Source organism: Vigna unguiculata, chromosome 6, assembly GCF_037176805.1.
Source record: "Vigna unguiculata cultivar grain cowpea cultivar isolate G323 ecotype 2 chromosome 6, ASM3717680v1, whole genome shotgun sequence".
NCBI classification, from domain to species: domain Eukaryota; kingdom Viridiplantae; phylum Streptophyta; class Magnoliopsida; order Fabales; family Fabaceae; genus Vigna; species Vigna unguiculata.
The window spans coordinates 38,090,024-38,205,534 of NC_140797.1; the positions used below are offsets into that span (position 1 = coordinate 38,090,024).

Consider the following 115,511-nt stretch of genomic DNA (forward strand, 5'->3'; position numbering starts at 1 on the left):
TTTCTTTGACACTCCCATTGAAAATATCCCAATTTATGACAATTGAAACATTCTATTATAGATTTGTCAATGTACGACATGCTTCGTCCCCTGCTGTGTCCTCTAAAGTTTCCTCTACCACGTCTGTGTCCACCAGATTGATATCCAGAGGATACTTTCTAGGCTTGTGCTTCTTCAACCATAGAATCCTTGTTGATATGCAATTCATGCACACACAGGCTGCTCGTGTCTTCAGACTCTTCTATTGTGCAGACCACATAGTTAAACTTACGAGTCATGGATCACAATATCTTAGAGACTACTTCGGCATCTACCTTGACCCCACCATTTGCTTTAATTTTGTTTGCAATGGCAAGAGTTCGCCCAAAATACTCAGATTCACCTTCTTTCATCTCAAGTTGCTCAAATTTCCTTCGAAGAGCCTGCAATCGTGGATTCTTAACCCTTGTTGTACCTTGGAATTTTTGCTTCATCGAATCCCAAATACTTTTAGCTGTGTCTTTGTTGAGAATTGTTTCAAGAATTGGAGGATCTAAAGCCTGGAACAAATAGTTCTTTGCCTTCAAATCCTTCAGCTTCTGTTCTTCCAAGAGTTTTCTTTGTCATTTTGTTAGCACAGTGCCTTCTGCTGCTACAGAAATCTCATTCTCCACTAATCCCCGATACTCTTTTGATCGGAGGAAATTTTCCATCAACATTTCCTAATGATCATAGTGTCCATCAAATTTAGGAATTGATGGTTGGACAAATGAATTTTCTAATGACATTTTTGACTCACTCCTTGCATAGAAAGTTGCTGCTTTCTTCCCCTTTTTTGAAAATCAGGCCTCGTGATGAGGCTCTGGTGTCAAATGTAAAGTAGCATAGCAGAGAGAAAATACTAGAAAAAAGTACTTTATGTTTTATTGAACTATTCATGACTATTAAATAGTTATACATGACAAAAACTGAAAAGCGAAAAATAAGCCTGCTGCTTCTAACCACTAACAAAAGACTTAGTCAAGAAACAGAAAAAGAATCTCGTAAAACTAGGGATATTATTTTACTGCTGAACTATTAAATTATTCACTAATAAAAAATTTAACAATTTATAATTTACACAATTTTTTGTAATGATATTAAGAAAATAAATATTTTATAAATAATTAAACTTAATTGATCCATATTTTTTCTTAAACATTTCATAGTATCAATTTCTCTAGTCGATCTCTTTCGACCTCACCTTTTATTTACTTTGTAAATTTATTGGATATCATGTTAACAAATGTAAAGTCTTAAGTTTCATACTCGATAAAAATAGGATATTCATATAAAAGACTCGTAAATCTATTATTTAATTTTTTTTTAAAGATAGTGTCACATTCTTAACTTTTGGTTAAACACTGGATATATGCCAAAATCACCCTATACGTGAATAACGTGTTACACTTAAAACAAAATTCGAGAATGAAATAATTGCAGTTTCAAACCACTGATATTAAAATCCAACAAGATGGAATCGGTCTCAATGATTTTGAATTACGCCAAATTCAACAAAAAAACGCAAAGTCAAGGCATAGAAAGAAAAGATAAAACGAATAATGTGGCAGGTGAAAGCTCAATCAAACAAAGAAAATGCAACAGTATTCACAGCAGCCAGCATTATTACTCTAATTAAAGAGGTTGAAGAGGCTCGCGTCAACTAATTCAATGGTTTGTTCGTGATCAAATATATTATTATAAACTAATCAAATATATAGAAACCAAACCATTGTAATTCAAACTTAAATTGATAACTTCTTTCTAATAAAATAAAGAAGCAAACAATAACCAGTATTAGCATATATACATATTTAGCATTGCAGTAACAATCAAGATACTTAGATACATAGCCATTTCCTTCGTTTGGATCATAAATCAAGTACCCAGAACTTTGGTAGAAGACGAAAAACATTTTGAGATTAGAATAAGGGAAGAACGAACCCAAGGAGTGATAGTGAGATGGAAGAGATAGTACACAGAAGAGTGGAAGTGAATGGCATAAAAATGCATGTAGCAGAGAAAGGAGAGGGCCCTGTGGTGTTGTTCGTTCATGGCTTCCCTGAGCTCTGGTACTCATGGCGCCACCAGATTCTGGCTCTCAGCGCCCAAGGATACCACGCTGTCGCACCAGACCTACGTGGCTACGGTGACACAGAGGCACCAGCTTCGATCAGCAGCTACACATGCTTTCACATAGTTGGTGATTTGGTTGCGCTTATAGACCTTCTGGGCGTGGACCAGGTGTTCCTTGTGGCTCATGACTGGGGAGCCATCATAGGTTGGTACCTCTGCATGTTTCGCCCCGACAGAGTCAAAGCCTATGTCTGTCTCAGTGTCCCTTTACTCCACAGAGACCCCAACGTGAGAACCGTCGATGCCATGCGTGCTATGTACGGAGACGACTACTACATCTGCAGATTTCAGGTTATTTTCCTTACAATTTGTCAGATTTTCATGAAATATATTTGTTTATGTAAAATTAAGGAATGATTTTGAGTTGTGTGATGGTAATATTTGTGCTTAAAACTTGTGACAGAAACCAGGAGAAATGGAGGCTCAGATGGCTGAAGTTGGCACTGAGTATGTTCTGAAAAACAACCTTACAAATCGAACACCTGGTCCTCCAATCTTTCCCAAGGGAGAATTTGGAACTGGATTCAATCCAGATATGCCTGATACCTTACCCTCCTGGCTCACACAAGATGATCTTGATTACTTTGTCTCCAAATTCAACAAAACGGGTTTCACCGGAAGCTTGAACTACTACAGAAATTTTGACACGTAAATTCTTGATTTTCCGCTGCTATATATAAATCATGTTTCTTTATCGGGAAAGTTGGTTAAAAAGTTGTGTGTATATTTTGCAGAAACTGGGAGCTGACGTCACCGTGGAGTGGAGCGCAAATCAAGGTTCCGGTAAAGTTCATCACCGGAGACTTGGACTCGGTATACACGTCGCTGAACTTGAAGGAGTATATCCACGGTGGAGGTTTCAAACAAGATGTGCCAAATCTAGAAGAAGTGATTGTGTTGAAAGGAGTATCTCATTTCAATAATCAAGAAGCTGCCGAGGAAGTCAATGATCACATATACGATTTTATCAAGAAGCATGCCGATGCAAAAACAACCTGAAACACTGTCGCAGATTCATGCTGTTATAGAGCCAAAAGGTTTTCGTAGTTAAGGTTCATGCACTTTATTTCGATATAAACCCACATCCAGTAACCGTTTCTGCCCCTTTGTAATAACTAAATAAAATTTTCAAGCTTGTCTTGAAAATGTTGGAGGATATAGGGTTAAAAGTCAATTAGTTATTTGTATATTGAAAAAATATTTACGTAATTTTGAAATGTTTGAATACATTATTACATAGTACTTATTAGATATTATTTAGTTCCAAAACAAAAACCAAATAATGATTAAAATGTCTCCATGCGAATGAAATATTTTGTAGTAAATTTATTATATCTTTTATTTTTTGTATACAAGTTAAAAGGTCGATAAAAAGAAATGGCAGAAACAGTAGTAAATTGTCAATAATTTAAAATATTTATTTATTATTATGAGAAAACATATTTTTAAAGATTAAAATAATGAGTATTTATATTTATAGACTAAATTAGAATCTAATTTTAAAATAGCTAAACTGTCGGTCAATAAATTTGTGGTTCAAATGAATAACTAGTTTAAAAATTTATTTAATGACGATGAAACATAGATAGTTTGAAGACTAACCTAAAAACCCTACTTAATTATTATTGGTATGTTAGCTAAGTTGTATTATTGTCTTGTCTTTCATATCATCTGCAAATTAATTCCATATTTTATAAATTCAATTACGTACTGGATTGCGTATTTGATTGATACTTTGAGATTTATAATATCAGAAAAATCTAACGGATTTTAAATGTAACTTTAATTTAAGTCATTTTGGCTTCCAATCTCAGTTTTTATTTATAGTATTGTTATTACAATGGAAAATTCATGTTTGCTGCATGTATATTATGAAATAAAATTTAACGAAAGTTTTCACGCCAGCCCCAACTGTTCCACATATACAAATAGAAAATTATGAGCAATTTAAAGTTTATGGATTAGAAGAAGAATTTAGTATCTAATTAGAAAAATAAAAACGATGTAATACGCAAATAATGTTGTAATTGATTATGTCTATAATCAGCCAACCCAAAAGGCTCAGATTCAAATTGGACTTATGATGGCTAAGCCCAAACCACGCTAACAAGGTCCAGATGTTTAATTCGTTTTCAGAATTTAAAACTCAAGTACAATATTTTATCGAAAGCGAGTAAGTTCATTTAATAACAAAAAAAAAAAAAACACTTTGAGGCCTATTTTTTCTCTTACTTTCACTTTATCATTCTTTTTAATAGTAAATATTACATTTAACAAATAAAATTTTAAAATAAAATAATATCATTGTCAAATAGCGATTTAAGTAAATGATAATGATATTTTAATAAATAAATTTTTAACAAAATTTGATAAATTACCCCTATAGATAAAAAAGATATTATTTTATTACTTTATTTTGATTAAAAGATTAAAAAAATCATTTATTTAATTTTATTTATAAAAATTTTATCAAATTATTAAAAAAAAATGTTTGTCAACAAATAATTTTTTATAAGAAAATAATACTATCAAACTTTCCTAGTACTTTTATAAATGGAGGGTAGTTGAGCAAAAGCTCAAATTTAACAAAGCTCAAGGCTAGTTTGCAATTTTTTTAACCAAGCTTAGATTGAGTTAACATCATTTGAGCTAAAAATGTTCATATATCTAATTTAGGTTCAAAACTTAGGTCTACATTTATTGAACAAGTCAAGCTGGTTAATTAATATTAATGTCTATAAAAAAGTTTAACGAAGGTCCCGTAAAAAATTAAACAATTTCTAATATAACAAGTTTGAATTAAAATATTTATAGAACAATTAAAATTCTGTATTCCATAAATTAGCCTCTTCTATATTTTCTCTTTCTATTAAGAGCTATGAGCTATTATAGGTTGACATGTTATTAAATAAGTGCTTTCAACTTTTTTTTTTTCCACCTTTTCATGGACTTTGGATGAGATACATCCAAATATCGTGTGGATGAGATAGAAGATTGAAATGTTTCAGATCTTACATTTTTACATTGACACGTGAAACATTCTTGCATGGGAAGAACTTACGTGTCATTTGAAAAGAAGATCCAAGAATCCAACTTTATATTAACTTAATCATATCGATGGTCGTACCTTGAAATATCTGCTGAAAGCAACTTTAAAGTATGTTCATTATTTAATCAAAACTTTATTAATTATTTTAGTTTATAAATTATATATGAATATCATACATCGTAATTCGGTTAAAAATTGAAAACTCTACTACGATTATTTTCTTTTCCTTTTCATTTATTAATCATCTAGGTATAAAATAAGTTTAAGAATAATTGTCAATAAAATTAAATATTAAATTTAATAGTATTATGATCGTAAAAAGAAAATAGTGAGAACAGCATGTAGATTATCATCGAAGGTCTCTGTAAACCAGAAAAAATGTAAGTTTATAAATGAACAGCGTGGCAATCGTGGAAGTTACTTATCTGCAAAAGAGAGAGATGGAGGGAATAGAGCACAGAGAAGTGGAAGTAAATGGCATGAAAATGCACATAGCAGAGAAAGGAGAAGGCCCTGTGGTGTTGTTTCTCCACGGCTTCCCTCAACTCTGGCACTCTTGGCACCACCACATTCTGGCTCTTTCTTCGGTCGGATATCGCGCTATTGCACCAGATCTTCGTGGCTTCGGTGACTCAGATGCCCCCTCTTCAGTCAGCAGCTACACCTGCTTTCACATAGTGAGTGATTTGGTTGCGCTTATAGAGCTTCTGGGTGTGGACCAGGTCTTCCTTGTGGCTCATGACTGGGGAGCCATCATAGGTTGGTATCTCTGCATGTTTCGCCCCGACACAGTCAAGGCCTATGTCTGCCTCAGTGAACCTTTACTCCACAGAGACCCCAACGTCAGAACCGTCGATGCCATGCATGCTATGTATGGAGACGACTACTACATCTGCAGATTTCAGGTTTCTTAAACTCTCATTTTCCTTGTTTATGAAAAAAATCATTTTTTGTTTTGTTTTTTTTTTTTTGTTTCTGTGTGAAACTTTAGAACTTGTGACAGAAACCAGGCGAAATGGAGGCTCAGATGGCTGAAGTTGGGACTGAGTATGTGCTGAAAAACTTGCTCACAACTCGCAAACCTGGTCCTCCAATCTTTCCCAAGGGAGAGTATGGAAGTGGGTTCAATCCAGATATGACTAACTCCTTACCCTCTTGGCTCCCAGAACATGATCTTGCCTATTATGTTTCCAAATATCAGAAAACGGGCTTCACGGGAGCCTTGAACTATTACAGAAATATGAACTTGTAATTAATCTATGTTTTTCTTTTCGGTGAAAAATTATGAGAAAGAGAAGTAATTAATTAAGTGTATGTTGCTTACAGAAACTGGGAGCTGACAGCACCATGGAGTGGGGTGAAAGTGCAAGTGCCAGTAAAGTTCATCACAGGTGAGTTGGACATGGTATACACCTCACGAAACGTCAAGGAATATATCCATGGTGGAGGTTTCAAAGAAGATGTGCCAAATTTAGAAGAAGTGATTGTGCAGAAAGATGTTGCTCACTTCAACAATCTAGAAGCAGCTGAGGAAATCAACCGACACATTGTTGATTTTATCAGCAAGTTCTGATCTTATTCAGAGATGAACATATTGAACCTGGAACAATGTTGCAGGGGTGGTGAAGTTAGTTGGTATGTTGGGTTTCTAGGCCTACTATGATGTAATATATGTCAAGTGAAGACATGTTTTGAGAAAGTGAATGTAAAAGTTTGTCCACAACAAGTAATTTTTTTCCTCACAAATTTAGAAAGGTAATATCAAACTTTACTTCAGTAAAGCCATTAAGAAGAAAATGGACAAAGAAGAGAATGCTTTGGGAATAAGGAGTTGGAAAAGTAAATCAAAATGCAAAGGAAATTGGGTGAAAAGTAAGAATATGAATTTAAGTTGGTTGAAAACTCACAATTCACTTTTGCATAATTAGTAAGTAGTCATTTGATGTGTGTGTGAGATATGCTGAAAAGGTATTTTCCTTCAGTGATGTTAATGAATAGGTTAACAAACCAGTAAATATATAATGTTTAAAAATCATAATAAAATTTTACACAGTTATAATAAAATCATTATTTTTATTATATTTTCTAGAATAATCAATCCCATTAAATTAAAAAGACCTAACTCAAACAACAATGTAAATATAGAATTTTTAAAACTCTTTCAGGTACAACAATGTAAATAGAGTTTTTAAAATTGTTTTGGATACTAAGTACTTATCTTTTAATACTCAAATTATTCTTAAACACTTATCTTTTAACATTCAAATTGTCTTCGAGTCCTTTTGTTTAACACTTTAACGTTTTTTTCGTTCCCTTCCTTTCGCTTCCTTCCTTTGCTTCCATTTGAGAAAGTACAATTAATACTGTAATTAGGGTTGGGCAAAAGTAACTTAACCATAGTTAGTTGAACTATATTAAGCTAAAACTAACTGAACTATTAATAGGAAAACTGAATTATACTATTTATTAGTTTAAGTTTTGAAAAACTGAACTTATAATAGTTAACTACTCACATAACTGCACTGAACTCTTTCTTTAATTTTCTAGTGCTGTAAGTGGAACCTATTCTTATTGTTGTCACTTGATTCTCATGAAAACTCAATTACCCACATGAGCCCAGCAGCCTGTAAACTATAGCATAAACTGAATATTTTTCTTTTTTCAATATTATCCAAATTTATTTTTTATATACCTAACTAAACCACAATCTCAATTACAATGGATTATCTACCACCCGAATTTAGCTATTTCTTTTCCATCAATTTGGTTTGATATACGTGAATTTTAAATAGATTTTTCTTTCTTCTAGTTTAATATTATTAAATTTTAATTGTTATATTTTGTATGAATAATATTTTTGTTTTTAAAGAAATTGATATTTGGAAATAGTAATATTCTTTCACAATTAATTTTGTTAATACATTGTTTAACTTATATTTAATTTACTATGTTAATGTTGTGAACAATTAATTAAGTTGTCAAGAAATGACATATAGAATTATTATAGAAGAATATAAATATAAGTATACTCTAACTATAAATAAATGAATTCAGCAACAATAAAAATAAACAAGTAATAATAATATATTTTTAAAAGGTTGTTTATAAAAGAATTATCACTATTAGCGAGAATTCAAATTTATTTACAAAATAAATATAATAAAATTAATTTTTATTTGTATAAAATTAATAATACACTTATAAATATATAAGTATGTTATATTTAGAAACAGAATCGTAAATATATTATGTTTTTAAGAAAAATGTAAAAATATAAATTTAAGTCATATTTTTATATTTAATTTCCGATTTAGTTTTAGTTACATAAAATAAAAATATATAAAATTATAAAAGTAAATATATTTTATTAATTTTTAGTTCGATAAATATATTTTAATTACATAAATTTATGTATTAAGATATATTAATATTTTGATTTTGATGTATTGAAATATTATGCTTATTTTCAATAAGAATTATGAAATACGAAATTTATCATGTTGTGTAGGATTTTGTAGTTTTCTAAACACTTTCAAGTATTACTAGTAGACTCACTCGTACGTACACACGAATTCAGTTCAAAATAGTGTAATTCAGTTCAAAAATAGTGTAATTCAGTTCAAAAATAATACAATTCAGTTCAAAATTAATGCAATTCGGTTCAAAAATAGTACAATTCGGTTCAAAAATAGTACAATTCGGTTCAAAAATAGTGAAGTTTATTCAAAATCAGTGCAATTCGATTCAAAAACGGTTCAAAAATAGTGAGTTAAGTTAAAAATTAGTGCAGTTCAGTTCAAGAACAGTATAGTTTAGTTAAAAAATAGTGCAGTTCAGTTAAAAAAATAGTGCAGTTCAGTTCAAAAATAGTGCAGTTCAGTTCTGACGTAGTGCAGTTTATAAAACAATTCAGTTTATAACAGTTCAGTTCATATTATAGTGAAATGTAGTTTAGTGCAGTGTAGTTCAGTCTAGTTTATTTTTAAGAAAAACAGTTCAGTTCAGTTCGTCTGAACTGTTTTTTAGTTCAGTGCAGTTCATGTGAATTGTTTTTTAGTTCAATGCAGTTTTTAGTAGTACAGTGCAGTTTGGTTTATTTTGCCCAGCCCTAACTGTAATAAATGCGAAGTAAAAGTCTTCACTAACTTATTTTGGCCTTCTATTTATAGTTTTTAACATGGGTCCATGAGTTTTCTTAATCATGGTCTAATTATTTTTTAAACTTGATTACTCACTTGTATTACTTTAATTTATTTTTAATTTACTTTTAACTTATCGATTCAGTTTTGGTGCGGCTGCCTGACCTACATCCTGATGGAGATCTCCTTAATTGTGGAGACAAAATTTAATTGGAACTAACACGGAAGCCATTCGATTGCAAGCTACCTTAAAACAATTCAGAGAAATTACCACATCAACAACCCAAAAAATCTTCCGTCTATGGTGAACAACCTGCCCTTGAGTCATGGTCTAACTAGAGTTGGCCTATACCTATGGTTTAGCTAGAGATAGCGATGGCCATACAGGAAAAACAATTTTGAACAAGCCTATTATAAGCTAAATTATTGACATTTTATGAACTTCACCTGTTTTCCCCATCTAAAATGCCTTTAAAAATTCAATGGCTGCACCAACTTGTCTCATTGATGAAGCCACGAGAAGCACCCATGGTTTATTTTTACAAATTTTGTTTGCTTTTGACTTGGGTCAAAAACAGCCTAAGAAAAGCACAAACTAAAAATAATCGATTCAGTTTGATCAATAAATTGGAATTTAAATGGATTTGATGGAACAAAGTAAATCTCCACAAGGATAGAGTAAATTTCATTATGACGCATGCAAATCCTCATAATATTGGATGACCCTGTAAGTTTCTTGTCATTACAATCTAAATATAATTAATTAAGAATAGTTACGTGAGAGAACGCACTTCTTATTACAAAAACAGAGTTTTGGTCTGCATCCAACTGCGCTCCCTACAAATAACACAATTTTAGACCGACAACTTCAAAAACCGACACCCGAACAGGGAAGACACGCCTTCATTAAATTCTCGATGACAAGTGAACAACTCCAAATATTTCAATTCGGGGCCCATCCAAAATCATTTAAATACATTTTTAATAAATGGATTTCCGTTTCAAATTTACATTTTTCAATTTTAGTATAATCCGGTTAAAATGAATTTAAATTGTTTCAGATTTTAAAAAAGTTAAAATTAATGTTCATTTGAATAAGTTGTTTGGTTTAATAAAAATTGTTCGTTTACTGAACATTTTTTTTTCTCACTTCATTTACAGATTTGATTGAATTTAGGTAAATATCGCTTGAGGGCAACCACCACGTACTTCGTACAGTATAGTTAAAGAAACCCGCGGAACTCTCCGACCAAAAATAAATGAATTGATAACAAGTGGTTTCTGGAACGTGTAAAATAAGGAAGGGAATAGTAGCTAACTAGCAGAAGCAGCAGCCGTTCCTTATTTAACACTTCAGTAAAATACCAAGAACTTTTGGATATTCATTCCGAGTTATTCATCCATTTTGGGTTCTTTACTACCAGAACGAACCGCTTATAATCGTCACCAAAGTAGTATAAACATTTCATGTTAACAAATATATCCTCGTATAATAAAAAAAAAAGTAATTTTTTTGTGAGTTGTTCATATTTTTATATCATTTACTTGCTCCTTGTATAGATATTACTATAAAAAGATTATGGGTTACGTGTACGTGAAAAAAAAAAAAAGTTATACAAGATATAATTTCCATGATGTGTGAACGTGGGGATTTCACACGTTAGGAAGAAAAAGCAGGAGATAAAGTGAATTCGCTATCCCTATATAATGTGGTGTATCGGTTCCAATTCCAAATAACTCATAAAACCATCACAGCAAAGCAAGAAGAAAAGAGATGGAAGAGATAGCACACAGAAGAGTGGAAGTGAATGGAATAAAAATGCATATCGCAGAGAAAGGAGAAGGTCCAGTGGTGTTGTTCCTCCATGGCTTCCCTGAGCTCTGGTACTCATGGCGCCACCAGATTCTGGCTCTCAGTTCCCAAGGATACCACGCTGTTGCACCAGATCTACGTGGCTACGGTGACACAGAGGCACCGGCTTCGATCAGCAGCTACACATGCTTTCACATAGTGGGTGATTTGGTTGCGCTTATAGACCTTCTGGGTGTGGACCAAGTCTTCCTTGTGGCTCATGACTGGGGAGCCATCATAGGTTGGTATCTATGCATGTTTCGCCCCGAAAGAGTGAAGGCCTATGTCTGCCTCAGTGTTCCTTTGCTTCACAGAGACCCCAACGTCAGAACCGTCGATGGCATGCGTGCTATGTACGGAGACGACTACTACGTCTGCAGATTTCAGGTATATATACTTCTTCTTTTTCCCCAACACTGTTTTTCATTTTACTTTTTTTTTATTAGATCTGACGGTAATAATTGTATTGACAGAAACCAGGCGAAATGGAGGCTCAGATGGCTGAAGTTGGGACTGAGTATGTGTTGAAAAACATCCTCACAACTCGAAAACCTGGTCCTCCCATCTTTCCGAAGGGAGAGTACGGAACTGGGTTCAATCCAGATATGCCGAATTCCTTACCCTCTTGGCTCACGGAAGATGATCTTGCCTATTATGTATCCAAATTTGAGAAAACAGGCTTCACAGGACCCTTGAACTATTACAGAAATATGAACTTGTAATTAATCTATGGTTTCCTTTTCGGTGAAAATTTATCAAAGACACAAGTAAAGTAATTAATTAAGTGTATTGTTGTTTGCAGAAACTGGGAGCTGACGGCACCATGGAGTGGAGCGAAAATCCAAGTGCCGGTAAAGTTCATCACAGGTGAGTTGGACATGGTGTACACCTCTCTGAACATGAAGGAGTATATCCACGGTGGAGCTTTCAAACAAGATGTGCCAAATTTAGAAGAAGTGATTGTGCAGAAAGATGTTGCTCACTTCAACAATCAAGAAACAGCAAAAGAAATCAATAATTACATATACGAGTTTATCAAGAAGTTTTGATCACAAAACGAATAGAATGCTGCTAAAAAAACACAGTTGCAAGGTGGTAGTTGGCGAAGAGTCTGCACTGTTACCGCTGGGTTTATCTTATCCTTCTTATCTGCAGCATCGTGATCCTATCAACCATGTGCTTGTGTGATAAAGTTATTATTGTTCTCCTAGAAAATAAGTTTTCAACCTTTTCGTCTAATGATATATTTTCAAACTCGTCACCTAATTACATAAATTTTCAATGGTCCCTTAAGTTAATATAATATTTCTCATAATTATATATTGCCATTTCTATTTAGTATATTTGTATATTTATTTATTTATTTTATAAATATCGGTTGTGTGAAAAAACATAGATGTCCATAAACTCTTTTCTATCACACAATTCATTCTTTTTGAAATTAAGATTATTTATTCTTACATATTACTCAATCACAACAATTCGTTTATAATAAAAATAAATTCAATAATTTGAGTTTATCAACGAATTATCAATAGTAAAATATTTGTTGGTAAAATAAATGTCAATTTTTTTTTCAATGAATCATAAAATCAATCAATAATTAACTACAACCTCATCTCAAATTTGCAACAACTATCATGGGTTTTGACCGTGGATAAAATTTGTTAATAAATATCGTGATTGAACTTTCTATTTTCTCTTCCTTTTCTGTTTCTTTTCTTCTTCTTCCCTCAACCTCATTCTCTCTTCTCCTCTTTCTCATCTTCTTTATCTTCTCCTTCCTCCACCTCTAACTTTGGCTGCCACCATTCGACAAGCTGCCACGAGACCACCATGACACCATCGTGACACTCCTCCTCTTTTTCTTTCTTTTTATCTTCTTCTTTCTCCTCCTCCTCTTCATCTTCCCACCAATCTCCTTTTAATATACAGAAAGAAAAATCTCATTAAATTTGGTAGGAAAAATTTATTGTTCATTCTACCAATGAATTTATCGAAAGAAATATCTTCAATAATAAAATCACAAATTACCAATGGAACGGACCGTTAGATAAATTATCGACGAAAATATTGATTGGTAATACAAATATAATTTATAGAGGGATCTTACTAAAAGATTGTACTGATGGAAATATTCATATAAAGTTTAAATTCTAAAATTCATAAGTAAAATCCATCAATAAATTTTGGTTTATTGACAAATTATTTCAATCAGTAAGAGAGAATTTTACTTTTTGGTGTCCATAATTATTTTTTAATTTTGTCCTTAAAATAAAAGTTTATTTTTAAATTAAAATAATTATTTTATTGATTTCAATTTTAAATTTAACCCATTCTTTCAATTTGATTGTTTTTTAAACTTCACCATTTTTTTAATTATAAAACTACCTATAAATATAAAGAGAATTTTACTTTTTTTATCCGCCATCCGTACGGTCACCAGAAGTTTCCATATCTACTCACACCAAGATTGGTGATCATTGCAAAAAGAAAACACAAATAAAAATTGAGGAGAAGGGTAAGCTAGTTGCAAAAAAAAATAATAAATACACATACACATTGATGTATGATTCTAGGTGATTTTTACACTTATGATGACCTCTATTACCTACAGAGTCATTGTCAATGACTTTCACCCTACCACACATAAGGTTAGTCCCTTTAACCTTCATAAGAACCGTGTGGTTGTTCTTAAAGACAGAACCTCATGCCCCTCTCACCACATGACTCATCCCACCCTACATGAGTCTTTGAAGAGTTTGGATTCTCTACTGGTTTTTCTCTGTTGTTCCTCTGCTGTGTCTTCAAAATACATCGATGACCATTAATTTCAAAATTTTTAAATATATTAAAATTATATTTAAAGTACCAAAACAGTGTGTTTTTAATGCTCAGTAGAGGACAACACAAAAAAATCAACAGAAAGACCATACTCGTCTTTGAATGAGCATTAGAGTACCAGGATAAACCTCAAGTACTAACTCCTTACATCAATGAACACACTACTAATTAAATCAAATAGGATTTCTCCCATGAAATCTTCTATATTCTCACACAAGCATTTGAAAACACATATTTTAAAAATTGATCTTGCAAATTTATCATTGTCTATAGATAAAAAGAAAATGATTTTTTAATCACTAAATTTTGATAACTTTTTTCTATAATATGAGATAACATCTTTAAAGCAACTTTCTCTTTTTTCATTTTCTTTTTATATTTCAAAGTCACTTAAAAAATATCACCTCAAATTCTAAACAAATTATAAAAATTTAATTGTTAAAATATTTTTTCAAATAATACCATTTTGTTTTTCAATTTCAGTTAAAATTATTTCTTATACTCTATACACAATCAGTTAAAATATATTATTAATAACATAAAAATAAGAATAATATATAAAATAAATAATAAAAACACTTTACTAACAACTTTATAAATATAATCCAATTTTTTTCATTTAATAAACTAAAATAGAAACACACACACGGCCCGTCTTAAACTACTATTCATGAAAGAATCCAAAAGAAACGAGACATAGTACACTGAATTCTTGTGTTTGGGTGATAAAATCGAAAACACAATCGGAACTTATCCTTGAAACAAAAACACCTTTTCAGAACGAGTTAGCATCAAACTCACACTCGAAGCAAGAAGATCGGAGATATGGAGGGCATAGCGCACAGAACAGTGGAAGTGAATGGCATAAAAATGCATATTGCAGAGAAAGGAGAGGGCCCTGTGGTGTTGTTTCTGCATGGCTTCCCTGAACTCTGGTACTCATGGCGCCACCAGATTCTGGCTCTCAGCTCCAGAGGATACCACGCTGTTGCACCAGATCTACGTGGCTACGGTGACACAGAGGCACCAGCTTCAATGAGCAGCTACACCTGCTTTCACATTGTGGGTGATTTGGTTGCGCTTATAGAGCTTCTGGGTGTGGACCAAGTCTTCCTTGTGGCTCATGACTGGGGAGCCCTCATAGGCTGGTACCTCTGCATGTTTCGCCCACACAGAGTCAAGGCTTATGTCTGCCTCAGTGTTCCTTTCTGGCCCAGAAACCCAAAAGTGAAGCCCCTTGATGCCATGCGAGCCTTGTATGGAGATGACTACTATATCTGCAGATTCCAGGTTACTAAAGTCTTTCATTTTCCATGTTTAAACAAGAAAATAATCAAATCATTTTTTTTTCTGTGTGAAACTAAGGAAGGAGGTTGTACAGATGCATCGCAGTAACTAATTCAATTCAAAACTTGTGACAGAAACCAGGCGAAATGGAGGCTCAGATGGCTGAAGTTGGGACTGAGTATGTGCTCAAAAACATCCTCACAACTCGCAAACCTGGTCCTCCGATCTTGGCGAAGGGAGAGTACGGAAGTGGGTTCAATCCAGATATCACTAACTCCTTACCCTCTTGGCTGTCAGAAGATGATCTTGCCTATTATGTTTCCAAATATCAGAAAACGGGCTTCACAGGACCCTTGAACTACTACAGAAATGGGAACTCGTAGGATAATTGTTTGGCACTGTTTCCTTCTAAATCAATGTTTACTTTTTCGGGGATAAGTTTTCGAAAACATGATGAGGATCCAATGATTAGAAAAGAATTAATTAAGTGTATGTTGTTTACAGAAATTGGGAGCTGACAGCACCATGGAGTGGAGTGAAAGTCCAAGTGCCGGTGAAGTTCATCACAGGTGAGTTGGACATGGTGTACACCTCTCTGAACATGAAGGAGTATATCCACGGTGGAGCTTTCAAACAAGATGTGCCAAATTTGGAAGAAGTGATTGTGCAGAAAGATGTTGCTCACTTCAACAATCAAGAAGCAGCAGAGGAAATCAGTGATTACATTTACGAGTTTATCAAGAAGTTTTGATCTCATGCTCATCCAAAAATGACTTCAAAGTAGAATAAGTTGTTGAAGCTGCTGTGTTTTTACCGAGGAACACGGGTTACTTTTAATTATGCAGGAGATAATGCATAAATAAGAAAAGTTATTTTTAATTGATAAATATGATTTTAGTTTCCCATCACCAAGACGAAATGTATTGCATAGTTTACAAGGAATTGTGGTTGAAATTTTGAGTATTGCCAAATATATACATAGGTCCACATTATATCACTCGTTATTCAATAATTTATATAAGGGACTTCCTAAATTATAAAGGCAGGTGGTAAAGGAGTCAAAATATATATTTTTCAAAATTATTTAAATCAAAACATATATAATATGAAATTTGAAATGATCTTTCATTGTATAAATTAACACAATACTTTATAATATGAAATTCTTCAAAAAGAAAAAAAAAGAATTGAAACAGACATGAAAAACTTCACAATGTTTTATATTGTGATGATTTTTCTACTCCCTATGTTGGATAAATATTTTATTGTAAATTTGAAAATGATTAATATGTCATTACATAATTATATGTTGATGATATTTTAACTTTTGGTACTTCCATGTAAGAAAATACTTTATTAATAATTAATTTTATTGATCAAAAATTTAGTTACTATAATAACTAATTTATATATTAATTTATAAAATAAAAAGTTTTTTATTATTAAAATAATCACTGTTACATATAAAAATTATAATTATTACCTAAGCATTTTAACTTTTACGTGCTTTTTTTTTCTTTAAAAATTTTTCCAAAATCACTCCCTTTTCTTATTTATGTATTAAATGGGGATAAGTGTCTTGTCGTTATCCCAACTCACCTTTTTATAGTAGTCAAACTCTCATCCTAATACCTAATTTTATCTTTTACAAAATTTATTGAAAAAAATATATAATAATTAATTTAAAGACTAAATATAATTACTTATTATATTAGAAAAGTTAGACATTGTTTTACAAACTAAAAATTATTAGATCTAAAATAGTCTTTAATATTAATAGAAATTTATAATTAATTTTGTACATTAAAGTATAAATTGGTTTATAATATTATTTACTAAGATTTTAACTACTTATAATTATTAATTTTTATTATTAATTAAATACTAATTTAAAATTAATAATAATAAGTAACCAAAATTGATAATGAATGTTAAAGATCAATTTAGAATTTCATTCACAAATTAATTATATTTGTTTTATGCTAAGATGACTCCACTTTTTTAATGTATTGAAATTAAGTAGATATTTATTATATAAACCAACTATTTACATTATTTTTTTACGATCTATGAAATTGTTTTAAATGATAAGTAATTCTAAAAAAAGTAATGTTGTTAATTTACATGCCGGGAGCCTGTTATAGTAATTTGTAATTTATTCTCTCTTTTCTTATGATTACGCTAAATGAATAAAATAATAAAAAATAGTTCAAAATAACTTAAACAATTAAAAAAAAATACATTCTTTTCTTCTTCTATCCAATATAATTTTCTAATTCTTTCTTTTCTTTTCTCCTTCTATTTTTTCTTACTAAACACACACAATTAGAATCATTAATCCTCTTAATTAGTTTATAAACTTCTCTCTTCTCTAACAATTGATAAGTTTTAACCTTTCCAATTTTTATCACTCAATAATGTATATACTACATTCCATAAATAATCGATTCATATTTTTCTTGAAAAAAATAAAAAGAAATTGCAAATGTTGGCCTGTTTAAATATGTAAAGTAATATAAGGTATATAGAGGAAATAAATCTGGAAGGTAGAAGACAGAGTACCGTTTGGTGTGTATTTAATGTACTGCAGAGGGTAGTAGCTGAGGCTGAAGTTATTATCGTAAATAACCGTTACACTTTATGCATCTCATATTAATTATACGTAATTTACTGATTTTTTATATTCAAATTTATTAATTAAAGATGTAAGATTATGATAATTTAATTATAAAAGTGCAACAATTTTCTTCATGAAAAATGAATTTGAAAAAAACATCTAATTTTAAATTTAAATAAATCAAATTATATATCTTCCAAATTTATTTTAAAAGATATGAATTTAAAAATAAATATTAAAATTCAATTATTCAGATTTAGATGTGTAAAAGTCTAAATTAATTCTTTTTCAGAAATATAGATTTGAATTTAATTTTAAATTAATGAAAACGAATTTATTTATCATCTTAATTTATTTGTAATTTATCATAAAAGTGTAGAATATGGTACAACTTAATTTATTAAATCTTTTTTCTTTAAAATTATTTTGACCATTTTAAATATTCAAAATAGAATTTTAGGTTAAATTTGTCAACCATAATATATATTTTAATTCAAATTAACTTATTATAATTAATTAGAAAAGCAAATGAAAAATATAGAATAGTAAATAATATTGTAATAAATCACATAAAAACTTAACCATTTTAAAAAGATGTTAATGTAATTTAAAACAATTACAAACAATCGATAACATCATTATTGACTCAAAAAGTTAGCTTAAAGTCAATATACAACCACCACACGGACACAAAACAAAACACATAATACTTTATTTTTACTTACCTCAAATTTGATAGGAGGAGGTTTCACCAATATCCACACAAAATCTCTTCCACTCATAAATCATACATAACTATTTCTTTTAAATAAAAGAAACCAACAATACACCTATGTGAAAATAATATTCAAAATTAATTTTTGTAATCAACTTATTAATTGTGTTTTAAAAAAAACACAAATAACTAAACTTTATTTTAAATTTTTTACTACAATTACTTTTTAATACGGTGAACACCACCATGTAAAATACATTATTATTAGGGTTAAGTATGTTTTTAGTCCTTGAACTTTAACCCATAATTGGAATTCGTCCCTGGTTGAAACTTTGATAAATTTTGGTCCCTAAACTTTAAAAATGAATGAATATAGTCCTTTTAACCCAATTTTGTTAACTTGTTTTTAGGTTTTGAACCCATTTCTCAGTAAATATTGAGCCGAGAATGTGTCAAACGACGTAAACAACTCCAATATTAACATGAAACACATTCGATATGTTAAAAAAAGTCAATGTAATTGGGTTAAAAGGACTATATTCATTCATTTTTAAAGTTTAGGGACCAAAATTTATCAAAGTTTTGACCAGGGACGAATTCCAATTTTTGACCAAAGTTCAGGGACTAAAAACATACTTAACCCTTATTATTAATACTAATATCAATACAAAAAATAAATTATAACAACACTTTATTAATTACTTAATAAATATAAACTCAAATCCTTTTCTTTCCAATATAGCAAACCGGCGCACACAAAAACGACCATAACCTGTTACTTTCCAAACGGTCCAAATTAAATGACATACACAGTGGTAACTATGTTTGGGTGATAAGATGGAGACCACAGACATAACCACATAAAACAACTTCCTAAAACAAAAACACCTGTTCAGATTGAGTAAGCATCAACCTCACTCTCGCAGCAAGAAGATAGGAGATATGGAGGGCATAGCACACAGAAGAGTGGAAGTGAATGGCATAAAAATGCATATCGCAGAGAAAGGAGAGGGTCCAGTGGTGTTGTTCCTCCATGGCTTCCCTGAGCTCTGGTACTCATGGCGCCACCAGATTCTGGCTCTCAGCTCCAGAGGATACCACGCTGTTGCACCAGATCTACGTGGCTACGGTGACACAGAGGCACCGGCTTCAATGAGCAGCTACACATGCTTTCATATAGTGGGTGATTTGGTTGCGCTTATAGAGCTTCTGGGTGTGGACCAAGTATTCCTTGTGGCTCATGACTGGGGAGCCGTCATAGGTTGGTACCTCTGCATGTTTCGCCCTGAAAAAGTGAAGGCCTATATCTGCCTCAGTGTTCCTTTGCTTCACAGAGACCCCAACGTCAGACTCGTCGATGCAATGCGTGCTATGTACGGAGACGACTACTACGTCTGCAGATTTCAGGTATATATACTTCTTCATTTTCCCCAACACTGTTTTTCATTTTACTGTTCTTTTTTCATGTGAAGTGAAAGGAGAATTTAGTGGAGTGATATCAGATCTGAAGGTAATAATTGTGTTCGATACTTGTGACAGAAACCGGGCGAAATAGAGGCTCAGATGGCTGAAGTTGGGACTGAGTATGTGCTCAAAAACATTCTCACAACTCGAAAACCTGGTCCTCCAATCTTTCCGAAGGGAGAGTATGGAAGTGGGTTCAATCCAGATATGCCGAATTCCTTACCCTCTTGGCTCACGGAAGATGATCTTGCCTATTATGTATCCAAATTTGAGAAAACAGGCTTCACAGGACCCTTGAACTACTACAGAAATTTGAACTTGTAAGTAATTTATAGTTTCTCGGAGGATATATAATTGTTTACACTATATATTCAAAATCAATGTTTCCTTTTCGGGGGAAGGATTGGAATAAGGAAGATATATTAGAAAGATTACTGATTCATTAAGTGTATTGTTGTTTACAGAAACTGGGAGCTGACAGCACCATGGAGTGGAGTGAAAATCCAAGTGCCGGTAAAGCACATCACAACTGAGTTGGACATGGTATACACCTCACTGAACATGAAGGAGTATATCCACGGTGGAGCTTTCAAACAAAATGTGCCAAATTTAGAAGAAGTGATTGTGCAGAAAGATGTAGCTCACTTCAACAATCAAGAAACAGCAGAAGAAATCAGTAATTACATATACGAGTTTATCAAGAAGTTTTGATCTCATCCAAAAATGACTTCAAAGTAGAATAAATTGTTGTTGAAGCTGCTGTGTTTTTTATTTTACGATGACTATATATGTACCGAGGAACACGAGTTGTTTTTATTAATAAATATGATTTTAGTGTTTGAATATTATATTAGCAAAACTGTATAACTTCTTTTCAATTATCCGAGACTCATCAACTTAAGGTTACACTAGGTTCCCATCACCAAGATGCAATGTATTGCACAGTAAATCGACTTTTCAATTCTGTTTCCATCACTATTTCCTTCTCATCCGCCCAAATAGCTTCGATCCATGCTCTCTTTGGTGCTACTTGTATCAGCAATATGTTATGCCGTGCCCGCATGATTTTTAGGATACTCCTACTAAAATTTTGACATAGTTCACAAGGAACTATGGTGTGAATTTTTGAGTAATGAAAAATATGGATAATTGTGGATTGGATTTTTCAATGTCCAAAATCTATAATTCAAATCTAGTTGAACCGGATAAAATGAATCTAAATTTTAATCTAAATTCTGTGTTGACTAGATCAACTAAATTTAGATTGTTTTACGATCCAATTTAAATTGGATTAAAATTAGATCTAGTCCACTTTGTCAATTAAATTGAATGAGATCAACCTAATATATTAAGTCCATTAGATATATATTGGGAAGACTAGGCTCGACCCTTCGTCTTAGGCCGACTCAACTTGATCTTTTGACTTAATCTTATGTTTTGGTTGCTCCGACTCAACAGACCTTCACTTAAGATCGACTTGACTGAGTTTTGACCGAGACGACTCGAACGACCTTTTGTTGGGCCAACTCGGCCAAACTTCATTGATTTGACTGACTTTCGATTGGGGTTGACTTATCCGAATTTCGACTCAAGCCGACTTGTCCAAACTTCAACCACTGCAGACTCGGTCAAATTTCGACAAGTGCCAAATTGGTTGAATTTCAGCAAGCCTTGATTCAATCGAAATCAGCTAAATTTGAATTATTATGTATCAGATCTAAAAATTTAAATATTTTGTCCACCTTTACTACAAAATATACATATACATAGTTAGAGATTACCCAAATTAGATACGCACTATATCAAGATTTATATATTAAGAAATTTCTTACACTACCAATGTAAGCGGTAAAGGAACCAAAAAATATTTTATAAAATTATTTAAATCCAAACACATCCAAACTGAAATTCTAATAAACTGATCTTCTACTATATAAATTAACATAAAATAATTATAATATAAAATTTTCAAAATATTTTATTGGACTGAAATAGACATGAAAATTTTGATGTTTTATAAGTGATAATTTTTCTACTAATGCAAATAAATGTGTGTAGAATAAATTTAAAAATGATGAATGTATAAATATGTTTACACTACTTGGGATTAGAGTACCAATTAATTCAAATGGAGAATACCAACGCAAATGCGTCCCTTCTGCCTCCGTTTATGACCAATCCTCTAAACAAGGAAGCTCCCAAATCTGATTCTTATATTTTTCACTTATTTTATCTCCTGTAAGACAGTGTGGGTTTAACCCTCGCTTTGAATTTCATTTTTAAACTTGAAACCATGTATGAACCTCGGTCATCCCCTCCCTGTATATTTAATTTTTGGATAAAATATGTTTTTTTTCTTTAATTTTAAATAAATTTTAGAATTATTTTATTTTAAAATGTTGAACTAATTTAGTTTTTTATCTTTCAAAATATATGGATTTAGTCATTCAAATCAAATTTTATTAAATTTATTTAACATTTCAAGCACGTTTCATGATAATGTTTGATTTAACATTAAAGCAAAAATGTATTAAACAGTATAAACAACTCAAGTACAATCCTGAAATGCGTACAAAACATCAAATAAACCTAATAAAATTTGATTAAAAAGACTAAATCTATGTATTTTGAAAGATGAATGACTAAATTGGTTCAAAATTTTAAAATAAACTAATTCCAAAATTTACTACAAGAACAAAAAACATATTTAACCCTTAATTTTTAAAAATGAATTCAGTAATTACGTTCGTCTGGTCTACGCTCTCTCGATTCTTGATTAAAAATAAAAAACGAAGTTCGAAGCTATTTTGTTCATAAACAATACCTGGTCAAAATTTTTATGCTGTGCCGACATGATTTTTAGGATATTTCTACTAAAATGTTGATATATTTGAAAATGAAATGTGGTGTGAACTTTTGAGAACTACAAAATAAACATAGTTACACACCACCTAGTTCACACTCTATTAGAGGATTTATATTAAGGGATTTATATACTAAGTCACTCCTTCCATTATCAAAGTAAGTGATAATGCAACCAAAATATTGTTTTAAATTATTTAAATTCAAATATATTTATAATGAAATTAGAATAAATTGATTATTTTATTGAATAAATTAACACAATTCTTTATAATATAAAATTCTCCAAAAAAAATTATTGGAATTGAAACAAACATGAAAAAATTTATAATGTTTTATGTTACAATTATTTTTCTACTAACGATCTTGATAGATGTGTTTATACTAAATCTGAAAATATCAATGTGTTATAATATTATTTTATTAAAAAATTATATATATATATATATATATATATATATATATATATATATATATATATATACTAACATTGTGTTTATTTTTACATGTACCACTGTTTAAGTGTGAGGGGGAGAACAAATAATCAGATGGAAACCATGTTTATTTCAAATGATTTCATCATAGAGTAAAGATATTCTTTGAACCCATTCAGAGTTCAAATCTTTTATTGATTCTTTTTATTGTTTTATACTAAGTCTTAAAAATATATTATATTAATATTTTAAATATATTTTTAATATATTTTAAAACGTTAAAATTAGTAATAATTAATATATTGTGAAGACACAATAAAAAGTAACAAAAAAAAAATTAACAGAAAATCCAAATTCACTCGTGCATCTTGCGCCGTATCAGAGAGACATGAGTATTTACTGTTCATAACAGTAAAAAAAAGTTAAAAAATAGCCCTCCTTTATTTTGAACAAAGCTGTCAATAATATTCCTGAACCAAATAGAGATATTTTGCGTTAATTTATATTTTGTAATAACACTACTAATAACATACCAAATCATTTTATAATAACTCTACTTATACAAGTTTAGTACTTTGGTCATGGGTATAATGTTAACAATAGTTCTATTGTTAATATATAAATTATTATTTAAGAAAATGTATTTAAATTTTTTTCCTACAATTCCCAACAAATTTTAAAATTTTATCTTCCCAATTTTAATTTTAATTAGAAATATCAATTTTCATTTAAATTTCACATCATTTCAACTGTTCAAAGGTAAAATAGTAATAGCTTACTTTTATTTATTATTTTTTTAATCATCATACCCATCAAATCATACACTAATTTTTATAAATTTTTATTTCACAAATTATCCATTAACTCAAACAATAATACAATCATTTCTTCATTCTCTCAAATTCATCTATTCACTTTCCAATTTCAACTAAAAAGTGTTTTAACCATATATATATATATATATATATATATATATATATATATATATATATATATATATATATATATAAATATATAATACATACATTAAGTAATACTACAAGACACCTAAATATATTTTCAATGCATATTTAGTGGAGATCTTATTGTACCTTTTAAAATAGTACTATATAATCTTTAATCTTCGTACTTTAAAGTACCTATGTATATAGGTTACCAAAACAAAACAGTCACATATTCCTGTCTATGAAAAATAAAACAACCATAATTACATCAAAAACCAATTGTTACATTTGTGTGCTCGAAGTAGATTAACTTTTAGTACTTGTCATAATTACTTATAATTTATAATTATTGTTTTCCTAATGTACCTTCAGAGGAGAGCATGTTGTTGCATGATTGCAAATCTTTACTACGTGTATGTTATCGTTGAACCATCCATTTTGTATTTCATATTGTTAAATTTGTCTTGGACCATCCATAAATGTGTTATTATATATTTATATATTGAAGATATATTAATTTTGCTACCTATAATGATAGAGTTTACATAAACAATTATTTATAATAAAAGACATGGATGAAACTACTATAATTTTAAGAGTTAGAGTTAAAAGAAACTTCCTAGAAACCTTGACTATTATGACTTTAAATATGTAAACATATCATGTTAATTCTAAATTAAAAAAATTAAAACATAATTGTTGTTTTACTCAAAATGACTTATGAAATTGTTTTAAAAAACACAAGTAGTTTTAAGAAAAATTGTTAACTTATATACCTTGAACATGATATGATGATTTGCATTTTTGTACTATTTTCTTATAATTACACTAAGTCAATAAAATATTAAAAATAATTTAAAACTCAATTAGACAATTTAAAAAAAAAAACATTATTGTTCTTCTATTTCTTTCCAATATATAATTTTCTAATTCTTTCTTTTATTTTCTCTTTTTTCTATTTCTTCTTATCGAACATACATATTCATTAATCAATTCAAGTTTTTCTTGAAAAACCTGAAAAGAAATTGCAAATGTTCCCCTCGTTTAAATATATGTAACGTAATATAGAGAAAATAATAATAATTCTGGAAGATAGAATACAAAATACCGTTTGGGGAAATCGGTATATTCAATATACTGAGAGGATAGTAGCTGCAGCAGAAGTTATTGCGCAAATAACCGTTAAACCATGCATCTTATATTAAATAAACGTAATTACGGATTTTTTATATTCAAATGTATTAATTAAAGATATAAGATTATGATCATTTAATTAATTATAAAAGTTCAACACATCTTTTCATGAAATTTGAATTTGAAAAGAAAAACATCTAATTCTAAATTTAAATAAACCAAATTACATATCTTCAAAACTTATTTTAAAACATATGAATTTAAAAATAAATATTAAAAATAAATTATTCAGATTTAGATGTATGAAAATATATATTACATTTTTTCATAAATCTGGATTTGGATTTAGTTTTAACTTAATTTTTTATATTTGGATTGGATTAAAATTTAATTCCGTTTTCAATTTAGATTCATATAAGAATTTTCAAAATTATATTCATTTCTATTATAAGTGAATATTAAAAATAATGATTACATTATATAGGATATATCATGCTTTTATTAACATGTACAATAGTTTTGAAAGATGGTCATTATAATTGATAACAAGATAAGTATGGGTTTGACTATTTCATTTCTATCTCAAAATAAAAACTAATCTCCATCTATATTCTCATCTCTATAGTTATATTAAACGGATGTGACGTTTTTTACTCATCTTCATTTCAATTGAGAAAACATATTTACTATTTTAAATATTAATTATAAGTAAGCATAACCAAATGGATAAATCTCAGAAATAAGTTATAAAACTAAGTATAAAAAAAATTAATATAAGTTTTTCATATTACCTACCAAATCAAATGTATTTTACTAATTTAGAACTACATGTTTACGAAGAGAATAAATATATTGAAACAAGTATAAGAAAGAGAAAGAAAAAAAAAAAAAAATATATATATATATATATATATATATATATATATATATTACTCATCATAATCGTACTTAATAAATACAGAAGTTTCTCATTAAAATTAGAACAAATTTAAAAAATATTTATGAAATAAGTTTATTTATCATCCTTAATAGAATTATAATGACTTAAATACTTTTTGGTTCTCATTTTCGTAGTGTTTGTTACGGATGATCCTCATTTTGACAGAATGTTTAAAATGATCCTCATTTTTCTCGAATATTTAAAATGGTCCTCATTTTCGCAATTCGTGTTTTATTTGGTCCTTTTCTGTAACGCCATTTAAATCATTAACAGAGCATTGTACAGGTGGCACAGTTTGTATTAGGGTGTGTTACGTGTACTGTACAGGTGGCTAATTAACGTTAAATTTTCAATTTAGGGGAAATTTTGCAATTAGGGAAATTTCTTCATCTTCATCTTTCTTGAGCTCGGATTTGCAGAGGAATCAGCTAATACTTGTCATTTCCTAATTGGATTGCAGTTGCGCTCTTCATTTCAATTTTCCAATTAAGCATCATCAACGAAGTAAGTGGGTGTAGGGTTTTCTGGGTTGTGTTTGCTTGTGGGTTAGGGTTTTCGTAATTCTATTTTGGGGTTTATTTGTCTTTCGATTGTTGTGATGTTCTGCATGATTTCTAAATTACCTGTTGAGAATGCACCAACTGCTAAAACTGTTGAGTGCACCAACTGTTGGAACTTAAACAACTCAACCACCAAGGAATGAAGTGGAGAGTCAAGCAGCACTACTACCAACACCAAAAGAATCATCTCAGCAATTTATGATGAGATTACATTAGGAGGAGGCCATGATAGCAATTACAAACGTCTTAGTTATTTTTTGAAATTTCTGATGTAGAATTTATCATTGATGTATTGCATTTTGACTTTCCTTAAACTTTGTTCAATTTCACTTTTGTCAAACATTGATGTAGTGCATTTTGATGAGGATGAATTAACGTTATGAATTTAACTTCTTCCAGACTTAGATCAATTTAATTTCTCCCAAGCCTAGATCAATATCACTTACTTCAATGCTCAGATTAAGTTGTTATTTTGAACATGTTGGGACTAATATCAACATAATCAAACTAATTCATTTATTCATTTAACAATAGTACAAAATAGATTGGACTTTAAAAGATTACACACAATAATAGTACGAATAATACAATAACAACACAAGTGAACCTTATTACTAATTGTAGCCTCTTCTCAGCAACTTTCAATGACTTCTCCAAATCATTAATTTGCCTCATTTGTGTCATGATGATGACATCCTTTTTATCAACACCACCATTTGAAAAAGTTGCACCCCACATTATTGAAACTACCACTGTAAATCAATAAACCAAAAATTAAAACCAATTTATTATTAACACAAAAATAAAAACAGATTGTACCCAAAATTTTCTACCAATATTTTTTGGAGTTCTTGCCATCCTCAAAGTTGCCATCTCTCCGCAGCTAAACTCGGGATTAATCCATTTCTCGTTGAACCACCAATAGTGCAAGAAGATTGGGACCGTAATATACCTATATAATGAGATTGCAGGAAGAAGAAGATTGCAACAACACCAATTGGGAATGAAGGAACAAGATTACCAAAACTCACCAACTGTCCAAACATTCCTTACCCAAAACCCTAGCTCACTTATTTATCCTCAAATATCTAATTACCACATCTATACAGTACACTTAACACACCCTAATACAAACCGTGTCACCTATATAATGCCCCGTTAATGATTTAAACGGCGTTACAGAAAAGGACCAAATAAAACACGAATTGCGAAAATGAGGACTATTTTAAACATTCGGTAAAAATGAGGACCATTTTAAACATTCTGTCAAAATGAGGACCATCCGCAGCAAACACTGCGAAAATGAGGACAAAAAGGTATTTAAGCCAATTATAATTTATCATGAAAAATATAGAATATGATAATGTTGTAACTAAATTGATTAAATCACTTTCTTAACAATATTTTGATCATTTAAAATATTTAAAATAAATTTTAAGTTAAATTTCTCAACAATAATACATATTTTAATTAAAATTAATTTAATATAAGTTACACTTAAAAAAGTAAACGAAAAATATAGAATAGCAAATGTAATAAATCACATTATATACTTAGTGATTGTAACCAAGATTTTAATGTAACTTTTAAACAATTACAAACAATATCTATAACATTATTATTGACTCAAGAAGTTAATGCATTTTTTTTAAAAGTAGCATCTATCGTAGAATTGCATCGAAATGATTTGTGTTTGGACAATTAAAAAGGAGAATGAATTGAGTTATTAATAAAAATTATGCTTTTAGAAATGTTCCCTTTTAATATTAAACTACATTTAAAATTCTTTCCTTTGCCACGATAAAATAAAGAGTATATGGAAAAGAAAATTGTACAAAGTATTTATATTGGTTCAAATCAAAAGACGATACGTCCAGTTGTTAATCCCTCAGCAGCAAGATTAACTCAATCACTAAAATAAACCACAAATAAAGTTACAAATAAAAAAGTTTACTTAAGATTTAGAAAACACCTCTTTTGAATCTACAATAAATGAAGACACCTTCTTTAAATCACACAAGAAATGAACACCTCATTTGAATCAGACAAATGATGATCGACTTATCCTAACAAGAGCAACAACACTCAATCATTCAAGATCAACCTTGATGAAAGTTGTGGCTCTACCCACACTAGGTTTTTCAAAGTCTTCCCACGGAGAGTTCTCAAGTATTGAAACTTCTCTAACTTATGTATTTTTCAAATGAAAGCCTACCACTTAACTTATAAAAGCCTATTAAAAAATTAGGTTAACAATATGAAAAATTAAGTCATAACTACCACAAATAATGGATTATCATAAGTGATAATCGATTATCACATAAACTTTTATAAAAAATAAAAACATTTTTTTCATTGTGATAATCTATTATCAGTTGGGATAATATATTATCAGGAGGTGATACTCGATAATCAACCGTGATAATCGATTATCACATGGGCTTTTCTCAAATATCACTTTTAACTGAGATAATCAATTATTACTAAGAGTAGTAAATTTTTCTAATGAGTTTTACAAATAAATAAAATTCTCTTGGTGTTCTACTGCTTGAGTTTTACCTTTTGACTCTACATACTAATTTAACTACTTTAAATAACATACATCTAAACCCATAAGTGGACCTTCTTTATGAATGGCTCCCCCAAGTTTTTAATTTTAAGTTTTTAATTTTACTGTTTATATATATATATATATATATATATATATATATATATATATATATATATATATATATATATATATATATATATATATATATATATTTATATGTATTTTAAATTTGAATTTATATATTATTATATTATTTATATACTTTTATTATTTAAAAAGTAAAATGAAAATGAATTTGGTGGACCTTAGATAATAAAGGGATTAAAGTTTTATATCTATTCATAAGGTTTTTTCACAATAAGTCATTAAAAAAAACTCATTTAACACTATAAAATAACAATATTTAAATTATTTCTAAATTTGAAATTTATAATATATTATTATATTATTAAAGTTAAAATATATTTTTATCTCATTTTTCGTTAAATTTTGTTAAATCAGTCTTAATTTTGTTTTTGTACTCAAATAGGTCTCAATTTTGTTTAATTTGATCTTTTTGTGCTAATACCATTTAAATCATCAATCATAAACAGTGACATCACGTGTCACTTAATGATTTTTTTGATTTTATATATTTTTTTAAATGTTCACATATCAATTCAGTAGTGTATCACGTGTAAGAGTTTTATATTTAATGTATTCCTATATTCATTAATTTTATTCAATTTGTTCTCAATTTTTTTGACATGAACCAATTTTATTCTTTCCAAATTAAAATCAAATTTAATTTTTATATTAAAATTTACATTTTTTTATTAAATATATTTAAATTCACATCATTAAAACAATTATATAAAAATTAAATTTATTTTCAATTTCAAAAAAGACCAAATTGTTTGATTAAAAATAAAATTAAACTAAATTTAATAACAAATAACAAATATAATAATTAAATTGAATATAAACATTAATTTTTACACCTAATAATATAGAGTGTTAAATTATTAAAATAAATAACGAAGTAACACTAACAATCATATTCTATTAATAATTTAAACTGTTATAAAAAAAATAAATTAAATAAAATTAATAAATAATAAAACTTATTTAAAAAAATAAAATTAGAACTAATTTAATAAAATTGAACGAAAATGAGAATCTAATATTTTAATAAAAGTGTAAAGGGCAAGAGACGAAGAATAATAACATAGTTCTTCTGGAATAATCTAAATAAAATGAGGCAAACAGTGTGCTCATGATTGGTGATAAAAGGGAAACAAAGACTTAACCCCTTTTCAGATTGAATTGGCCCCGAAACTAAGTCTCACAGCAAGAAGATCAGAGATATGGAGGGCATAGCACACAGAACAGTGGAAGTGAATGGTATAAAAATGCATATCGCAGAGAAAGGAGAAGGTCCAGTGGTGTTGTTCCTCCATGGCTTCCCTGAGCTCTGGTACTCATGGCGCCACCAGATTCTGGCTCTCAGTTCCCAAGGATACCACGCTGTTGCACCAGATCTACGTGGCTACGGTGACACAGAGGCACCGGCTTCAATCAGCAGCTACACATGCTTTCACATAGTGGGCGATCTGGTTGCGCTTATAGACTCTCTGGGTGTGGACCAAGTGTTCCTTGTGGCTCATGACTGGGGAGCCATCATAGGTTGGTATCTCTGCATGTTTCGCCCTGAAAAAATTAAGGCCTATGTCTGCCTCAGTGTCCCTTTTCTTCGCAGACACCCCAACGTCAGAACCGTCGATGGCATGCGAGCTGTGTATGGAGACGACTACTACATCTGCAGATTTCAGGTATATTCTTCTTTTTCTACAACTACTGTTTTTAATTTTACTTTTCAGTTTTTTTTTTTTTTTTGTATGTGAAATGAAAGGAGAATTTCGTGGATTGATTTTAGATCTGATGGTAATAATTGTATTCAAAACTTGTGACAGAAACCAGACGAAATGGAGGCTCAGATGGCTGAAGTTGGGACTGAGTATGTGTTGAAAAACATCCTCACAACTCGAAAACCTGGTCCTCCAATCTTTCCGAAGGGAGAGTATGGAAGTGGGTTCAATCCAGATATGACTGACTCGTTACCCTCTTGGCTCCCAGAAGATGATCTTGCCTATTATGTTTCCAAATATCAGAAAACGGGCTTCACAGGACCCTTGAACTATTACAGAAATATGAACTTGTAATTAATCTATGGTTTTCTTTTCAGTGAAAATTGATGAGAAAGAGAAGTAATTAATTAAGTGTATGTTGTTTACAGAAACTGGGAGCTGACAGCACCATGGAGTGGGGTGAAAGTGCAAGTGCCAGTAAAGTTCATCACAGGTGAGTTTGACATGGTATACACCTCACGAAACGTCAAGGAATATATACATGGTGGAGGTTTCAAACAAGATGTGCCAAATTTAGAAGAAGTGATTGTGCAGAAAGATGTAGCTCACTTCAACAATCAAGAATCAGCAGAAGAAATTGGTAATTACATATACGAGTTTATCAAGAAGTTCTAATCTAATTCAAAAACGACTTCAAAATTGTTGAAATTGCTGTGTTTTTTATTTTATGACTAGTTATGTACTGAGGAACACAGGTTACTTTTAATTATGCAGGACATATTGCATAAATAAGAAAATTCATCTTAAGAAAAGCTAATTCTTTCCTTACATTTGTTGTGCTCTGTGGAGTTCTGTAGTTCTTGAACAGTGTGTCTGTGAATTAGTCGTACGTGCATAATACTAAGGTCCTGATTGTAATGAGATTACTGATCATAAACAAGGCCCATTGATTATAAAGTGAACAAGCTTGAGAACTATTTTTTAAACAAGATGGAACTGATTTGCGGGCAAACCTGTTACGATTTCAAAGAAGAAATGTATGGGAAAGTTGCATCCACACTTCTTCATGAAGAGTTCCATGGAAAAACACATTTTAAACATTTTTTGTTCATGGGTGTAAGAGCAGGAAAAAATTCTAACCTTAGTCAATTTCGTAATGGGAGACTAAGTATCCAAATTGTGTATGTATCCCTTAGCTACTGTTCCACACACAGCTGAATGTTTTACCTGATAATCATATGTAAAACATTTTCATAAACTATGTTTTTAATCATCATTTTTTTCACAGAAAAATCAATTTGCAATCCTTAAAAGAGTATTAATCTTGTTTCTTCATCTGTTTACAAAATTCAACTGTGGTCTCTTAAGTTCACAAAATATCGAATTGTTTAATATGTTAGTTTACGTGATAATCAATGTAAAACATTTTCATAAATGATGTTTTGTCTCCACAAAATCTACATATAATATCATTGAAAAAATATTAATCTTATTCATTTCTTACAAAACTCGCTTTTAATTTCTGAAAACATTTTTTATTAGTCTTAATATTTGTTACCATTTTTTGTAATTCTTTCGATTATCACCAATGTGTAATAATGTGACATTTATTTGATCTGTTTCATGGACTATTATTTGACTAGCTAATCAATCAGGAAAAAATGAGTTTTTGGGTTTGGTTGTTTTTATTATTCTAACTGATTTTATAGATTGTGTATTATGCATTATGCTTAATTGGGTTTCTGATTTGTAAGTTAAGAATTATTGATTCTGCTTACTATTTTCTTTCTCTTGTTTTATTGAAAAATTCATTTTTTATAATGAAAATGTTGACAATAAAAATGTATAGTACTTTGAAATTCCTATAAATGTCCCAAGTGAAGTCAGACATAATTTTTAGAGTAAGATTTTTACTTAAGAACTCAGATACAAAATTTTACTTTTACATAATCTTCCAATGAAGCAACTTTCAATATCTACACTAAGAAGAAAGAGTCATTATAAAGATATAAACAAAACTTTGATTAAAATCTAAAAATTGAGATTTATCATTTTTATTTCTCAAATGACACAATGAGACTCACAAAAAAGGATATAAAATTTCAGAAGACCTTGCATTAAAGATCCTCGTAAACCACAGTTACAATTTAATTTACATAAAATTCATAGTTGAATATATGGAAGTGTATAATTTGCAATTAATCAAAATTCTTGATAATACAAGATCCTAATATTAAATAGAGAACCAAAGCAAAATGCATATCACAAAAGAAAGGGCCCTCAATTATTCATCAATGTTCTCGTTGTAAGCTTTTTTTTTTTCAGTGTTATGAAGCTGTGGGCCTGGCCTTTTCGGAGGCCCAAGGCCAGCCCTACTATAGGACCCCAATACCCTTCCAACTCACTCATTCCTCTTCCTTAAAACACTCCTGGCTGAAGCAAGAGCTCTGTTAGGGCATAGGTTCTGTTCTTTTCCAGCTAGCTCCTCGGTTTAATATTCTCAGGTAAGTTGAGCTCTAACTTCATCCTTCCCCTTCTCCAGTTAGAAACTTCAATTTTGTCTTACATTCTCCCTGATACCCATTCTCAACTTCGTGAGTGTTCCTTCTCAGCGTTGTAGGTTGTTCCAGAATCTCGTTTGCGCTTACTTGGGTCACCTCTTCTTGCGCTAGTGTCTAAAAAGGTAAAGGAAGCTAGATTCACAGTCCGAGTTATTTTGTGTGTTTCTTTTTGGGTTGATCTGTGTTTATATGCTTGAGTAGTATGTTTTATCAAATGAAACTGAGTTGCATGTGCTCTTGGATGTTGGTTGTGTTGTTTTTCTGCCTAGGATGCGTGGAACAGTGGGGGAGAACTGATATTCTCGCCTAGGCGAGCTCGTTTCGCCTAAGCGAGAATACCAGAAGCTCGCTCAGGGTTCTGCCTCAAACACTCGCCCAGGCGAGGGGCTACGTGTTGAGCGACATGCCAGCTCGCTCAGGCGAGACAGCGTCGCCTGAGCAAGAAATCGTGAAATCTTCCAGGACCTACTGTTGTAGGCTCGCCTAAGCGAGAGCTCATCGCCTGAGCGAGACAACTTCTCTCGTCTGGGCGATGGCTCCTAGCCTGAGCGAGGCTGCCACAGCAGGTTGCCTAAATTCTGTTTTCTCTCTGGTTTGAGAGGAGATCTGTGTGACTTATTTGACTTTCACTTTTCAAGACCTAAAGCATGTGATTATATATATAGTTGTCTGAATTCCATGAACTAAAAGTTGTATGTTGGCATGAACAATACATGGATTGAGGTTGGTTGGGAACTTGCATGAGAATTAGATGTTTTGAGATAAAGGTGGTGGATATGGTATGAAACATGATTTTGGTGTGTGATAGGCGTAATTCCATGAGTCTCATGGGGGAGATCTCATGGTGGCGAGTAGTGTATATATTAAGATAAGGATTCAAGTAAGGATCGCATCCCGAAACTCTAAAGGGTCAGTGAGTCTCATGTAGAGCAAACTGACCCAAGTGGTGAGAGTAGCGGGAGACCCTAGTCTCTGGCAGGATAATGACCTTAGACGCTTAAAGGCTAACCTCGTGTGTGGTAGGGTGAAACCGATCCTAGTATATGTATCCGGATAATTGAGTTATAGTGTCTTGCAATTACACTAGCTCACCCCTTGCATTGTGTGTGTTCCTGTTGTGTATGGGAATACTTCTGGAGGTAGGCGGGATGGTGGTAATTTTGGAATAATCTATTTAAATGGGATGTCTCACTAATTCATCTACTAATTCGAGTTCTACTGTGTTGCTATCATTTGCATGCTGTAAGCTCATGAAATATCCAAACACCAAAAAACAAAACAAGACGGAACATGAATCAAAATAAACACCTACCTCTTTTGACAAAAACGCATCATAAAAACTACCATCCACCACAAATAAAATAAACATTATGAAACGATTCACGATGTTTACATGTTTTATGTCGAAAAAAATTTCCAATTAATGCTAGCTTGTAAAATTTACAGATAAATTATTTCAAAAAAAATGGTTGTAGGAGAGGGGTGGGTAGCCCACTCCATCGAAGGATAAAAAATGTCAAGAGAAATGACTAGGTTTTCAATTCATGAAACGAGTAAATACATCTTAATGCAAAATATGGGGCCAAGATCGATGTCCATAACTGAATTCTTACCAGAAAAATATGAGAAAAACAGTCACCAGAGCCTATAACAAAAAGTTGAATTTCAGAACACTATTAAAAAATAGAAAGCTATCTTCTTAAACTCTAAATCCTCTGCTGTTCCTCCTTCCTCTTGCCTTCTCAAACTTTCTTCCCTTAGACCGAACATAGGGTTTGGTATGGCTGTGTGGCACACCAGGAGCAGGACCAAAATGTTTCACAGCTTCACGAGCATTTTTGGGGCCTCTTAGAAGGACCTGCATACAAGTACATAAATCAATTTCACCCTCACAAAAGTTTAATTCCTATATATCAATTGCATGCATGATTTTACATTGGATAAATTATTATTTCATGCAATTAAACTCAACGCTGTCAACCAGAGAGGCAACACTAGTATAAACAATAGGCTTGTGATTTCTATACTAAAAACGAACACCAACAATCAAACTAAAGACGTGAAAAAGCAAATTATGTTCAACAATGAGTGCTAAAGAACCAAATAATATTTTAATTGACACAACCAAAGTACTAAGATATAGAAAATCCCTCCAAAAACAACAGAAACCAATTTTGTTTCCCACACATACCGTATTCTGACCCAAAGGAGCCCTAAGGGCAAGTTGATCAAATGTCAAACATTCACCACCGGCCTTCTCTATTCTTGCACGTGCTGTCTCTGTAAACCTGAGTGCTGTAATTTTCAATGGTGGAACTTCATATACTCTGATATCATCAGTTACAGTCCCCACCAAAACAGCAATTTTACCTTCCTACACTCCAAGAAAATAAAACATTGGTGAAATTTAGACCATAACTAATACTTAATTAACCGAAAAGAGCAACAGCTACACCAGTACAAAAAAAGATGAAAAAGTATGAGATAGGGAGACATACCTTCCCCTTTGTATACTTAATCAACCTCGACAAAGAAATTGGAGGCTTGTTCACCTTGCTCATGAACAAGCGCTTAAGTATCACAGCATTGAAATTGCTGCCAGTCCTTCGAACAAGGAAACGATAAAGCTGTACATGTAACAATTAATCAGAATCTGTCTATGCATAAGTAGTAAATCTAAATATACTTCTGATTTAAAGAAAATTATACACAGCAAAGAAACCATTGTTTCTTATCCTAGAAAAAATGATGCAATATAACAATCTCAACATACTTGAAATTTGATAAACAATGATAAAAAAATTATTTAGTTCCCTCAGTACAATAGAAGTAATAATCAAATGATATCAGCATTAGCATGGTAAATTAGAAAGCATCATTGGGAACCTAAAATGCGTGGACGTGCAATGACAATATCATATTCAAAAAGTAGACTACCTCCACGTAGGGGGGAAAAATCGAAACTTTAGCAGCATTAGAAACAGTGAGACACTAAACTATTTAAAATAGGTATGCACAAGGGACCTTTCATTAACGAGACCATTCAATATTGGAATTGAAAATACTGTGAAGTATGAGAGAAAAGTGTGCAGAGGCTCAGACAAATGTGGAAAAGGTATATTCCCAGACCTTTCAAATGGAGAAGGGTCTCATAATGAGCTGGGATTCACATTTATCATCATCGTCGTGAAAAACGAAAACACACATCGGATCTAGGGAATCAAATTCATAACAAATATTGCAAGATAATATCGAAAAGGGAGAAACCTTGACAAGTAGTTTGAGGTAGATGTCGTTGGACTTGGGTGCTGTTCTTTTGGTCTTCTTGCTCTTACCTCCAGCCTTAAGATCGATCCCCTGCGTATCATAGGCAAATAGAAATGCATAAAACGTTGTCGAATATAACCTTAACACGGATTACAGCTAGGTTTAAAGGAACAAAACAGAGAGGGAGAAGAAAATCGCTTACCATTGCCGCTGTGGGTGTTGGAACAGCACAAACCTGTGAATGGTTATGTCTCAAACTAAACAGCGAGTCTAGAATGAAGTTATGTATGCTAGGGTTTTTACTAATGGACCTGGGCCTCGTGCTTGTATTTTGGGCTTGGTGACTTACGAGGCAAACGAAGGCCCAAAACTACATATCCAATCTACTTTTCAGATTCGGACCATGTACGGAATGGTACACTATTTATCGATTTTTAACTTAAAACTGGGACATTATACTTTTTCACATCATACTTATCTCTTTTAATTTTTTTTCTATTTTAATACATGTCGTCTAAACTGGGACACGTTAAGTTGAAAATTCGAACTTAAACTGATTTGAAATCATATCTTAAAATAAGTTATTTCGATTATAACAATTTTTAACTTATAGTTAAGGTTTGAAATGGGAAACTAGCTCAACTTTTTTTGAAATTATTAATACTATTCTATTGTAATACATATGAAAAATAAATAACATAAATAGTAAATTTAAGAAATAAGTTATAATTCAAAATAATATATAATTAAATTACTATCATAATTTAAATTTTTATTTACTTTAATAAGGTATTTATATTTTTAATCCCTCGGAGTATTTTATAACTCATTTGATTTCTATCCTGCAATTTAAAACCAAGCGTTGTCAGAAAAAAAAAAACCTAAAAATAGGCTATTTAGTCATGGTAAAGGTTTTAGGTAAAGATTACTTTTGAAGTAAAAATTACTTTAAATTATTGTTCCTTGGTGAACACCATATAAGGTCTATTATAAGGCAAAATGATGAAACTCATACTATTGTTGTTTTTTTGCCTTTTGGATAATTGTGACTATAAAAATGGATATGGCTGAGTCTTGTGTTTAGAGGCTCACAAGTTTTAAGAAAACATAGGTTTAGTAAAAGAATAAAACCCAACAGCATCCTGGTGAAGTTGAGAAAAACCATGACAAACTTATCCATTCGGAAAGAGAAAAAACACCTACGAATAAGACATATGTTTGTTAATTAAGATATGGTGATAATCATTATGAACATCCTTCTTGGTTGGATACCATGGCACGAAATGTTTAAAAAATGGAAATAATAGATGAAATCACCATTACAGACACTTTTTTTTAAAAAAAAAAATTGTTTAAAAAATAATAGATGAAATGTCTACAAATATATTTGCTACATTTTCTTAAAATAATAATAATGTTTTCTTTTAATTCATGATTCCAATATAATCAATCAATACCATAATCAATATATAAAGTTAAACTCTCGTAATTCAATTATAAAGATGATGGCTTGATTATTAATATTATTATGATGAAAATTATTGTTATTGTTATGTAATAATAATAGAAAGAGAAAAGGATGAGAGCAATGTGAGGATGGCGTGTAGAGGGGATTACGGCGAAGTCCAAAGAGAAGGTTGGAACATAGTACCTGGCGAGTGGCGAACGGCGATTCCGATATTTGACCAAAAGAGAGACAACCAACGAAGGAGAGACACGTGGAAGAGGGAGAGTTGACAAGCGCATGATATTCTTACGCGCCATTTGGTCCCCTGCGTTGAAGGTTTCAACCGAATAAAGAGTAGATTTTTAGACCAAAACACAAATTTTGCAAATATTAGAGTTGAACCCAGCCACCTCACCTTGGGAGTCGAGTTGAATATCCCAAAATAATAATTAATTAATAAATAAATGTTTAGGGGAATAAAAGGAATGGATCGATGGATGGTGTGATGATGGCGAAGAAGATGAATTGACGAGAGATCGTTGATTTAGAGGAAGAAGAAGAAGATATAAAAGCTGAAAAGGGTGTTTGTGTTTGTTTGTGTGTGTGTTTTTCGGTTGGGCCATCTTGTCCATCTATCAAAAATTCCCATCCCACAACTAAATTTTCTTTATTTATCTTCTTCCTCTCCCGTCTTTGGCTCGACCATCCATCCAAAAGAAAGAGGGTTTCTTGTGTTGCGTTGTGTTGTGTTGTGATAGGAAGAGGGAAGATGATGATGACAACAATGGAGGGGATGATGGACAAGGCCGTCTTGGATGACGTCATTCGGAGGCTTCTCGAAGGGAAAGGAGGCAAACAGGTTCAGCTCTCTGAGTCCGAGATCCGTCAACTCTGCGTCAATGCCCGACAAATCTTCCTCTCTCAGCCAATTCTTCTCGAGCTCCGTGCCCCCATCCGCATCGGCGGTTAGCCACCCTTTCTAATCTCCTCCATCTGCCAAATCTTTTTTTCTTTCAATTACTCTAATCTGCAGGAGATGTCTGATTTTGTTTTCCAAGGTGAAGCAAAATTTCGCCACTTTTGAAAAAAAAAAATGGATCTTTGGATTTTCGGATTTAGAACATACATGTCTGTCTGTCTGTCTGTCAAGGACGATAATTAATGATACAATGATGTTTTCCTTGTCTGTTCGATGAATTATTAAATGAAAATTGACAGGAAGAAAGAGATATTTACTCGTGTATTTTGAATTACTTTCGCTCGTATGTCATATTTTAACATTTGATGCATTTCTTCCGAATATTTCCATCCCTGTATCTCCTATGCTTTGGGAGAGAATAATCCTTTAGAGATCCATTTTTGCAGTCTGGGGTGGAAAACGGATAAGAATTAATTAAGAGATCAATGACTGGAATTGTAATTAACTTCATATCTTAGCATAGTTACCTTCGTGTTTATTTAATTTTGTTACAGTTCTGATCCTAAATTTTCTCAATCAATATTGTTAAGAGAGGTGAAATCCGATAATGGGTAAGCAATTGTGGAATTTTCTGAATCCCCTGTTGGTCGTGTAGGTGATATACATGGTCAGTACCAGGACTTACTGAGGCTTTTTGAATATGGTGGCTACCCTCCTGCGGCAAACTACTTGTTTCTGGGGGATTATGTGGACAGAGGGAAGCAAAGTTTGGAGACAATTTGTTTGCTTTTGGCCTACAAAATAAGATATCCAGACAAAATTCATCTCTTGAGGGGAAACCATGAAGAAGCGAAGATTAACCGTATATATGGTTTTTATGATGAATGTAAAAGGAGGTTCAATGTAAGGCTATGGAAGATATTCACCGATTGCTTTAACTGTTTGCCGGTGGCTGCTCTCATTGATGAGAAAATACTTTGTATGCATGGTGGACTCTCTCCAGAATTAGAAAATTTAGATCTGATAAGAGAGATTCAAAGGCCTACTGAAATTCCAGATAGTGGTCTCCTTTGTGATCTGCTTTGGTCTGATCCTGATGCTAGCATTGAGGGTTGGGCCGAGAGTGACCGAGGCGTTTCATGTACCTTTGGACCTGATGTACTTATGGAGTTCTTGGATAAAAATGACCTTGATCTTGTTTGCAGGGGGCATCAGGTAAATTTCTGTTGTTTTTATAAGCCTGATTCTGGTTTATTGTTGGCTCTTATAAACCTTCTGCTATTGAAAAGTGTACTAAGAACAAAGTACACTTACCTTATTTGGCATGCATATTGTATCTAGATCAGGCTGTGTCCAGCTGTTACAGGCATTCATCCTTGCTCCTATGTTTCAATCTTTGTGTTTTTTCTGTTACTTATTCCAGATTCTTCTGATCGAGGTCTGATTTTTTTGGATAGGTTGTGGAGGATGGATATGAGTTTTTTGCTAAAAGAAGATTAGTGACGATATTTTCTGCTCCGAATTATGGTGGAGAATTTGACAATGCTGGTGCGTTGTTAAGCGTTGATGATTCTCTTGTATGTTCCTTTGAGATATTGAAACCCGCTGATAGAGCATCAGGAAGTAGTTCTTCGAAAATGAATTTTAAGAAGGTAAATTTTAAAATATCGGTGGTGTTTTGTTTTGTTATGTTGAATGTTTGTGCATATGATACTGGTATCTGATGCAAGTTTTTTCAGCAGCCACCCAAACTGGGAAAGATCTAGTAATTGGCAAAGATTTTCGGTTCAAATAGGAATCCAATCCAGCTAACTCAACTCGTACGGAGTTGAAATTGTCAAGTAGGAGTTTGGCATGGGAGAGCCTTATTAATTACAGATTGCCAATGATAGTATATTGTAAACTGAACCACCCAGGCATTCTTCTGTGCAGAGGCAGATATTATTGCTTTATACACCAGTTGGTTGCTTGTGATTGGCAAAATTAGCATGTAATTTGTGAATGCAAAGAGATTTCTGTTACCAAATGCGTAAATTTCTATGCCATTTATCTCAATCACTTCTCAGGAATGTTGTTCTTGCTACACTTCTGTTCGTCACCCTTAGCTTAAGCTATTGCTATGCCACTGATAAAAATACTAAAACAAATCTTAATTTTCTGTGCTACCTATGTCGATACCTGAATTATGTGAAACCTGTTCCTTTTTCTCGGACGATTCTGCTCTGCTGCTGCTTCTGTTCTGCAACTGCGTCTCAAAGTTTCTTTGTGTAGTATCTCCTTAACTCCCTTTTTTTATTCATCGTACCGTGTCTGTCTCTCAAGAAGTAACATATTTGTTGGTTAAGATTTACTTGTAATTAGAATAGAATCATTCAAGGTCAAGTAAACCAAGAAAATAAGCCTCGTCTAGCACACAAGTGCTGAAACACGATCAGTACACCTTCAGATCCTTTACTTGTAACTTCAGTTCTTGGGAAGTGTTGTTGCATATTCACGTTTTGTGTTGGTTGAGTTGTCGGAATGGCTTAAGAACCTTATAGGAGGTAAAGAATTATCTTCTGTAACAAAGAAAAAGAAAGTAGGATACAGCATCAATGCTAACAGATGCAAGATTCGTCTTGATTCAGGGATGATAAGTTGTTTTTTAAGTACTCAAAGAAGAAGAAAAAATCGCTTATAAGTTCAAATTTTCAAATGTAGTTTTCTTTTTCAGAAACAGAAACGTGACCACACTATAAAATGTATTCTGGAAACAAACAAATTTTAGAAAATATATATATTTTTTGTTTAGAATAATGAACAAGCAAAGCCTACAAGTTTTAACGTTTTTTACTTGCTTGATTGAGATTGACAGACAGGGCATAAAAAATGCACAGCCACTACTCATCAATTTAAAGGAAATAATTGTAAAGCAACTTCTTATATACCAATCCTACTTTTAGCTACTGTGTATATAAAAAAAGTTAGGCCTAAGGCAAACATAATACTTTTTAGTTTACCATAAAATAATTCATTAATCTTGATCTCACATTTTAAATTTTTGAATTGTAAAAATTATTAACTGAAGTTCAACCGTCAAACAATTTCAACATTATGCTCAACAGTAATTCATTTAATCAAAACGCGTTTAATAAAATTTAGTTAAGAAAATTTTCATTTGAATGATTTTTTCTTTTTTATATTAAGAGTTTAATTTGGGGCATGAGTCAGTGGTCTTATTGACCTTGCTCCCACTTAATGGGCTTTCCTTCTCCCATTCCAGGAAATCATCAAACATCATCAAGCTGCCTATCAAAGACTTGTATACTGCAATACTACTTCTTCCTCTCTTTCCATCATAAAATTCATTTCATCAAACACTTTTTCCCCTTTGTGTACAACTAAAACTATGAATTCAAACGTTTGTGCAAACAAAACCTTGGTTTCCGAAATAGTTACAAACACGATCGTGTTGAACAACCCACCTTTATACTTTTGTGACCACTGGGAGTAAAACATGTTTTCAGTACAAACACAATAATGAATAGAGGGACCAGCGCGGATAATGGATGAGATTTGCAACTCAACGGAAAAACAGGCCATAAATAAATATAAATAAATAAATAAATAAACTGTGTCCAAAGAGAAGGGTTCGAATGGAAGCGTGTCAACGAGATGTAGACACTTTGATGTGTAATTTTGTAGGAGTAGCAGGAAGAAATTGGAATGCAGAGGTATCAGTTATTGTCCCCTGTTCCCACTGTAGCTAAACAGATTCAGATTCAGATTCAAATTCCACTAACGATTACTTCCATTATACCACGCGCAATTTTAGCTTAGTAATGCGTAAAAGAATGTTCATTGTCACACTAATCAATCTTTCTCATTCTACACAAAGTCACCCAAAAAACATAGCAAATATATCTTAAGCAAAGAGCGAGTACATCATTATAAATGCACCATTTAGTTATTGAAGACCGTAGAGTCTTAATTTAACTTCCCTAGTCCGTTGTGTTCATTGGTTAATTCGAAAAACAGCACACTCATATCTTCCGACAAGAGAATTCAATAATTTAAGCTGGCCGGCTGTCCCATTATGAAGTGTCTTTACCCCTGAAAGCATATCCTTGAAGACAAAAAATTGTTTCATTTTGAACATACACTTAGGCCTATGAATAAATACTCTGAATTACAAGGTTAAACCTAATTTAGAAGGAGAAATGAAGTAGAGCAACAAACGCAGGAATGTCTTATTGATGATAAATATACAGATACATGTTTGATACACTGCTACTCTACCCTTACACCTTCTTACTTACAATTCACCAACCACTACCCAGCTCACCTAAGCAAACACTTAAAAGAAGCTAAACCAAAAAGCTAGCTCGCGTGAACTGCAGCACAACCTCATCTCAACCTCGCTTCATTCCTTACATACACCCATCATTCATACCTACACACAAAACACTAAACAAAAATGAATACAGAAAAGGCCAAAAGAGCTGCTGCTGATCTGAGAAAATGCATCATCTCATTTCTCACACATCGTAAGGAGAAGAAGGGCCTGATCTGTTCTGCCCTCGTTTCTCGTACGCGTCTGATGCCGACCTTCTTCGAAACCGAGACGAATCTTTTCCTCCTAAAAACATGCACACACATCAGATCAGTACCACACTTCCCCCAATTTCACAAACACAAAATCTAAATCATGCCCCAATCTAAATCATAATATAAGCCACTTGGCTGCTCTAGTTGTGAAATTGACACATGGGTTGAGTTGGATCCCAATATGTGGATATCACTGTATAGTGCTCATACATACTGTAACTAACTAAGGTGCTATTCTACTAATGTGGACAACTACATAGATACCATAATTCATAACTACTCTCACCAATCCCCCCACTACAAAAGGACAAAATATTTGCTACCTGAAATTAAGAAACACCGTTTACGTTTTAATTATTTAATTATTTAATTAATTAGACCTATTATTTTCACCGTGACAGTAAAAGAGGAGGAAGAAAATAACGACCTTACCGGAAAACGGAGAAACCGGAGGAGTAGAACCGGCGGGAGAAACCGGAGGCGATCCACTCTGATACCCTGGCGGTTTCACGATCATGATACTACGCGTCACTCTCGTCGTTTCTCCCGACGATGATTCGTCACCGTACGATCTCACGCTCCCGCCCTCCGCTTCTGATCAATAGTAAATATGTCTAGTCGTTAGCATATTTTACTCTCTTACAAAAAAATATCTATCAGCGTTTCAGAGAAAACAATCTTCAATTAAAAGCTATTTGGTTCAGGTGATTTTCGTTTCGTTATATATCCTGTTTATTATATAGATCGTGTGGAATTGATTTATACGATTTGAAGCTTCGAGCTCGAAAGGCGTGTTTAGGGTGCAGATCTGATAGCATGCAACCTGAAACACTCCGATCGATCTCCGATTCAATGGTTAGATTATAACGATGATAGTTATAAGGATAATAACGATGATAAGAGTTGGTTTGACGATTGTAATTGAGGACTCGTGGTCCTTGTGATATGTGTTACAGCGTCGTACCCTTGCCGGAGCTAGGTCGGAAGTTGAAGGTGTGGTGTTTACGGAGCTTGCTGAGACCGTTATCGGGCCTTGGGCCGGCGACGGTGTCGTCCCACAAGTGGTCGAGGAGGCCCATATGGATCAAGCGTATTTTAGCAGATCCAGCGTATGGAGATCCCAATGACCAGGTCTCAGAGTAAGAGATACAACCACGCCCTATGAGTGCCATATTTAACGATGGCCGGGTGTTAAAGGTCGAACAACTCTTTGGAATGGATAGAGATCTGGACCGTCCATTTCAATTCAAGATGGAGATCGTGACGTGGCCACATGGTTCGGCGTTCACGTTGAGATAAGGATTGCTTAGCGTATGGGCCCACATTACTCGGGGATTTTAAGGGACTAAAACCTGAAGAAGAAGAAGGAGGGTGCAAGACACGTGACATTCATTATGGATCACGTGATAAGTAGTTTTCTTTCCCCTGACTTTTATCAAAATCCACAACATAAGTCCTTCATTTTCCTGTATTTGCATTAGCTGACCCATTATCTCTTCATCTCTTAATCGTGCTTTCAAACAAGAACATATAATTAGGTTAGCCATATATTCGAAGATTACAGTTTGATTTATTTAAGGTTTGGTCTGGTGTGATGAAAATTTAATTAAATTATAGTTTAAAATCCAAGGATTAGGCAAGTATACCTAATTTAGGTCGTGCACATGCTACTGAGTCTGAACTCAACAAGTAAACACCAATTTAAAAAACGTGTAATTTGTTAGTCCAATGCCAAGTGCTATAATATGAATACCTCATTTGATCGTAACTTACCTAATATGAGTTCATGACTTGAAACTGGAACTTTCCTCCAACAACAAATTAATGGTCAATATTTGGTCCATACCATATTTCAGTGCTGGATTAAATAAGATACAATGTAAGCATTAGCCATCAATAAATGACAATAATTGTTGTTAATAGAAAAATGAAAAATATCGAAAATTTTTCTATAGTTAAATAGGAGCAAAAAAAAGGAAGCATTTCTAATTAAATTATTCTTGTATGACCATTATATCGAAAGTGATATAATGATAAAATAAAGGCACTAGTTGTTGTTGTCAGTTCAGTGCTCTACTCCATTTTTGGGGACCGCGGGCTCAAAATGTGAAGGCGGCTATATAAGGTGATAGATTTCCTTTTCGTTTATCGAAGAAAACTTGTGGCTGATTTTTAATCTAGAAAAGACCGAGAAAGAGTTGTTATTTCACTGTCATCTTTAATTTATTTTCCTTAATATAGGTGATTTCTTTTCATTTTAAGAATTTTATATTTTACATATATTTTAATTATATAAATATTTCAAGATAACATCATTAGATTAATAATTAGATATAAAGTAATATTCATTTTGTTTTTAAAAGGTAGGATTGAAAGAGATAAATTTTATAATTGTTTTTCATTTTGATTCTTAAAACATTTAGACTATTTAGTATATCAGATCAAGTCCCTAGTCAAGATCTAAAGAGAATATAGTTTCTTTTCAAAATCATATTTTTATTCTCTCAATTAACTATTAAAGGTGTTTAAAACTTCTTTTTCATTCTCATAGATGAATCAAACAATTTTTTCATATTACTTAGAAGTCAAAATCAATGATAGCTTAAATACATTTTATTCCTCTAATCCTCTAATGTGTATTTTTAAAAATAAAATCATTACTCTTAATCCTATCTCAATCCTAGAACAGGTTTATATAATAAAAATTTACTTTATTTCTAATCTATGTAAGATCTCTAACATCCCTGCATGAGATTAGATATTAATGGATGTAACGTGATAGGTCCAATAAACAACAAATTTTAAGAGGATAGACTTTAGTTCATAGATTGATACCATTTTAAAAGGGAAACTTTAACCTCATCTCAATTCTAAAATTGACTTATAAGTTGAATTTTATAGCCTCTTAAACTTATATTATCTGTAGTCGATGTGAGATCTCTAATAATGGAAAGACTTATACTTCTAAAACAAATAGTATCTCATATGTATTGATTGATTTAATAATGATAATATCTCATCATTGAGATCAAAATGGTAATGTCAATACATTTATAAATTTTTTTTAAATATTGGTTGAAATATACAAACAAATATTAAATATAAATAAAAAATATAATTATTTACTAGATATTTATCACCAGATTACACTAAATTTTGTTGATATTATATTAATTCATCAGATATTTCCATATATTATTATATTAATTGATTATATTATATGTACACTTTAGTATAATATAGATACCGGAGAGAACAAAGACTTTCCCGTATAATGAAATATTGGATTTTGGTTGATGGTTGAATATGCATATTATTATATTGAGTTTAGAGGTTAATGTTGATTTAATCTTTGAAAGTGTCAGAAAGTTATAATAAGAAGGCGATATTTTGAGAGGGAGGCTAGAAGTATTAGTAATAATTGGAAGAAGTAGAGAAGGTAGTTTCCGAGAAGATTGGGCACAGTTACAGTTTTGGTTTCACCTTACTCACCTAATCTACAATAATTATGAGAGCAAAGTCATTTTCATTGGAAGGTCCACCTTTCTTCAGCTTTGTATATGATTCACTAATATATACATTACGTCAAATGGAGGCAATTGCTTCAATCCTTTTCCTACTCTCTTTTCTCTTTTTAAAATATGTTTTTCTCTTCATCACTTCTCTTCAAAATTGACATTAGACACAGACATCTACCAGTACAGAAAATGCCCATTCCAATTTTCCGTTTACTCTTTCAACTTATTATAACTACTATTCATTTTTTCTTTCTTTATTCTCATCACAAAACATCGATGTAATTAACGTTTGCATAGTCACTCACTCCTAAACAATTATTGTTTTACCTACCACACATCAGAAGCCCAAACCCACCATCCCTAAAGCCCAATACTCCATTCCTAGATATATCTTTTCTTTTATGCTTTCTCATAGTAAAAGGTTGAAGCTTTAATTTTTTTTTTTTTTGAAATCTAATTTGCAAGAGCATAAATCAAATATACCAAATATGTTCCATGACTGATATAATATACCACTTTTTTTTTTCTTTTATAGAAGTATAGCCAAGTTGAAAAGGTCACTTCCATGCCTGTACTCATGCTGTTTGCAGAAAGGACCAGGAAAAGCGAACAATCTCCGATGACAGTAAAATAAGCCTAATCAAACATTTGGTATAAAGTTCTAAACTTATAATTAACTTAAACCCCTTATATAGATTAAGATAATATTTATGTTAGGGTATCCATTATGTCGTAAGACCTAGGTTAATTACTCTAAGGTGATGATATTGAGGTTATAACAGTATTTAGTTTAGGATTATGTACAGCCAGGAAAAATATTTAGAAGAAAACCATATTTATAATATTTATAATTGTTATCAACATGCTATATTATATATATATATATATATATATATATATATATATATATATATGCACACAAAGAACCTATATATAAAATTAAAGCTGTCAAAATATGTTGAAATTTGCGAGTTAATCCGGCTCATCACGGGTTCGGGCCAAATTGGGTTGAAATTTTGTTACAAATTTCAATACGGGTTGATTTTTGACCCAGCTCATCTAGAACCCGGCTCATCCGGGTTGAACCCTTGGTGAGCTGGATTGGCTCACCAACCCGCAGATAAAAGGGTCACACAAATGTTTTTTATTAAGTTGGGCTTTACATTTGGGTTATGTTAGGTTTTTTCTTTTAACCAACACATAAATAATTTGTATTTTTTTTTTTGGTTTGTATTTGGATTGTATTAAAGTTTATTTATATTATAATTATAATTATAATTTTGTTTTGACTGAAAAAAATAAAAAAAATTGTATTTTTTTTAATTAAGTGAACCCGTGAGTCAACCCGTGGTAGGCCGGACTGAGTTCAAATTTTTTTGGCTCGCTAGAAAGTGAGTCGGGTTGGATTGGCTCACTAAATCATCAACCCGTGGTGGGTTGAGCCGGGTTAGACCGAATTACTCATTTTGACAGCTTTATATAAAATATGAGAATGAGAATAATTTTTATTTACAATCTTAAAATGCACATGAATATAATTATTTACATGAAATTGTAATTTTTTATCTCAACAAAATAACTAATTATATTTATTTTATATTAATGTATAACTCTCCTCTTAATAAAAAGTATTTAGTAGACGTTATTTCTAACAAATCTCAAAAAACTTTAAGCATATACATATTTCACTTTATTTTTTTACAACTATATATCACTCTCGATATGTCTTTACTTGATCTATTATAAAGTAAAATATATCCGTTAATTATAAAAGTTTCATACTTATTCAACTTATTTATTCTCTCAGGATATGACTATAATATAATGAATAACAAAAATTTTTAAATGATATGATAGACTTATCTCACTAGTGCAAAAAAGAGCATTTAACTTCGACTAATATGTATTGATTTAAAAAAAAAACAAAACCTTTAAAAACACGGTAATATTTTTAAAATGATTGACAAAATATAGACATTGATTATGGAATAATCGAAGCATATACTTTGAATGTCTGAGTATAGACTTCAATTCCTTGAGTGAATCAAAGCCTATACTCAAACGATCAGAGTATACATTTCATTTACTCCATAAACAATGCCTATACTTTGTCAATAATATAAAAAATGACACAAATTTTTTAAAATGATTTACCTAAGTGTTAGAATATAGGTTTCAGCTCTCTATATAATCAAAGTCTATACTTTTATTGTCTGAGAATAGGCTTTGGTTCACTCAAAGAACTGACCTCTTAATGTATAGGTTTCAAATTTCTCTTAGAATCGATGTCTACTTCTTTTGTTTTTTTATTTTATTTTAAATTTTTTTGGGCTTTTATTGAATTATTAATATAAGCCTATTCTTGAAGTATAGGCTTCGGTTAGGAATCAAAACCTAACCCCCCTCCTCTCCCCTTTCTTACTTCGCTTGGATATACTTCGATTATAGAACTAAAGTATAACGTCGACAAAATCTGAAGCCAAAGCTCTTCATTGTACTTGTGTCTTAAGACGAAACTTCTTTAGCTGTGATTGCTTTAAGTTTCTTTATGAGACACTTGCAATGATGGTTATTATCTCAACCAAACAACTATTATTTAATTTATTTTCCTTTTAACATACATCTAGTCATATATATATATATAGAAAAAGTCTCACTAGTATTTTTATATAGGCTATTTTAAGTTGCTTTAGAGATTACTACTTCATGTTTTGTACCATTTGAAACACAAACTTTATTGAATTAGGTAGAATTATATTACTGATATACAAATTCACTAAGAATATATGCAACCAATTTGCAAGAGATGGATAATCAAATGGATCACATACGTATAAGCAAGCACTAAGAGGTTGTTTATCTCTCTAAGGTGCAATGGTCTTTAAAACTTTCGTAGGTTGCTTACTTCATTGATCAAGATCAGCTTATGAAATTTCTTAAATAACAACTAATTTTAAAGTTACAAAATAATTAACTATTATAGTGATTAATTTAGATATCAATTATAAAATTAAAAATATCGATATCTAAAATCATTTTTATTATGAATAAAAAAATTATAACGGGTTTTGTCGTGTCTTAACACATTTTAGAAGTATCATTATCAAAATTTAAATCGGCTATATCTCAAAATTTGAATATTCTGGGAAGTGTGTCACGAGTATGGTGGAATAAGGAATGAAATTTTAGTTTTACTTAATATGGGGTGGATTTAGTGATAATAAAGTGCAGAAAGAAAAATCCATATATTATCATGATCAGGAAATCCTAGCCGAATCCCAAAGTTGCAAAACCCAACAAAATGTTCCGGATTTTAGTCTCTAACATATAACAGAGGTTTAGAAACCCTAAGTAAATAATTTTGATGCTAACATATTTTTAAAATATTAATTAAGAAATAAAACTAAAGATGTAAACATTTAATATCTGAACTTTTATTTATCAATTTAGTTATACATCACAACCAATAATGACTTTATTATTTTTGAAAAAGAAACAAACAACTAAACACATAGTTTACAACACAAAGTAAAAAGAATATAATCTAATCATTATTTGATGTAAAAGTTTGAAAATTAGTTTATAGCTGTTTAAACAGTCCTACATAAGTGTGTGTTGGATTCTAAACCTACCCAAAGTTCTCTAGGTTTGTTTATGTTGTTATGTGTTATAGTTTTTTGTTTGTTTCGTTTGAAAATGAAAAACCTAAGACTCAACACGCAATCTCTCATTCCTGTTTATGCCAATTTGGTCTCTGTGCATGCCTTCGCCGCTATTCCCCACCTTTTTACCACCTACCATTCTTTTTTTCACCGCCTTAATCTCCACGTTTTGTTTAACTTCTGACATCACATCTAAAATTAACTCTTCTTCAATTTCATCCAATTTTTCACTAAAAATCATAAATATGGTTGTTATTGTTAACCAACAAAACCTTTTCTCCTTCACAATCTCAAAACATTTCCTCCAATTTACTCACTTTTCTCCTCTCTTCTTACCAACAATGTTTCTTTCAAAACTGGCATTGCCCCTGCTGCAAAAAGTGCCCCACAAAACTGACACTTACATAAGCAACTACATTCAGTTCATCTTTATTCAACCGGGTCATTGATGAGCAATACCAACTACATGAATCAGCTAAAAAACATTGCTTTAAGTAAGGTTTTGAGTATTTAATGATTTTATTTTGTTATCGATGATTATTTTGTCCATTCGAAAAAGATTTCTGGTGGTGGCGAGAGTAAATGTGATACGAAGAAAATCGATTGATGAACATGTGAGAATAAAGATTCACTGGGGCCATGTCAAATTTGAAGGTCAAATCTATGCTAGCATGACTGTTATCATCACTTTCCAATCTCCTCACACCAACAATGCAACCAAGAACATGCAACTGTCCCCAAGTAAATTAATGCAAAAAAAAGTCACTGATGATATTTAATGTTGCTACATTTTTAAGGCAGAAATTGTGAATATGAAAAAAAAAATGAATGAATGAGGTTTTGGAAGGAGAAAGATTTGAGATTTCCACAGTTCTGAGTGCCCCCCCTCTATTTTTATTCGAAACCATACGCAAAGTACGTGGGGAAGTTCATATTGCTTCTTTAGCTCATTTGGGTCTTTAAAGAATGTTCACTTCAATACTCAATGTCTTAATTTCTTTTCCACACTGACACATATACTAATTACTCACTTATTCACTCTCCTTTCTCTTCTTCAGGGTATATAAGTGCATCACTGCATGAGCTTTTTCATGCCAATGTCTCTCACTACTCACCACCCATTGTTGCTATCACCTTCATTCTTCATTCTTCATTCTTCATTCCATCTTCTCATCATTGGTGGCTAAGTCTTGCTGGAGAAGCAGGGCACGTGCAACAACATCTCTCGAGCCATGCTTGCTTTCTGATTCTGCACGTGCTCTCCTTTTCCAGCTTGATTTTCTCACTATTTTGTTTCTTCACTGAATATGAGATCACACCACAATCCAATTCAATTTTGGTAAGTTCAAAACATAACAGATTCTCTTTTCTTTCATGCATGTAATGTAAATTTCAGTTTCAATGTAAACATTCTTCTACTGTGATTTCATTCACAGGCAAGGGGCGTATTATATAACATATAATAAGTGGACTTTCTTTGATAGAAGAATTGTGTTACCTTCAGAAACAGAGTTTTTTGCGTTTTTGCATGTGATTGGTATTATGTGACTGGTATTTTGCAGGTGAATTGGAATGTTCACAAAACTTGAGAATAGTTAGAAACAGAAGAACTTGAAAAGAGTGACATATTCAGACTCCTGACACTGGTATTGCCTCAGAATAGTGTTTGCCATCTCTTCAACTGTACATTGTTCTCTCTTCCTCCCTTTCGAATGTTAGCTTTGTTAAGTTTAATTAGCTCACTCTGCATTGTGACATCCACTGTGTATGTTCCGTAGACACAAAAAATGTTTGTTTTTAATGTTGTTTTGTTACAATTTCCTTAAATTGTTATTTATAATTATTAGTCAACAATGTAAGAGTAAATGGTTAAATCTCTTCTAGAAAAAACAAAAATCTTATATTTCAAGCCTGTGCTTTCTCAATCAAAATAATAACAAGACTTCAATTATTTTTATTTGCCACTATATTTAGATATGAAAGGAAGTGAACTAATAATGCACATGACTATTAGAACAAATCATCTTAGTCTTAATGTACTTGCCATTTGTCATATTAGTCTACCCTGTTTATTTAAACAAAATTGCTAGTTATTCCCAACTGCACAAAATTAATATAAATATATTTTATTTGTAAAAATTAATATTTTATAAGAAAATGATGAAGATAAAATTTAAAAACTTATAAGAAATGGATCACAAAAAGTGTTCACTTTTTTTTATAAAATTTAACTTCTTATCACTAATTTATTTTAATATTTTATAAAAAAAGACATTAAATAAAAAAAAAAAAAGTCTATCCATTTAATGTAAACCATATTGCTTTTAATTTTGTATTCACTTAACAAGAAAGAGTGTTGTTTATTTGAAACTAACTCTGCGATAAGAAAAAGTTAAGTTACTGATGGTAGTATATGTTATGAAAGGCTAAACAGGTCTCTCTGTAGCAGAGAGGCCAATGACTGAAACTGTAGAGAGCTCAGGCTTGGAATTTTAAAGTAACAAATTTGCAGTTTGCGTTAAGAATTCAGTGCTAATAGATTTGAGTGATTAATGCAGAAGACTGGGAAAGGTTTTGAATATAGAGTTTTGACCGAGGCAATGACTTGACCAAGTGTGACGAAGTAGATGATGCAAGAGAGTGGTACTTGTGGTGTTTCCGATTTTTTCTGAAGGCTGAAGTGCAGAGTTAATTCTTATGGAAAAGTTGAGGGATGGGATTGGAGTGACAGTAGAGTTGTTTGTGTAAGTAAATGATCGCAAGAGATGGCGTAGGTGACTTAACTTGATGAGTATGTGTAATGTAATGTAATAGCAACAGTGGAATGAATGTTATGACAGTAAAAAACAAAATAAATAAACAAGTGTCTCAAACTCTGTTGTGTAAGCAGAATGCAGCCCTGAAAGTGGAAAATTGCCTTAGAAAGTGGGGGTGAGTGGGTGTTGCTGGGTCATTTTAGTTCTGCATGTTGTGTTGGAAATTGAAGCTAAGATAAGAGGGGGAGACAAACCATGACAGTGTGTTGCTGCAATCTTATAAAACAAGCAATGATGCCATCATACACACTTTTTTTTTTTTTTTTCATTTCATGCAGAAACACAGAATGTTACTATACACAACATTTAACTCATATTTTTTTTCCAATTAATAAGTTTATCAATAATTTATATATGTATATATATTTTTTAAATTACTATTACATATTTAATTCGAAGTAACTGAGAGGCATTTCAAAAATTTTAGACCTTGTTTTCGATATGATTCTTGAGATTGACAAAATCATAGAAGATTGATCGGTAGGGAAAAATTTCTGGACTGTTTTTAAGATTCTTTCGTCGTCCCATCTAAGCAACTATTACAATTTTCTAAAAGAAAATCTTTAAATGTTTACTGGATTCTTGTTGTCATCCCCTTTGTTAATGATTAGGTTTGAATTTTGCCCATAAATTTAATAAAAAAAATTAGGTTTAATTATGCCCTTTGGTTCCCATTTTGGAGTCAAAATCTTAAAATGGTACCCAAATTTTGAAAAGTCTCAAAATAGTCCCCTTTCTTTGTTAAAACGTCTCACGTTCGTCCTTTCCGTTAAGTAAAGGTTGACGCCATTAGAGGGGAGTGTCACGTGTCAGTTCCTCAATTTTTTGAATTTTTTTATTATTATTTTTATTATTATTTTTTTGAATTTTTTTTTTATTTTTTTTTTAAAAAAAAATCAAAAAATTGTCACGTGTCAAGCTGTCATCGTGCCACGTGGCATTGACAGAGTGACGTGGCAGTGACACGTGTCAGTATTATGTCAAGTGTCATTTCCTTAGTCTCAATTTGGTCCCTTTATTTTAATTTGACTCAATTTAGTCCTAATTTTTATAAAAAATTAGCAATTTTTTTCCTTTCCAAATTGAAATCAAATTTTATTTTATATAAATGTTATACAAATATTTTTATTAAATTTGATATCTTTTTTCAAATTTGATATTTTTAACATAATTAAATTTATTTAAAATTATGTTTCACATTCAACTTTACTTAAAATTGTTTTCAAATTTTAAATTTATATGTGTTGAACTAGTTAATTTATGAATTTTTTTCTATTAACATTATTTTCTATTAACAACTTTTAAACCATTTTAAATAAAGTTCAATGTAAAATATTAATTAAATGAACTTAATTTGGTTAAAAATATTTACTTGAAATATCAATTTTGATGGAAATATTTGTGTGCATTTATATAGAAATTAAATTTGATTTCAATTTGGAGAGAGACAAAATTGCTACATTTTTACAAAAAATGGGACTAAATTGAGACAAATTAAAATAAAGGGATCAAATTGAGACTAAGAAAATGACACCTGACATAATACTGACACGTATCACTGACACTGCCACGTCACTTTGTCACTGCCACGTGGCACGATGACAGCTTGACACGTGACAATTTTTTTGATTTTTTTTAAAAAATAAAAAATAAAAAATAAAAAATAAAAAAATTCAAAAAAAAAATAATAATAAAAAAATTCAAAAAATTGAAGAACTGACACGTGGCACTCTCTTTAACGACGTCAACTTTGACTTAACGGAAAGGACAAACGTGAGACGTTTAAAAAAAAAAAGATGACCATTTTGAGACTCTTAAAAATTTGGGTAGCATTTTGAAATTTTGACTCCAAAATGGGACCAAATGCATAATTAAACCAAAAAATTACATCATTAGTATATATTCTACACAAATAATTAATGCATTAAAAGTGAAACAATGAAAATTAGTTAGAGATATGGAGAATGGTATAACTCATTTAACATAGTACTGTATTCAATATTTTCTTAATTTCTTTTAATGATGATAAAATTCAAAGTGATGTTTAATTTTTTTTTAAAGCAAAATTTGGTTTAAAATACATTTATATTAATTATTTATTTGCACAAATAGTTTAGGTAAATAGTTTCTTTTATATTTTCTATTTTTAACTATTTTAAAAAAGTGTTAGAAAGACACAGAAAAATACTTTTTTTTATTGGAGGAATGTGAAAAGATACAACAGTGAGATCCCAAGAAAAACTCAATTGAAGAAAATAAATTAACAAAAGATGTTAAATCCATTAAAAAAATTCAAATGAGTTGTTGTGTGAAGAATAATATATTATTATAATGAATACTATTAGTTATTAATGTATACTAATTTTAAGTATTTATAATTATTTTATTAAAATTATAAATATTTCAAAACATATTATGAGCTAAAAATATATTAATATATATTCAATTAATTAATTTTTTTTATCTTACATTTTAACTAATCTAATCTCATAAAATTTGAAAACATTCTTTTATAAGAATTTTTTCAAAACAAAACTTATATTGATATTTTATAAATTGAAACTAATTTATTCACAAGATAGTTTATAAATTTTTTCATGATTTAAAAAAAAACATAATTTTAATTGTTGCTTAAATTAATGTTAATTTATAAATAATTTTTATTTTTTTTTCTTTAAAAAATATTTATATAATATTTTTTGTACTTAATTTATCATTAAACTTTATTTAAATTGATGAATAAATATAAAATTTTGGATTATTTATAAACATAGAATGAACATTTTGAAAAAAGTGGTACTCTACTAACACTTGTTTTTAATATGAAGTGTCACTTGAAGTCTTGAACACGCAATGCACAAATATCAAAGTTTTGTTGTAGAAAAAGTTACTCAAGTTGGTTCCAGAGAAAGAATCAGAACAATACCGTATTGAAATGTTTTCTAAGATCACAAAAATTATACTGAAGAGACAAATTTGTTTAAACCTGACCTTGTGTAATTCAAAATTTGCATAAAATTTTACTAAATGGATTCCACAGAGATAATATATTATATTATGTCTACAAAAAACAGTCTAAATCACTGGAAAAATAGATTGTTCAAACAATACTCACAAAATGCTCAAAACATTCTATGAATATAATTAAAATCCAAAAAATTAAAATTTTGATAAACATTTTTTATAAAATTAACAAAAATACTAATAGAGTAATTTTTTATTTTTTTTATAGAATTTACAAATTTACAAATTTCTATTTAACAAAATTTGTCAGATCTCAGAGCATCATTTCTCTTAAAATCCAGTCACGATATAAAAAATTATTTCTCCATTAGTCATTAACTATTATAGCTAATTTCAATATTAAATGCATAATAGCTATTTTAAAAAATACTTTAATAATTTTTGATTAAAGGATAGTTCAAGTTACATTAAGACTTCAGACTAAAACCCTTTGATACATCTGATTATTAAATCTGAATGTAAACAAATATTTTACTATTTTACAAAAATATGTAAATGTACATACTCAAGAGTTAAAATTAAAAATTGTTTGATAAAAAAAAAATTAAAAAATACAATTAGATAAAAAAATCTTATTTTTTTCCAATCAATGACTCCTCTCTCTTTTACAAAATGAAAAAAATACAAAAAAAGATATGAAAATACAAAAATTATAAAAGTGATAACAAATCTACAAAGAAAACAACACAAGATAACACGCTCTAAAGAAGTGAATAAATTTGAAACATTATTTAACTGTTTTCACATACTAAAGAAGTTATCAAACAAAGTCCAGATAATTTGAGGCAAAATAATGTTTGGACCTAAACTAGTACAAATCGACTTATTGATTTCATTAATTATTCAATTCAAGGAAATAATAACCTTTGGCCAGAACTCATTGGCCACAATTTAGGAAATTTTATGCAGTCGGCAATTTCAATGACGTCACCCAGCAGTTAACTATTAATTTTCAAGAGAAAAATATAAGAGTATAATAGGTTATGGGTAAAAACTTGACAACATATTGAGACAAGATATACGATATTCTCACTATCTCTCCTTCCTATTTCTATCCAACTGGGCACACTGCAAAATCCCATGGTTAGGAAGACATGTTTGATGTCACACAAGCAATGGATATTAATAGAATTTGATTATGAAAAAAATAAATAATGTGTTTAGGTATGATATTTTGCGAGATAAAACAATTGGGTAGGTTGAGAGAGCGAAATTACTGTTTAAGTGAAATTATAAAAGAATTGGGAAATTATAAAAGAATTGGGTAGGTTGAGAGAGTGAATTACTGTTTAAGTGAAATTATAACTCAGACTCGATTCATTTTTTCCAAAATCAATGATACGCACAACATCCACTCAAAATTTGTCCAACTACAGAACTATCATAAAATAATTTCCCTAATGCTACCAATCAAGTGCAAACAATTTGGGAGCAGAATGGGCACGAGATGTAGGAAGAGGTAAATTATTATAGATTGTGGAAAGAAACATAATGCAATTTAACCATATTAAAGACTCAGACAAAATAGAATAATATGCAAACTCCATTCCCATCTAACATTAAAAGTACAAAAATTCTTAAATGATAAAAAATGTTAAATTGCAACTGATCAAAACAAAGCACCGTTATATCAAGCAATCCTTGCCAAAAACGAAGCTAGCTATAAGAAAAGTGTAAACAAAACACTCAGAGAATAAGGGACTCAGACAACTAATCTTCCTCCTCACCCTCATTCTCAGCAATGTTGAAGTACCTCAGTTCATAAACATTTCTATCCTTGTTTGAAGCAATCACTCTGAGCCAGTCACGCACATTGTGTTTCTTCAAGTACTTCTTAGTCAAGTACTTCAGATACCTGGAACAATACAAGCAGATAAAACACTTATACCCTAATTCACGGATATCATAATAAACGAAAAAAAAAAAGTTTGAATCACAATATGACTTGGATGGATTGGCATTCATGAAAAAGTATACAAGGTACAATGAACTATGTTTTTCCCCCTTATTCAATGTCCTTAGTCTTGGAAAGTAAGGAATTTCTATAAAGGTTTAGAACATTTAGCTTATCAAAGAAACTCAATTTATTATACCTTCACATTTTTTCCCAAAATGTAACCTAAGATCCAAAAGTTTATCCAAACACAATGATAAAATGTTGTGCACGATTGAAAACCACATATAATTGTGGCCATATCAATGACATTTGTCAGCAACTATCCATAATATTAAAGAACCCTAACATTTACGGCGACCTCTATTTACAAATTTCTGGTACCATACTCCGCATATATAAGCAATCTATTACCGTTTGGAGAAGTTACTGTCAGAGGTGACAATAATCTTGGTCTTCTCGCGGGTAACAGTAACAGAGTCACCAAGAGCACCAGCTTTGCCACCGACCTTGATCCTCTCTTGAAGAAACTTCTCGAGAGAGGCAATGTCCATGATCTTGTCTTCCACAGGCTTTGCACAGTCAATGGTGAATGTCGCCCCCTTCTTCTTCCCCTTCGCTCCTGCTGCACTTCCTCGACTCATTTTTCCTTCCTGTTATATTATACGCACCTCTGCATCCACACACGAAAATGGCTTATGGGATGTGACTTGATATTATTTAATCCAAATTCAATGGAAATCAATTTCTTGCTAATCAGATAAAAAAGTAGTGAAACCTTCAAGTATTAAAAACAATAATAAAACAGAATAAAATACGGTGAAAACCCTAATTTGCCTTGGCTATTGACGAAGAAGAGGAGAAGAAGTTCCATATAAGATAGAAAGAGTAGTACCGTATGAGAGACGTGAAGATGCGGCTGTGAGGTCGGGATTGGGAAGAGATGAGAACCAGGGTGGATATTTAGGGTTTGGATTTCAGGTTTTATATGATGGATCCACAACTGCAAACATGTATTGATTTTCTCCTACCATGAAACGCTGCGTTTTGTTTTGTTTTTTTTCTTTTTAATATTGGTCTAACTAGGATTTTCATTTTTCCTCCTCTTGGTATGAATATTATAATATGCTATTATTATATATGCTATACTCTTTTAACATAGGGTATATTATTATACCTATAATTTTCACGGGTTTTTTTTTATTTATAAATGAAAAAATAAAGTTAACACTTTATAAGTACCGGATAAAGGAAACTAGACGATGGAATGAAGAAAACAATAGTTCTTGTTTTCTTAAATAAAACTCGAAACATGAGACTAAATAAATAAAGTTTGGGAATGATATTAGCTTTAAGAAAAACAGACGTGAAAAAAATATTTAAATTAAATGAATATTAGTTATAATTTTTTAATTGTTTAATTTTTCCCCTCAGCTATAATAAAACATTTATCAGAAATTGTGTACTAAAAGTAATAGGAAATTCTCACATTATATATCATAAATTTTCTATCACTTAACTAGAAACATATGAGATGCAAATTTTTTATCATTTCCTTCATCCCTCCATGTTGGACTTGTTCATTTTCTTAATGAATATCTAAATAATGGTATAAAAATTTAATTTAAATTTTTTACCAAAGAAACTTAGACTCGTATATATCATCTATCTTTCTTCTAAAATCATTTTACTATTATTTCATTACAATATTATTACTTATTTTAAAATCACTGTTGTTATTAGTTATATGATATTTTAATACTATTTTCATAGCTTTTACAATAATAAAATTAATTAAGTATAATTTATATTTTATTATTTTTTAATTTCTATGATTATGTATTATTTTGGTATTAATATAAAGTCATTATTTGTATTTATTTTTCAATAATAGCCCTATTTAACTTTGAATTTCAATAAATAAATAAAATTTATGATCTTTTCCTATTATCAAAATATTTAAGTTTTCATATTGGATCTTAACAATTGTAATGTTTCTTTATTTTTATTTTTAAAAAACATCATTATATTATTAGATGTTATTTTTGTGATACTACTGTATCATTATCTTTCATTATAATAAATTTTAATATTAGTTTTGTTCTGAATAACATACAGTTTTTTTTTTTTTTTATGTTCTTATTTGGCTTAGAAGCATATAGGATATAACATTTGTGAGTGAATGCCAGTTAAATTCGAACTTGGATCATAATAAATTATCAACTATTTTATTTTCATTGATTTGAATTATTTAGTATCTCTTATATTATGGATTTTTATCCAAGAACAAAAAATGTATAAAGACAAAGTTGAGAAAAAAAAAAGTTAGCTCGAATTTTTCCAAAGTAAGCATTTGCAAGTTTAATATGTGGATCCAAGTCACAAAAATAAAAATGAATAAAAAATAAGTGATTAAGTCTGAAATAAAAGTTAATAAAAACATAAATCATGTTTGTTTTATTTTAAGCTTAAAGAGTTTGCAAGACATTCAATTTTTTGGATTGAAATTAATTCGATTTGAATTTTTGAATCCAAAGAACAACTGTACCTACTTTTTGGGTTATTTTGTCGCTGAAAGCATTCTTTTAGCAAAGAAGTTATAAAATCTTGGAAATTTTCGAAATACTTACAATGCTAAGATTTCACTTCTTTTTACATATCTAACACGGGCTACCACCCTACCCAACATAAAAGATTTCACAACAACATTAATATGCCATTTGGAGGTAAGATTAAGTGTATTCTGAATACACAGAATTTGCATGAGCATCGATGATTCAGAAGTAAATAATTTATACTCTACAATAATCCAACCACAAATGTTCTCATTAACTAATTCATCACTTGAGATGAGAATGCACCAGTATTTCTTCCAAACCTAATTTGCCAGCTAAATATGATCTTATTTTATGCCCTCCTAGGCAGAGAAACTAGAGGAGACCAATGTTCATCAAACTGCCATATGGCTGCCAGAAACATGAATTCCAAGGCTAGCCAGAGTATATAGTCTGTCATAACATGCCAGCCAGGCTAAATGCATTATGTAACGTTTCTCAAGCAAACATAAATTTTGATTTCCCACAATAGATGTCATTTGACATAAAAAAAGTATATCACCGATTTTGTGAAGGCATTCTTTCCGATTCATGCCGTAATCGAAAGCTGCTGGATCTGATACTTGGGTCTGATACACTGGCAGTCTGGTGGTATGCTCTCCAACTTGATTCTCTACCAACATGGTTTAATGCCAATGAAGGCAAATGATCTCTATCCCAAGCATGGAAGCGATTAGGTATAAGAGATTCTTCTGGAAAATTGTGTGCTACAGAACCTGGGATATAAACGTAGCCACTACTTTGGTCCGGTGACGAGGGCACCTGCGGTAAGTGAATTGACCCACTAAGACTACTGGATCTTCGAGTGCTAGAAGCAACAGGTGTTCGTACTGAGACAGAATTATGATGTCGCTGAGGTTGATAGTATGCTTGAAGAGCCTGAACTCTATCACGGGCCCGAGCATTGCTGCCAGGATAAGGAGGGATCATTGAAGATGCAACAGTGTTCCCAGCCCTAGCTGCAGAACTGCAGAATTACACACAGATGCATCAGATGTCTAGTTCCGTCGATTTTTTAATCGATCAATTGAATTAACCAGATTTCTTCAAGTATTTTGACAGCATGCAATAATACGAGTATATAAATTTGAGGCCTAAGCAATATACAAACTTCCACAAATACTAAAGCATCCTAGTATGTACACAAATTATAAAGGGGTTACCTGTGACCAACAAGGAAGGGATGCATAAAAGATCCGGATCTGGGGACCTCTGAAACACCCCTGGCTGGCCTTTGACTACCAGCTGATACTGAGATCTGATCTGTGGTGCCAAGACGGCTGCTGGCAGAAGAAAAATGAGAGGAATTGTGATCCCAACTGTGATAATGAAGATCAACAGCAGGAAATGTGTAGGAGGTTGGCATGTCACCAGGTACACCATTCCAGGGGCTGAAATTAGAAGCTTCGGAAACTGTTCCACCAGAGTTGGAAGTGGAGGGATGTATTGGTCCAAAGTAGGCAATATATGGGCAAGGATGACTAGAAGATGATACAGCTGTATGTTCAGCAAACATAGCTTGGTGTCCCAGCATATCATGATCTGCAGCTCAAAGTTCAAGATGAGATAACGAATTATGTCAAATGCAAGGTTGACGAAAAGGACGCTAATGTTCAGGAAAAGAGAAAGGATCTTACATGCAGTTGATGAAAAATCCCCTTCCCTGGAAAAATAAAAAGCAGAATATAAGCTACCATTTTATTAAAAAAACTTCTTTTTAGGAGGAAGCAGCATTAACACCACCAAATTCTGCTTCTCTAAATCACCCACAATTGCAACATTCTATTCAATCACAACCAATCTTCCATTTAAACATGTCTGTCAGACACCATGATTTTTCTCCAAATAGTAACAGAACAGAAATCAGTTTTGGAACCCCATAGTAACATTCTAATTTCTAAACCAATCTTTCGTTGGTACTGTCTGCAACTTTTTTAATTTATTGAAAAAATATTAAATTTGACATCTTTTTAACATTTAACATAGTACCAATAAATCATTGTTGTGAATGAACCCTTAGAGTCTTGGTTTGAGCTTTCTGGATTGAACAAACATTATTGGGAGAAGAGATTCCACCAAAGGTGGTTAGTCATATCTATGATATATTAGTAAAGCTAGTAAATACTTTGCACTAGTGGCATGGATATCTGAAAAAAAAGTTTAACACATGGAAGTTTGAAAGAGATCAGTGAAAGGTTGGAGAGTAGTCAAGGGCTACCAAAATGAGTAGAGCAAATGACGTCACTCCCTTTACTATTGTTACAGATTTTAGATGACAGAATAGTTCAAATGCCAGGGAAATATAAAGCTAAAAACCAGCCTCATTTCATACAGACTCATTTTTGTTCTACTTAATGAAGATATGAGAAGTCTGATGTTAACTTGAATATTAGAAGAATTCAACTTGAAATATTTTTTTTATCAAGAATTCCTATATGCAATTTTTTCATAAATAATTATCTCTACGTATTAGAAGTAATGCGTATACAAGGCAATATGGGAAGTTCTGTCCTGGATCAATTGGAAATTAAGTCCTACTGAATACAAAGACTTTATGGAGCAACTTAGAAATACCTTTTCAAATTCTACTGATGCTACTACTACTCTCTTTGCATTCTGAACTCTTGCTTCAAGATATCCATTTATCCCCCTCTAAGTTCTCAAAATTATTATTCTAAAATATAATCCGAATTTAAGAATTCTGATGGCTTTAATATTTTAACCACATTTGAGATCTAACTTTACTAACCTAATTTGGTTCCAAGCTAAGCACATTTTGTTAACCTTTTATAACATGTGTGGGACCTAAAAACAAATCAATGGTATCCATAACACTAAATAAATATCAACTATATCTTACAAACAGCCGTCACAAAAATCCATATGCATGTTTTCTCATGGCAAGGCACTTAAAAGAACAAAGGAATATCATCAACGGGAATTAGAACACAGAATAGTAAGCATGTGAACTCATAACCCTACTCAAAAGATGAAGGAAGTCGGGCCAAGTTTCCAAATGGGCACCAGTGAACGCCAAAGGACTGCAAAAACCATTTAGAACTAAAGTTTAGCTAACATAGTAAATGAAATCTATCTATCTGCATACAAATGGAAAGAAAAGAACTAATTAAATACATACATACATACATACATACATATAAAAGCGATATCAGCTAGAACAATGCACTGGAAGTAATAATGGAGGAAAATAATAAGCAGGAGTGGGAGTTAAAATTCAAAGCAAGTCATAGACATTGAAATGTTATATTTTAAATTTTAAGTAGAAATGCACACATCATTCAATTTTTCCTTCCCTCCTCATGTGTGCTCTTATACAATATCCTTCTACAACAACATCTGGTAAACCTTTTCGACAAAATATAGCAAATTACATGTTAGCAGTTTCCTAATCTTAGATAGGATTAAAAACAAATAAGCTAATTTACTTAAGACTAGTTTGCAACTTAAGTTACTCAACATCAGTAGAGAAGATCAGATGTAGATACAGATTAGGATCATAAGCGATTAATGTCCCTCTAAGACCACGTCTTTCCACTGGACAGCAGTATTTGGTAGCACTGACTAATACAACAAACATTTAAGACTGATACTTTCACAAATAGCAATCGACTCTAGTTTGCAGGACTAAATTTAAGGCTCACTGCAAAATGAGCCAATGCAAACAAACACATGCATATGCCGTAATAGAGAAACAAATATAAGGCCACTTGCTGTTTCTATTACCATTTCAGAGTAGCTAACATCGTATAGATCCTCATCTTGAGACCATTCGTCCATGCTAAATTCTGGATATGATCGACCTCCATTAGCATAAAGCCACTGACCTTTCTCAATCTTACGACAATTGGGGCACTGCATTGCCCCCTTTACATTGAAGTGCGAGCCAATGCAGTCTGAACAATATAAAGAGTATAATAAGTATAGCAATATGACATGATGCTGTGCAGATGCATCTATCAGCTTGTTAAAAATTGAGTTCAGTAAAACATGAAACCAAGCAGTACTGCATTAAAAGAAATACGTGCATCCATAAAACCAAGTGTTTTGAAATAACGTAATAGTATAAACCCTGAAATTTCATTCCAACTTTTCCGCACAGAACAGGCTGTTGGGGTGAGCGTGTTTTATATATAGGCCACCGGTTCAAGTCAGAGTGAAGACACTTTGATTTAACATTAAGATTTTCCCAGCTCATCAAAACCAATGTATCATTTTTTGGACAGATAATTAACAATGTTTAATATGATAACTTGCAATGATACTAATGGAATACGTATAATTTAACTAGGCCTAATTTAGACAACTATGCAACCAAGTTGAGGAGTATTGAATGTCTTCCGAAAGAGTTAACTTTGGGCAATTCAACAAAATTGATGAAATTTGAGGAATATTCTTATCCCTATTCATTCATAAAACAACTATTCGGAGTTCGCAATTATATTTCAACCAGAGAAACACGGCATTGAATGAGAAAAATAAGAGAAAGATTCACCTTCAAGCTCCCTTTACCCTTTTCAAAAAAAAAAAAACACAAAAAACTTTCTCCCTCTCCCACCCTCTTATTTACCACCGTCAACAGAGGAATCTATTTTCAGATATTCAATTCAATCCACCACAGCTTACCCAAGCAAGCACCATCCAGCTATTCTAAACAACCTCATAAAATATTACCACCAACCCATCAAACATCATAATAACATCTCCTAAATCATCATATACACAAAAAAAGGTCAATCCAGTACCACGGTTAACACAATTGCGAGTACATCATCACCAAAATTTGATGATCCTCAATCCTCTCATCCGACAGAAAAAAAAAAAAGAAAAAGAAAAAACCTCAGATCTCGATTGTTCAAACTTCAATCCAACAATTCTAACAGCGATAAATCGAAATAATTAAAAAACAAAACAGCGCAATCTACATAACACATACCGAGATGAAATTGATGTCCGCATTGAAGCGTGGCCCAGGATCTATCCCCGCTATCCGTAACAAACTCAAGGCAAATCGAACACGCCACTGAACCAAAGGACTTCTTCGTTTCTCCATCATCGTCATCGTTTCCAAGACCCATCGCAAAATCAAAAACCCTAAGATGGCATCACATCACTGTAACACAATTGAAGGCACACAGAAATTGGGAGACACGGGAATGTTACTTGTATTCGCAAGCAAGGCAATTAAACAGGTGAGATCTAAATTCTGAACTCTGTTTTTGTTTTTGGTTCGGTTCAGTAGAGAAAGGAGAAGAAGAAGAAGGTTTGGAGTTTGAGGAACGAGATTGGGATGGCAGCAAAGCAAAATCTCTTTCTCTGTTTTTTATTTTCCTTTCGTTTCTTAAACTTGGACCGTTAGATGTTGTGGTTGGACTTCTAAAACTGTTGTCCAAACAAAACAACTTTGATTCATTTCTTTTTTACTTTCTATTGCATTTAATTATGGTTGAACCCGTCCTCCCTTTCTTTCTCTATACGTTACTTTTGCTCACCAGCTTAATCACCAATTCTAATTTCTATTTATTGTATTATATATGCTACAATTATAATAATTCCTGCATTTATAGAAAAAATTAATTTAATTAATACTACACTTTTTCCTGCATTTATAGAATTAATAAATTAAATTAATACTTCACTTTTTCCTCGATATGTATAGGTTTCAGTAGGTGGATTATTGTAAAGACGAAGAAAGTATGAGTATTCTCTATCTTTTAACATTTTTCATAAGAATTCAAGAATTTAATCACGGAAAATATTTAATTAAAAATGAACAATGTTTACTTGAGTGATTTTCTTTCGTTGCCAAAAAATAATTATATATATATATATATATATATATATATATATGATGTAAAACTAAAAATATTAGTTTTAAATGATGTTTAAAGGTAGTATGTTTGATTTTTTTCCTATATCAATTTTATTTATTAAATTTAAAAATATATTATATTATAATATTAAATATAATATATTACAAATAAAAAGGTTAAATATGATTTTAATCAACACAAAATTGGAACTATCCATAAAACTTTAATATATTTTGGTTCTACAAACTTTAAATGAATAAATATAATTTTTTTAATTTAACTACCTTAAATTTTTTCAACCCGAAAATGGAATTATCCATAAAATTTTAATACATGTTGGTTTTATAAACTCCAAAAATGAATAAATATAAATTTTTAATTTAACTACATTAAACTTTTTTTAATGTATCAAAACGTGTTTTTCAGTTAACATTGTCAGAACATGTTAAATTCAAACAATGTACACAACTCAAATGTCAGCACTAGAGATTAAAAAGACTATATAGATTCAAAATTAAAGTTTAAAAACTAAAATATATCAAAATTTTACGCGTTTAGATGACTAAATACATATTTAATCTTACATAAAATAGACTTTTAATAACATTGAATACCATATTTATTATATTAAATATAAAAAATCAAAATAATTGAACTTTTTGTAAATATATATAATTTCAATTTATTTATATTCATATAAATCGCATAACAAATTTTAAATCTAAATTATGATGTATTTAATATTATCATTTTTTTGCGTAATATTAATATATATACTTGTTATAGTGTTTCAACTATTTATTGCAACACTAAAAATAATTTATATTTGCGTATATTATATATAATAATATGTTTTAACCAAAATCAATAGTCTTATTTTTTAAAAAAAAAATAATTATATTCCGACTCTTATTTTTTGACCTTCATCTTTTATTTCTTGAAGTGACTTAGTATAAATTATTGATTCTTTCAAAAGAAAAGATAATGGTATATTAATAAATAATTCACACTAAACAAAAAAAGATGAGACTAAAAAAGAAATAAGAATTTTAGTATCATTATTTTTTTTTTCTTCATACATATATTATACATATATTTAGATAGATTTTCAAATTATGCTTTATTAACTGTTGTTCTAAAAACTTAGTTTTATTGAGAAAACCGTGTAATCCTAGACAAAAATTAAGGTGCTTTTATACATTTGTGAACATATTATACTCATTGTATTAATGATACATTAATATTTGTAATTAATATTTGTAGCCAAATCCATTTTTGTATTCATTATATGCATCAGGTACATTAATAATTTATATTAATGTGCATTAAATATTTTACTTCTATTTTGGTATACTTTATAATTTTTATTTTACAATTTTGTCTTTAAGTTGATTCTTTTAAAATTTAACTTTTTTTTCTTTCTGATTTGTAAGTTTTCTAAATTTAATCATTATTCAAACTAAAATAATATTTTATAATAAAAATAAATAAAAACTATTACTAATAATATTATGAAAAATATTTATATTTATTTTTTATAATAATAATAACTTTTTTTTTTGTTATTAAATTTTTTATCCAATTTTACCTTTTCAATAATTAATTTTTTAAAAGTTAAATAACTACTATAAATAAAATTTTTAAAAAAAATATATTTTAACTACTTTTATATAAAATAAAATAATTAACTTGCTGATTTTATTCTTTCAATACATATTTTTAAATTTAATCTTTTATATTTAGCCATGGTTGTAAGCTTAAATATTTTCTTAAATTAAAGTAATTCTTTATAATAAGAAAAAAATTAATTATAAAATAAATAAAAATCATCTTAAATTGTGAAATTTATTTACACTTTGATAATTATAATATTATTATTTTTTATTATTATAAAAATAAAATAAAAGGTAAATTAATATGATTATATGCTTTACTTTTTTTAATATTCTAATTTAATCATGTGTAGAAAAAAGTATTCTGCTTACTATTATGTACTTTTTTTTCGTACAATATGTAAAAAGATGTATTAAAATTTTTAACAGAGAACATAAAAATTATATTTATATACATTTATTTTCTAACTTTAAAATGTTTTTTTAAGAATAATAATTAAAATTAACAATGGTTTAAACACATACAAAAGTTGAAATATAAAAGTTTTGTGTTTTATGAGGTATATGTGTTTTAGTTTAAAGTTGTCTTTCTCTACTAACTAATATTAAACCCGCACATGTCAGTTTTTTTTTCTAAGTTAGGTAATTATTATAATCATTAATATTTATGAAGATAATACTTAAATATAGATTTTGGTAATATGAAAAAAAGAATTAATGAGGAGCATATTTTTTTTTATAAGAAATTAATGAAACTTAAAAGTTATAATTTCAATATTTAATATTTATGCCACCGATAATTCAACTTCGATCACGTATCCGTATCCGTATCCGACACATATCATGTCCGATACTTTAGGATACTTTAACTATACTTATCAATATGAAGTATCTAATTTATAAAGTAGTAGTACATTACAATAAAATTTTTTGAATAGTGATCAATTTCAGTGATAAAAAATAATTAGTCACTATATAGTGACCAAATTGACAACTAAAATAGTTTCAAAAAATTATAATCGTTCTCTAAATTGATAATTAAAATAATTTCAATGATGAATTGATTTTTAAATTGGTCACTAACATTAGCTACAAGGTTTTGACTACCAAAATAATTGGTTTCCAATTAGAAAATTTGGATCCACACATTAACAATCATATATTTATTATGTTTGTCAAGATTATTGTACATTTTTCATTATTCATATATCACGTATCTATCACGTATCGTATCCTATTATTTTAAAAAATAAATGTATTGACGTATCGAATACGTGTCGTATCCGATACACGTATCGTATCTGTGCATCATAGATGCTAAATAATGAATTATAAAAAATACATTAACAATATAATTAGTAAATTATACTAATAATAATAATATTAATAATCTTTGATGCACGAATACAATACGTGTATCAAATATAACACATATATGGTACACCAATACGTTTATTCCGAAAATAATAAGATACGATATATTTATTTTAAAAATAATAAGATATTATATATTTATTTTGAAAATAATAAGATATGATACATTATATATTCATATCAAAAAGTGTACAATAATATTTAAAACGTGATAAGTATATGATTGATATTAGGTGAATCCTAATTAAAATCATACATATTAGAAGTGTCAACATAATAAATTATAAATTATTGTCATCGTAATATTGTTCGTAAATTATAAAACTTTATTCATAAATATCACACACTATTGGACATGTATACATGTCCAACAAAAATAATGTTGAAGCAATATATAATAATAATAATAATAATAATAATAATAATAATAATAATATTATTATTATTATTATTAAAACCAATAATAATATTACAATGGTTAAATATGTATTTTTTATAATATATTAATTTGAAATTTGAAATTTGCTTGTTATTATTGAGTAGATATATTAGTATTATATATTAGATATGCAACCGTGTATTATATAACATATAATTTTGAAAATAGAGCATAAAAATTATATTTATACACATTTATTTTGATAACTTTAAAGTATTTTTTAAGAGTAATAACTAAAATTAACAATGGTTTAGACATATACAAAAATTGAAACATAACACTCTTGTTTATTGTGATGTATATTTGTTTTCGTTTAAAATGGTATTTCTCTATCGATTGTATGTGGACAAAATTATAAGAATTGTGAAAATTATAAATTCTTTTATATAATCTTCTTCTGTGAATAAAATTATAAACTTTTCATATATATATATATATATATATATATATATATTTATTGATTTATTTATTTATTTTTGTCGTTCTCCTTCTCTAAAATATCTCTATAACAATCTATATTTATTAATATCTAAAATGTAACTAATGTATAATAAATGGTCAAATAATTATCACTCCGCCAATGTAAGTTTGAAGTTATTCTAAATGTTATTTTGGACAAAGACAGGCAAGGTTGAAACTGACACGTGTTTACTTTAATTAAAATCATCTAAATTATTCAGATATAAAACATATTTAATTAACTTTTAAAAACTTATGAAATTTAAATATAAATTTGACTCTTATACTAATAATAAATAAGAAATTTGAACGAAACATAAATAACATTTTTAAAAGTTAATTTTTTTAAAATTTTGTGAGAAAATTGAACAAAATATAAATAATTTATTTTAAAACTTAGTATTTCAAGATGTTTTATTAAAAAATTACAAATTATACGTATATCACGAGTATTTTTTGATAAAAAAATATATTTTTATATTTTATACATTTTTAAAAGAAGAGATATTAATTAGTAAGATTTTGGATAACGATTTATCTGATATATTTTCATACAAGAAAAAAAAAATCAACCATAAGGTATTTGACACTATTTTTATCCTAAACCTTAATACAATAGTGTTATGAGTCTTTATTCTTATGTAGTGTTTAACTTTGTCTATTCTATTTAATGTGAAACTTTTTAACTCACTTGCACTACTTCTGATAATAAGATCATTCACATTTGAAATATTACATATTTTCAATGCCAAACTCCCACGTTCTTCTCTATGATGAATTAGATTATAAGTTCATTAAATATTAACATATATTAATATATAGTTGTGTTATGTATTTTGGATCTATGTGGTATGTTTAGACACAATTATTATATTTTAGAAAATTTCTTCACTTAGCTCATCTTATAGAAAACATGCAAATTAAGAAGACAGGTGAAGAATGATTTTTAAATGGACAAATCAAAGAAAAAGAGGGAGGTGTCAATTGCGTCTAAGTGGTTACTCCAATTTTAAGCCAGTTTGGTTCCATGGGCCACATGTGGGTGTGCCTAGTTGGATGCCACGCAGATACCAACCTTGTCTTTCTAACAGTGTCACATCACACCAACTAATTTGATTTATGGTTACAATTTTCTATTTTGTCCGTATCAAACAACAAATTAATCATGGGACAAATTGATGATTCCGTTAAAAAAAAAATAGAGTTAAATCACCACAATTCTAATTGTAAAGGAAATTGCCTTACCTAATCCAAACAACTTAAAAGTTCAAGCAATGACATCAATGAAATTAGAGTATAATTTTGATTGGGAGATTATAAGATGAGTAACTGCACTTGAGTTTTATCTCAATAGTTTGTCATATACAATTTTTAGTCAAATTATTGTATCAATGATAACAACACACAAGTTTCCAAGTTGAAATGGCTCTTCAGTCATTCATCAAATACAATATACAACAATTACGCAGACACCCAGTAAAATAATAATAATAATAGCAACAGATTTTGAGAAAAACAAAAAAGAAATTCAAAGCTTCCAATATATACCCAATCGGTGCAAAATGCCTGCAACAAAGGCCCAGAATAGGATCTCCGCAAAGATAACATACAACAGGATTCCTACTCTCTTCGAATGCCAAACATTAATGAAGACATGCTTTTGTATCCAATAAGTCTGTCGAAAAAGTTACAACCTCATCAAATTCGAATATACGAAAGAAAATTACAGAAATTATCAAATAAATGGAGGTTTAACTAAAAGACATTATGAGGATGTGAATTTACCAGTGTATTATGAGGGTCATCATAGTACCACCCATTGATGAATCCTGCGAAGATTCCTTCAGCTGCCATGACATAAACAAGCATGGCATTCATACCAATCCATTTCAAAGGCAAGAACAACAATGTCAAACCCCAAATATCAACCTGCAAGGATAATGCTAAATCCGTCCATATGAGAAATGTGTGACATTAATCAAAGGGGTAAACCTGAACTGAAAAAGAAACTAGAAGAAGACCTTAATAGAAGAAAGGCACAATTTCTAGTATTACGAATAAAATACCACAATGTAGAAGGCTGAAAAAACTAATGCTGCTGCTCCAGATGTCACACAAACATAGCTTAGTGTGTACAACTGTTTATTCAAAGGAATGGCTGCAACAAATGGAAGGCAGGGGTGAAATCAAAGTAAGCAACTAATAGTTCCATGGTAAGTTTTAGTCAACACTGAGTTAAGAATTCACACCATGAGTGAAGTGAAGAATAAGTCCTGAACCAAGGAGTGTTAAGCCAACGAGAATCCAGTGCTTCAACCTAGAAGAGTGATCCTAAAGTCACAAAATTGAAGGAGTAAGCATGTGTTAAAGGATTGTAATTTTCAAGCACTTTTTACTTCGAGTGAAAAGGCTTCACCTGTAAGTGTACGAGTACATGTCCAAAATGCAATCCAATGATTGTGGAGAGAATAGCAGATATTGAGCTGCAGTTACACCTACTTTGCTATTAGGATCCGCAGAACAAGTTACACATACAAAGGTGAATTCATTATCTTACACAGTCCTCAAAAGGGTCACTGAGATTTTCAAAATTTTGAGAAAAAATCAAGTGGCTTGCGCTAACCAAGCTGCTGAAGTTGAACAAAGGAAGAGTGAATATGGAAGTTCTCAACTCTTTCTTACTAATATGAGTGTCATTTTCAATTATTTAATCACATATAATGACAGCATCTATTTCAAATAAAACAAAGCTAACGTTGTCAAGAACTGATTGAAGTCTGTTTATAGGATGTTTGTGAGTTCAGCTAAACAAAGATACACACTAAGAGGGTTTGGAGATCACAAACAGACCTTAAAAGTCCTTCTGGCTCAAAAGGAGCATAACACCATGAAGGTGCACTTCTTTTAAAAGGTCCTTCATATGGGGATTTCTCTGTGCAAGCCTGCAGCACTCAAAAGGCAATTAGTGTCTGAAAATTCCTACAGACATAGACCAAGTCTTTCAATTTTAGAGTAGAAGATAGCAACACACTTCAGATCTTCTCCACGCTGGACGCTTATACATGTGGTTGATTCCAAGCACCTCTCTGTCAATATATCCCACAACATTACAAGGGGGATCGAGTTTTCCCCTGACACCACAGGTCACCTAAGATTGACAGAGAAAACAAATTAGCCAGAGCAGAGAAAAATTTAGAAATACAGTAAGTAGCACATATACTAACACAGATATGGACACTTCGACACTTTTAATCTCCGAAATGTAGGACATAAGGACACAAATCAATATATTAGATCATTATGTATTTAAATACTCAAAATCATCTATAAATAAGATTAGTCAAATATAATAATCCAAACAAATTATCAGCTAATAAAAAAATAATCTAATATATATATCTAATATTCAAAAAGTGAAAAGTAGTCATCATATCAGATTTGTTCCTTATTTCTATAATCATAATAAAAACTTATGTAACAAATTTACAAGTTCATAAGTTTTTCAGAAAACCACTGTATCCGTAGTTATTAATATTATGTTGGAACCATGTCAAAATTATGTTCGAGACTAAAAAATGTGTTTCAAATTGGACATTTTACACATTTTACCAATAATTGTTGTGTGTGTCGGTGTCTAATACTTATTTTTACAGAAAGAAAACTGTAAATATGTTAAAAACTAGCAAGAATGAAACAAAAAAACTCATTTAATGCAAAAACCATAATACAGTCCACACTGGTGTTTAACATATGAGCTCAAGTGAGATCATCACCAGGATTTAAAACCAAATACTACTTTATTGATATTCCCACTTCATGTGTTTTTGTGTACAGAGAGAGTATCAATAGTGTTTGAGAGTATGAGAGACAACCAACGGGAAGCTTACAGTAAAAGTTGTCCCATTGTATATGCTGTCTGGGTTATGGACAGTGAATTGCCAGTCCGGAACATACATTCCATATAGTAAAGCCAAGTAAACAGCAAGTATGCAAGCCCCCACTAGCCTGAAATTTTAACAAATAAATGTTCAAAAGCATATAATATTATCAATTAACCAGAACCATACTTTCACACACTAACCAATGCCAATAGTACAACTTGAATATTGAGAGTTGGGTGGGTTCTGGATCTCTATCTTCTGCACTTCTTGAAAATATCTCCACTAGTGCCACAACCAAATATGCCAGAGCAATTCTCTAGAATGGTTCAAACACAAGTGTTATTCTTTTTGTACTTAGACTTATCAGCTAAAATATACTCTAATGAAAATGTGCTGGAAAACAGTATCAAAGGGACAATGATGTTTTTACAACTAAAGTTTGACAACTTTCTCTTACAATCTGGAGTGACATCTTCTAAGTAATTTTGGAATATAGAAAAATGAAAAAATGGAAAAATGAGAAGTTACTTAGAAGATCCTGTCCCAACTACCCCAACCATACCACGAACCAAGGGCAAATGCGCATAGTATACGGTATGCGGCCAAGTGAGCAACCTGCCCAGGCCACCTATTCTCAACTATAAGGCACACATATAATACACGGCCAACTAGCAACTCCCTGTGTCGTATACTCTGTACTGAGTATCCCCTCAGTATAGTATGCAGCCACTAGCAAACCCTTGGGCCGCATACTCCGTATTGAGTATCCCCTCAGTATAGTATGTAGCCACTAGCAAACCCTTGGACCGCGTACTTCGTACTAAGTATTCCCTCAGTATAGTATGCAGCCGCTAGCAACCCCCTAGGCCGCATACTCTGTACTGAGAATTCCCTTATTACATAGTATGCAACCACTAATAACACCCTTAGGCCGCCTACTTTGTGCCAAAGAGCCCTCAGAGTATAGAACAAGTAGCCCATAACCAGCCATAGTCACCCAAACGACTAAGCGACCAAGAAGTACCCAGCCATTCAGATCCACATGATCGCTTACTGGGTACTGCATACTATGAACACCCTTCAGAGTATGCGGTATCCAGCATTCGTGACCCACAACCGCTTGCCAGTGATTCTCGAGGAACTTCTTAGTAATTTCACCCATCGCCACTAGATCCAGAAACAACCAAAAGAGGTATTTGGGCCCAAAGGCCCACTCCAGGTAGGACCCACAGGTAAAAAGGAGTATACGCATTAAAATATTTTCTAAATCTCTGACATCACCAGTGCTAACTTAAGCATCAGAGTGTCTTTTGCAGGCACCCCTGTACTGACATCGGAGCTTCATCGGAGTAAGAAGATACCCAACTGACAACCCAACACCAGATGTGGAGTACAACTTGGTCCCTTAAGAACAGATACCATCTCAGATTGTAAGATAAAGTCGTCAAAATTTAGTTGTCAAAGAATTATTTTCCTTATCTCAAAATCACCTGAAGAATGCCACACCACCTTATGTGTTTCATGTCAACACCATATGTTAGATTATCCGGAGCATGAGAGAAACCACCTTCATCATTGAGGTCATCCATCATACAAAAACAAGGCATGGCTTAGATGTTACCAGAATTAGATTTGCTAAAATGAAATCTAGATTCAATTAGTATTGCACATTATAGAAGAATAACTTTCAAAAGATCGAGCATATTTCAGCGAAGTGTATGTAACATCAAATAAGAAGTTCCCGATTCCTTTTCTCACCCCCTCCTGAACAGTGGAACTATTTAGTTATGCTGATTTGAAAAAGGAGGGTAAAAGGAAATGCATGAGAAAAACTAACCTTGCAAGAGCAATCCCCAGAAGAGGAGTTTGAGTGTTCTAACCACAACCTTTTTTACAGCTACAACTCTATTTGGTATTCTCTGTAGATAAATGGAAGCATCAACAAATAAAGGGCTGGTTTGAATCAAAAAGAAGAAACATAGAAACTAACGCTTGAAGCATTCATAGACACCTATTTTCTCATTCGGAGCTAACCTTGAGAGCCAGAGGAATGGCCATCCCCACAATGAACAAAAAGAAAGGCATCACAAAATCAGCAAGGTTGCAGCCATTCCACGGCGCATGGCCAATCATAGGCCATTGCCCTCCGGCATCATCAACCAAGATCATTAACTACATCACATAGATTCAGAACATGTTAAAGCGAAATCATAACGATATACACGTCTAAAAAAATAAGCAAAATGATACATGATAACACTGAACGAAGGAAAAACAACTCATATATACTACTTCAAACCTGAAACTTCAATCTTTAATGTTTATGGTCTTGTTTTTCTTATATGCCATTCGACTTTTTCACTTTTATCGGTTTTGTTTTTCTTATATACCATTCAATATACTAACAATATAAATGAAAAAGAAACACAATAAGTAACCAAGTAAGTAATTGAACAAGTGACCAATACCAGTTCTCTATAATAGACTCTAATCCCAAAGCATTCTTCATATTATTCCTATTTTTATAGCAATTTTCATAGGCTTTCATTTATAACAGTTCATAACCTTAGCAATCTCTATAATGTTCTAAAAACACAGTTGAACTGCAAAATTAAGAAAGAAGAGAGAAGCACCGCAACAGTGAGGCCGCGAAAGATGTCTAGCGACGCGACACGCTTTGATTTAGGCAGCTTTGTGTCTGAAAGAGGAAGCGCTTCGGAAACATTGAGGCTGTGTTCGCCTTTGATTTCGGCCATGCTGTTTGTGAATTCTTTTACTCAAACTCCAACTTGAATTGGATTATGCTACTCTCAATCCTCTTTCTTTACTGTGCTAATTTCTGATTCTAGTGCAGAATAATTACTATAACATAGTTGATTAAGAAAACAATTTAGCTACTCTGTGCATATCTTCATGATTTTCAAATTATTGTTATTAATCAACAAATGAGGATATGAATCATATCATTTGAAAGAAAAGACAAAAAGATTGATTCAAAGTGTAACTTTATTATATATTATTATTATTTGGAATACATCTATCTGAGGCTTAATGGCCAACCTTCTTGTCCACACGTGTGAAATACAAACATGTGCCACGGGAATCTTATCCACGTGCTCATAGTGATAGGCTGTGCAAAGGTTACTTCAAGTGAGACACATCTAGGAATCTGGATTCTCTTCTGTGTTTTTTCTTTTCCCTGTGAGTATTAAATATATATAATAATATTGATATATTAAATTTCTTTTTAACATAATTTAAAATATCAAAATGTCCATCAGTGTGTTTAAAACAGCACACAAAAATTCAACATAAAATTCAAATTCCACATTCAGGTAGATCAGACATATAATGATTATAATTTTGTATTTTCTACCTACATGTAAAAAATATTACACTTTTTACATTTAATTGTTGCATAGATAATTAATTTTATTTATTTTTCTTTACTAATTACATGAAATAGGAACGACTGAAAACAAATATTTATGCAAAAAATATTGTAATAATAGCAAAATCAAAATATATAATATCTTATGTTAAAATGTTTGAATTAGTTTTCTGATAAATTCTGAATTTTTTAAGACATAACTTTAATTAAAATTTTCATCGAATAATTAAAACAAGTTATCAGACAAAAGCTAAAAGAAAAAAAGATTACATCCTATGTATTACTGGCATAATGTCCACAATAATTATGTAATTTATAAGTGATTACATTCTATAGTAGTTGTTAAGCCTCTTTTTATGCTTGTATGATACTTGAAAGCATGCTTAGTAATTTATGTTTAATTTTATGACTGTTTAAATTTTGAATAGTGAACTTGTAATGCAAATGATAGAGAAGAAAGGTAAGATGCATCAATAAAATGAATGAAAGGAATGTGAAAATATGAGAAATAAGGGAGATGATGGATGTTTTGCTTATAATGTATATGCAATGTGATCTTAATTGAAAATTGAAAAATACCCACTGCCGTAAATAATTAAATTAAAAAACTAAATCCAAAATTACCTTATAATGTCACCAATGGTGAATAAAAAAGGATAAAAAAAATTAACTTTCGCCCTCATTATTTGATTAATTTTTCATTTTATATTCACATATCAAATTTAACATGATATTAAAGTTAACGGTGATAAAACAGGTAATAACACATGAATGAACTCTCCAAAATTCGAAGAATCAAGTTAAAATTTTTATACATGTTGAGTTTAAACCGATTCACTTAGTTTAATAAATTAACATGTCAAAAGAAGGATAGAATGAATGATCATATTCATCCGTTTTTTTTCAAATTAAAAGTTAAAAAAAAAAAAAGAATTTAAGAGGTTAACTTTTTTATATTATATCATTTATAAAATGTTAATAAATATATAACTTAAATGATTAACATTTATAAGTTTAAGTTTCAATTATGATTATAATAAAATAATTTCACATATAAATATAATAAATATTTTAATTTTTCCACTTAAAAATATTAGTTAATCCATTAAAAATTTAAAAAATACACATGACTAATATGTTTTTAATCTTCATATATAATCATAATTAAAAAAAATATTAGTGCTAAATTCTGGTCACAAATTCAAATCCCATTTATAATTTAGTCAAGTCCACCTCATTTTTGATAATAATGGATTAAAACGGATCACATTTATCCGTTTTGTTATATATATATATATATATATATATATATATATATATATTATATTATGTGATGTCAGGTATTTGATAAACCAATATATTCATTTAAAAAATAATAAAATACGATAAATAATATATATATATATATATATATATTGAAAATGTACAATAATTATTAAAAACATTATAAAAACATTATATTTATTGTACAAATCCAAATTAAATTATATATATTAAAATTATTAATATAAAAAATTATAAATTACTGTCACCATAAAAATATTATTTCTTTATAGATTAATACTTTATTAATAAGGAGTATTAAGGTATTCTAAAATATCGAACAGAGATACATTTTTAACACAGATACTTAATCCAATTTGAAGAGATACATTTTTAACACAGATACTTAATCCAATTTGAAGAATGAATGTATCGTAACCAAACTAGAATACTCTTTTTCCTTAATTACATTGTTATAGTCACATACTAGCCTGATAATGTCTTACATTTCCAGGTCATAATTTACTGTATTATATTTATAAGTACATAAGGACAACCCATTTGATAATGTCTCTATAAGTACATTGTTACCTTCACTAAGCAGCCGAAAATTGCATTCAGAATTTCAGATACCATATAGCTAAGAAGGGTTCTAGCCCGACTACTGTTAATTTCCGTACAAAATCATTTTGTTGTGATTATGTTTGTTTTAAATAGTTGATAAGTAAATTGAAACTTATTTTATGCGCCTATCTGTTTAGCAAAGCCAAACATCAATTATAGCAGGTTTCTAAGAGAACAGTATAAATGTAGTGGAGGCAACAAATTCCAAAGTTCTCTTGCATTTAGACACATAAAAAACAATGGTTGATAAATCATGATTTAGAAAACATGGAAAATTTGCAGCCAAAGGTGGCTTTCAAAATTCTACTGTCAAAGCAAACAACACACCGTATGCAGATCAAGAAGTTTTGGAGACATGATCGTTTGTCCCTGGGACTTGGTTCTTTGGTAGCAAATACAATGGAAGAAAAGAAGGCACGATGAATGCAATTCCAAGACCAAGTACAGCCAGTGCCACTACCCACCATGCTTCGTGGGGTAAGCCAAATAATAGTTCATCACATACTGCCCCCATCAATAGAAGAAAATACAGAATATTAGCAAATAATGAAAATGGTCGTAATACTGGAGTGGATTCTGTTGCAATAATCTAAAAAATATCAGATAAACTTAGGATAAAAACTTGTAATGAAGCATAGGAAGTCACAATAAGATCAATTATTAACATACTATGCAAAAAAGTTACCTATATTGTAGATAATAAATTGCCTCTCCGGCACATGCTGTTTTGCAGGAAACCCTTCTGGCTCAACAGTTACTAATACTAGCTGGAATTCCTCCTGAATAACGTCAATAACATAAGCATATATAAACTTTTCAGAAACTTTTGAGTATAAGGCTTGATACTAATATTGGACCTGATTGTTGTTCTTAAAAATTAGCTTTTCAGTGTTGAGCAATCTCCTGTTATTGTTCAGCATCACATCCGACCTGTTTCTCTTCAGTTGTATGGAAAAGCTAGCAGGTATCTGGTGTTTTTTTATTTAGTGTCAGTTTCCAGAGGAAAGATCCTCTGCAAAGAACTAAAGGAAGACATAATATACATACAGAAGCTGGATATGATATCTTCACTTCATACCACGTTTGAGGTTTCAGGCCCTGTAATTGATAAAAGCAAGAGCCACCTTGTAATGGCATAGTTTCTTTCCACAGCTCTTCTCCAACTTTCAAAATTTTGTCCTCAACGCTACCACAGAAAACAGTTGAGCACTATAACTAAGTTAATAACAAGAAGAATTCTGATATGAGGAGACCAAACAATTAAGGTGAATTATAAATAAGGACTTTTATACACTCACTTATTCCCAAAGCAGGGAGTTGGGCCATTCACGATGATGAGAAGAATGCCAAGCAGAATAAGCATATTTCACATGCAAATGCAAGGGATTGATAACGAAACACCTAGATCTTCAACTCAAGCCTGCAGAGGATTAGTATTTTAGTACACATTGAACCATTCAAACTTGGTAGAATTTAATATTGCAACAGACTCTTTATAAACCGCACCACCTATCATCAGATAAAAAGGGGCATTTCAAAGGATAAAAGAACATACAATTGAAGCTGACTTTAATGAAAAAGCTAGGGGAGAAAGTATTAAAACGTCAAATATTCATATTGTTATTGCGTTTCACAAATGTATTTAGTTTTAGATGGATTCTAAGGTGGACCATGCTCCACAATTAAGAGCCCGAAGATTCATACAAGGTGCACAATCCCTCCCTATAAAAAATCCCTTTCTTCATTGGCACCATGCAGCATCACTAGAGGCAATTTTCAAAATCATGCCATTTTTTCCGCTTTATCTCCCTCTCATTATTCCCCTTCTTCGCCCCTAACTCTCGTTCCATCTTCACAGTTGGATCACTAACAATTCCTAAAATGAAAATAGTTTTCAGAATGGACCCTTGCATCTCTAATTTTAAAGAAAAGATCCGCCAACATGATTATCACGTCATTGTCCCTTCTTCATGTCTATTTTGTCTACCAAACATAAGCACAACTCTAACTCCTTCAAAAGTGACACCAGATCAGTTGCATATTTAAAATGTAAAAAATAAGCTGTTACTAGACAAAGTCCAATCCAATCTAATTAGCCTACAGGTTCAGGCATACTCTTTCCCGAAACAAAGTTCCCTCTTCAAAACTCAGGGTGTTATCAAAGGACTCACAAGCATATGCACCTGCCTTACTTTTTCTCCATTGGTTGAATCATGGAAAACAACGATGCTACGCAATAAAAGACAATGACGCAGGACTAGAATAAACTTATATATTAAACTTGGCCACTGTCTTTCCCTACTCTGGAGAAACTAAACTGTTGCAGTTCTGGTCAGGAAACAACCAATCTCCTGGTATATCATCAGGGAAATGCACTACAACATGAGGTCTATCAACATCAACCAAAGCTTGATTGCACGCTTAGTTTTACAGTGAGAGCAAGCTTTGGAAACAATGTTTGTTCCCACATGGAGCACATGAATGTATGATTTGGCTAATTCACATCATTCCAGAGCCAGAGAGAAAAGCCAATAGATTTCATTAATTACTACTATATACCAACTGATCACATATGGTTAAAGATATGAAATGAATTGTCATTCACCATCCATTCCGATTTTAACGTTTTCAAAAGCAAATATGTCTATGAAATGCAAGCTGGATCAAAAGAAAACAATAAAAAATTAAATCTATGAGCTTTTCCAAGTTTAAATGTAAGATACATGCTACTTTGTCGGAACAGATTCCAACATCAGAAGCAAAACCCAAAAAGTAGCTTGAATCAGATGCCAAGAAGCACGTTTTTTACTACACTGATGAAAAGCCGTATGTGAATCATTAGAAAAACTATTGTTGTTAGTAGGATATTAAATGTGAGTTAGAAGCTCTCACAAGATTCTAGATATCTCCTTGTAATCAATACTTTAGAGTTAGAATTCTCTGTATATAGAGGTTGATGTATTCTTTCAAATCAACCAATTGAATAAAATCTTCTCTTATTTAGATTAATCCTTTTCATGTTGATAGCAAGTCCAGGTTCTGATTCTGGAACCTGTGGGTTATGACCCTAGAATCTTCTGATAGCTTCTACAAAAAAACTTAATATCCTACTAACAACAAATACTAAGGGAGCAATTATATAATAAACAATTGGGATGCAACATCTATATCTGGTAATGCAGGTAAACAACGAAAATCCTTGGTGCCTTACATGAAATATTTTTTCACATCAAACTTTGATAGGAATTTCATTTGGACCATTAACTAGGATTACCATATTTTTATTTAAATCTTGAACTGTTTTTAACTTATATTGTTTCTCTGTATTTCCCTATCTTGACAAAACTTGCAAATCAGAATTCATGATTTCGGATCCTTGGTATTATTTCTTTATTAGGATAATTTATGATTATATTAATTAGAAACTTTCCTTATTTTTTGTTTTATCAATTAGAATAATGATAATTATGATCCAATTAATTAGACATATCTTTATCATTTTTATTAAAGACAGTGACCTGATTGGAATTTTGTCAACGAGAAATTATTTTCAGAAAAGAAAAAACCTTTGTTAGAGTTTAGAATGGACGGAATATTATCAATTGAATCCATGCAATAGAGCTAATCAACCCATTGCATAGCATGACAACACAACATCAAATTCTAAAGGGTATTTTATGTTTACCATTAGTTTTTTGGTCTTCTGTTTTATGATTGACAGAAAAAAACTGACTAGCTTAGCTGGTAAAGAAAGGAAATACAATGAAAGAATGGAGGGATAGTGACCCAAGATTGTTAAGCTAACTGAAGAAAATCTCAAGTTCTGGTTGTCAATGTTCAAATTCACTATTGCCAATTGCCAATTTTGCAAGTGACAAAATGTACTAAATTTATTCAATATGATTCTCTCACCCAAAACTAATTGACCAATTTAAAATTTACTAACATCTGCTTCTTCTATTAATATCTTACCTCTGCTAACTAACAAGACCTGTAACAATTTCTCTAACCATTTTAACTAAGAACACCTATTTGAGGCCGACTCACTTGGCTGTTTTCAACATACAGTAGCGGCTGGATTACACACATTTGGCTTCTTTTTATCAAAAAATTTATCCAGTGGTGCTGCCACCATTACTAGTTATCAACACAACAAATCGAAGGACACACATGAACAAAGGTTCAAATCGTCAACCCTGCAACCTTGTCTTATTGCTCAATATACATACTTACATACATGCTAGTCTCCCTCATCTATACATATCCCTTAGTAGGGAGGAGACCTAACAAGCTAACATCGTCAATCATCTCGTATATAGCTATATACATGTACCGTGCAGTCAGATTAAATCTTCCCTTGCATGCTGCCCTAATTTTTTCCTTCTAAAATTGCACACATGCCATCATCTCTACTTCATCTACATCATTACTAACTATTTAGTCTAATTTTGAAATTGCTTATAATTCCACAGTCCACGAGGTTTGAATAACTCAAGTAAAGGAGATATCAGCTCATAACGAAAGTTGAAAGGTGGTTATGCAGCACAGATATGCATTTCAAACAAGGAGTCTGATTAATGTTCGCGATAATGTCTACCAGTAGGGAAAATATGGGAAAAATATGATGAAAAACATTTATATTTTACATTTTTGACATCAGTTGAAATCAAACAAAAATAAATGCAAATCCAAGATAATTTGGTAAAAATCGAACAAACAAATTCTAGATTATAGAGATAAAATGCAAATCAGTGAAATTAAAAAGAAATAAAATCAAAACACAAATCAAGGAAAAACAAATTGAATCATCAAACCCTACATTAATTGAGTTAACAAGTCGTATATTAAAGACATGAAAAAGATAAGAAGACAAACCTGAAACTAACTACCCAAAGACAAAGCTACCGAAGCTTCCAGGGATGGAGCGAGTGAAGCTTTGAAGGGCTTGAAGAAGTGTACTTAGGAGAGAGAAATTCAAAATTTACAATTTTCTAATGAAACTTCAAATTGATGAAATTAATATAGAAATGGTTTTTAAAAATAATTATAGCACTTTGATGTATATACTCATAAAGTAATTTAAAAATTATTATTAATAGAGTAGTCACCTTTTAAACATTTAAAAATATACTAAAAAAATGTTTCCTTACCACCATTATCTAAATTTATATAGGCTTAAATATACATTTGGTCCCTATTTTTATCAAAATTATTCAATTTGGTTCTTATTTTCGTTATTTTGTCAATTTGGTAAAAGGACTCGATTGAATACAATTTTACAAAAGTGAGGACCAAATTGACCACACAACGAAAATAGGAACCAAATTGAATAATTTTGACAAAAATGAGAACGAAATGTATATTTAAGCCATTTATATATATATATATATATATATATATATATATATATATGAACCCATACTTCAATTAAAATTACGTATCTCTGTCATTGTGCTGGATAATTATCATGTTCAATATTTTAGAATACTGTACAAATATTTATTAAAGAATTATCTAATTTATAAAATATAGTAAACATTTGTTTTCCGTATTTTGAGTTGAGAGTTTGATGCAGACTTAATTGGAACACAGGCTTATAAAATTTTAAAAATTATATTACGTTATGGAATATTAAGAATCATATCATTACAATATGAGATATTATGAGTATTGAAAATGTGGAATTATTCTAAAAGTATGAGATATATAAGATATATCATAAATATAAAAGATATGTTATAAAAGAAATTTGTTATTTTATTTTATTCACATACCTTTTTTTTCTTTCTATATATACAAATATAAAGTCAAATGACTATACGTGAGTTTTTGTAAAAATAAAGTCACAGCATTATTGATTCAAAAATTTTATTTTTTTCAATACAAATTTAAACGAGATACGGACTTAAACGAATATTTATTGTAATGATATTTTATAATAACAATAACTTAAACTTTTTTATTTTCACAATATTTCATACATATAATTTTAACTTAGATTGAAACGATAATAATTATATATTTATCATAGTTTTTAAATTTTCACACACTTTTTATATACATATATTATATCTTATTATTTTTAAAATAAGTGTATCAGATACATGTGATATCAGATAAACATGATGTCACCATAGCACAAAATTATTTTAGTATAAATGAATCTTTATAAAGTTTAATCGAATTAAAATATTTCAAACTATAATTAAAAAGGTAAAAAGAAAATAATTTCTAACTGTACATTGCTTAATCATCGAATCATAAGTACTATTTCAAGAACCTGAAATATATTAATATTAACATAAATTTAACATAAATTTTAAAATATGTACAATATATATAACCATATCATATCATGATATAACATATTAGCATTTCAAACTAAGTAGGAAATAAAATCGATTTAAATTGCATCAATGTATAATAATTTCTAAATGTAATAATATATTTTATAATACTTTAGCATATTCTGATTTAGAAAATTGTTGTTCATTAACATAATTAAAAGAATAGTGAATGTTTAGATTGAGATTGGCATTAGAAAGCATAATTAATAGAACTGCCAGTCAAAACAATTCATAAATATTTGTTTTTTTCTGTTTTTATATTCTCATTCATACCTATTATAACTTATCTTTATTACAAATTCAAATTTCTGCAATACGACACACTATGTTGAATTTTTGACGAGGAACTTAATAGTCTAACCAAACAATAACTAAGATAAAATACATCTAATCCAATTAAACTTTACCTTAAATGAATTTTACAAATATTTGATTTACTTAAAACAATTCTGTATTAAACAAGTCTCTATTCTTGGTTAAAAATTCGATGTTTAAAAAGTTATATCCAACTTTAAAACAATTAATTTTATAAATTATAATAAAAACTTTAAAATACACTTAAAATAATGATAAATGTAGATGACAGTTAAAATATTGGCATGGCCTAAACGGGTTCAGTTTCGATTAGATCACTGTTTTATATTTTATTTAGTCTCATCTAACTAATTTTATCAACTCCTACTGAAAACACATGCATTCACCTTCTCTTTATAACAACAAAAAATAATAAAATTAAATAACAACCATAGCGAGTAGTAAACCAACTTGCAATATTTTGAACTGCAATCAGAATGTTCTTAGGTATGATGGACAGAAACAAGACAAACTCTTCTGCTATACAAATAATGTCAAAAAAGAATTACAATGAACTACAGTACATCAGCGGAAGATACTCACTCAGACAAAGGATGAAGCTTCATGAAGCAAATGAGTGAATATAAAGAACGTCAATCTAAAGAATGATTGACTTGATGATACGAGGTGCAGTGAATATATGAAGAACTTGTCCCACCGAGTTCAAGTAAAAACACAAACTTCTATAAGTTCTGTGTGACTGTGTGTATTTACTTTCCAATGCCAAGTTCTTTTGATATGTCTCTCGTCAAGCTAAATTGCAAAGTATTATTCCATGGAAATAAGGTGCGGGTCACAGGAAGCTTTCGCCGAAGATCCTGCAAATAATATAATGAATAGCCTTCAAATTCAATAGATATGCGTAAGAAAGGTATCACATATAGCTTGTCCTTTTTATTACCTCTTTCACTCATACACCCAGGTAGTTCGGATTAATCATATAAATTATATAATATCAATTACATAAAATACTTAATTCGGTCAGAAGAAGGATAAAAGAAAAAGGAACTTAAAGGTGTTCGGTCTCGGTCATGACACGGATTATTGAGAAATGCAAACTTAATGCAAAAAAAGCAACTTAATGAGAAATATTAGGTACATGATATTGGTTTAATGAGAATCAAAAATCACCACAGACTTCACAGAAATGCCACATCTGAAGCTTAGATTAAAAATATGCAGTATGACATAACAGGGGTTACCTTGAACGTCGAATCAGAAAGGTTTAGATATGATGCCTGTCAAGTTATGGTCATTAGAAAACCATGTGCACATTATTAAGATAGAAAGAATGAAAGACCCTAGCGACAACAAACAAAATCAGAACCTCAAGAGAAGCAAAGTACTCTGCTTCATGATGACGAATAATGGTTGTTATGGCAACTGCACATTCTTCGGGGGTCTAAAATAAAATCAAATAATAAAATATTAATAGATAAGCTTTAACAGAAACATAATTAGATAAATGTTTCCTTTCTAACAATCAGTTTCTGTCTCAACCTCATCATTTTATGCATACATTTACTAAAATATTCTTTGGCTTGTAGAATACAAGTACATTTATCGGAAAATAACTATGGAAAGACTTGGGCAGTGCATCCACACCTAATAAAAATAAAATGTCTAATGCTGATTTTTGGTAACCTGAAAAAGAATTGTATCTTTGCATTCGTGCTTCGCATCTAACTGCACATTTCCTTCCTCAAAATAATGGGCACCCACCTGAAAATGGGTTAAAAATAATCAAGTCTTAAGAGCCTTGCACCATACCATTCAAAATTAATGCATAAATATCTATACAATATTACCTGCATTTTACCCTTTACTTCCACTGCTTGTTGATCATATTTGAACTCAATATTCCATACTGAAGACCAACTCCCGTTGCTATGAACAAAAGCCAAAGAAAAAACAAAGTATATTGACATTATTAATGTATCAATGTTCTTATTTGGAACTAGTATGGAACAAAGTATCAATAAAAAAAATAGTTGGAATTTCAGTCAACTTATTTCACGAACCAGAAATTCTGGGGGCTGTGCCTAGCAGCAGAAATCACCACAGCAAGCTCAAAATTAGAACCTGGAGCCTCTACATCTTTCCCATTTATGCAGTAAACAGAGCAGACACCTTTTGGATAGGCTTCTTCAACATATTTAAGTAATTCAATGTCCAGATTGCATCTGCAGAAAACAAATACCGTTAAATGCAAACAATGTACAACAACAAAGATATAAAAATGTGGTATTCAATTTACTCTATTAAAGGGTTGAATCACTATTTCACGTCCTCAAACATCAACAATATAATTTTTTTTATTTAAAAGAATAAATAGCCGGATATTAACCAAAATCAGTATTGAATCTACTTGCCAACTAAAATACAGTACACCTTCCCAATAAAACAGCTCCAAGGAAACCACAAATCTAAGTGGATTACGAATTAGCATATTCGAAGAAGATATTTCCAGAGCAATCTACTGTAAACAAGTTTGGGCAGGTAAAAGTCGAGGAATAATATGCATTGAAGCAACAGAGATTAATTTATTTGAAAGGAGAAAAAATTCAATGAAATTTAACATGAATCAGTATGTTCTGCCTCTGAATAGATTTTGAAGCTCGCTCTGGTAAAGGAACATTAGATTATCAAACATTAAATACTTCAACCACGAAGAAAATCAGAGAATTACCGAAATTCTTCGACATATGGAGTTGCAAGTTCTTCGTCTGTGGCAGGTCTCACATCTGTACAAACCTGTGACATTAAGCATACTATCATAAGACAGCAAGCACACAGCTTAGAACTACTGCACTTTAACCTACTTATCGCAAAAGTCACAGATAGTTAAAGTAGCAAAATTTTTCATGATTTGCTTACTCCCACTTTCAAAGCTAAAACACATGTTCCAGGAAGCAAGTTTAAAAAGCATAGAGTTGAACCTTATAATGCTTCACTTTATACATTGATATACTAAAGTTGAGATCAATGCATGAAGATCCAGACTAAAGTAAATCTAAACATTAACTTGTACCACTTTCATTACCACTAAAGCTGAACTAAAGAAATTAAAACTAGTGAGCATAACAAATGTGCAGTCTTCACATTCCTTTCCTTAAAAAAGAAACCAAAAGTTAAGCGAAGCACGGATATTAAAACTCAAAAATAGCTCCTGAAATAGTATGTAAGAAATTATGGTACTTGGTACTTACTTGTTTAACATGGTCAACAATTGCTACTTGAGCAGTTCTAGGTTCAAGAAATGCATCACCATCAAGTTCACCAAACGAAGTAACCAGTACCTGCAAGAACGTGAGAAGTCCCACAAGAAATTCGAAAATAAAATCCACTAAACGAACTAAAAAGTAAACAAAAATTAACGAGGAAACCCTAGGAAAATAAGTTGTTAAGTGAGAGTGAGTGAGTGAATGAGAGAGAGAGAGAGAGGGAGAGAGAGAGTTACGTCTCCGCTACGATTGGCCATTTGAATGGAAATCAAGTGGGATTTGTTGTAAAAGGGAAAAGCCTCGGAAGCGGCCTCATTGTACAAATCGTCGTTGTTCAGAATGGATTTGACATCTGCAGAAAGGATTCGTGAATTAATCGAATTGTGGAACAATAGATAGATAGAAAAAGAAAGGGAAAAAAGGAAGAAGAAGAAGAAGAAGAAGAAGAAGAAGAAGAAGAAGAAGAAGAACCTTTGGCAACGTATTTGATTTCCCCAGGAGGAGAGTTGAGGAGGAACCATTTGGCGATTTCGACTTTGTGCTTATCGCTGAGCTCCGAATCTTCTTCTTCTTCGGCCATGTCTGGGTTCAGAGGAGAAAACGCGATTTTTTTTTTTATTTAAAATGAAATGCGAAATGAAATGAAGATCTCATTGTGTCGTGGTCTCGTCTTTTTCTGAATGATATAGGAGAGAAGAGAAGAGTTCTTCGCCAATCAGGGTGGTGGGCTCCACAATTCAAAACATAATGGGCCCAACCTCGTCTAATAATCATACTTAATACATCGTTGTGTAATGTGTGGAGCTAGTGTGTGATCTGTAAAGTTCATCGCATAGGCCATAGCTCCCGGTTTCGGCTCAAATCATTTTGCTCCACAATCACGCTCTCTCAACATCATACATTACATTACCTTGCTAAAAAAGCTCAAAGCACCTAACCATATTCCTGTTCCCCAATTCGCAGTACTACCATTAACTACTAGACAAACCGGTTATTGTGATTTTTGAAGGAATAGGTTTTAAATAATGTCGGTAATGGCAACTGTTTTTAAAACTTTCATTATTAAATGCATCAATTGAAAACAAAATACACTAGATATACTATTTTTACACAAATACTAGCAACTTCTTCAAAATTCTAAATATTTTCGTCTCTAAATGATAAAACTTCTATCATAAGCCAACATAAAAACTGCACGTTATGTTCTTGCTTTAAAGAAGTAAGCTTTCTTTCATAGAACTGAGCTATCTAACAAAAAGTTTGCATTCAGTCAGTAAATATAGGAATAAATTTCAATCATTCAATTAAAATAGATTATTAAGATCAAATTTAAAATATTTGCGATCTTATGTGTACATATATGACTATTTGAGTTAGATTAATTACTTCCATGTTGAGGTGAGAAGTGAAAGCATTATATACTAGCCGCTGAAAATATTTACAAAACTTAATTAACGAAAGTGCGATGCATATACGCGAGATATTTGCATGCTCTTTTTTAAACTGGGAATGTACTTTTAGAAAATCAAAACTGCTACTTGCTAAAATGTATTTTCTAAATAATAATATACATCAGACAATAACTGTATATCACACAAATTTTATTTTTGCCCTACTCGGTGCCTCCTATAGTTTTTCAAAAAGATAGTGTGAACGGGCTTTTACAGTTCTATCTTCAGGACGCCTTGCCACAATGCAATTCCGCCCTCAAAATTATAATAAACTATACGAATAAATAAAAGCTATTTAAGTTACAAATTCTCAGCAATTTAACTACGTTTAACTGCTTGTCTAACAAAATCTCGATTATTTGAATCGGAACCCGATGATTTGAATTTACACACTGATATGAACTTTCAGTGATGGACGTAATTCCACTGGCGTAATAGATTTGCTTCCAAAAACTGCTTCCATGCCTTTAAGGGGCCTACCTCTCTACTAGTACAGCCGGCATTGTTCTTCGTTTCGTAATTCATAAATATGCCTCTGGCAGCGAATGACACAAGCTCCATCTGATCAGTATAACCACGCATTCTGTATGAGAATCCGGCTCTCCAACTCTGATCGCCATCATTAGATTGTTGAGGCCGAGAAACACCAACAACTGGGAGGGAAACTGTTTCTTGTCTCTGTTTGGAATCATCTTCAGACATGAAGCTATCCGCTCCAAATAATTCCCAATCAACCTGCTGTAATATTTCAGAGGTTCGTTCAGTGCTGCGTGAAGAGTGATCTTGTAGTTGCATTTCCTGTTCGGCTAAAGTGTCAACCTGGGCCTTCAGTTCATGCAACCGATCGCCAATTCTAGATGCTATTGCATCATACAGTCGTCCTCTTGGCACATCCAAGCCTTTCTCCATGTCAAGTTCAAGTATATCATCAAAATTGATCGGATCACCTATGAGCACTGTAACCTAGAGAATCCAACCATGCCATACTGATCAGAGTATGAAATTTAAACTGAAAAATAAAGAACAACTAAAATTAATCCCATCAATAAAAATATATGCTAGGCCATGCAGAATCTAGATTCTGTAATCGAACATCTTCATCCGAGGATTAAATATTCTAAGAAATGAATCAAGAATACGTACAATTTTGCCTATTCTGGGAAAGTTAGCACCTATAGGCATGATCTCCTGCATCCCTGTATGTACAAATGGGACAACAAGGGGCGTCCTATCTCCATCCAGGACCAACCTGATGGTGGAAGTTTAAGTCAAGAGCATGTTTTACACTAATAAATTAAAAATTAGCAGAAATAGAGAGAAGCGAAATTTAGTAGATGAAAGTACAGTATTGACCCCATGCACATGAACAAGGTTACTAAAAACAAAAGAAATAATGGTACAAATATGAAACATAGTCTCCAAATATAACATAACATGCTAATTTAGAAATTAATAATTCAGTTATTATGGACCATGGCAAATCATTGGTGGTAAATTACCATTATATTACGACTACAGCACACATAAATATAAAAAAGTATCTTTGAACCTTGACTAAGACATTCTATGAAGCCACAGACAAATACATGGCCTGAAATCATGAGAACATAACCTAAAAAATCATATTTTATATTAATGATATCAATACATCAGAGTTTAAAAGATCGTGCTTACATAAATAAAATAAATAAGTCATAAGCCTGAATAACATCATTAAATCTTTAAAGAAGAAAACTAGCAAATTATACATCCTTATCAACACTCCAGAACTATAATTTAGAATATGACAGTTCAGTAAATTTTAGTTTACATTCGACTTCATTTGGTCAAAATGTCATTTGAGTCAATAACAATAATTTTTGGCACTAATGGTAATACACAACTTTTTTAGAACTTATCTACGTTCCTAACTTCTATAAGAATATATAGAAAAATAGATTGTGAAAATTTTCTTGAGAACCAACCATTTCTTTAATTAATAATTTAAATCGTAATATATTAAATAACCAGAAAATAATATTGCTATGAGACAAATAAAGTGTAAGCAAAAACCGGTCTGCATTACAAGAAACAAGTAAAACTTACTGCAAACTACTAAGCAACATTCTTACCTCCCAACACCTCTCTTGGAAGAGCTCATGGTTTTTCCACCATCCCGGGAGCGGCTGCCTTCTGGGAATATGTGGACCCAGCTACCATTGTTCAATTTTGAAAGGGCCAAGTCCATTCCCTACAAAGAAGAAAGTAATTGCAATCATCCCTAACTATAGAAGCTTCAGTTCAGAGAGGCAAGGGGGAAGCAAGAGACAAATGAAGGATAAGAAAAGATAAATACAAATAAGATATACTCTATTAATTACAAAAATAACAGCCCTACAATAGGAAGTACACGAAGAACTTATGAAATTGTTAACAGAAGAAAAAAAACATGAAGATAAATTTAATAACTCAATCAAGTCATAGAACAGTAATAAAAAGGTAAAAACAAAGAACACTGAGATCTTCACCAGAGTTTAGCTATTATCATAGACTCAAAAACCTCAAATTGGATGACAAAAGTTCATGAGAATCATTCACCAATATTACAAACAATGTAAAAGGCTTTTAGCTTATGTCTGTTAGATCAATACCTCCTGATAAATCCCATCACCCCTAGAAACTGGCAAGACTTTGACAGATCGAAAAAACGCAGAAGTAACTGGGTTTTTAAAACACCTATCACTTGCACAAAGCGTCCATCTAAGATTCCTAGCATCCAAAAGAACACTAGGAGGAAGAAGAGAAGCAATAACAAGCGGATCATCCATGGAAGCAACATGATTGCTGACCTGAAAACAAAAGGACAAAAGCAAAGCCTCACCAAATAATTAAACCCAAACAAACATAGACTCCAGTTCCACAGCTTAGACGAGCACGTACCGTAAGAAGAGGTTTACCCTGAGGTCTATGCAGCAAGGCGGAGTGCAGTTTTTCTAAACCATACACCTGTTCTTCCACACATAAAACAGTTCCATCATAAATCAGAATGCAAGATATGGTAAACCAAACAAGAAATATATGTAGAATATCATACCTGCACACGGTTTAACCCGTTCATAAACACATGGCAAACATTTCCAATAACAGGAACGGCAACTGCTTGCATCATACGAACAAGAGTGGAATCCTCTTCCGAACTGAAATCCCTAGTAACTTTAAATACACAGGAAAAGAAAAAACATCCAGTGAAAAAACTAGCAAATAGCACCTATCGTATATTTAATTTGAAACCAACACAATATTCGAGAAAATATATGTACAGATTGATTGTAAGAGCGTTAATTAACCAGGCACCTCGTTTGCGATAGAAAGAGGTGGACGAAGGCAACGATTCTCTCCGGAAATCACGAAATCTGGTAAGCCAACGTTGAATAGTGGAGGAGAAGTAGACGTCGGCAGCTGGAATGAATGGGTGGTTATGGCGGCGGCGCCAATGGCGGTCGACGGCCACTCGGAATCGGTCTCTGAGCTGTAACTGCAGAGATCGCGCCTTGCTCTTCCAAACATCACCGCGATCGAGACGGGGGATAGGCATCGATAAACGAAATGGAAGAGAGAAGAAGAGAAGAATTGAGTTTCCGAAGAATGGGGGCGTTCAGTTAGTGGCACAGTTGAAGTAACAAATCGTTAGTGTAGAAGGAGAAAACAATGGGATGGAGCAATTTCTAACACCGCTTATTGACTAGGGTATCCACTAAGCTCTCTCCTTCGTTGTACAAGTTTATTTATATTTTATTTATTACATATTTATATTTATAAATTAATTTGGTAATTGATTGGATAGGGATGACCCACTCCAAGGCATGACAAGTATAGCTTTTTCATTAGGAAGGGACCCGCACCAGGGATATTTCTTCTAAGTTATAGTACCACATTTGTCAGATAGAACTTAGAATCTTATGTTTCGGCTTGGATTAATATTTTGTTTGGCTAAATTAAAAAAAAAAATCAAGAGAATTTCTTAATCCGTTTCTTTCTTTCTTTTCATTTCATAATTTGTTTTTGTCATGTGGCACTAAATTTGTAATAAAGATATTTAAACATTCTTCTTACCAGAAATGAGATTCCTCTCTTAGGACTTTGATCAGCCATTTGGCCAAAAAAATTCACTTGTACATGTTACTCAAGTCAATAAGAACAAAAAAAAAAGTAATAGAAGATTATATGAGAAAATTAAATGAACGGATTTGGAATCGAAACAGACATGTCTCTATGTATTAAACATTTAGAAAAATAAAACAAGACAAATTTCTGCATAAACTAAAAATAATAGTTATAAAAAGAAAAAAAAAATCATAAATAATTTATATATAAACTAGTTTTAATTCTTTTAAATTATTAAATTTCTCTTTCTATTTTTTTCTTTTAATTATGCGGTATATAATTCCACAATCTATTTTAGACATTAATTTATATTTCACTATATTTTTAAAATTATTTAATTAATAATAAAATATTAATCTATAATTTTTCTTATACATTTATAATTTATAATCGATATAAAAAATAATTCCGTGCACTGCACAGGTTAAAAACTAGTATAACAACAAAGGCAACGCAAGTTGTTTTCATTTTTTCTGTCAACAGCTACGTTTGTTTCTCCTCATTCTTCCACTGGGTCTCATCCCATTCTATTATTTGGTGTTCACTTTCTGAGAAAAAAAAAATACAATTTAACTGCTATTGTACATTGATAACAAAAAATAGCTATATTTACAACAATTGAGTCTAAATAAATACAAAATGTAAACAGACAATATCTATGTTTGTGCTAATATTTTGTTTTACCTTGTTATAAATCATCACAATTCTATTTCAGTAGTGTTCTAGATTACTTACTAATAATTTTAAATAAACATTACGGTGAAGAAGTTTCTTTACATATGCAAGGATAAGAATCTGTGGAATGATCCTCTTTCGTATAAAATGCACATCGAAATTCCTCGCTTAAAATGCACACCCAATTTCAAATATAATCAATTGGTTTTCACTATAGTTATGTACATTTTTTCTTTTGACTCCTACACTTAAAAACTATCTATTTTAGTTCCCCCATAATATCACCTATAAACTTCGTCTGACAATCAAAATCATTCATGATTGCTGAGTGACTATGCAAAATCAATTAGGAAATGCAAGAGCTCAAGCCAACGTTCAAGGCACCAATCATGATACGGAATTTGTGTTATAATGGCATAGAATTGTTTAAAATTGTTAGTTAGTCCACAAAAATTACACGAGCATATACATTACCTGACATAGCTATCAGGCAACCTATCATTTTGGAAGAAATATGTTATGCAATAATAAAATTGACATACATTATTAGCTTTAAGCTTCGGCAATCTTCATTTGTACGAGCTGGTTTGTCGTTGGGATGTGACAGTACGTCATAGTTATGTATCTCGATCACAGCATCAACATATGAATATTTGATAATTTCTGGTTTGAGATCCAACATTCAAGTAGTTCACGTCAACAGCAACATGCCCAAGATCATCTACAGGGAATAGGTAAGGTGAAAAAGCACACAAAAAAGTAACTTTTCTCAGAAAATTTCAAGAAAATGTTAAGTTTCTGGGATAACAAAACAGCAGTGCAGAAAAAAAAACAGAAACCCGAACCTTCATATATAGTCCTTGCAAATTTTACATAATCAGGTATTAGATCTCTGTATATGATTCCATCAGGACTAGCATCCAGCACAACCAGAACACCTGTGCAATTGATATTATTAAGCCAATTATTAATTATCAACGCCTAGAAAAGTTTATCAATGGTAAAAATGGATCAGGATGAGTGAAGAAAATGCATTATGATTTATAAATGAACTCCATTAGTCCAGATCGTGCCCAAATGTGGTGCAACTCAAGAATGGGAAGAGGTTACAAAAAGGACCCAGCCTCTCCCAATTAAAATTTTAATCTCCCAGACGCCGCAATCTAGTTCCCTACTTTTTCTTATACAACTCATCCCTTAAAAATTACAACCTCGCCTACTGTTCCTTAGCTTATTTACTTCCTTTATAAGCTAGTTATTGAAGGTCTGTTAGTTGTTGCGCATCCAGTTTGTATCCAAATAAACAAAAGGAAAAAGAGAAGAGATAAACAGGAAAATAGTCTGTCAACATATTTCTTTGTTAGTACAATGAAGATCAGCCATAGTCAAAAACTTTTATTTCATTAATTTTATTTGAATTCGGTTAGTGGTTGAGGTAAATGAGTACGTGGTTGGTCTTTAGTAATGATCACATATGTTTATTAAAGACAAAAATTAATATACAATTAACCTTGAAAGAGCTACTAAGGATTTTAAATTTACAAAATAATAAGTAAAAAGACTTGCTTCAAGGTTAATTGCATATTAACATATAATTTCTCCTTTATTAAACCCACGTTACAATTATTTAATATAAAACACATGCTCATTTACTTCAACCATTAATGGAGTTCAAACAAACTAATAGAATTAAAAATTATGTACTAAAATGGTTCCATTGTCCAAAAAATGAAACATGTCAATACTTATTGTATTAAACAGACTATTTACCTGTGATACTTGTATTAAACAAACGTTTTAGAAAGGTAGAACTAAAGATCTCTATGATGTCAATTTCAATTTAGTGTATGAAAACAATTGACATGTTAAAACATCCACATTATTTAGAAGTGTGTTCACCTGCAAGTGAAGTATGAAGGACACAGACAAGAACAAAAAGGAAAAGAACATAAAGAAAGTGATTGCTTGAATATAAAACCATTTGTGCAGGACACATGTAAAAGTAAAAGAGTGCAACCGCCATGTATCATAGGTGCAAAAAATTGAAAGGTCATACACACATTTTGCAACCGAGAGATGGTGAGATACAAGTGATTTCTAATGTGTCCTACACCAAAAACATGGGTTGTATTTGAATAATGGAAAATTAAAGGGCAGTACAATCTCATTTGAATAATGCAGTAAGAATTGAGAAGACTTGCTGCAAGTAAAACGTAAGGACTATGCATTGTGGTAATACCGTAATAGAAATGCTAGAAAGTCTACACAAACCAACTACTGGAGGAATTTAACAGGAAAATATCCATCCCAAATTATCAAAAGCCAAAAGGAACAGACCAATTTCAAAGCATTGTTTACCACCATGCTTCAGGATCCAATGAATCGCTTTAAGGACTATTATTAAAGTTCCCAAATCACAATAATCCAAAAATTTTATTGGACAGTTTGATAACTTACCGTGTTACACATTTATTATAACAAAAATGTAGTGCGATACTTAAGAGTATGTGCCATACGAAAAAGCATTCAAACTTTATACAGATATAATAATTTCAGATAAGATACCCGGTGCCACCCAAGATTCATCAGAATCACCAGGATTTGGAGCCAGCCAGAGAATATTTCTCAGATTCATTGAATCTCCATATGTCACATTGGACCCTGAAAGAAGAACAAAGGAATGAAAAACTGAAATAAACATTTTCCTAAAACCTGAGCATCAAAAGAAAGACAACCAAAGATAGATAGACAAATACACACACATATAAGCATATATTTATACACACACACACACACCAGCCCTTCACTGGGAGGTCTTAAAATTAGGAACATCAAGTCATCAAGGTTCTCGCCTTTATCTTCATCTCATGTCACACAAAAAAATGAAGAATCTCACAAGATTCAGACAAATATAATACCACAGTATTTCCAGTTGAACCATACATAACATTTAGGGATGAATGATAGAATGTACCTCTCTGACAAAAACCCATGTTGTACGGGAACACTTGCTTATCATATGATGGGTATTCCTTTGCATGAAATCTGCCAAATGTAAATTGTAGCATTCATAACTGTAACAAACTTAAAATTCTTAAAATGTGAATTAAGTATAATCTATATAATACAGATAACAGTGGAACCAAATCCCCCTTCGGAACAAGAAACAAACAAGGCAAAAGTGGATATACACAGAAAAAGCATCAGAATCAGTATTATTATTAACAAGTGAACATACAAGATACCGAGTCTTCCAGAGTCTTTTGCAAGAAAAAGGTGACCATGGAACAGATCAAACCGGTTCAAGGTAACATCCAATCCAACAGAAGGACCTCGCTCAGCAATGAGTTCAAACAAAAACTGCAGATACAGGTTCAGTTCCTGCAATATTTGAGAGAGAAATGCACCTTAAGTACTCTACCTATCAATGTGAGCTATTTCTATCTATTGTTGAACTAACCTCACAAATGAAACGTCTGCCATAGGGAGTTCTAGTGAGCTCACACCGTTCTTCCTTTGATCCTTCACAATCAGGTACCTGTGATATCACAATTCAGAACACCACGCGTTCAGATAACAGTGAAGGCATTGGTATCCGAAGAGAAAAGCGAAAGAAGCTGACCTGGATAATGGTTGGGTCGAGAAGGCGATGAATAGCGTCGGGGTCGCCGCCAGAATCGACGGCGAGACGCGCCAGCTCCAAAACGGCCTCCGGCGGCCACCAAACAAGCTCGTTCCGCTTTCTCCAACTTGGGCCAGTGTGTTTGGACCAGGCGAAGCCCAACTTTCGGTGAGTAGGCTCCACTGGAGAGAAAGGAACGAGAAATTTGAGGCATGATTTGAGCTCACGTGCTACCACGGGATTCACACCTGAGGAATGGTGTTTGGAACCTAACAGAGACAACAAGTCAGAGGAAGTCGCTTTGGAAGTGGAAGAAGACGAGGGAGCGTAACGCTTCGAAGAAACAGGTAACGGTGGCAAGGAAGATGACGACGTGAGAGAAAATGAGAGGAATAGTGCGAATCGGAATTTGATCGAAGGATAACTCATTGTAAGTGTAGCTCACAGATAAAACAATTTTGAAGTTAAATTTAACGTCGAGATGGAGCTGTTGTTTCTTGCATCATTGTACATGTGCATGGTCATAAAGCAAATTTATTTGGTGTGCATTAATTACGATATAAATAATGAAATGTCAGTACAACTATTTGTAGGCCAAAATATCTAATACTTAGAATTATGTCATTTTAAACGAGTGAGTAACTTGCAAAATACATACTTTTCTGAATCAGTTTAATGATTTCAAACATGTACAACGAACTGAATAATAGAAAGGGGACGGTACGTAATTTGTAAAGATTTATTTAGCTTGCTGAACGATATAGAAACAAAAATATAACAAATTTGCATGTCCTTCATTGATAATATAATGATAAACGTCAGGGTCCCTATATAAAAATTGGGCGACAATCAATGACTACCCAATGATCAGAACCAAAACATTGTATATGACCACATGGATGAACATCGCTGTTTCTTTTTCTATGTTTTTTCCGACATTCTTAGTAAAATGTCCATCGACTTTCTTCCTTCTGGGCACTTCGGCTCATGATCTACAGGTCAGTTTTCTGTCAATAGCTGTGGCACATTTCTGGACTCGTAGACAGTGAAAACAAATCCTACGGAAACTTGGGACCTGAAAAAGGCAGCATAGTCATAAAACTTCTGATCACACAACACAGAAATAAATGAAACTCGATATTTTTAAAAAATTAATAAGCCTTAATAAGCCACAGCAAACTAAATCAGAGAGTCATTTATCATGCGGACAAGAATATCAAGTTGTCGCTTTGATGTTTAAGGAAAAAAGTTTAGATCGCTGATACGCATCACACCATTGTACGCCAGTGTCAACATAAACTTCTCAGGTCATTTATAGTAGGATTCCAAATAAATTTTCAACAGAGTACGCTATGAAGTTACTAGTTCCCATTTGAATCAAAGGCAACTTATTTTTTTTCCAATCCCTCTTTCTTTTTTCCTTTTTGCTTTATGAGCACAAATTAAACAAAGATAGCCAAACACTATTCATTAAACTGCTTCAGAAACAAACTTTAGGCAAAATCAATATGTTTTGAACTAGTTCAAATTTATATGGACTTATTTACATCTTTGTTTAATCAATTCAGAGCTCGTTTTCTACTTTCCCTAACACCACCATATATGCTGCATTCTCACGGAGCAGCTTAGGAGCTTCACTTGGTTCTCACTGCCAAAACTGAAGCAGCAAACCCCTTTGTATACCCCTCGGCCACCCCAAAAAAAGAGGAAAGCATTGTCACAAAAAACCAAATAGAGATTCCACATTTTACAGTGACCAAATGAGTGAGGAAGATATGATTCACTTACATTGACAAGTATGTATCCACAAAAGAGGAACTAGAATTCATCTACAACTTTAATACCAGCACCCTTGTCCCACTCCTCTGGAGGAGCAACATCAGCCATAATCTTTTCCTGGCCACGCCAAAGAACCTGGGACAGTGTTCCGGCATTGATTTGGTCAGGAATGCATGTTCAACAGAATAGACTAGACAACCCATTCACACTATATAAATAAGTACTTACTCTGTCAATGACACCAAATTCCTTAGCCTTTATTGCATCCATATAATATGGCCTCCTCATCACTTTGGCAACTGTTTCCTCTGACTGGTATTTTAGAGAAGACGTAAATAACAGAAATATAAGATTTAACCTCATCTTTCCTAAATAAATATGACATCCAGTATCTGAGCATGATACTCACATTTCCCGTGTGTTTAGCTAGTAGTTTAATCAGATTGTCTCTGTTAGTTATCACCTGCAAAATAAAATAACTATAAATAAACAGAGTTTAAAGATAAAATTAGGCATTGTTTAGAGTTAAAAAATAAATAAATAAAAGATAGAAAGAAAGGAGGGGGAAATAAGATGTTTTCATTCATATTTATATAGATGAAGAATTGCTCCTGTTTCAACTCACGTATGTTGAGATAACATCATTAAAGGTCAATTATATCATTCATGATTTTGTGTTAAAAGGCACTTCAGAAGGTTAAGGAAGGAAGGTGTATTTAAATTGTCCTTAGTTTAACTCCTAAGAGATGTATGACTATTGGGTGTACCAGAGTAGTCCCTTATTAGTCTAACCTTATGTCTGGACGAAGCATTTCAACAATGTTGAGAAATTGAAATGCATTGTATTTGAAATTCTTGCAATTAAATTCCCTTAATTTTCTAAATAACTTGTTTGGATAAAGAAATTAAAATACCTCACATTTCAATTTCTTGTTTGGATAAAATAATTGAATTTCTTATGAGATAAAATTTCATTTTATCAATATTTATTTTAGACTTAATTATGTTTTGAGTTCATGATAAATTTGGAAACGGGTCGGTCAAACTTGTCAGGTCAACAGGTCGATCGGGTCGTAGGGCCTGCTCGACACGTCTGGGTCGTCAGGCCCGCCCGACACCTTTAGGTCATTTGGCCCGCCAAACCCGTGTGGGTTGTTGGGCTCGCCCATCCTGCTTGGGCCATCGGACCCGCTGACTCGTCTTGATTGTCAGGTCGGTTCAACCCGTCTCTGTCTTTGAACCCACCTAACTCGTCTGGGTCGTCAGTCCCGTATGGGTTGTTGGGCCCGCCCGACCCGTTTGTGTCGTAGGGCCAGTCCGGTCCGTCTGGGTCGTTGGGCCAACCCGACACATCTTGGTCGTCGGGCTTACTTGGGCGATGTGGGTTGTCGGGCTTGACCGACTAGACCAACTTGTTTGAGTTGTCAAGCCCGCCCGACCCATATGTGTCATCAAGTCACCCCCTCGATCTGGGTTGTCCGGCCTGCCTAACCCGTCTGGGTCGTCGGACTCGCCTGACCCGTTTGGGTCGTCGGGCCCACTTGACCTGTCGAGGTCGTCGGGCCCACCTGACCAATCGGGGTCATTGGGCCCGCCTGATCCGTCGAGGTCGTCGGGCCCACCTAACCCGTCTAGGTCGTCGGGCCCGCCTAGCTTGTCTGGGTCATCGCGCCCGCCTGACCCGTCTGGGTCGTCGGGCCTACTCGGCCCGTATGTGTCGTCATTCGGGTTTGTCGAATCCGTTTGGGATTGAGTTCAAAGTGTGAGGTTGAGTGAGAAGAATTTCAAATTCCACCTTTTTTAGGGTATTTGAATTTCTTCTACTTTAGCTAATTGAAATACTTCAAAAAAATGCATGCATTTTAAATGCTTTTTAATTGCTCTATCCAAAAGCATTTCATTGCAAAGAATTTCAAATTCTCCAAATAAATGAATCACCCTCTTGAATTGCCTCATCCAAACACACCATAAGGGAAATGAGGGTTCCTCTTTGGAACCAATTTTCCATTCTTCCCAATAATTCGTCTTTGAAACCTCATTTTTATCCCCACATACATCCTTACTTCTTCAACTTGAATGTGAGACGAGGCCTTATTTCGAACTTCGTCCATTGACTCGAATTTATTCCAAACCTGAATAGGCTAGCCCTAAAGCCCTTGTTGAAGGCGTCAGTGAACATCTCCTTGTTTGGTTGATAGATGTGTACACTAATGTAACAAAATTGGTTGAGATAACCTTTTTGGGACTTGCTTTCCTACTACTTGATATCAAAGAGATTGGTCGTCTTAGGGGGTTTGATTTTGTTAGCTGTGATTTTGTGAATTGTTGGAGTAACATGTGAGAGAACCAAGGAAAAAAGTTGATAGCCCCATCAGGAATTCCACTAAACCATTGCAAAGCAGTTTTAAAGAAGGTCCATACTCACATTACTGTACAATGTCTAATCCGCCTGAGATTAACATATGGATTAAAATAGCTTTCAGGTGATTTTCAAGATCTCTTGACCCTAAAAAAGGAGTGAGCTTTGGTACCATGTAATGTGGTGACACTGGCTTGTCCATGATTTGTTAGGAAAATGTCAGAGTATTTTGGCTACAGAGAGAGTAGATTGGCGTCAACCTTCCGTAGGCCCTCAAGGTTTCCTCCATTTGTTGACAAGACTCCTTGGCTTCCTATCTAAGTGTTTCCTATTCTAGTTATGATTCCTCTGTTCTCCTTCTGTTTTTCTCATTTTCTTGCATTGACTCTCTAGTATATGTTGTAAGGTTGGAGTGTCCTCAACTCCTTCTGAATGGACCCCTTGTCGTGGTTCCTCATGATATATTTGTGGGGTAGGGTGAGTTTTACCAGGTGCCACGGTGGGCCTCATTACTCCTGCTTAGGGTTGAGTTAATCCAAGAAATAATTTTAAGGGTATAGTATATGAGTGTTTACTTGCCTTTTCCTTGTGCAACTTTATCTATAATAGCAAAATTCTTGAAGCTTTCCGGTATAAAACCCTAAGTACAAGAAAACCACTACGAATGCCTTGGACAACTGGAAAACTGATAAAGCCTGATTTGGAAGATTGTTACTCGTTTCAAAGTAACTGAGTATTTTTCTGAAATTCTAGCTAAATCTGTTTTCAACAGCTCCCAAAGATATGGCTGAATATGTGACTAGGAGTTCCATCAAGACAATGCTTTTACAATTTGAGGGAAGGTGAAGTATTCAATCTTAAACTAGATAAAACCCATAGAAACTAGGTTTAGAAGAAAAGAAAAATTGCTAATTTTTTTTTGGGGCAAATGGAATTTCATCAAGAGGTTGCATTTAAAATATGAATGATATATGATACTTTTAAATTCTAATTGGACATACTATAAAAGCTTCAGCATGAATAAAGTGTTCTATTGAAACTTCTTTGACAACAAAAAATAGTTAGTCAGTATTACAAGCTGATTGCCGAACAACCATAACCATTTGAGGAACAAAGCTTTTTGTCATTTGTAATAATAAAAACTGCAGTATAGAAAAAAAAATGTGTAGACTAACCTCCTTTGCACGAATAAGAACATCACTTGCAGGCATCAACCCAGAGGATGGGATACGAGGTTGCTGAATCATAGCTGAAACAGATATCAATAGATCACTATTACATCTATAAGGAATTAAAGAAACAAAGCTACAAAGTTAAATCCCAACTTTACCTTTAGCATGTGGCATCATAAAGCGTTTACCCGGAGTCCCTGCTGAAAGTAGCAAACAGGCTTGACCTATAGCAGCTCCAACACCCACTGTATGTATCTGCTCGGGATGCCAAAGCCAAATACACGACAAAAGATATATTCAAAATCTTAGTGAAAAGAAAAAAAAAACACAGCTCAACAAGGTAGAATAATAATTCGTAATGCTTATAAGAAAGGTAATTACCCTGCTGTCCATCATAATTGTTTCAAAATAAGTTACTCTGATTAAGTCATAAATATTAATTCCAGGCCATATGCCAATAAAACATAAACTGCAGTATAGAAGGAATTGTCACTGGGCTATCAGTAACAAAAAGTACCTACAGAATAACCCAAAGTTGATGCCATGATTTCCCAATCACCATAATGATATCATCATTATTCAAATTTTCCAGAAACCCAAGGCAACCAACAACAATCTTATTGGATCATTACTACCTACCAAGTACCATCACTAATAGAACTCAACAAGGCATACCAGTGTAGATAATCAATAAAAGGAAACAAACCTCGTTCTTTAACTGCCTCATTGCATCATAAATGGCAAAACCTTCTGTCTCCATACCTACCTGAACGCAAGAACTCAAAATGTTCAAGGATAAAAATAATGAGAAAGGCAGACAGTCAGCTTTACAGATTATCTTAAACCACGGATATCAAAAACACATCCAAAAAGAGTCCATGGTACATCAAACATTTCATATAAACAGCAAGGCAGAAGCCAACTACCGTTTCACCATCATCTCGAGTAGTCCCAGTGGAATTTATGTACATATAGATTGGCTCTTTAGGATCCATATACTGCAAGTACATCAATTCCGCAATAACAAGTTCTGTGACAGCCGGAACCAACTGAAACACAGAAAGAGTCACAGCAGGTTGTAAAAATTACAACAGTGAAGTATTAACTAAGGGCAACAATCAGAACTGGAACCAAATGCAAAAGCATATAAACCAATGCACAACTGAACACTTACAGGCATCCCAATGTAAATAATTCTACCATTGAGAAGCAAGGAAGGCAGGTCCGGTGGCGGTCTTGTGGGCCGATGTTCATTGTATGAAACAGACCTTTCAACCTAATCCAAACCACACAATTGTTCAAGTTACACAAACAGAAAAGCAAAGATTATCATCCTATGCATAAACTAATTGCAAACAGTATTTACAGAAATTCTCCCGTATTAGCTTCCGTAGGAGAAGATTTTTAACTTGTGCATAACCTCAAATTTATATCACTTTTCCTTCTTATTTCCATCTCAAATTATATGTATCTATCTAAAACTTTATCCAAACAGAAATTCCCCAGCACTTACCAGAAAAATAAAATAGAGCATCCAATCTCTTTCACCGCATGTTTAACTAATTCTAATCAATGAAACTGAGACACTAAATTTTAACTTCAAATTGTTTCGCTAAGTAGTAAGTAGCACGATATGTAACAAGAAAACCTAACCAAACCAAGTATTGACACGGCAGTCAAAAAAAGTGAAAATGAATATATAATTACTTGAGCGGGAGTAGCCATGAGTTTGGGGGAATCGAAGATATCGAGAAAAGGAGGGGTGTCGGAGTTCCGGGGAGGGTTGAGGAGCGTTTCCGGGGAAGAGGCGGCGACGGAGGCGAGCTTCGAGAGAAATGGGTCTTTAGGGTTGTGAGGAGGCATCGGAATTTTGGCGCTGTTAGTGGCGGCGTTAATGGAGCAACGAGTTCTTTGATTTCTGCATCTGGTTGTGGTGGCTGTGGAAGGTTGCGAGAAAGTGAGCATGGGAACACGCAAATACGCAGCCATCATGGTTTCACCTATCATACTGTGCAACACTTCAACTGGTTTCAGCCACAAATGGATTAGCACATATGGAGTGAACCGTCACTGTAGCGTGCGTGAGATGTAATATACAATTTTTTTTTTCTTTTGGTAAACAGTGGATTTGATATATTTATGTTTTAGTACATATACTTTAATCCGTTCAAATTTGTTTTAAATTAGTTAATAGCTGAACCGTATTTGATTTTCAAAAAGAAAATGACATTAATATAATTGTGTATATTGTTATAAAATAAAGGTAATAACAGAGACAAAGGAGAGGAAGAATAGAGAATGAGATAGTAGGGAGCAACTTCTGTTTGTATGTGTGTCTTATTAATGATAGGACGAGTCCTATTTATAGATACAATATGGTAACCCAGAAAGGATATAAAATCAAATAGTAAATACAAAAAAATATTACATAAAGAGTAATGAATAATATGATTATCAATCATATGAGTAATTGTATAAATCAATGGACGACCATTAATTCATAACACTCCCCCTTGGGTGTCCATTGATAAAAGAATGTGCCTCGTTAAAACCTTACTAGCAAAAACCCTTTGGGATAAAAACCTAATAAAGGAAAAATAGTACATCATTCTATATAATATTGTTCTTTGCATCTTCTATTTCTCCCCCTCATGTAAACTTACATCATTAAGATGGCGGAGTCCAATCCTGTGAACTAATTGCTCAAAAGTTCTCCTTGGCAAAGACTTTGTAAATAAATCTGCTAGATTTTCACATGAGCGAATCTTTTGGATTTCTACATCACCATTTCTTTGAAGATCATGAGTGAAAAAGAATTTTGGAAGAATATGTTTTGTTTTGTCTCCTTTAATATATCCTTCTTTCAATTGAGCAATGCATGCACTATTGTCTTTATATATCGTTGTTGGTTTCATTTTTCCCAAGGATAAACCACAAGTTTGTCGCACATGTTGAATTATAGACCTTAACCAAACACATTCACGACTTGCCTCATGTAATGCTAAAATTTCTGCATGATTTGACGATGTTGCTGTTATTGTTTGTTTCACAGATCGCCATGAAATCGTTGTGCCACCACATGTGAACAAATATCCTGTTTGTGATCGACCATTATGAGGATCTGATAAATAACCTGCATCTGCATAACCCATTAGATCTAATTTTGAATCATTTGGGTAAAACAAGCCCATATTCATAGTGCCTTTAAGGTAACGGAGTATTTGTTTTACTCCATTCCAATGTCTTCTTGTAGGTGAAGAACTATATCTTGCTAACAAATTTACAGCAAATGCTATATCGGGTCGAGTATAATTAGCAAGATACATTAGTGCTCCTATAGCACTAAGATATGGTACTTCAGGACCAAGTAGTTCTTCATCTTTTTCTTGAGGTCTAAAAGGGTCTTTATCAACATCTAATGACCTCACAACCATTGGAGTGCATAGTGAATGTGATTTGTCCATATAGAACTTTTTAAGCACTTTCGTTATATAAGCTTCTTGATGTACAAGAACACCTTTGTTTAAATACTCAATTTGTAATCCCAAACAAAACTTTGTCCTTCCAAGATCCTTCATCTCAAATTCTTTCTTTAAACAATCAATTGCCTTTGTGAGCTCATTAGGAGTTCCAACTATGTTTATGTCATCTACATAAACAGCAATTATGGCAAATTCATTCTCGGATCTTTTCATATAAATACAAGGACAAATAGGGTCATTTTTATACCCTTCCTTTAATAAGTACTCACTTAGACGGTTATACCACATACGTCCTGATTGTTTCAATCCATAAAGGGACTTATTCAATTTTATTGAATAATCCTTTTTAGAATTTGCTTTGTTGGGCACATTAAATCCTTCAGGGAGTTTCATATAAATATCATTTTCCAAAGAGTCATACAAATAGGCTTGTAAAAACATCCATGAGGTGCAAATTCAAACCTTCTTGTGCAACAAGGCTAATTAAATATCTAAATGTTGTTGCATCCAATACTGGAGAATATGTCTCCTCAAAATCAATACCAGGTCTTTGTGAAAAACCTTGAGCAACTAACCGTGCTTTGTATCTAACAATTTCACCATTCTCATTTCGTTTTTGTACAAAAACCCATTTGTACCCAATAGGTTTTACACCCTCAGGTGTGCGAACTACATGTCCAAAAACCTTTCGTTTAGCAAGCGAATCTAATTCTGCTTGGATTGCATCTTTCCATTTTGGCCAATCATTTCTTTGCCGACAATCTTCAATTGTCATTGGTTCTTGATCATCATTGTCACTTATAACATCCTTTGCTACATTATATGCAAAAACCTCGTCAATATTGACTTTATTTTGATTCCATATTTTATGATTCATGACATAATTTATTGAGATCTCATCATTTTCAACAATTTCAGGTACCTGAAGTTATTCTGGAACCGAATCATTGATTATGTCAAAAGAATCTTTTGGGACTTTTACCCCCTCGATTAGGCCATCTTGCCTTTTTTCCCTTTTTCTCACACGAGGATTTTTATCTTTGGAACCCAAAGGCCTACCACGCTTTAGGCGTGTTTGAGATTCATTTGCTATATTAGATTGTCCAACATGAATATCAATTCTGATTGGAGTATTAGCAGCGGGTATATGCGACTTAGTTACCCTTTTTGTGTCAGTAAAAGCATCTGGTAATTGGTTGGCCAATTTTTGTAAATGAATTATCCGTTGAACTTCTAGTTCACACTCTTTTGTACGAGGATCAAAATGAGATAATGATAATTCATTCCAACCAATATCCTTTTCCAGTTTCTTTCTTTCTACCCCTAACGTTGGAAAAATTGATTCATCAAAATGACTATCAGCAAATCAAGCTGTAAATAAGTCACCTATTGATGGTTCAAGATATTTTATTATCGATGGAGAATCATATCCAACATATATTCCCAAACGTCTTTGAGGACCCATCATAGTCCTTTTTGGTGGGGAAATTGGGACATATACAGCACACCCAAAAATTCTTAAATGAGAAATATTTGGTTGTTGACCAAAAACCAATTGTAAAGGAGAGTATTTGTGATAACTTGTTGGTCTGATGCGAATCAATACTGCAGCATGCAGAATTGCATATCCCCAAGTAGTCATTGGAAGATTAGCTTTCATAAATAAAGGTCGTGCAATCAATTTTAGACGTTTTATCAATGATTCTGCAAGTCCATTTTGAGTATGAACATGTGCTACTGGATGTTCAACTTCAATTCCAATTGACATACAATACTCATTAAAAGCATGAGATGTAAATTCACCAGCATTATCAAGACGAATTTTCTTAATTGGATAATCTGGGAAGTGGGCTCTTAACTTGATCAATTGTGCTAATAACTTAGCAAATGCTTGATTTCGAGTTGATAGTAAACAAATATGTGACCGTCTAGTGGACGCATCAATTAATACCATGAAATATCTAAATGATCCACATGGTGGGTGTATTGGACCACAAATATTACCTTGTATTCGTTCTAAAAATGAGATTGACTCATTTCTATTTTTTTTCTGGTGATGGTCTTATTATCAATTTTCCCTGCGAACATGCAGTACATGAGAAATCATTGGACTGAAGAAGCTTTTGACTTTTAAGTGGATGTCCACATGAGTTTTCAGCTATTTTTCGCATCATGATATATCCAGGATGACCCAACCGATCATGCCAAACAAGAAATTCATTCTTATTTGTAAGCTTCTGGCTTACAATAACATGCATTTCAATCGCATTAATATATGTGTAGTACAAGCCATAAGAGAAGGTTGATAATTTCTCCAATACACATTTTTTATTTGACTCAATTTGAGTGATATAAAGATATTCAACATCTCCTTCATTATTTGTCTCAATATGATATCCATTTAGACGAATATCCTTGAAACTTAATAAGTTTCTATTGGACTTAGGAGAATAAAATGCATTTTTAATATGCAATCTTGTACCTCTTGGCAGAAGTACTGTAGCTCTTCCAGAGCCTTCAATTATATTTGTAGTACCAGAAATAGTACTAACATTGACTTCTCGCATTACCAAAGTAGAGAAAAATTTATTACTCTTGAGAATTGTATGAGTTGTTGCACTATCAGCAAGGCACAGATCCTCATCATTGGTGTTAATGTCAATATTCATTCTTCATATAAACATAAATATCAATATTAGAGATTACTTTGTAAGAGGAGAGAAAAAAAAATAAAATAGAGGATTTTATTCATAAAAACATAAAAACTTGTACATATAAAAGCAACATGAATTAAATATAAAACATTGTCTTAAAATTTAATTATAAAATAAAACTATTTTCTAACACTCCCATCACCAATAAGGTGATCAATGCATCCATCGGGTTTAGAAAAGAAATCACCAATATCAAGATGAGTAGTATCCATATGACCATAATCAGAATCACCATCTTCACAAGCAAAGTGTGTTTCTACATTCTTCTTTTTAAGTGATTCTTGGTAGAGTTCAACAAGATGCTTTGGTGTATAACAGGCACAGGTCCAATGACCTTTACTACCACAACGGTAACATATATTTTCAGCCTTTTTGCCATTATTTTCACCCCTTTCTTTTTCCTTTTTTCGCATTCTTGTTCCACTTCTGTTGATGAAGTTTCTCTTTGAAATTTCCTTTATAACCATGTCCACGACCATGATTAATAGCACGACCACGACCATGGCTACGACCACGGCCAAAATTACGACCACGATTATTATTATGGTCTTGACCTCGTCCATGATTATATGGATCAGATGTTGCTGCATTCACTTTTGGGAATGGAGCAGAACCAGTTGGTCGGGCCTCATGATTTTTCATCAAGAGCTCATTATTTTGTTCAGCCACAAGAAGGCATGAAATCAATTCAGAATATTTGTGAAAACCTTTTTCACGATACTGTTGTTGCAAAAGCAAATTAGTTGCATGAAAAGTTGAGAATGTTTTTTCCAACATATCCTCATCAGTAATTCTTTCTCCACATAGAGTCAATTGAGAAGTAATTCTAAACATTGCAGAATTATATTCACTTACAGTTTTAAAATCTTGCAACCGTAAATGCATCCAATCATAACGAGCTTTTGGCAAAATCACGGTCTTTTGGTGGTCATATCTTTCTTTTAAATTTTTCCATAATACAGAAGGGTCTTTTATAGTAAGGTATTCAATTTTCAACCCTTCATGAAGATGGCGATGAAGGAAAATCATAGCTTTAGCTTTATCTTGTTCAGATGCTTTATTTCCTTCTTTAATAGCATCACCAAGACCCATTGCATCTAGATGAATCTCAGCATCTAAAATCCATGATAAATAATTCTCCCCCGAAATATCAAGGGCCGCAAATTCAAGCTTTGCAAGATTTGACATGTTTTAGAACTAGCACATAAAATATTAATATAATCAAATTTCATGTATGAAATTATTAAAATCAAATAATAATAATAATAATATGACAGAGAAAAATAAATCAAACAATTATCATTACACAAAAAAAATGAGATAAAGTTTGTGAATGAGAAAAAGATTAGAAAGAACCTCGGTTAAGGAATGTAGAGCGTTGTTCTTAGGGAGAAAAAAAAATATGCCTTCACGCTCAGTTGGATAACCCTCGTGCTGATAACGTGTTATAAAATAAAGGTAATAAGAGAGACAAAGGAGAGGAAGAATAGAGAATGAGATAGTAGGGAGCAACTTCTGTTTGTATGTGTGTCTTATTACTGATAGGACGAGTCCTATTTATAGATACAATATGGTAACCCAGAAAGGATATAAAATCAAATAGTAAATACAAAATATTACATAAAGAGTAATGAATAATATGATTATCAATCATATGAGTAATTGTATAAATCAATGGACGACCATTAATTCATAACATATATTTAATTAAAGATAGTTTTATTATGATTAAGGAATGTTATTGGGACGGGTATGGTATGGGTAATAGCTCTCTTGTATCTTACATGCGTGATGAATATCTATTTGTATTTGTATTCATATCCGTTATGTGGGTACTTGCATAATTTTTTAATATTCACGGGTACTCGTGGGTATTTACTACAAAATTAAAAATAAATATTTAAAAACATATTTTAATTGTAAAATTCAAATAAAATACAATATGTAACATTCATATATTTTAAACAAAGTCCAAATAATTAATGTAAAGAGTATTGAATGACAATTTATAAATAAATGATTTTTTTTAAAAATTAATTGATAAAAAAATAATGCATTCAAAATTGATATATTAATACTTTAATCATGTTTTTTATTTTTTTTAATTTAAATTAAAGTATATCGGATACGGGTATCCACGAGTACATATACTATGATATCCGTACTCGTCCCGTTAACATGCGGGAATTAAAACTACCCATACTCGTTACCTGCGGATCTCCATTTATAATATTCATTTTCTATCAGTTGCGATTTTATCTGTGAATACATACAACTATGAATTTTTTTTACATCCCAAATAATTATCTTATTCACAAGTAATGGTTTTTAACATAAAATTTGATTTCAGGAACTATTCTTTTTAAATAGTTTTTCCTTGTAGTATTTTCACAACAAAGTATAATGACAATTTATATGTTCCCTTAAATATTTTGTTAATAATATTTTTACCTTTTTAATCTTTTTTCTTTTTTAAAATATAAAATTTAATTTTTTAATGATTAAAATACTTCTAAAAATAGAATGTCAAATACATACAAGTGGTGTAAAAAATATTTTTCATATTTTTATCATTTTGGATAGAATAAACAATATATATAAGATGAAATACTCATAATTCTATTATTTTAAAATTGTTGATTAAAAATATATCAAATATTTTATATACGTAAGACTTGTCATATATAGTCATATATAAAATTATAATTTTTCGATGACTATAATTCCACATGAAATATATGAACTCATCCCATTCTAAGTCCGATTGCAATGGAAAGAGATATTCCCATTTTTCTTTTTAAATGAGAAAATCAATAAGGGCAATAACATGATCTATCCACTTTAACTTGTGAAGTATGATGTATCATAAATTGAGTCTAAATTTATTTTAATCTATATTTTTAATCCAAAATTTCGTAACCTGGATAAGCTTGTGATTATTTGGAAAAAATTATGTATTTATGGTTTATTAGTGAAATGAAATCATGTTTTGCATCTCATCCATGTTATGTGTTTGTGTTTAACCGATTAAACTAAATACGTGTTTGGTTATCCGTCATTTAAAATTAATTATAATTAATTTTCTAACTCATAATTAATGTGTTTAGATTTCAAAATCAATTGAAAAAAAAAACTTATATTAAATAAGAAGCAATTAATTGTTATTTCTATATTAAGAAATTAACGTAACAATTAGGGATGGCAACGGGGCGGGGCGGGGACGGGTTTCGCTATCCCATACCCATCCCCGCATAAAAAATTCATCCCCATCCCCATACCCAAACCCAACGGGTATCAAACTTTTTTCTCATCCCCATCCCCACCGGGGGTAACGGGTATAATCTCGTACCCATACCCGTACCCGTGTTCTAACTACTTCAATATTAATTTTTATAAAAGAAAAAAAATTACGGTAAAGAAAACATAATATTATGAAATATTCAATATTAGGAGGATTTTCTTCGATGTCAAATACCTTAAAATAAATTATAATTGTTTACATTTTATATTAGAATACCAAATAAAATTTCATGTGAACCAAAACATTTATTAAATTTGCAAACTACAACACTGATGAACTTAGTTGATAAAATTAAAAAATATTTCAAAAA

The 115,511-nt window shown here is 31.6% G+C and overlaps 17 protein-coding genes, 1 long non-coding RNA gene and 3 other non-coding genes across 33 annotated transcripts; 8 read left to right on the forward strand and 13 right to left on the reverse strand.

The window, feature by feature from the left end:
* The first annotated feature begins 1,816 nt into the window (after positions 1–1,816).
* On the forward strand, positions 1,817–3,381 carry LOC114186796 (epoxide hydrolase 2-like). The gene is made up of 3 exons (XM_028074814.2): positions 1,817–2,445; positions 2,558–2,802; positions 2,889–3,381. The coding sequence occupies exons 1-3, from the start codon at positions 1,981–1,983 to the stop codon at positions 3,151–3,153; spliced, it is 975 nt and encodes a 324-aa protein (XP_027930615.1). The 5' UTR covers positions 1,817–1,980; the 3' UTR covers positions 3,154–3,381.
* Positions 3,382–5,559: 2,178 nt separating this feature from the next.
* LOC114186795 (epoxide hydrolase 1-like) lies at positions 5,560–6,933 on the forward strand. The gene is made up of 3 exons (XM_028074813.2): positions 5,560–6,108; positions 6,207–6,451; positions 6,530–6,933. Exons 1-3 carry the CDS (start codon positions 5,596–5,598, stop codon positions 6,774–6,776), a joined length of 1,005 nt encoding a protein of 334 aa, XP_027930614.1. The 5' UTR covers positions 5,560–5,595; the 3' UTR covers positions 6,777–6,933.
* A 4,123-nt stretch (positions 6,934–11,056) lies between these two features.
* On the forward strand, positions 11,057–12,532 carry LOC114186704 (epoxide hydrolase 1-like). Its single transcript, XM_085674806.1, has 3 exons — positions 11,057–11,581; positions 11,668–11,912; positions 11,997–12,532. The coding sequence occupies exons 1-3, from the start codon at positions 11,117–11,119 to the stop codon at positions 12,241–12,243; spliced, it is 957 nt and encodes a 318-aa protein (XP_085530932.1). The 5' UTR covers positions 11,057–11,116; the 3' UTR covers positions 12,244–12,532.
* Positions 12,533–14,710: 2,178 nt separating this feature from the next.
* On the forward strand, positions 14,711–16,300 carry LOC114186705 (epoxide hydrolase 1-like). The gene is made up of 3 exons (XM_028074679.2): positions 14,711–15,328; positions 15,460–15,704; positions 15,830–16,300. The coding sequence occupies exons 1-3, from the start codon at positions 14,864–14,866 to the stop codon at positions 16,074–16,076; spliced, it is 957 nt and encodes a 318-aa protein (XP_027930480.2). The 5' UTR covers positions 14,711–14,863; the 3' UTR covers positions 16,077–16,300.
* A 3,189-nt stretch (positions 16,301–19,489) lies between these two features.
* LOC114188213 (epoxide hydrolase 2-like) lies at positions 19,490–20,964 on the forward strand. The gene is made up of 3 exons (XM_028076775.2): positions 19,490–20,064; positions 20,197–20,441; positions 20,586–20,964. The coding sequence occupies exons 1-3, from the start codon at positions 19,600–19,602 to the stop codon at positions 20,830–20,832; spliced, it is 957 nt and encodes a 318-aa protein (XP_027932576.1). The 5' UTR covers positions 19,490–19,599; the 3' UTR covers positions 20,833–20,964.
* A 9,813-nt stretch (positions 20,965–30,777) lies between these two features.
* On the forward strand, positions 30,778–32,221 carry LOC114188212 (epoxide hydrolase 2-like). The gene is made up of 3 exons (XM_028076774.2): positions 30,778–31,357; positions 31,499–31,743; positions 31,822–32,221. The coding sequence occupies exons 1-3, from the start codon at positions 30,893–30,895 to the stop codon at positions 32,066–32,068; spliced, it is 957 nt and encodes a 318-aa protein (XP_027932575.2). The 5' UTR covers positions 30,778–30,892; the 3' UTR covers positions 32,069–32,221.
* A 3,249-nt stretch (positions 32,222–35,470) lies between these two features.
* LOC114186932 (large ribosomal subunit protein eL18) lies at positions 35,471–37,590 on the reverse strand. The gene is made up of 5 exons (XM_028075010.2): positions 37,424–37,590; positions 37,222–37,311; positions 36,453–36,581; positions 36,146–36,328; positions 35,471–35,812 (listed from the first exon to the last, which is right to left on the reverse strand). Exons 1-5 carry the CDS (start codon positions 37,424–37,426, stop codon positions 35,654–35,656), a joined length of 564 nt encoding a protein of 187 aa, XP_027930811.1. The 5' UTR covers positions 37,427–37,590; the 3' UTR covers positions 35,471–35,653.
* Positions 36,763–36,840, reverse strand: LOC114189327 (small nucleolar RNA snoR53Y). The gene has a single exon (XR_003605631.1). It is a non-coding gene; the product is annotated as a small nucleolar RNA snoR53Y (small nucleolar RNA).
* On the reverse strand, positions 37,043–37,144 carry LOC114189322 (small nucleolar RNA snoR69Y). Its single transcript, XR_003605626.2, has one exon. It is a non-coding gene; the product is annotated as a small nucleolar RNA snoR69Y (small nucleolar RNA).
* Positions 37,591–39,007: 1,417 nt separating the features above from the next.
* On the forward strand, positions 39,008–41,642 carry TOPP9 (Calcineurin-like metallo-phosphoesterase superfamily protein). The gene is given in 5 exon segments (XM_028076657.2): positions 39,008–39,633; positions 40,243–40,802; positions 41,045–41,239; positions 41,327–41,336; positions 41,339–41,642. Coding segments are annotated over 5 exon segments (1,005 nt in total). The 5' UTR covers positions 39,008–39,437; the 3' UTR covers positions 41,383–41,642.
* A 2,150-nt stretch (positions 41,643–43,792) lies between these two features.
* On the reverse strand, positions 43,793–45,361 carry LOC114188123 (dormancy-associated protein homolog 3-like). 4 transcript variants are annotated; one of them, XM_028076661.1, is made up of 4 exons: positions 45,139–45,361; positions 44,607–44,768; positions 44,111–44,205; positions 43,793–44,019 (listed from the first exon to the last, which is right to left on the reverse strand). In XM_028076661.1, the coding sequence occupies exons 1-4, from the start codon at positions 45,344–45,346 to the stop codon at positions 44,014–44,016; spliced, it is 471 nt and encodes a 156-aa protein (XP_027932462.1). In that variant the 5' UTR covers positions 45,347–45,361; the 3' UTR covers positions 43,793–44,013. The 4 variants fall into 4 exon arrangements, with proteins under 4 accessions (XP_027932462.1, XP_027932461.1, XP_085530858.1 ...); XM_028076660.1 differs by having other exon boundaries at positions 44,602–44,768; XM_085674732.1 differs by having other exon boundaries at positions 43,793–44,205.
* A 7,102-nt stretch (positions 45,362–52,463) lies between these two features.
* LOC146885870 (uncharacterized) lies at positions 52,464–54,432 on the forward strand. The gene is made up of 3 exons (XR_014995484.1): positions 52,464–52,693; positions 52,917–53,000; positions 53,913–54,432. It is a non-coding gene; the product is annotated as an uncharacterized LOC146885870 (long non-coding RNA).
* Positions 54,433–58,719: 4,287 nt separating this feature from the next.
* LOC114186976 (large ribosomal subunit protein eL22z) lies at positions 58,720–60,121 on the reverse strand. The gene is made up of 3 exons (XM_028075064.2): positions 59,984–60,121; positions 59,503–59,761; positions 58,720–59,049 (listed from the first exon to the last, which is right to left on the reverse strand). Exons 2-3 carry the CDS (start codon positions 59,730–59,732, stop codon positions 58,905–58,907), a joined length of 375 nt encoding a protein of 124 aa, XP_027930865.1. The 5' UTR covers positions 59,733–59,761; positions 59,984–60,121; the 3' UTR covers positions 58,720–58,904.
* Positions 60,122–61,783: 1,662 nt separating this feature from the next.
* LOC114187867 (RING/U-box superfamily protein) lies at positions 61,784–67,069 on the reverse strand. Its single transcript, XM_028076249.2, has 6 exons — positions 66,658–67,069; positions 65,448–65,617; positions 64,686–64,744; positions 63,341–63,366; positions 62,867–63,245; positions 61,784–62,670 (listed from the first exon to the last, which is right to left on the reverse strand). Exons 1-6 carry the CDS (start codon positions 66,797–66,799, stop codon positions 62,202–62,204), a joined length of 1,245 nt encoding a protein of 414 aa, XP_027932050.2. The 5' UTR covers positions 66,800–67,069; the 3' UTR covers positions 61,784–62,201.
* A 5,690-nt stretch (positions 67,070–72,759) lies between these two features.
* On the reverse strand, positions 72,760–78,247 carry LOC114187075 (heparan-alpha-glucosaminide N-acetyltransferase-like protein (DUF1624)). 8 transcript variants are annotated; one of them, XR_014995596.1, is made up of 13 exons: positions 77,934–78,247; positions 77,335–77,472; positions 77,138–77,219; positions 76,791–76,867; positions 75,501–75,616; positions 75,307–75,424; positions 74,451–74,567; positions 74,270–74,361; positions 73,836–73,914; positions 73,669–73,750; positions 73,486–73,577; positions 73,205–73,362; positions 72,760–73,094 (listed from the first exon to the last, which is right to left on the reverse strand). XR_014995596.1 is itself a non-coding variant. In XM_085674352.1 (13 exons), exons 1-13 carry the CDS (start codon positions 78,054–78,056, stop codon positions 72,948–72,950), a joined length of 1,407 nt encoding a protein of 468 aa, XP_085530478.1. In that variant the 5' UTR covers positions 78,057–78,239; the 3' UTR covers positions 72,760–72,947. The 8 variants fall into 8 exon arrangements, 4 of the variants coding, with proteins under 4 accessions (XP_085530478.1, XP_027931000.1, XP_085530479.1 ...); XR_014995597.1 differs by having other exon boundaries at positions 73,836–73,902; positions 77,934–78,241; XM_085674352.1 differs by having other exon boundaries at positions 73,205–73,348; positions 77,934–78,239.
* A 2,533-nt stretch (positions 78,248–80,780) lies between these two features.
* LOC114187458 (uncharacterized) lies at positions 80,781–85,588 on the reverse strand. Of its 2 annotated transcripts, XM_028075719.2 has the most exons (6): positions 85,454–85,588; positions 81,877–81,998; positions 81,626–81,764; positions 81,436–81,546; positions 81,264–81,357; positions 80,781–81,082 (listed from the first exon to the last, which is right to left on the reverse strand). In XM_028075719.2, the coding sequence occupies exons 2-6, from the start codon at positions 81,939–81,941 to the stop codon at positions 80,916–80,918; spliced, it is 576 nt and encodes a 191-aa protein (XP_027931520.1). In that variant the 5' UTR covers positions 81,942–81,998; positions 85,454–85,588; the 3' UTR covers positions 80,781–80,915. The 2 variants fall into 2 exon arrangements, with proteins under 2 accessions (XP_027931520.1, XP_027931521.1); XM_028075720.2 differs by lacking the exon at positions 85,454–85,588 and having other exon boundaries at positions 81,626–81,787.
* LOC114189330 (small nucleolar RNA snoR127) lies at positions 82,906–83,091 on the reverse strand. Its single transcript, XR_003605634.1, has one exon. It is a non-coding gene; the product is annotated as a small nucleolar RNA snoR127 (small nucleolar RNA).
* A 2,090-nt stretch (positions 85,589–87,678) lies between the features above and the next one.
* Positions 87,679–91,212, reverse strand: CPA (Subunits of heterodimeric actin filament capping protein Capz superfamily). Its single transcript, XM_028074615.2, has 10 exons — positions 90,975–91,212; positions 90,740–90,855; positions 90,489–90,578; positions 89,969–90,033; positions 89,301–89,462; positions 89,088–89,166; positions 88,924–89,001; positions 88,607–88,681; positions 88,482–88,517; positions 87,679–88,097 (listed from the first exon to the last, which is right to left on the reverse strand). Exons 1-10 carry the CDS (start codon positions 91,081–91,083, stop codon positions 87,990–87,992), a joined length of 918 nt encoding a protein of 305 aa, XP_027930416.1. The 5' UTR covers positions 91,084–91,212; the 3' UTR covers positions 87,679–87,989.
* An 842-nt stretch (positions 91,213–92,054) lies between these two features.
* LOC114188848 (Phospholipid/glycerol acyltransferase family protein) lies at positions 92,055–96,113 on the reverse strand. The gene is made up of 7 exons (XM_028077506.2): positions 95,288–96,113; positions 95,028–95,146; positions 94,874–94,939; positions 94,585–94,782; positions 94,066–94,184; positions 93,098–93,203; positions 92,055–92,917 (listed from the first exon to the last, which is right to left on the reverse strand). Exons 1-7 carry the CDS (start codon positions 95,526–95,528, stop codon positions 92,360–92,362), a joined length of 1,407 nt encoding a protein of 468 aa, XP_027933307.1. The 5' UTR covers positions 95,529–96,113; the 3' UTR covers positions 92,055–92,359.
* A 234-nt stretch (positions 96,114–96,347) lies between these two features.
* LOC114188004 (T-box protein) lies at positions 96,348–100,914 on the reverse strand. 2 transcript variants are annotated; one of them, XR_003605368.2, is made up of 8 exons: positions 100,395–100,914; positions 100,233–100,310; positions 100,011–100,153; positions 99,747–99,817; positions 99,338–99,433; positions 97,618–97,710; positions 97,315–97,493; positions 96,348–96,645 (listed from the first exon to the last, which is right to left on the reverse strand). XR_003605368.2 is itself a non-coding variant. In XM_028076479.2 (7 exons), exons 1-7 carry the CDS (start codon positions 100,821–100,823, stop codon positions 97,411–97,413), a joined length of 993 nt encoding a protein of 330 aa, XP_027932280.1. In that variant the 5' UTR covers positions 100,824–100,914; the 3' UTR covers positions 97,163–97,410. The 2 variants fall into 2 exon arrangements, 1 of the variants encoding a protein (XP_027932280.1); XM_028076479.2 differs by lacking the exon at positions 96,348–96,645 and having other exon boundaries at positions 97,163–97,493.
* Positions 100,915–101,169: 255 nt separating this feature from the next.
* LOC114188005 (ATP-dependent caseinolytic (Clp) protease/crotonase family protein) lies at positions 101,170–107,770 on the reverse strand. The gene is made up of 10 exons (XM_028076480.2): positions 107,412–107,770; positions 106,879–106,980; positions 106,631–106,753; positions 106,411–106,470; positions 105,863–105,959; positions 105,708–105,781; positions 102,583–102,636; positions 102,402–102,485; positions 102,183–102,308; positions 101,170–101,469 (listed from the first exon to the last, which is right to left on the reverse strand). The coding sequence occupies exons 1-9, from the start codon at positions 107,709–107,711 to the stop codon at positions 102,213–102,215; spliced, it is 990 nt and encodes a 329-aa protein (XP_027932281.1). The 5' UTR covers positions 107,712–107,770; the 3' UTR covers positions 101,170–101,469; positions 102,183–102,212.
* Positions 107,771–115,511: the final 7,741 nt, after the last annotated feature.

Coding starts and splice junctions, on each gene's coding strand:
- LOC114186705 (XM_028074679.2), top strand. CDS start 14,864: ATGGAGGGCATAGCGCACAGAACAGTGGAAGTGAATGGCATAAAAATG. Junction 15,329..15,459: donor ACTATATCTGCAGATTCCAG/GTTACTAAAGTC, acceptor AACTTGTGACAG/AAACCAGGCGAAATGGAGGC. Junction 15,705..15,829: donor TACTACAGAAATGGGAACTC/GTAGGATAATTG, acceptor TGTTGTTTACAG/AAATTGGGAGCTGACAGCAC.
- LOC114186704 (XM_085674806.1), top strand. CDS start 11,117: ATGGAAGAGATAGCACACAGAAGAGTGGAAGTGAATGGAATAAAAATG. Junction 11,582..11,667: donor ACTACGTCTGCAGATTTCAG/GTATATATACTT, acceptor TTGTATTGACAG/AAACCAGGCGAAATGGAGGC. Junction 11,913..11,996: donor TATTACAGAAATATGAACTT/GTAATTAATCTA, acceptor TGTTGTTTGCAG/AAACTGGGAGCTGACGGCAC.
- LOC114187458 (XM_028075719.2), bottom strand. CDS start 81,941: ATGCTTATTCTGCTTGGCATTCTTCTCATCATCGTGAATGGCCCAACT. Junction 81,547..81,625: donor AGATATCATATCCAGCTTCT/GTATGTATATTA, acceptor AAAAAACACCAG/ATACCTGCTAGCTTTTCCAT. Junction 81,083..81,263: donor ATTTATTATCTACAATATAG/GTAACTTTTTTG, acceptor TGATGGGGGCAG/TATGTGATGAACTATTATTT.
- LOC114188213 (XM_028076775.2), top strand. CDS start 19,600: ATGGAGGGCATAGCACACAGAAGAGTGGAAGTGAATGGCATAAAAATG. Junction 20,065..20,196: donor ACTACGTCTGCAGATTTCAG/GTATATATACTT, acceptor TACTTGTGACAG/AAACCGGGCGAAATAGAGGC. Junction 20,442..20,585: donor TACTACAGAAATTTGAACTT/GTAAGTAATTTA, acceptor TGTTGTTTACAG/AAACTGGGAGCTGACAGCAC.
- LOC114188004 (XM_028076479.2), bottom strand. CDS start 100,823: ATGAGTTATCCTTCGATCAAATTCCGATTCGCACTATTCCTCTCATTT. Junction 99,818..100,010: donor TCTGGAAGACTCGGTATCTT/GTATGTTCACTT, acceptor TACATTTGGCAG/ATTTCATGCAAAGGAATACC. Junction 97,711..99,337: donor TGAATCTTGGGTGGCACCGG/GTATCTTATCTG, acceptor TCAATTGCACAG/GTGTTCTGGTTGTGCTGGAT.
- CPA (XM_028074615.2), bottom strand. CDS start 91,083: ATGGCCGAAGAAGAAGAAGATTCGGAGCTCAGCGATAAGCACAAAGTC. Junction 90,579..90,739: donor TGGCCAATCGTAGCGGAGAC/GTAACTCTCTCT, acceptor ACGTTCTTGCAG/GTACTGGTTACTTCGTTTGG. Junction 88,098..88,481: donor TTTCTGATTCGACGTTCAAG/GTAACCCCTGTT, acceptor TATTATTTGCAG/GATCTTCGGCGAAAGCTTCC.
- LOC114188005 (XM_028076480.2), bottom strand. CDS start 107,711: ATGATAGGTGAAACCATGATGGCTGCGTATTTGCGTGTTCCCATGCTC. Junction 106,754..106,878: donor TTATTTACATTGGGATGCCT/GTAAGTGTTCAG, acceptor TCTGTGTTTCAG/TTGGTTCCGGCTGTCACAGA. Junction 106,471..106,630: donor CTCGAGATGATGGTGAAACG/GTAGTTGGCTTC, acceptor TCTTGCGTTCAG/GTAGGTATGGAGACAGAAGG.
- LOC114186976 (XM_028075064.2), bottom strand. CDS start 59,732: ATGAGTCGAGGAAGTGCAGCAGGAGCGAAGGGGAAGAAGAAGGGGGCG. Junction 59,050..59,502: donor GACAGTAACTTCTCCAAACG/GTAATAGATTGC, acceptor GTATTGTTCCAG/GTATCTGAAGTACTTGACTA.
- LOC114186795 (XM_028074813.2), top strand. CDS start 5,596: ATGAACAGCGTGGCAATCGTGGAAGTTACTTATCTGCAAAAGAGAGAG. Junction 6,109..6,206: donor ACTACATCTGCAGATTTCAG/GTTTCTTAAACT, acceptor AACTTGTGACAG/AAACCAGGCGAAATGGAGGC. Junction 6,452..6,529: donor TATTACAGAAATATGAACTT/GTAATTAATCTA, acceptor TGTTGCTTACAG/AAACTGGGAGCTGACAGCAC.
- LOC114188123 (XM_028076659.1), bottom strand. CDS start 45,346: ATGGCACTCATAGGGCGTGGTTGTATCTCTTACTCTGAGACCTGGTCA. Junction 44,769..45,138: donor CCGACCTAGCTCCGGCAAGG/GTACGACGCTGT, acceptor ACTATTGATCAG/AAGCGGAGGGCGGGAGCGTG. Junction 44,206..44,601: donor TTTCTCCGTTTTCCGGTAAG/GTCGTTATTTTC, acceptor GCATGTTTTTAG/GAGGAAAAGATTCGTCTCGG.
- LOC114188212 (XM_028076774.2), top strand. CDS start 30,893: ATGGAGGGCATAGCACACAGAACAGTGGAAGTGAATGGTATAAAAATG. Junction 31,358..31,498: donor ACTACATCTGCAGATTTCAG/GTATATTCTTCT, acceptor AACTTGTGACAG/AAACCAGACGAAATGGAGGC. Junction 31,744..31,821: donor TATTACAGAAATATGAACTT/GTAATTAATCTA, acceptor TGTTGTTTACAG/AAACTGGGAGCTGACAGCAC.
- LOC114188848 (XM_028077506.2), bottom strand. CDS start 95,528: ATGCCTATCCCCCGTCTCGATCGCGGTGATGTTTGGAAGAGCAAGGCG. Junction 94,940..95,027: donor ACGGGTTAAACCGTGTGCAG/GTATGATATTCT, acceptor GTGGAAGAACAG/GTGTATGGTTTAGAAAAACT. Junction 94,185..94,584: donor GTGATGGGATTTATCAGGAG/GTATTGATCTAA, acceptor TCTTCTTTGTAG/GGAATGGACTTGGCCCTTTC.
- LOC114186796 (XM_028074814.2), top strand. CDS start 1,981: ATGGAAGAGATAGTACACAGAAGAGTGGAAGTGAATGGCATAAAAATG. Junction 2,446..2,557: donor ACTACATCTGCAGATTTCAG/GTTATTTTCCTT, acceptor AACTTGTGACAG/AAACCAGGAGAAATGGAGGC. Junction 2,803..2,888: donor TACTACAGAAATTTTGACAC/GTAAATTCTTGA, acceptor TATATTTTGCAG/AAACTGGGAGCTGACGTCAC.
- LOC114187867 (XM_028076249.2), bottom strand. CDS start 66,799: ATGGGTCTTGGAAACGATGACGATGATGGAGAAACGAAGAAGTCCTTT. Junction 64,745..65,447: donor ATGTTAGCTACTCTGAAATG/GTAATAGAAACA, acceptor TGGTTTTTGCAG/TCCTTTGGCGTTCACTGGTG. Junction 62,671..62,866: donor CCCTTCCTTGTTGGTCACAG/GTAACCCCTTTA, acceptor GTAATTCTGCAG/TTCTGCAGCTAGGGCTGGGA.
- LOC114187075 (XM_085674352.1), bottom strand. CDS start 78,056: ATGGCCGAAATCAAAGGCGAACACAGCCTCAATGTTTCCGAAGCGCTT. Junction 77,473..77,933: donor TTCGCGGCCTCACTGTTGCG/GTGCTTCTCTCT, acceptor TATGTGATGTAG/TTAATGATCTTGGTTGATGA. Junction 74,362..74,450: donor CAGCGTGGAGAAGATCTGAA/GTGTGTTGCTAT, acceptor TGAGTGCTGCAG/GCTTGCACAGAGAAATCCCC.
- LOC114186932 (XM_028075010.2), bottom strand. Junction 36,582..37,221: donor ACCTCAAACTACTTGTCAAG/GTTTCTCCCTTT, acceptor TTACATGTACAG/CTTTATCGTTTCCTTGTTCG. Junction 35,813..36,145: donor CTCCTTTGGGTCAGAATACG/GTATGTGTGGGA, acceptor ACTTGTATGCAG/GTCCTTCTAAGAGGCCCCAA.